Source organism: Procambarus clarkii, chromosome 62 (assembly GCF_040958095.1).
Source record: "Procambarus clarkii isolate CNS0578487 chromosome 62, FALCON_Pclarkii_2.0, whole genome shotgun sequence".
In the NCBI taxonomy this organism is placed as follows: domain Eukaryota; kingdom Metazoa; phylum Arthropoda; class Malacostraca; order Decapoda; family Cambaridae; genus Procambarus; species Procambarus clarkii.
Genome location: NC_091211.1, coordinates 17,659,554 through 17,803,732, shown reverse-complemented (window position 1 = coordinate 17,803,732; position 144,179 = coordinate 17,659,554). Strand labels below are relative to the sequence as shown.

General features: G+C 41.9%; 6 protein-coding genes and 1 long non-coding RNA gene across 8 annotated transcripts in view; 3 read left to right on the top strand and 4 right to left on the bottom strand.

The window, feature by feature from the left end:
* Positions 1 to 27,522, bottom strand: part of LOC123766468 (vitellogenin) — a 30,025-nt gene extending 2,503 nt beyond the window's left edge. The window contains exons 1-14 of one of the 2 annotated variants that reach the window (XM_069308239.1): positions 27,401 to 27,522; positions 18,738 to 18,968; positions 18,245 to 18,435; positions 14,187 to 15,284; positions 13,910 to 14,057; positions 11,357 to 13,105; positions 10,961 to 11,218; positions 7,510 to 7,673; positions 6,679 to 7,280; positions 5,156 to 5,537; positions 3,575 to 4,255; positions 2,688 to 3,215; positions 1,987 to 2,371; positions 340 to 605 (exon numbers count right to left, since the gene is read on the bottom strand). In XM_069308239.1, the coding sequence (XP_069164340.1) occupies positions 340 to 605; positions 1,987 to 2,371; positions 2,688 to 3,215; positions 3,575 to 4,255; positions 5,156 to 5,537; positions 6,679 to 7,280; positions 7,510 to 7,673; positions 10,961 to 11,218; positions 11,357 to 13,105; positions 13,910 to 14,057; positions 14,187 to 15,284; positions 18,245 to 18,435; positions 18,738 to 18,780 (6,495 nt within the window). In that variant the 5' untranslated portion in view covers positions 18,781 to 18,968; positions 27,401 to 27,522. Of the gene's footprint in view, positions 1 to 339; positions 606 to 1,986; positions 2,372 to 2,687; positions 3,216 to 3,574; positions 4,256 to 5,155; positions 5,538 to 6,678; positions 7,281 to 7,509; positions 7,674 to 10,960; positions 11,219 to 11,356; positions 13,106 to 13,909; positions 14,058 to 14,186; positions 15,285 to 18,244; positions 18,436 to 18,737; positions 18,969 to 22,524; positions 22,807 to 27,400 lie in introns of those variants that run through there. The other variant, XM_045755588.2, reaches the window with a different exon arrangement.
* On the top strand, positions 20,632 to 22,785 carry LOC123766470 (uncharacterized). Its single transcript, XR_006773825.2, has 2 exons — positions 20,632 to 20,775; positions 22,499 to 22,785. It is a non-coding gene; the product is annotated as an uncharacterized lncRNA (long non-coding RNA).
* On the bottom strand, positions 24,597 to 25,490 carry LOC123766361 (uncharacterized). Its single transcript, XM_045755420.2, has one exon. It carries the CDS (start codon positions 25,488 to 25,490, stop codon positions 24,597 to 24,599), a length of 894 nt encoding a protein of 297 aa, XP_045611376.2.
* Positions 27,523 to 28,785: 1,263 nt separating the features above from the next.
* Positions 28,786 to 43,594, bottom strand: LOC123766469 (vitellogenin-like). Its single transcript, XM_069308238.1, has 15 exons — positions 43,438 to 43,594; positions 41,816 to 42,058; positions 40,229 to 40,419; positions 37,918 to 39,015; positions 37,658 to 37,805; positions 35,761 to 37,482; positions 35,350 to 35,607; positions 34,878 to 35,041; positions 33,783 to 34,381; positions 33,241 to 33,613; positions 32,325 to 33,002; positions 31,696 to 32,223; positions 31,091 to 31,466; positions 30,691 to 30,968; positions 28,786 to 30,511 (listed from the first exon to the last, which is right to left on the bottom strand). Exons 1-15 carry the CDS (start codon positions 43,499 to 43,501, stop codon positions 29,504 to 29,506), a joined length of 7,728 nt encoding a protein of 2,575 aa, XP_069164339.1. The 5' UTR covers positions 43,502 to 43,594; the 3' UTR covers positions 28,786 to 29,503.
* Positions 43,595 to 53,992: 10,398 nt separating this feature from the next.
* Positions 53,993 to 69,224, top strand: LOC123766467 (vitellogenin). Its single transcript, XM_045755587.2, has 15 exons — positions 53,993 to 54,151; positions 54,902 to 55,144; positions 55,459 to 55,649; positions 58,001 to 59,098; positions 59,238 to 59,385; positions 59,506 to 61,251; positions 61,659 to 61,916; positions 62,086 to 62,249; positions 62,424 to 63,022; positions 63,418 to 63,799; positions 64,159 to 65,229; positions 65,329 to 65,856; positions 66,427 to 66,802; positions 67,568 to 67,833; positions 68,072 to 69,224. The coding sequence occupies exons 1-15, from the start codon at positions 54,097 to 54,099 to the stop codon at positions 69,098 to 69,100; spliced, it is 8,154 nt and encodes a 2,717-aa protein (XP_045611543.2). The 5' UTR covers positions 53,993 to 54,096; the 3' UTR covers positions 69,101 to 69,224.
* On the bottom strand, positions 68,741 to 71,949 carry LOC123766360 (uncharacterized). Its single transcript, XM_045755419.2, has 3 exons — positions 71,785 to 71,949; positions 71,148 to 71,363; positions 68,741 to 71,025 (listed from the first exon to the last, which is right to left on the bottom strand). The coding sequence occupies exons 1-3, from the start codon at positions 71,947 to 71,949 to the stop codon at positions 70,528 to 70,530; spliced, it is 879 nt and encodes a 292-aa protein (XP_045611375.2). The 3' UTR covers positions 68,741 to 70,527.
* A 14,765-nt stretch (positions 71,950 to 86,714) lies between these two features.
* On the top strand, positions 86,715 to 125,050 carry LOC123766466 (peroxisomal targeting signal 1 receptor-like). Its single transcript, XM_069308237.1, has 15 exons — positions 86,715 to 86,851; positions 91,323 to 91,493; positions 91,723 to 91,850; positions 94,409 to 94,534; positions 95,129 to 95,253; positions 96,514 to 96,643; positions 100,955 to 101,141; positions 105,896 to 106,062; positions 108,665 to 108,879; positions 109,105 to 109,204; positions 109,734 to 109,831; positions 110,908 to 111,076; positions 118,028 to 118,185; positions 121,217 to 121,381; positions 124,095 to 125,050. Exons 2-15 carry the CDS (start codon positions 91,358 to 91,360, stop codon positions 124,141 to 124,143), a joined length of 1,953 nt encoding a protein of 650 aa, XP_069164338.1. The 5' UTR covers positions 86,715 to 86,851; positions 91,323 to 91,357; the 3' UTR covers positions 124,144 to 125,050.
* Positions 125,051 to 144,179: the final 19,129 nt, after the last annotated feature.

The window sequence follows — 144,179 nt, the reverse complement described above, 5'->3', positions numbered from 1 at the left end:
CCCACTCATAAACACACCCACTCACAAACACACCCACTCACACACACCCCCACTCATAAACACACCCACTCACAAACACCCCCACTCACACACACCCCCACTCATAAATACACCCACTCACAAACACACCCACTCACAAACACACCCACTCACAAACACACCCACTCACACACACCCCCACTCATAAACACACCCACTCACAAACACACCTAGCCTCATAAAAAACACCCAGCCTCAAAAATACAACTAGCCTCACAAAATAAGCATATAATCAAACTTAGTTCCCTTCCCTTATCTCAGCCCTCCCATCAGAAAGCACCCGCGTAAGTCCTTACTCGCCTCATCAATCTTCCTGAAGAACAAGACGGCAACGCCCAGAGCGAGGGGATGCTTCTGTATGTCGTCCAGATCTGCCTCGAGGACGTCTTCCACCTGCGCCACGACCTGCTGGATGGCCTCGTACTCCTGCGGATGGTGCCTCATCATGGCATCGACCTCCTTCTTGAGGGCGGCGTAGATGGAGGAGTGTCTGAGCAGGAAGAGGTGGTGCCGCACCCAGGCGCCGCCGTCGACCAGCAAGATGGCGCGTATCACCCTCACCGCGGCTGTGGGCGCATTTCCCAGACCATGGGATTGGCAATGTGTTTTGTCAAACATTTGTTAATGATTATATCTAAGCACTTAGAAGCTGTTATTATAATAATTGAAATAAATTACATATGTATGATATGTACAGCGCTTTTACTATTTGGGGGAAGATTGGGGCCACTGAAAACTGAGACAATTCAGGTAACTGTTAATGAGACAAAGAAATGGCTAGTATTTTAAATAAGCACTTTGTCTCTGTATATACTAGAGAAAAAATTTATATTAAGCTTACAGCTAAACAACTCTACGTAGGTGATGAACAGGACAAGTTGACTGGTTTAGTAGTTTCCAGGAAGTTATTAAAGAAATAGAACAATTAATGCCTAACATGTCCCCAAGACCAAACTAGATGTTTCCCAGGGAATGTAAATAAACAGTTTAGCGAGACCCCTGCCTTGCATATTTAATAAATTATTAGAATCGAACAGTGTATCTGAGTCATGGAGGGTTGCTAATGTGGTATCAATTTTTAAGAAAGAAGATAGATGACTTGTGACGAATTGATGACCAAGCCACACACCAGAAGGCAAAGAAAACGACGACGTTTGTGTCGAATTGATGACCAAGCCACACACCAGAAGATAAAGAAAACGACGACGTTTGTGTCGAATTGATGACCAAGCCACACACCAGAAGATAAAGAAAACGACGACGTTTGTGTCGAATTGATGACCAAGCCACACACCAGAAGATAAAGAAAACGACGACGTTTGTGTCGAATTGATGACCAAGCCACACACCAGAAGATAAAGAAAACGACGACGTTTGTGTCGAATTGATGACCAAGCCACACACCAGAAGATAAAGAAAACGACGACGTTTGTGTCGAATTGATGATCAAGCCACACACCAGAAGATAAAGAAAACGACGACGTTTGTGTCGAATTATCGTACGTAACGTATACTGTAGGAACATTGCTTGATTCGGCCCTCACAAAAGACATTTGTTTACATCTGGAAAAACATAGATTATATGTTTTTCGATTAACAAGATTGTTTTACTACGTGCTGCTCGTGTTTAACAAATTTCCTCTAGTTCTTTTTCCAGTACATTTAAAGTAGTTGATAGCGGAAAGGATAGCGGCATTCTGTACCTTGACTTTCTAATGAGTCTCTTGTGAGACTCATAAGAAATTACAAAAAAGCAGATGGTATTAGAGGTTATCTTGAGTTAGATTAGGGCGTGGGTATTTCAAAGAAAGCAAACTTAGCATGGAGTTAAGTCCAAGTGGAAATCGTTGTCAATAGTCACGAAATATCTGGCACTTCTCGGAAAGTGATTTGAGAAGCGAGTTATTTGATTATTTTTATTATAATATCAATTCGATTTCTACTTACCTTCTTTAACTACGAAGTTAAATCCCTTAGTTTCTTTTCTCCAGTTGATATGTTCGCGGTAAGGCTGGAGGTTGTGTCTGGGGAGGTGGTTGAGCGCCCACCGCAGGACAACCCCGGTGCGGTAGGCCACCTCCCGTGCGTATGTCACACCGGGATGAGCCACAATCCTGCTGAAGAACTCGTACGCGGGAGTCAACTCGTCTTCTCTCAGGTTTTGGTAGATCTCTGACATATCCAGTAAGATCTTGCCCATCAGCGTGCTGAGCTCCGCAGGCGGGAAGGTTATGTTTTGAGCGCGAGCTTCGTGCACCAGCCTCTGGTACTCCATGTTGCTCCACTCCAGCCATGTCTTGACGACATACACACACTCCTCTAACACAGTGTCCTGTAGCGACGCTCACATCATTAATATCATCTGCTTCACTTACCGTATTGTTGTGAGTAGAGGGACATACAATTTGTATATTGATGATCAATTCGTATTTGGTAAGTAAGAGGTTTGTGTGCGAAGCTGCTTTAGGTTAGTAAGGTAGGTGCACACTGTTGTGTATAAAAAGTTTTTTAATAGAAAGGGGTTAGATAGCAGTTTGGAAATGTTACTAAATCAATCTGTTTTTGTCAGCAATACCTCTACATGTAGTTTTTTTGTAACATTATGTGATTATTTTGTGAGTGTTACAGAAGCGACTTTAAAGGTTTACCTGTATCATTTTATATTCGTCTCTCTTGTAGGCCAGCTCAACATCGATCAAGTTAAATGAGAGCGGTTTAATACGGGCCATAACAACAGGATGTGTCTCATGTAGAAGTTTACGGTGCACGGATAGCGTAGCCTCGAAGTTTTTAAGCGTCTGGAACTCCAACTTTATAGTATAAGACTTCAGGCTACCGTGGCCGTCGGTTGTCATCTCGAAGTAAAATGGTCTGCCAACTTTTAAGTACATATCGTAACTTCCGAGGAAGGAAGTGATAACCGCAGCTTTGACCTTGTGGCCTTTACACTCAGGAACCTCCTCCCGCTCCATCACGCCAGCAACATCCACCACGGCACCCTCGTCGTTCATCACCTGGAAAGCCACTGTCGCCTCTCCGCCTGGGATTGTGTCGTACTTGGCCGACACTTGCAAGGACACTTCGGAAGTGGCATTTCGCTGTAACATAACGTCGAATCCAGTCGTGTGTGGCGTACTGCCAATCTTCACTATAAGTTTCGACCCATTTTTGAATATCTAGAAACACAAAACAAATAATTTGAAATTAATCTTATTATTGAAATGGAAGAGCTTTGTAAATATTAGACAAAACAAATGATGGTGAATCTCCGCACAGTTTCCCAGACGCATATGTTAAGCCATAAACAAGTAGGTAGTTCCAACACATGAGTACATCCTGTTAAAGGCCCACCAGTAACATGATATATATATAATATATATATAATATAACTATATATATAACAAACTTTGTAAAATCTCTTTATGTATGTACCTTACCTAAATAAAAATTATTATTATTATTATTATTATTATTATATATGTTTACATGTTGCCTGCGTGTTCATCAACAGCTGCACACACACAGATATACTCACCCTGGAGGTGAACAGTGCCTCAATCAAGACGGTGTTATTGGCGATCATGGATGACTGAAGAGTACCTGTTATTTTGTCCGCTGTATCTGGGAAGATGTCCAGTTCGATGGAGCCTGTGAGGTTCCCTCCACCGCTCGAAAACTGAACCTCAACTAGCATGTCTTTGGTTAGAACTGGGTGACTGATGCGACCCTCGTACTTGGACTCCTGATCCCAGTTGCTGTGGGAGGATGTGGCGGCGATCTGGTATTTATCTTCACTGTGATCCCTGTTAGGATAGAACTTGAGACTTGACTGTGAAGGAGAATACTCAGCTTCCCCCTCCATAGTGCGGGATGGGGACTTGAATATCATGGAATATGTGATGGGTGTTGGCTTGTGGAAACGGTAGTGATATATATAAATTGCATTGTTATCTATATCACAAAATTTACCAAAGCACCACATTTCGACTTCCAGCAACTTGACCACGGCGTCGGTAAAATCCTTGATAGCAGTGACATTTAGAAACGAATTAAAGGATCTGATAGACCCTCCAGGGCCTAACAAAAGTTCAATGTTATACATGGTGGCTGGAAAATTTGCCTCTGCTATCCATCCTAAGCTGTAGAGGTTTTCAGTTTGGTTGGATTTGAATTCCAACTTCAATGGCTCCTTCATTGCAGGAAAAGAAACACTTCCCTGAAAGAAAGTTTGGCTCTATATAACACGACAATTGTTTCATTAAGCTACAAATATGCATTAATAACGACAATAATAAATTCAAAAGTAATAGAAATTATATACATAAGAATATCAGCAAATTTTGTTGACTAACACTCAAAATTTGTGGTACAAAAAGTTGAAGGTGAGTTTAAGTTTGATCACCACTTCCGCTCTCTCTTCTAAGATCTAATCCTGAAAATTCTTCCCATTAACTGTGGTCTCCAACCATTCATTTACACCTGTTTAGCTAAATATCCCAAAACATAACCCCTTATATAACCCTTAGATCGCTATTCACATTTATGAAAATTGGATTCTGATTATAAATCTTTATAATTAACAGGATTTTACATATCTATAGATATTATTAACAAATTTTAAACTAAATCTTGTTATTATACATTTAACATAATTAATTTAAATCATTTTTAAACATGTGGTATTATCCCATACTAAAGCATTTATGCAAAGTATTAAGTTTGAGTGTTTTTACTAGTTTTTAAGTCACTTATAAAGATTCCTTATCCAAATTTGAGAAACTAATATGAATATCAGAATTTAATTTGAAAGGCCACATAGATGGTTGCTGAATATGACAGACTGAGGTCTACGGGGATGATAATTCTTGAAAAAAGGCACAGCTGACCTTAGAAACTTAAAATATTAAATCATACAGTAAACCCCAATCATTCATTCAAGAGGACTAACTTTCTTTCAAGAAGATACAAATTCCATTTTTCCAAGTCTACCAACGCCAAGACGATCACACGGTTAAACCCAATTCTTTCAAATTCCACCTTTCATACACGAGCCTAAACACATTACAAAACTGTATAAGGTAGTACAGAATTGTTCACTTCGAGGACAAATTCTTACCTGGATGTATGCGACTCGCTCCGCGGGGGTGTACCTGTGCTTGGCTTCCAATCTCACACTCGCTGTTTGTCCTCTTGGCGATGTGAAGCCCGCATGAAAGGTGTACATAAAACTGAACGGGGCCTTAAACCTCTCCAAGTAGGTGTGACTCGCGAACGCGTACTCCTTGTCCTGCATACTCTTGTAGTGGAGGCCTGTGTCTATGGAGGCTGAGGACGCATGATGTTGGAAAGCGTTTGTAATTTCCAAGGATAAATTCTTGTTCTCCGGGGCTCGGATCACGAGGGTTAAGGTACAGTCTTCATAGCGTTGGCGGAGGAGGTTGGCCACCGAGGCCTCCAGGACCACGGGGTAGGTAATGCTCTGGTACTCCACGTCTCCTCTGTACAATGTCACCGGGAAATAAGCAGATTAATACGATTATAATGGTTCTGAGGTTACGCCACACACTTGGGGGGGGGGTAGAAATAGCCTAAGCTACTCTATCCCTTTGAGATGTATTTATTGCTTATCTCAATAAACATACTTGAACTTGAACTTGAGCCACACACTTTACTTTGATTTAACTCAATATTGTACATCTATTTACAAGTTTTGCAGAGTGTCACGCTGGCCAGAGTTCTCAAGGTCAATATTGAAGTAGAGGTAGTTGAAAAACAAAATTTGTATTTAAACAAGTCTTTGGTTGATTAAATAAGTAGGCCTAACATTAGTAATTGATACATCCTACAGGTATATTCACTTTTCAGGTTATTGACTTTGATATATGTTTCACTTTAAACTTCTGAGTCATTTAAATAACAACTTTTACCGTTCAAGTTTTCTGCTACTGAGAACATTCCATCACTAATGTAAAATCATTGAACATACAATATTTAACACAGCATTTGTCCACTCACATTATTATTATTATTATTATATATATATATATATATATATATATATATATATATATATATATATATATATATATATATATATATATATATATATATATATATATATATATATAGCCAGAACGCACTTCTCAGCCTACTATGCAAGGCCCGATTTGCCTAATAAGCCAAGTTTTTCTAAATTAATATATTTTCTCTAATTTTGTTATTATGAAATGATAAAGCTACCCATTTCATTATGTATGAGGTCAATTTTTTTGTATTGGAGTTAAAATTAACGTAGATATATGACCGAACCTAACCAACCCTACTTAACCTAATCTAACCTATCTTTATAGGTTAGGTTAGGTTAGGTAGCCGAAAAAGTTATGTTAGGTTAGGTTAGGTAGGTTAGGTAGTCGAAAAACAATTAATTCATGAAAACTTGGCTTATTAGGCAAATCGGGCCTTGCATAGTAGGCTGAGAAGTGCGTTCTGGCTACTAGGTACGACATATTATATATATATATATATATATATATATATATATATATATATATATATATATATATATATATATATATATATACACTGAGAATTAGTAATATTAAACAAATATGGCTACCTTCGTGATCGAGTCTCACTTACTGTAGGTACAGCCTGCTCGGGCGGCCGGCCGCTATGACAACCATAACGTCCACGTTGATTTTCTTGTCAGGTTCATGGTCCGCATCCCACGAGATGTCCACCTTGGCGTTCTTGTTCTCCAAGTCGACGTTGGTGTAGCCTCTCAATCTATGAGGGTACGAGTTGGCCAAGGACAGCTGACCATTGAGGGTGATGTATACGAAGCGGTCGTTGGTGATGATGTCGGTGGTGAAGTCAACAAAGCCAGGGAGCATGACCCGGGCCGCCGTGACCGTCTCCTGGCGGGTGACTGTCACCGCGCTGCAGTCCACGCTCACGATCACCCGTCGATGTCTTTTACAGGTAAATGATAGCCCTTGTGTGTTGTTGGCGATGTTGACGACGGCAGACACAAAATGGCGTCCACTGACCGCTGTGATGACTGTTATCGCTGCTTTAAACTTGAAAAAGGCTGAAGAGGTTTCAAACGTGACGGGACCAAATACTCGAAGGATGACCTGGTTGCCATACGTCAGACCGAACTTCAGCTGGAGTATATTTTCCTCTGTTATCGCGGTCGTAAACTCGAACTCAATGGGTTCCATGTACCTCGGAATGTCCACCTGAGACAAAAAAAATTCTTCGTAAATTAACCATTGTGTGATAGATAGATAGATAGATAGATAGATAGATAGATAGATAGATAGATAGATAGATAGATAGATAGATAGATAGATAGATTGACAAAATCCGTAATGATATATGAGAACAATATGCACTGGAGTCTTGACAAATGTTGGTATAACCGATCAAAGGAGTCCGTGCCTAATATTAATACCATCAGAGACCTACCAGGAGAATGATGCCATAGGGCTTGCCAGAGTAGGTGTGCAAGGCTTCCAGCGTGGCCAGCTTGGCTTTGTCTCCGGCGCGGGTCAGGTGCACGGAGACGCCCGTCGTGTCCCCACCGTTCTGCACCGTCGTGGCAGCCTTGTACTGTGTGTGACTCACCTTAACTGAAAGTTAGTCTCAAGCTCATCAAATATTCCCTACATGATCAGATTTAAGGGTACTATATTTTCATACAATTAAACACTTTTTAATTGAGAGAGAGAGAGAGAGCATTCTCTGCCTTCCCTATCCTTCACCACCTTCCCTACCCTTCACCATCTTCCCCACCCTTCACCACCTTTCCTACCCTTCACCACCTTCCCTACTCTTACTGTGAGAGAATGCTCTCAAGATTCTCCCACAGCTGACTTGAATGGCTCATTGCAGTGCACAGTGCACCGATATCGTGCACAAGCCCTATCTCTGTTAACCCTGGATAGTAAACTGGCGTGTTGGGTATCTCCAGGATGTCCACTTAACCAGGAATACGTTTATAAAATGGAGGCTGCCGTATGTCCAGGCAGGAAGTAGATATAGGGAAGTTAAGCATACTTGCCACAAAGGGTCAGTGAGTACATAGGAGGTGCCAGCGTGAGAGAGGGAGAGGAGACGCCAGCGAGGCGACTGACCTCTGGGGTCAGCCTCAACCGGTGCGATGGAGAATAACAACTGTGACGTAGTCGTAACGTGTTCATGACGTCATCTCTGCTACTGATCAGGAAACGATCAATATGATTGGTTCCCGCTCTTTTGCTGCCATGCCATTGGTCAATTGTAATCTCTTGTGTTGTGTCCCACGAGATGCCCTACAGCCGCTGGCAAGAGCATTCACGTGAGGGAGCCCTTGCATAGAGGACGTGTCCTGTTCTGTCTATCGGCCAATAGACAGAAGAACACCGTCTATTCCTCACCGTCAAGTTAAACTCAGCGTCTTTTCGATATACCAACACTCGCCCGGAATCGCAACTGTGAATATACTGTTTAGAAGCCTAGTGACAAATCGCCAGAGCAAAACAGACTGGTATCAGGTAACCCCTTGAGGTTATCTTGAGGTTATCTTGAGATGATTTCGGGGCTTTAGTGTCCCCGCGGCCCGGTCCTCGACCAGGCCTCCACCCCCAGGAAGCAGCCCGTGACAGCTGACTAACTCCCGGGTACCTATTTACTGCTAGGTAACAGGGGCATTCAGGATGAAGAAACTTTGCCCATTTGTTTCTGCCTCGTGCGGGAATCGAACCCGCGCCACAGAATTACGAGTCCTGCGCGCTATCCACCAGGCTACGAGGCCCCTGGTGACAAGTTGAGATCATTGTGAGTGACCTAGGGTGAACTAAGGCAGTGCCACCGCCTAAGTAACCTGTGTGTGACTTTACCACAGTGTACCTGCATGGAACCATATAACCTGCAGCCACCACTGTCCAGAGCGTGTAGCTAGTACCTAAGTACCTCGGTACCTCGAGCCGCCAGCCGCCCTGCCTCACGGTACTACGTGACGTCATCACCCTTACTCACTGCCAGTGCCAGAGTGTGTGCGTGTGTCTGTTGACATACAGCGTGCCCTCCTGCGAGTACCCCGTGTCAAGTACGGTTTGTGGGAAAGCCTGTCGCCAATGGTCTCACGTTAGAACGAGCGCCCAGCTGTCAGGCCACCTACGAGTTCTTGCATAAATGTGTCTGAGTGAGTGATAGAATAAGAGAGGTACCCCACCTGTAAGTACAAGATCTTGTCATTGTTTTATTGTGTCTGTGTTGATCTGAGGCATCAACCACAGTTCTCACCTTCTCATACCTGGCACAGGTATAGGTGAAGACACCCGACGGTGTATGCGTGTTTATCTGTGTGGTATCACGACATTACACTCGTCTGTGAATGTGAGTTTCACATACACCACACATTTAGTATTGTGTGATATTATTATTGTGCATGTTATTGCCTGTCCCATTGACAGTGTATTTGAGAGTTATTGCATATCATCAGTACCCGAGTATCCGGTTGGAACTCTTGTAATCCCTTTGCATACCGGCAGTTAGGTTTACCGTGTTAATGATTGGCTGTCAACTGTGTTAAGTTTGGTGTTTCGCCACGAGTGGATCCGAGTCGATTAGCCAGACGTCAAGAGTCTCGCTAATGCAACCATAGCCTTTCTGACACCAATCTAAAGTAAATCAAGCACCCTTTGTATTAGTGGTTAAGTTAGTAAATAAACTACTGTTAAGCTTTATGCGGTGTTTCCGTTGAACCACTTCTGAATACTGCCAACTATTTACTCAAGCCTTCAGCTCCAGGTGTCTCCAACACCGAGTTGCCTAATTCACTAATCTATAAATGTGATGAGGAGCCTAGGAGTCCCTTACAGTGTTTCAAGCATTGAGGAGATTCCAACGATCAACGTGGACCAGGACCAGGTGAGGCTAGTCTGAGAAGAGACCCTCAAGGACTCTAACTCGACCTTGCTCCCAGGCCCTGTACGGTTGCTCTCGTATTTTCTCTGCTGATTCCGACAGCTTCGTGAAGCGTCTGCCACATGTACATTGGCGACGTACGCATTGCAGTCGGGAAAGCAAAATAGAAAACCCCACACTTACCAACTTTCCTTATCCTTTACCACCTTCCCTATCCTTCGCCATCTTCCCTACCCTTCACCACCTTCCCTACCCTTCACCACGTTCCCTACCCTTCACCACCTTCCCTACCCTTCACTACCCTTCACTACCTTCCCTACCCTTCACTACCTTCCCTACCCTTCACCACCTTCCCTACCCTTCACTACCTTCCCTACCCTTCACCACCTTCCCTACCCTTCACCACCTTCCCTATCCTTCGCCATTTTCCCTACCCTTCACCACCTTCCCTACCCTTCACCACGTTCCCTACCCTTCACCACCTTCCCTACCCTTCACTACCCTTCACTACCTTCCCTACCCTTCACTACCTTCCCTACCCTTCACCACCTTCCCTACCCTTCACCACCTTCCCTACCCTTCACTACCTTCCCTACCCTTCACCACCTTCCCTACCCTTCACTACCCTTCACCACCTTCCCTACCCTTCACTACCTTCCCTACCCTTCACCACCTTCCCTACCCTTCACTACTTTCCCTATCCTTTACCACCTTCCCTACCCTTCGCCATCTTGCCTACCCTTCACCACCTTTAATGGACAGTTGAAGATAAAAGTTTAACCGTTCTTCCAGTTTTATGAAGGCTCTGCCCGGATTGGCTCCAGTACATGTTGATATTCAACCAAAATATAACTAATGTCCTAAACTTGCAAATGAAAAGTATTGCCAGATAACTTAAGAGGTCGTTCCTTTCTCTGTTTCTAATTCTAATTCATTATTTCTAATTCACTATTTTTTTACGAGGGGAAACTCCTGATTTCTGATGTGACAATGATAATTAATTACTCACCTAAAGCTGTAGTTCTAATGATGAAGTTATCGTAAAGATTTCCTTGTGTAGTGTGGGTGGCCTCAACCGCGATCACTTCCTTCCTCCTTCGGGTTATTCTGAAGGCTGAGGAGTGCTGGGTGTTCTCGCCTGACTCTCTCGTCTGCAGGATGAAGGCGTTCACTTGCCAGTCTCTAAGACCGCTGTCAAACTCTAGCTTGCGGAGCCTCGTGGGTAGAGACACGTTGAGGTACTGGGCGTCCTTCACGTCTACGACCACTGTAAACAAACGGTTTAGTGTACTCTCAGGCAATATTCACGTAAAGTATTATTGCAGTATACAATTGTTGTATAATCATGTAAAAGCAGCCAACTAAATTTTCAGCCGGGTATGCATGAACAAAAAGAAAATAGAACCTTCAAAATTCAAGTCGAAATAATTTCTTAAATAATTTCTTGTTCCGCAGAGAAAATCCATAGAAACTTCGGGAGGATTGATTGTCTTGGCGAGCTTCATTTCCACGACTTTGGAGGCGAGGGGAAAGTTTTTTAGCGGGCTGCTGAAGACATTTAGTTCATACTCTTTGTCACTCAGCGATGACTTTGTCCTGAAATCTACTTTAAGTCCCCGTGTTAGTTCCGTTTGAGCGTTCCTGAATTTTGTGTAAACCAGGATGGCCTTATAATCTTCACTATTGATAATTGTGATCCAGACTCCACTACTGAAAGTCAGAGAGTCAAAACTGGCGGAGATCGAGACAGAATAGCCTTGTTTGGAGAACGAGATAAGTAATTCAGCTTCTCTAGGTTTAGAAGATCCGAGGGTATCTATTTTCAATAAAATATATTGGCTAGTCTCCTTTCTTTTATTAAGATATGTAATATTATAACCTATTATGGATGGCTCTTCCTTCTCGACGTATAGCTTGGCAATGGCCGGGGCCCCAAGTGGCAGAGAGTTGCTACGGAAGACATCCGGGATGTCCAGTTCATAACAGAACTTGAGACCTAGCGCGGGTTCAAGACTGTTGATACATGAATGGGTCCTGATCCTGGTGTCCTTCATGGATTGTGGGATGACCTTGGTCTCTGGTCTGCCTCTCTCACTCATCATGAGGTATGTCTCACTCTTCACATTAATAACTTCCATCTTCTCAGGAAGGTCCCACTGAATTACCAGCTCATACTTATTCTTGGCCTTGACGCTGAGAGAGAAACCGTTGCTAGTCGAGATGGTGGAGTTCGTCTTGATGCCTGTCTGACTGAGGTAATCGTCAAAGCCAATAAAATTGTCTATTTGTACAGACAGGCTTGGGAGGATTTTGAGAACGTTCTGCCCGTTTCTGAAGTTAAAAAATAAATCTAATATGTTCAGAGATCCTTCCAACTGAAGTCCAGTAACGGCTGTACCTTCTAGTTTGAATTTGAATGGTGTCCCTTGAATGGTGGGGAAGGAGTAATCCAGGTATAACTGAGCAGTTCTTGTAGAAGTAACATGTACATTTTTAATTTGGTGAAGAATCTGTGTAATATACGAGCCGATCGTTCTGCCTATTCCACTTGCAGCTATGTCGTCCAAGTTGCCAGACAAAGAAGAGAAATATATTTCTTGTCCCATAAAGCGAGCAAATATATCAGCACGAACAACGTCAGGTCCACCACAACAATAAATTTCATCCCAAAAATCGGTTAATGAAGCCATATCAATTTGCTCATCTTCTCTTAGCATTCTCCGGATATTATCAATGATCTCCTTACCCTCTTTTTCCAGGAAATTAAGAATATAATTAAACATTTTAGCCGGACTAGTTCTTCTTAGGTAACCTCTAGGTCCGAAGGCCTTCTCAAGCATCGGATCTAAACCCTCAAGGCGTACGCCAACTTCGCCAATGTCCATAAGAGCCTCGCCTGACGCGGCGGTGAGGTTGAAGTCAACAGAGCGAGGGACAAAGGATCCCGGAGAGTAGATGATGTTGGACTCCACGCCGGCACCAGCACCCAGGGACGAGGAGAAGTATGACACGTCTATGTTGCGAGAATATTTCCTCACGTCAGTCTCGAAGTCTCTGGGAAGGAGAATGTTGGTCAGGAGGTATCGGAGGTGTCCCTTGTGCGGAGAGTTGGTCTCCTGGAGGTTCACCAGGTGACTCAGTATGAACCCACGAACTGAAATGTAAGGTAAGCAGGCACTCACTCTTGGTTCATGACTTGCAGTAATATCATTATCGATTTAAAATTTCTCACATATTGTCTTCTCCTACCACCCCCTATATTTTTTGTATTTTGCGTTTTATTTTATTTAAAATTTTATTACACAAAAAGGGGTCATAACATTGGTTACATGCCTGGTACAAGACTACTTGTCACAGGTTGTCTTGTTCCTCCAGCTCCTCAGATGGCGGGCAGGAGCCATGGATGCAGTGTGCATATCCTCTCTCTATATATATATGTGTGCGTGTATGTGGATGCATATGTATAGATATCTTGAATTAGGGTTGAAAAAGCTCAAGCCCATCGTTCTACCGACTGTACTATGAGCACTCGTAATGAGGAAGAATCTCTGAGGTACCTAACTGAGACTTTAAACCTTCCCTGGAGTGCTACTGAGTTACTAAGTATTTAGGCTTCCCTCATCCTTCACCCGGAGACCTAAATACCTCGTTACTCAGTAGCACTCCTGGGAAAGTTTAGTCATTTGAATACCAGTCAGGTAAGTATGATATCCTTCCTTACTGTGAATGTTCAGAGTACTGCCAGTAGCGCGATTGGCTCTCGCTTTTGTTCCAGGCTCCGACGATCCCAGTGAATTAAATGAGCCTCAATAATGCAAGTTATTGAGTCTCAGTTTATACAGGGAAGGATGGAGGAATTAAACACTCAGAAATCCTAATAAATAAATAAAAACTATGAGCACTATTTAACATATATTTTGTTTAAGCTTTTGTTTACTTGAGGGATGTGAGACATTACCCTGTGTATCCTCGCTTCCCGCCAGGCTAGCAAGAATGGTCTCCAAGTCGCCTTCCTGGACGCACCGGATCGCTGCGAGGTAGGCAGCAATTCGAACTTCTGTGTTTGAAGTAGAATCAATCGCAATTTTGATGAGCTGCTCGGTAGTCTGATGAAGAAGAGGAACGCGAAATGTATATTGTTCATGATCAGCAATGATTTAAAATTAATAATTTCTAATGTACTGTTTTGTGAATCTACAGTCAATGTGGGTGATGTGATCAATACCAATACTTACGGAGGGCGCACACTGTGACTGTCTGAAGGCCTGAGCGGCGGCCACGCGAACACTCGTCAGCACTCCTTCAGTCTTCATACACCTGATAACTGACGTGGCTTCCTCAGGAGTCATCAAGCCCATGTTACCCAAGACCTTAAGTGAGGCGAGAGCTTCATTTTGTGTGTCTTCGTCACTCAGAGGCGAACATTGGCTTTGAATTTTATTGTTTAGTGCTTGAACAATTGTCCTTACAGATGTTACGTTATCACACAGGGAACTGTCATGACAATAGGCCTTCACCATAGAGGCTGCAGCCAGAGTCACAAATGGCAGACTTAGTCGGGATTCAAAGACTGGTACGAGAGCTTCAATGTCACTAGAGGTGGGGCGGGTATGTAGGTAGAGGCCCGCAGTGTAGAGGGCAGCACGACCTCCGGTGGCCTGCCCACTCACCAGTTGGCTTACCATAACCTTTACGGCACCGACCTCGTGCACGAAGGAAACAACGTCTAAAAAAAGGTTTTCGAGTTTTCTCCAATCTTCACAGTAACTTCCATTGCGGATTTTAACCAAAGTCTGTTCTACAGCATCCTCTGGTACCCGGCGCAAGAGATGTAAAGCCAAGGCTACCAGAGCAGCAACGTCACGCTCAACGGCATCTTTAGTCTTCTCACAGATCTGACTCATGGTCTGGTCCAACTGGGCCACCATGGACGGGTCCTTCTTGAGGGTATCGTGGTCATACCGGAGACTCTTGCGTTCCATGTTAGCTTGAGGGATGGCAGAGGCGGCACCTGATTGGTCGTTGGATTCTGAGATGTATCTCAGAGTGGACTCCTGTCTGGCTTCAATATACTTATAGGCACCATAGCTGGGTCTGACCACGTTCTTATCCTCACAGGTGATGCTGGAGTAGATTCCGTTCCTGATCTCTTGTTTACACACAGAGCGGGACTCTTCCAGCGGCAGAGGACCTTTGAGCCAGGGAACCTGGGTCTCAGCAGGGGTCGGGTAACGCTGCTTACACAGGCGGTGGTTCTTCTCCTTCTTCACAATGACTCTGTCTCCATGGTTCTGCACCTCGTACCTCGTTGGGCACGTTCCTACCACGTCTGTCTGTTGAGAAACGTGAAAAATGGATGTTTACTAGAATTTTTTGCGCAGTGCGACGTTATTAAGTTATCTGAAAAAAGTGTCCATTATGGCATTGATTTTAATATGAAAGTTAATGTAAATTTATTTTTGTTATCGCAAGCTACAAATATTACTTTAAAAATTATATAATTAGTTTTAAATAGATAACAATACGTGCTTTGCGGTGCTGTTATGTTTAACAAATTTCTTTCTGAAACTGATATTACAAAATTTTCAAAGAACTATTCCTTAGGAAGTAATATATGGGGGGGGGGAGGGTGTGGTGTTCCCATTATCTCCGCCCCCCTCTCTCCCCCTCACACCTGCCGGGGATATCTACGGGCTCACCATAGCCCGTGCTACTTGGAACTTGTTCCGAGTAGCTGAATCTATAACAACAACAACAACGTTCCTTACCCCACACAAGCCCTGGTCCTATGCCAGGTAAGTCCACTACGGGCTCACCATAGCCCGTGCTACTTGGAACGTTTTGTCCCCAGTAGCTAAATCTTAAACAACAACAACGTTCCTTACACTACGGGCTATTCATGCCCGTGTCACCTCTTGGATGATTTAATCTTCATCAATCAATCATCCTTAAAGTAGCTGCGCACTGGAAGAAGGGATCTCCTTACTCCTGCAGCCTTCGGACGTACTCAGAGTGTCAGTCTTCCCATCAGCAGACACTACCTGTTCTGTAACAACTGCAGATCTAACCTCGAACTGAGAATTAGCGGCAGTCCAACAGGAATACGAGCTCTCTATACCTCCGCTTATCAGGGCTCGTGCTGGTGGACATACTACGGCCATCTTACCCCTTATGTTTCCACGGACAAAACGCATCCTCATACCACAAGTATAAGAAATATTGCCGGAACAACCGTGGACATCTTCAAGAGAAAACTAGATCATTTTCTTCAAGAAGTGACGGACCAACCGGGCTGTGGTGGGTATGTGGACCTGCGGGCCGTTCCAAGCAACAGCCTGGTGGACCAAACTCTCACAAGTCAAGCCTGGCCTCGGGCCGGGCTTGGGGAGTAGAACAACTCCCAGAACCCCATCAAGCAGGTATAGCGTTTCCTGGTAGGACCTTCGACACCCTTCCCGGCATCTTCCACCCGGATTCCAGGGTGGGGACACACCTGGTAGGAGATCGCTACGTGGGGCCATGAATGAGGCGCGACATCTTTATTGGGGTCAAATCCCTCCAGTACCAGCTTGCTAAGACTGCTGGCCTCTTCTCCAACCCTGGGCCGCTTCCCGGTCCCACTGCATCTTTTACCATGTACACCATGGCCTACTGTAATGGACCGCATTTTTCCATGATGATGAGAGACATATAGCCTCACTATGATCGACAATTTCAACGGGTTGCTGGAGGCGGCACCTCTACTTTTATAGAGGACATCATAGCCGAAATGATGACCTAGATGGAGTGTTTTGCAGAGCTGTAGCTGCAGAAGTAGACACGCTAGGACGAGAGACTTTCTCCACCAGACAGAAATACACGCTCTGGCGGGAGATAACGACGCAGAAGCCTTTAGTATTATCTATTTAGGTAGATCTGGCTCATGCCTTAAGCCCATGCCTGCAAGTTCTTCTCTTAGCTGAGCGGTATAATACACAAAACAGCTGATTCACTCGACACATTTCTTAATGCCAGGCATGGGTTTAGAGAGCTATAGGAACAGTCTTTGCAAAGCTTCAATCATGCAACATTCTCAGACCAACTGTGCTAAAAATTTAGCACTCCACAAATTATCCACCACTCATCAACAGCCTAATCCGATATGTTGATTGAATAATATGTAACTACTGCTAATATACAAAACCTAACATTGAATATATATCATCTTGCTAATATCAATATTGATAGAGACTTCAACTCTGGAACTGCCTCGAGTGAAATATATCCAGATAATAATGAAATAAAAAAATACACTCATGAAAGGTTCCTTATCGTCGGAAGCGTCTTTTCAACGGCTCTCATGATGCAGGAAGAGTTGGTGATAGGGGTTAATGATCCACACACACAAACAATATCACATCGAGTTGCGTTTTGCTACTCTAACGTAGCTTATTTAGTTCTATTTTGACCTCTGGTTTCCACTGAAGAACCCAGGGTCGTAACTATCACCAAAACAATCAACTGTTCCAACGACAACAGAAGATTAGAAATAGCCGAAGCACTGCGTTTCAAATACACTCGATCAACTGTTAAGAGCCAGCCTGCACTTAGGACCATTCTACCACACCTACTGACTCAGGCAATTGGAGCTAGATTATCTTTTGAGCCTGTTGCTTTATTTTGATAATTACATACTGTCCCAGCTGGCATCGACTGGGTAAGACCTGACATACATGGAATACACAGTTACTTTTGCTAACTTGTATCTACTTTTTACTCTGCCTCTGAAGATGTTGAGTTTAAAGGAAACACGTCATTTGGCAACACGTATCGGGACTAATAAATTATTGAATGAACTTTGTGGAAATGAAAGTGAAAACCATAATAAATATAGAGAAGAATCATGCTAGGATCGTGGATCTAACCCTTCCTCTCATATTCAATAGCAGACACACGCACGCACGCACGCACGCACACACCTTTGCAAACAGAGTTGTAGACGGTTGGAACAATTAAGTGAGAATGGTGGAGGCCAAAACCGTCAGTAGTTTAAATGCGTTATTGGACAAAGAATACTGGGAAGACGGGACACCACGAACGTACCTCTCATCCTGTAACTACACTTAGGTAACTACACACACACATATTTTGTGAATAGATTGTTAATATGTAACTGCAGTATTATTGCTGGCCATCATTACGTGATATATATCCTGATAATATGTGGAATACTGAATAATGTGAATAAAGTGCAGGTGAATGATTCACACGAACAACGAGCCTCATATGAGAAAAAGTAAGAAATATTTTACACCTCAGTAATACTTAGTCCCGAATTAGTTGTTGAATTAGAAGGGAGAGAGTTCTGGAAGGCTGAGGCGATGCCCTTCTTGATGTTGATGGACCAGGCGTCGTCGTCAGGAAAAGTACACACTTGTTGAACCCGGCCGTCGGCCACCGCCACCACCAGCGGGTACCTCTCCAGGGCGTTGCCTAGATTTGGTCCTGGGAGAGCACTAGCAGTTACTACACCTAGTGACAACGTTAGGCTAGACTAAGAATTGGAAGAACCAGTAGGGGCTACATCTATGCCAGCATGAGATGATTTACTACACCTAGTGACAACGTTAGGCTGTCAAAGGATGGGTTTTGGAAGGCTGCAAAAGTTAATTCTGCATTTATCAACATGCTGAATCTTGTAGGGAGGCACCACATAACTGTGAGTTGACCCCGATGGTCAACCATACAAACTACATCTAAAAGAAACATAAAAAACATAATAAATAGGCTACCATCATCACACTCACCAATGACGCCATCCGTCTTAGACAGCTTCAAGGAGATGACCATGTCACAGGGAGTGATCCATGACAGTTCAACTTGTGCTGACCAGTCCCTCTCTGTGTGTCCACCTTCCACACCCTTTAGCTGGACCTTGGACTTGCCGGAGTACCCGTAGGTGTAGGTCTTTCCTTCCTGGTAGAAGAGCTTGGGGGCGCCGGCGATGGGACACTCCCTCGAGCATATGGCTGCGTCTCCTCCCCATGGATATTATGAACTTAATGTTAGTATCATAATATAATGACAGTGACGAAAATTAAGAATATAATGACCGTTAAGAGTATATCGACAGTTAAGAATATAACGACAGCTAAAAATATAGTTTCATTTAAGAATATAATGACAATCGAAAATTGATGCCGTTTAACCCCCTCCATAGTATAGCTGTCTTCTATTTTCATGATATTGTTCACATTATTCTTCATTATACATATTCTCTACAAATATTATTTACAAAATCTAATGAAAATTCATCCCAAATGCACCATTTAAGTTAAAAGTTATAGTTAGACGGAATTACAACTAAATTAGCAATATGTGATATTCAAATTAGCTCATATGTTACAACTAGTGTTATCTTTGATAAAGTTAGAAATTATATTAAATTATATTATATAATCACTTAAGTTAGTAACTGGTTTGAGGGGTGTTGATAGACCCTTAAAACGATTTTATTTTTGTTAGACTTATCTATATGAATGTGGATAAGAATTTATATATGTATATGAATTTTTAATATTATTATTATGTATTTTATGTGTCATATTTACTTAGAAAAATATTTATTCAATGTATGTACATTAACCTGAATAAATATCTAATCTTATCTTATCTTATTGATAATTTAGAAGCTTGGTAATGGTTGTATAGTTATTTTCTTTTGATGATTGTTTGTGTTTGTTTGTTTGTTTGTCTTCTAATGCTCAATTAACAGGCTCTAATCAGGAATTGTTGCCTTTAGTTAGAATGGGTAAATTGGAATCATAATAAAGTGCCTTGTAATCAGAATAGAATGTCCTTGCAATACATATAGTGTCCTGCAATCAGAGTTGAGTGTCTTGTAATGAGCGTAGAGTTCAGTGCAATCAGAGTAGAGTGCCTTGCAATCAGAGTACAGTGTCCTGCTATCAGAGTAGAATGCCTTGCAATCAGTGTATAATGACCTGTAATCAGAGTATATTGTCTTGCAATCAGAGTATAATGACCTGTAATCAGAGTAGATTGCCTTACAATCAGAGTATAGTGTCCTGTAATCAGAGTAGATTGCCTTACAGTTAGAGTATAGTGTCTTACTTATCTAACACATAACCATATACAGCACAGTTACCTACAGCACTGTGATCAAATCCTAGCAACTTTATGAAACAAGTGAAGCAAAAAAAAAAAAATAGTAGACCATAATTGTACACTGTTTACTCTGCAGAAGCTTGGGCTCACTGTAATCTTCTGTTAATTAATCTAAACTAACCAAAACTGGGAATACAATTTTGATGCATATATTGGTTTTGAAACTAACTCACAAATCCTTAGCCAAACGAGCAATGGCTTCAGTTTGAGAGTCTATCATGTCCCTCGGAAACTTTTTCCCACTAATGCACACAAAATAAATATGGCATACATATTAAATTATAAACACCGACTTGACAAGTCAAAAGCATAAGAGACAGCTCATACGACTCAAAAGTCGTATGTGCCGTACCCACTGTGATAAAAAAAATGAGTTTCTAATCTGTATTTAAAGCTTCGATCATTGCTTTTCAGATTATTAACGATAACAGGACCTCTGACTGACGTATTTTTTTGTATTGAAAAATGGTTACTTAGCTGTTTTTAATCTACTATCTATGGCGCACTAGACGACTGCTGATTGCTGCTACACTCACAAGACTCCCGCGGACTCTGTTGCTCCAGGTGTGCTGAGCAGGAAAGCACTTCATTTCTGCCAAGTGTGCTTCTCGGTACACTATATATGGCGTTGTAAGAGTGAGAGATGTGGGGGAGATGGTAATAATTATGGTGTTATAGTGCGAGTGTGATGGTAACAGTGTTGGTACGGTAGTATCAGTGATGGTGTGACAGTGATGGTGTGGTGGTGATAGTAATGGTGTGATAGTATCAGTGATGGTGTGGTAGTGAGTGATGGTGTGGTGGTAATAGTGATGGAGTGATAGTATCGGTGATGGTGTGGTAGTGACAGTGATGGTGTGGTGGTAATAGTGTTCAAGTTGTAATAACAGTGATGGGGGTGGTAGTAACAGTGTTGGGTGGTGGCAAGTGATGGTGTGGTGGTAACAATAATGGTGTAGTAGTAACAATGATGGTGTGGCAGTATCAGTGGTGGTGTGGTAGTAACAGTGATGGTGTGGCAGTAACAGTGATGGTGTGGCATTAACAGTGATGGTGTGGCAGTAACAGTGATGGTGTGGCAGTAACAGTGATGGTGTGGTATTAACAATGATGGTGTAGCAGTAACAGTGGTGGTGTGGTAGTAACAGTGATGGTGTGGCAGTAACAGTGGTGGTGTGGTAGTAACAGTGATGGTGTGGCAGTAACAGTGATGGTGTGGCAGTAACAGTGGTGGTGTGGTAGTAACAGTGATGGTGTGGCAGTAACAGTGATGGTGTGGCAGTAACAGTGATGGTGTGGCAGTAACAGTGATGGTGTGGCAGTAACAGTGGTGGTGTGGCAGTAACAGTGATGGTGTAGCAGTAACAGTGGTGGTGTGGTAGTAACAGTGATGGTGTGGTAGTAACAGTGATGGTGTGGCAGTAACAGTGATGGTGTGACAGTAACAATGATGGTGTGGCAGTAACAGTGATGGTGTGGTAGTAACAGTGATGGTGTGACAGAAACAGTGGTGGTGTGACAGTAACAGTGATGGTGTGACAGTAACAATGATGGTGTGGCAGTAACAGTGATGGTGTGGCAGAAACAGTGGTGGTGAGGCAGTAACAGTGATGGTGTGGCAGAAACAGTGATGGTGTGGTAGTAACAGTGATGGTGTGGCAGTAACAGTGATGGTGTGGCATTAACAGTGATGGTGTGGCAGTAACAGTGATGGTGTGACAGTAACAGTGATGGTGTGGCAGTAACAGTGATGGTGTGGTAGTAACAGTGATGGTGTGGCAGTAACAGTGATGGTGTGGCATTAACAGTGATGGTGTGGCAGTAACAGTGATGGTGTGACAGTAACAGTGATGGTGTGGCAGTAACAATGATGGTGTGGTAGTAACAGTTGCTGTGGTAGTAAGTGGTGTGGCATTAACAATAATGGTGTGGCAGTAACAGTGATGGTGTGGCAGTAACAGTGATGGTGTGGCAGTAACAGTGATGGTGTGGCAGTAACAGTGGTGGTGTGGCAGTAACAGTGATTGTGTGGCAGTAACAGTGATGGTGTGGTAGTAACAGTGATGGTATGGCAGTAACAGTGATCCAGTGGCAGTAACAGTGATGGTGTGGTAGTAACAGTGATGGTGTGGCAGTAACAGTGATGGTGTGGCAGTAACAGTGATGGTGTGGCAGTAACAGTGATCCTGTGGCAGTAACAGTGATGGTGTGGTAGTAACAGTGATGGTGTGGTAGTAACAGTGATGGTGTGGCAGTAACAGTGATGGTGTGGCAGTAACAGTGATGGTGTGGCAGTAACAGTGATCCTGTGGCAGTAACAGTGATGGTGTGGTAGTAACAGTGATGGTGTGGCAGTAACAGTGGTATACATATTTGACAGGGGAAGGTGTAGGGATGAAGGCTGACCTGCGCGAGCACCCACCACCACCACCAGGATGGTGAACACGAGGAGAGCTGCCCAAGCGGTCATGGCGCCTCGTCTCCAACCCTGTTTCTGATCTGCCCGTTCTTCACGCTTATATACTTGTAACCACTTTCGCTCTTCACCTCCAGCTGCACACTTAAGCTACTAATCACAGCTTCTTATTATGTACTAACAACCTCAAATGTCTGGTGCGATATCAGTTCGATAAGAGGCTGATTAACTCATAAAACTTTTAATTCCAATCATTTGTACTTATACGAAAATCCTCTAAATATTGTGTATCTCAAAATTTAGATTCCTGAATTTTGATTGTCACTGAGGTGGAATCCTCATTACTCATGTGGCATTTTTAGGGTTTATATCAGCGTTGGTAGTTGAGTACTGCTATGTTTACATTCCTTGCGTGTCGATGTCCTTTCATTTCTATGATTATTAGCGAGATGTTTTAGTTTCACATAAACCAGTATTGAACCTCTACAATCCACGTTCTGTCGAGGGAACAAGTATATAGCATCCACACCTGTCCTGGAGTGGGGTATGTAACACACGTCCACCCTCTTCATACCGCGACCACAAAGGGACTCAACAGACACAGTCTCACCACGGGCCTTCCCTGAGGGGAGTAGAATAGAGCTGAAAGCTCTGAGGATGACTTCCCTGCCCTGAGGGACTACCTCACTTGTCCTCGGGCCCACTGGCAAAGGAGCAGTAAGTAATTATCAAAAGAAGGCGCCAAGCCGGAGAGACTATGTGGCATCATAGGCAAAGGAGCAAGCCGCCTGTAGCTTTCTTGTTAACGAGGTACCGGAACTTCCCAGCCCAGTGCTCACGGTTGAACTTATAAGAACAAAATTGGGGCTTATGCTCAAGCTACCAAATACCTGTGGCAGAGAATGCTATGTTCCTCGACTGAAATTTTACCATTTATATTGGCACTCAAACCTTGGGCTCAAGCCTTTCTGTGGGGACTCATTTGCTTGTGTATTGTTCAAAACTCTGTTGGCTTGACTTTTATGTTTGAAAGCCTCACTTGTTTTTCAGACTGGAAGCAACTGGAAGTTTAAAAGTTTCCAGTGTTCAGGGCAGCTCTTCCCTAAGCATTCATCTAGTGATGCTCTGCCCTGGTGGGTTTGGGTGTTAGACTTAGAGCTTCAGGAAGTCACCGGGGCTCAATCAGAAATTGTTGCGTTTTCTGACTGAATATCTATGGGAGCGTCCGCAACGCTCCTTTAGATATAATTATTGTTCTGGTATCTCTCTACAATACTGCTCGTAGTCTGGCATATCGACCGACACACGGACCAGAACCTTCTGCTGCTTCTGACAAAGCCAACTTGCTCCACTTATTCTACTCTTTTTTTCCTTTTTTATTTATAAAACAAATACATGACAAGGAAAACATTACAACATTAAGGCACCGAAGCACCAAAAGAAAAACCTTACACCAGCACACACCACCCAACAACACAACACCAATTGACATGCAAGCAACACAGAACAAGTACAGTACAGATGTCACACCAAAAGCCGAACATATTTGAACACAATAAAAACACAGTGGACAATTTTCATAGAGCAAACGTAAATGAGAACCCATGAAACAAGCAAAATTCATTAGAAAACAATAAGAAACTGCACAACCCAGACGGGGTGCGCCAAGTTACATACATTAAAAACCACACAATGGCGCAAAAGAAACCTTCAGAAGCAAAGGTACAAAATAATAAAAAGTTTCAATACACACACACAACCCACGGAACACCCGGCACACAGTACAGAAAAACGCGTTCGTTCGACCACAGACACAGGAAAAAAACTAACGGAACACGCAGGACCCGGCAAAAAAAACACACACACCAGAAGCGCACACACACAGAACACCATTAGAAACACAACACAGAAGATAACAGTCTAACACACACGGAAAACACATTACAGTATGAAGAATACAAACAATTTACACAAAGGCCTAAACTAGGCAAACAAAACAACTACATAGCAGACAATACAATAAGTTATAAATGTTCCGGGAGCATATAATGCAAACACAAAACTACGCATATTTATCGGGAAACTCCCTCTTCGGAAACCGCAAGCAGTACGCCTCCCAAACGAGCTTGACATCATCAGACACCGGTCTACCAGGCGACGCACAAGGCTGAGGCATCAGCTCCGGCACCCCATAAACAAAACACTGCACCCTCGGTACCCAAATAGTATAGGAGCACCACGGCGCCGGATACACCCAGCTATCCACAGTAAGTTCCAAAGCCTGCAACGCATCGAGCGGGACCCCATTGGCCGGTACCACAGGAAAGGGTGCAGCACGAGGGTTTCGAGCACCAGGGGACGGACAAGGGTAGCCACAGAGGTTCGTACTGATAGCCACACGGTTCTTCACTCCAGGGGAAACCACAGGGAACACACACCTACCAGGGCCCCTACCACCGGGCACAGGATCAGAGGCCTCCCGGCGCACAGTTTTCGTGAGGACCACCACGAGGTCACGATCACTAGGGGCAACCTCCCAAGAAGGGGAGGCACCAGCAGCAGGTGCCATAGGCGCCACAGGAGGCCACACAGGCCCCTCTATCACATCATCATCCACAACTTCACACTCTGCAGCCCATCCACGAGGGGGCGACACACTCCTAGCCCTCCGGGAACGCTTGGACAGAGACCTCTGATCATCCGAACTGTCGCCCCCAGCAGGAGGCATCCCAGTAGAGCCCACAGCCGGCCGTAAGTCACCGGGCAACACACGATCCGGAAAAACATCAGCCTCACCCACAGGGGGCACAGGCCCACACCCTTCAGGCGACACAGGAGCTGGAGACGGGGCCGGCGGAGCCGGCGGAGGCGAGGAAGCCGATGTTGGGGGCGGATCCGCTCCCCCCACCACCCCGACACCCACACCACCAACCGCACTTACTGGAGCGGCACCCATCACCGCGGCCGTCCTCTCACAAGGGGTATCGTCCACAACCGAGACATCCTCACGCTCGGGCAAGGGAGGAAAATCCGCTTCATGAAACACATTTACCCGATCATACATCTGAGTGTCGGACAGCAGCCAAATGTCCAACGTGGCCACATTTAAAACACGTCCGAGTCTGCCCAAGGTAGGAGAAGCAGACCGTAAAGCCAGCAAGCGCGAGAGAAGAAGGCACATTCCCATGAAGAACCATCTTAGCCGTTCTGTAACCATTACCGAGTCCCTTGACGTTCCCGGTTGTGTATCTACAGGCACGAATAGAGTCCACACGCCCATACCTGGCAAGAGCCCGACGGAGAAGATCCTCAGACATTTCAAACGGCGCATACTTAATAGACACGTATGTGTACTCCACACTCAAATTCATCACAGTCACAGAGCCACGACCGTTGCTCAGCCCCACAACCTTGTCCTCATACTGGTCGAGAAACCTCCGGAACAAGCCACTCTCGGCGAACTTCACAACCACTCTGTCGTCACGAACAACCTGTAAACCGACGAGAACTTCCACTTTCACACCCATAACTGCAAACAGTGTTGTTGACGACGCCAATATCCACCCGACAGGTAAATGTCAGCCCAGCCGAGTCATTCCTCCTTAGTGGCGGCACGTAAGTCCCCATACTGAGACTGAAAAACAGTCACCCGGCAGTGGCAAACAACCACTCGTCAGGGCAACCAACAATCGCCCAATGTAAACACCAGCAGAGAGACCAGGGGAACGTCCGACCTAGCTGGTGGTTGCCACCACACTCTCATCAAGAAGACAGCCAAACTCGCTCCACTTATCCTACTAGCCTCTTCCAGACACATGCATGGATAATAATTGCTCCCTACAGCTAGTATAAAATATGTGTACTTGATTCAGCTCGAGTTGCAAAGACAGGTGATTAGAATGAGATCATAAACACATGATTATGTAAAATATAACATTTAGTAACGAAAAATTAATTTTATACCCTAAGCTCTGTAACTAGCCTTAAACATTCCCGCCTGAATGTCGGGGGAAGGGGATGATAAAATTGGTTCCGACACTAGTAGCCTCGCTCACCTCCGAGCCTCATAAAAACTTTAATGAGCTTGCAAACTTTAACCGAAAACAAGTCAAGGCAATGGTTACTCTGCTAGGCAAGTGAAACTTTTAATTACATAAATGTGAAATTCAGCAACCAAATTACTCTCCACAAAACTGCTAGGCTATTGCCAACTCGTGTAACTCTTCGAATTAACTTCACTCGTCATAGCCTAATTACGAAACTATCACGTCCAGAAGATATACAAATATATATTACTCAAAAACTCTCACAGGCGTCACTGACTCACCGGTTCTGGCTGTACTGATCGTGGACACTGTGTCTGTGGGGCACTTACTTTATCCAGAATAAAACAAATCAACCCGTTTAAAACAAAAACAAATAAACGCACGCTAGCACAATAGGAGACTTGCAAGTCTGTTCTGGTACAAATTTGGGAAAATTATTTTAAAATAACCAAGTTTCTATTAAAATCATCTAGATTTACATCTAACATCTGAATAACATTTTCTAACATGCAGATGTTACTAAAATCATCTAGATGTAAAACATCCACATTGGCAAGACTGCAGCACCGCTCCTGTGCCAGATAAGTACACTACAGGCTCACCGTAGCCCGTGCTACTTGCCCCGCTCCTGTGCCAGGTAAGTTACGGGCTCACCATAGCCCGTGCTACTTGGAACTTGTTCCGAGTAGCTGAATCTATAACAACAACAACAAGACTGACCTCAGAACCAGCGTGCTTGGAAGACCACCACACTGGGTCGTCCTGCCCACCATTTACAAATAACGAATATTCTGACTTGCACCTTGCATAATCCACTTACCAATCTCTTCCTAAGAGATTCACTAAGCTGCGCCGTGTGTAAGGTCAGTCCTCGATCAGTTAATCCATGTTGCAAGCAGCCAGCACTTCTCATCTGGCGCTAAACTCGCTCTCCAGTGATGGCGTTCTCTCCGCCCGCCATGTCGAATATGGCCGACTAGGCTTCCCCATAACATTTACATTTTCCAACATTTCAAAAATTAGGCACCCAATTTCCTCGCAAATTAATTAAACATAACTTTGACTGTCTTATATATGAATAAGTTAATATGATTCTTGATAGACGGAAAAGTTGACAAGTAGACAGCAACCTTAACAACCAGTATACAACACTCACTTATACAGTATAAATGAGTGTCCTGAAGTGGATACAGTATACAACATATATATATATATATATATATATATATATATATATATATATATATATATATATATATATATATATATATATATATATATATATATATATAAAATAAAATAAAAATAAAAATGAATTTTGGAGAATTGATCTTTGAATTACCATCAACAGTGAAAAGAAACGTAAGAAAGATCGAGAAAATTCGTGTTAGAATTATTAATCTTACTTTTTCGGTCATATTTAATAATATATGTCTACAGGAAAGACTGCTACCAAAATATATATATATATATATATATATATATATATATATATATATATATATATATATATATATATATATATATTAGGCTTCTATCGAGATTCTCCAGAATTTCGAAATACTGACCATCCCCAGGTTGCAACAGTTGCCTAATTCTCGGATACCTATTTGCTATTCACCTAATTACATTAGGACATTAGGCGAAAGGAAACGTACCCCACTGTTTCTGCCCCGCCCAGGATTTGAGCTCGGGATGTGAGTAGCCATTGAATCCAACTGTACTACGCTACTTTTGCTAGGTTCATCATCCATGTTTCTTATCCTCAATCAATTGATATTTCCATGTCAATTTGATAATTTTTAAAGCCTTCAAATCATAGCAGATTAGCTATCAATCAGTGAGATATATTTGTCACGCCTTGGAGGGTATTCATTCCATCATTGTTCCTGTGTTCTTGTCGGGGTCTTGTGTCTTTCTCTGAGAGGTCAAGACCCCTACCACTTACTCTCCTCCCACTGAAATGATGCCTGCTTTTGTACGTGCGTGACAGGTGTGTTATTATTAGGGGTGTAATGTGTCATTACGTGACTAAAAATGACATAAAAATTACATAAATGACAAAAAGTTTAGTGTTGTCAGCGTGTTTGTGAAATGTGTCAGTATGTGAGAGATTAACATCAGTATGCAGGAGTGTGTTGGCGGGCTGTGAGGATATGAATACGTGTAAATTTAACTGAAGGATGAAACAAGGAAATGTAGATACAAGTTTGAGTAATATTTATTCTTTTTTTGTATTTTTTTTTTTTTTACATTTTCATATGCATATTTCGAAGATTACAGAAAATAATAATTGCGATTTACAAAGCTCGGAGTAAACATGTCGTACATGTTAAGAGTGTAACATGTGTAAACATGTTACACTCTTTCACCCCTCCGAGCATGCTGTTGTAACGTCCATCAAAGCACTCAGAACTACTTTAACTTCAGTGGTATATTATACACACCATCAGTAGTATACTGGTCATTTGAAGCAGCCAGATAAGTGTGGGGGTAACCCCTTCAGTATTCCAAGGTTTACCCAAAGGGTAAACGTCGGGGCAAGTAAACTCAATTTTTCAACGTTTTCAACATTAGGCGTTTGTGGATCTTCCTTTTGTCAGGGTGTGAGGGTCCCATGATCTGGGCTTTGCCTCAAACCCGTCATGAATGTTGTGACGTCCCTGGTTGAGCCGTCACAACTTCAAGATCTTCCCGAAGGCAACCAAATAATTGTGCATTAAGTCATCAACAACAATTGGTTCATACCAGAGACTATTAGCGTACCTAATAAAATAATCCCGGGTGAAAGGGGGTCAAAATTTGGAATCTGACCTGACTATCTTAATTCAAAATAAAATCTTTGATTTTGATTAAAACAGTCTCTAATAGAGTAAAATCGCTATCGTGAGTATGTAACTGGCTGGTATCAGAGTCGTGGCTGTCAGCATGAAGGCGGTACCATGAGGTGCACACCTCTGCTGGAGCAGATGGTCCGGTAGGCCTGAGCAGCGTCGCAGGGCTGGCGGGAGGCGAGGCACATCTGGATGAAGGGCTCGTGATGAACTAGCGGGTAGCATCTGGACTGGAAATTCATTAGTGCCTTGCATTGAATGATCTTTGGTATCGGGACAGTGTCGTAATTGAAAGGAGAGATGTCGGGGGTTGGACACTGGTGGTCCTCCTGCCATGATGCCACTAGCTCCTTCAGGCTGGAGGCGTTCCTTCCCGAAGACGTAAAGAAGTCGTTGCTAACTTCATTGTCGTAACTGCCCATGAGCCCCGCAATGTGACCGAAGGTCCAGCCAGACACGTTCACGGATACTACATGTTTTTCACGGAATACCCGGACTGTCAGGAACGGTGACGTCACATTGACTTCATGGGGCGACTTCTGAACGGTGACGTCACCTACAGTTTGTCGTTGTCTGTTCATCTCTCTCCCGTTGACGTCAACACGGAAGTCCGGCTTAACTATGACGGTAGCGGAATGAGTAGAAAATTTGATCTGTGGTAGGGCCGTGGGTTGTGGATGGGCCATGGTAAGTTTGTAGGATTTGTAGGCAGCCAAGACTACCTCACATGGTGAAGGTGGGGCTCGGAGCACAGTTCCGTCAAAGGTGAGGATCTCTGTGTCGCTCACAACCATGGCGGTGCGGTTGTAAGGAGGCAGGATTTCCGTCATATGACGGGGCAGGAACGTGTGGTATGCCCACACCATCTTGCTAAAGGGGTTGGGAAGGAGATGGTCATGAACCATCAACATTTTTTCAAGATAATATAGTGGAGTTAGGTGCGTTCTCTTCAACAGTTGACTCAAAGAATATACTGGTTTACGTAGCTCTATTTTGAATCTCGCTTCATTATTCTTTGTTTCCAAGGCAGCGCCAAAGAGGATGCATTGAACTTTATCAGTGAAGTACTCCGCCACTTTCTTGGCAAAGGCGTTTTCCTGGAAAGATAAAAATGCACGTTATAATTTCGTCAAGGAACTGCGTCTAGTGACTGCAAGACAACATTATCTAGTGGCTTTAAATGGAAATAGTGATTTCACTCGCATTAGTATTATTATTGTGCAAATTCAAAGTAACTAAACAATAGATGGGTGCGGTAGGCAAAATGAATACTAACGGTGGCGAGGTCTTTAATAATCCACTTGATAACGTTCTCAACAGCGGGAATCTTCGAGATCTTAATGAGTGTGTTCTCAAAATCTTCCTGGAGTGTAAGCTTGACCTTAGCAATAATTTCCTTCGTGGCTTCGTACTCCTCTGGATATCGTTGAATGATGGCGTCAATATCACTCTTGATCATTCTAAATATCCTGGTGTTTTCCAGTTGTTCCAGCAAGTGACGCACTGACTCAGGCATCGACCCGGTCTCCGCCCAGCGCGCACCAGTCACCAGGACTGTTGATACAATACTTGGCTGAACTATGTATCATTTTGCTATCCTGCTGAGTATCACCTCATGTTTCATAAAACAAACAATAAGAATAATTATTAATTAGTATATAAATCCTTACACTTACATTTAATAATGTAGTCAGAAATTCCTTTGAATTCTTCTTGCCAGGCGAGAACCTCATGCTCAAGACGACCTCGGAGATCATTCTGCATCTTGGTCAAACCTGACGCTATATTAGAAGAAAGTTGTATTATATAGGAAGGTATAGGTCGACGGAGGAACTCTCGGAAAGCCTCATATTGAGGAAGGATGTCTTTATATATCAGGTCGTGATATATTTGCCGAACGTCGCGTTTAATTTCATTGACGAGTGTTACGATCTCCGGGTCAGGGAAGTGAATGCCTTGTTTCTGAGCCTCTTGTTTCAGGTAATGGCAGATTCTGCTAGTCCAAGAGTTAAAAGACTGCATCACCCGTCGATATTGTTCCTTAAGAGCATTCTGCAATTACAGACAATATTGTTAATTTTGAAAACTAGCAAGACGTTATAGCAAGAAATATATCATGATTACCTGATTATCACTTATCGAAGCCAATTTTCATGTTATAGAAATAACCAGTTAATAATTTATCGATATAAATACGAGTTATGGAGAAATATTTTACAAGTTTCTGAAAACTAGAAATGTGAAAAGATGATGATGATGAATATATGCCTTTGAACTTTACCTTCACCATCACAATTTCAGGGCGTTCATAGGCAACATGAAGAATGACATCATTAGGATTGGCAAGTTTTACACGCGCCATTCCTATGGGAGTTTTCCAGGGTACATCAATGTCGCTCACAGATATGCTGACCTCAATATTGTTAGGACTTTGTACTCCAAACTTTGTTATAAACTCCTTATCACTCCCTTGCTTTCTTGTAATGAGTCCGATGAAGATAGGTTTACAGAGTTTGGAGTGAACGTCGTAAGTGCCAAGAGGAGAAATGTGAGCCACAGCCTTGACCTTGTGGCCGTTACACTCTGGATCTTCCTCACGCTGCACCGTTCCAGCGATGTCCACCACCGGCACTCTTTCGTTAATCACACGGAAGGCCATTGTTGCATCTCTAGAAGAGACCCGGTCGTATATGGCCGACACCTGGAAGATTACCGGGGAGGAGGGAGACTTCTGGAACTGGAGATCAATGCCAGCCGTGTGGGGAGCATAGGCTGCCATTACGGTGACCTTGGGATGAATCCTCAGCACCTGCAAGAATCATATTTCAGTTATCCCAGAAACATACTTTGTGTACTGTTAATTTTAGTGTATTTATATATCTCTCAAATCAATAGATGACTGGAACTTACCCTGGTAGATAACGATGCCTCTATCTTGATGGTGTTGTTGGCAATCCCGGTTGACTGGAGAGTGCCTGTAATCTTGTCTGCTGTGTCTGGGAAAATGTCGATCTCGATGGTGCCTCTGAAACTCTCTCCACTGCCTGAGTGCTGAACCTCAATTCGCAGGTCCTTGGAGAGACTTGGATGACTAATGCGACCTTCGAACTTGGACTGTTGATCCCAGTAGCTGTGGGAGGACTTGGCCGCGATCTCGTATTTTGCCTCACTCTTAGCCTTGTTAGGATAGAACCTGAGACTTGACTCTGAAGGAGAATATTGAGCCTCACCCTTCATAGTGCGGGATGGAGACTCAACTGTTATAGAGTAGGAGGGTGAACCCTTCTGGTACTTAAAGCTGTACTTGTCCTTACTGTCTTCTCCACTTGGACTGTCATGGTACTCTCCACTTTCTGATGCTACAACTTTAAGTACGGCGTTCAAGAAGTCACGATAAGCTTTCAAATCTACGGATGACACAAGGGTTTCAACTCCTTCCTGAGGACTGACTTTCGCCTCCCAAATGAACATGGTCTCAGGAGTGTCAACCTCCGTCAAGACCTTGATGTTGTAGTGGTCGTTCTTCTGACATTCTGATGACAACTCCAACATTAGAGGTTTAGTCAAGGCAGGAGTCGATGTAGTTGCCTGGAATATTATATATTTATCATCTTAATTACGTTCATTATTGCTCAATATGTCACAAATAAAGTTATATGTATATTGGTGGAAGAGATAATACGATTAAAGTGTGATGATTAAGATAATTGTATTTATATTACATTATATGAATTATCTGTTCTGTATTAGAGCTTAAGATAATATGAACTACATCTAATTTCTCTCACTCTTTAATAAATATGAATTAATAAAACAAATCCCTTACCTTATAATACAATTCACGTTTGTGTGAGGCAATTTGACATTTTGCCTCCGTTTGAAGAGTGGTCTCCTGGCCTGCGGGGTTAGTGAAGCTTAGATGTGACTCAAGCTTGTAGCTGTAAGGACTGCCAAGCTTTTCAATATCCAGAACACTTGTTAACTTGTACTCCCTGTCCTGCTGGTGCTTGTAGCGAAGGTCTGTCTCGACTTCAACGGACTTGACGTCAACGTTTGTGTTCAGCTTCCACTCTAAGGTCTTCTGTGGCGACCGTAACTCCAGAGTGAAGCCATTTTCTCCATAGCGGTAATGGATCATATTTCCTGCCTCAACATCAAGCTTGACTTGGTACATCTCGTTCATGCACTTGACGCTTCCCCTGAAGATTAAATGTTACATGTTATCATGTTTGGTCATGGCATCACTCGCAGAGTATTTCACAGAGATTTATCATATTAATTATCAAACATTATAACAAATAATTGTAGTTGATACTGATATTTTTAAGAGAAGCATGATAGTTGGTGAAGGTAGAGAGCGGGACTTACTGGATGGAGGCGCTTCCTGGGTGTGACGGGCTGATAATGACGACGGTGTCCAGGCTGATCTTTTTACTCGGGTCACGATCGGCGTCCCAGGCCAGGTCAGCCTTCCACTTCTTAGCCTCGAGGTCAATATCAGTAAATGCCTTTATTCTGCGATGGGACGAACTCTTGGGCAAGATCTGGGTGTTGAGGCTGACGTGGATGTGCTTCTGATTAATGATGGCGTCAAGTTTGCTGTCTACCAGTGCCGGGAGGAAGAACTTAAGTCCAACTGTAGTTCCTTGCGAGGAACTGGACTTAATAATCCATTCTGTACTAAAGAGTTGCTCTTGTTTGCCAAGTTCAAATGCTAAAAGTTGTTTGTTTTTAGCAAAAATAAACCTAGAAACAATTTTAAATGGTTCATTTGTTACGGTAATAAGTTGAATGTCAGACTGAAACTCTGATGAGTCCGAGGAGAACTTGGCTGTGACTGGTCCTCGAGCCATAAGGACGACGTTATCTCCGTGCTTGAGAGCAGCTTCAAGGTCATAGTGTCCCCGCCCCGGTCCCGCCAACTTGCTCTCAAACTTGATGCGTGTTATGTACTCCCGAATGTCCACCTGTCAATAATAATGCTCGTAGTTTATCAGTGATCAAGTGTACTCGTCGGTTACTTGATAAAGTAACCTAAAAGTAATAAGAATGATAAGCAAAAATCGTATCACGAATTGAATGACTAAAAAAACACATTGAAAGATAATATATATATCTTGAGGTTATCTTGAGATGATTTCGGGGCTTTTTAGTGTCCCCGCGGCCCGGTCCTCGACCAGGCCTCCACCCCCAGGAAGCAGCCCGTGACAGCTGACTAACACCCAGGTACCTATTTGACTGCTAGGTAACAGGGGGATAGGGTGAAAGAAACTCTGCCCATTGTTTCTCGCCGGCGCCTGGGATCGAACCCGGGACCACAGGATCACAAGTCCAGCGTGCTGTCCGCTCGGCCGACCGGCTCCCTATAAGTCAAAGCTAATCAGTTTCCAATGTTTTTTTTTCATGAAAGCTAGCTTCCATATTACGCACTACCAAATTACCAAGCACAAAGTGTAAGCTTACCAAGACTAAGGTGTTCCATGACTGGCCAGAAAAATCGCTCAGGGCTTCCAGGTCAACCACCTTCACATTGTCGCCAGAGCGAAGTACTTGTAGTGATGCTCCCTTTTTCTGGTCTTCAAAGTGGATGATGGAAGCAGCTTTGTATTCACTGCTCCCCAATTTAACTGAAGACATTAAGTTCTCGTTAGAAAATATATTCACTTATTATTAATATACCTAACCTCATTTCAGTCATTCTATACGGTGGTAAGAATATATATACACACAGAATGATTAATACTATTGATCGCACTAATGCAGCAAATAACCACATTGAAAGATGAAGGAATGCTAAAACGCTTTCAACTCAGCAAGGAGACTTCTTCATTACTGAAGGCCCCTTGTTGGGTTGAAAGCATTTTAGCATTCCATCACCTTTCAATGTAGTTATCTGTGGCATATCTATGCAATAAGTAAGTGATAAATAGTTTACGTTTAGCATCAGTTTTGGCGACAAAGTCTTGGTTAAATGTTCCTTGTGTAGTGTGGGTGGCCTCGACGTAGTAGAGGTCTTCACTCCTTCGCGATATCTTGAAGGCTGAAGACAGTTTAGCTGTGTGGCCAGACTCACTGTCCTGGCGGACAAAGGAGCTCACTTTCCACCCTCCCAGGCCACCGTCCACCTCAAACTTGCGCAGCTTGGAGGGCACAGCAATGGCGGAGTGGGGAGAGCGCCTGAGGTCTACTCCCGCTGCATAACAACGTTACAAATTATTATTTTCGTTACAATGATCTGTTTTTCTAACTGAAATATCTTCAGTTTCAAAATAAATTGTTTATCGTTTTAATATTGAACTCAACTTTATGTTCCACACAAATCTGTCAACAACTATATTTCTCTTACCTTCTAAGTGCCAGTTAATGTAATTCCTAAGTGTATTCATCGTCCTGGATAAGATATCCAGCGACGTCTCAGGACCATTGGCTTTCTTCGTAAACTTCCACTCGAAGACTTGTGACTGGGGCGAGAAGTCCCTACTTCTGCTGGCGTACACCTTCACTTCATATTCCTTCTCCTCCCCCCACGACGACGGTGAACGCATCTTGAAGTCTGCCTTCACTCCCTGCGACATTTCTTTGTCCCCTGACTTATATTTTGCAAATGCCTCGACTCCTTTGTGATCGTCCTTGTTGCTAACGTGGGCCCAGACTTGGCTGCTAAGAGCAGGTGATTCTAACTTGGCAGAGACCTTATTAATCTCACCTTCTGTGGTGTAAGACATAGTTATTTGAGCCTCTCTAGGCGTACTAGACCCAGCTACTTCGAATTTCGCCTTAATCAGTTTACTGTGTCTCTCATTCTCAATTGCTGCTCTCATAATGTATCCTTTCATTGAGGGCTCGGCTTTCTCAACAGATAATTTGGCAGTAAGTGGCTCGCCTAATTGGATAGCGTTACTACGGAAAATATCAGGTACATTAATATCGTAGCAGAGTTTAAGATTAAGAACAGGCTCAAGAGTGTTGATACATGACTGAAGTGAGATTCTTGCATTCCTTGAGGATTCAGGGGAAACTGTAGGTCTGCTTGTTGGGTTTGCGCTGAGCTGTTTCAAGTACACTTTGCTTTCTATATCAATTATGTCCATTCTGTCAGGGATGTCCAAATGAAACTCCAGTTCGTTGTCTTTCTGAGGGTCGACTGTAATGGAGATACCATTACTGCTAGAAATCGTGTTTTTCATTTCAAGACCTGTATCACAGTTGCCATAACCAACGAAACCATCAACTTGCACAGACAAACTGGGAATTATCTTAAAGATTTTCTTGGCACTGATCTTTCCATCCATTTTCAGTCCGACAACAGTTGTCCCTTCCATCTTAAGTTTAAGTGGTGTACCTTGGATGGTTGGGAAGGAGTAGTCAATGTACATCTGAGCAGTTCGGGCTGAATCTATTTTCAAATTCTTAAGTTGATAAAGAATGTCGTTCACGTAAAGTAATCCAGTATCAAAAATTGTGTCAGGATTGATGTCTTTCAAATTCCCGGCTAGTGAAACGAAACTTATCTCCTGACCCATGAAGCGAGCAAAAACATCAGCCTTGGCAACTCTTGAATCATCACTGTAAAGTTTGTGGAAAAAGTTGGAGAGTGTTGACATGTCAATTGATCTCCTTTGTCTGAGTTCGCGCTGGAAATGGTCAAAGATTTTGTTTTTCTTTTCATCAACAAATCTGGCTATGTCATTTAATATTTGTGCGAAACTAGCTTTCTGCAGGTAGCTTTCATGCCCAAACATTTCCTCAATGAATGGTTCGAAGCCCTCAAGCCGTGCACCAACCTCGCCTAAGTTCATTGAGATTCCCGCTAAGGCTGCGGTGAGGTTGAAGTCAACAGAGCGAGGGACAAAGGATCCCGGAGAGTAGATGATGTTGGACTCCACACCGGCACCAGCCCCCAGGGCCGAGGAGAAGTATGACACGTCTATGTTGCGAGAATATTTCCTCATGTCTTTCCTAATGTCTCTGGGAATGAGAATGTTTCTCATGAGGTATCGGAGGTGTTGTTTGTGCGGAGTGTCGGTGTGCTGGAGGTTCACCAGGTGACTCAGTATGAACCCACGAACTGAAATTAAGTAATGGCATACATTTTATAACATTGAATACAATCCTTGGGAAATGTTAGGGAATGTCCAGCGCTAGGTAAGTGTAATACTATTAAATGAAGAATATCATTACATAAGACAACGGATAGTATTCTTTATAATTTTATAATTTAAAATAACACGGTGACATATTACCTTGTGTATTGTATTCCAAGGAAATTTTTTTAACAATAGTTTCCAAGTCCTTATGGTTGGCACATCGGACCGCCGTAAGGTAAGATGCAATGCGAACTTCTGTGTCTTTAGCTGGATGGAGAGCAATATTCAACAGGTGTTCCGTTTGCTGAAATTAAAATAATTATGAATGCTGAAAGAAACAGATTAGATTTGTATTTAGATAATAATAGTGTTTAAACAACGTGTGGGTAATTTAATAATTTTGACATGCTACTTACCTGGTGATGACATTTTGTTTGTCTGAAGGCTTGTGCGGCGGCCACGCGGATGTTGGTCTTAACTCCTTCTGTTTCCATGCATCTGAAGACAGACCTGGCCACCTCTTGGGTCATCACGCCCATGTTACCCAGAGCCTTAAGTGTTGTCAGGGCAGCTTCTTCTGTCTGTTCATCGTCAGAAGGAGAACACTGACTTTGTAGTTTGTGACCTAGAGCTTCAGCTAGGCTCTTAACTGGTGCTAATTCATCGCAGTTGTGATTATGGCGGCAGTAAGTATTAACCATAGAGGCACCAGCCAGAGTGGGTAGTGGTAGAGGATGAGTAGATTCGAACAATGGCTTCAAAGCTGCTATTGCATAAATATTTGGACGAGGAAGAAGATATAAAGCTGCTGTGTAGAGGGCTTTTCGCTCTACTGAGGCGTGTCCACTTGCTAGCTCCTTCGCCATAACCTTTACGGCGCCAGACTCATGAACGAAGGCAACAGCGTCCAGGAAAAGTTCCTCCAGTTTCTTGTAATTTTGGCAAAACTGTCCGCTGCGGACTTTTGTTAAAGTTTGTTCCACGGCTTCGTCAGGGACTTGGCGCAGGAGTTGTGCAGCCTTGGCTACCAGAGCAGCAACATCACGCTCAACGGCATCCTTAGCCTTCTCACAGATCTCACTCATGGTCTGATCCAACTGGGCCACCATGGACGGGTCCTTCTTTAAGGTATCGTAGTCATACAGGAGACTTTTGTGGCGCAGGATAACTTGAGGGAGGGAAGAGGCGACGTTTGATTGGTCGTTGGATACTGAGACGTATCTCAATGTGGACTCCATTTTGGCTTCAATATACTTATAGGCGCCATAGCTGGGTCTGACCACGTTCTTATCCTCACAGGTGATGCTGGAGTAGATTCCGTTCCTGATCTCTTGTTTACACACAGAGCGGGACTCTTCCAGCGGCAGAGGACCTTTGAGCCAGGGAACCTGGGTCTCAGCAGGGGTCGGGTAACGCTGCTTACACAGGCGGTGGTTTTTCTCCTTCTTCACAATGACTCTGTCTCCATGGTTCTGCACCTCGTACTTCGTTGGGCACGTTCCTACCACGTCTGTCTGTTGAGAAACGTTTAAGGATTGAAACAACCTAACGCTCGTAACTACATATAACAAGTTACTGAATATTTATTTCTTTATATATTTAAACAAAACAAAACAAAGATAAGAATAATTATTGGTTACACAAACGCGTAAATACAAAATAAGTATTTTGCTTTAAGAAGTTCTATTCAGATATTTGCAATTGGAAGATTTGCATTAAATCTTAAGCAAATTAATTAGCTTAATATTTAATTGTTGTTTATAAGCACTAAGAATAAATTTTATGACGTCTTAAACCAATGCATTTACCCCTGTGAAAAAATTTTTGTGTGATGGAATTAATTATTAAAAGTTTAAAATTAATATAAAGCCTATGGTATAACGGCTAAACCTTAATTAAAACATCGCTGATAAGTTGCTGTAACTAGACATCTTACAAAAATAACATTTTGGTTATTTTACAGCAGCCAGAACAGTAATATCAACGAATATTGGGAGCCATTATTATTATTATAACAAAGTAGACATTGTGCTGCCCTCTGTCGTCATAGCCTACTATTATTATATTCTTACATTTCCAGAGTCACGGTGGAATGTTTGAAGAGACAGAGGGAAGATTTAGAGAGACAGGTGGAAGGTTTAGAGAGACTGGTGGAAGGTTTAGAGAGACTGGTGGAAGGTTTAAACAGACAGGTGGAAGATTTAAACAGACAGGTGGAAGATTTAGAGAGACAGGTGGAAGATTTAGAGACAGGTAGAAAGTTTAGAGAGACTGGTGGAAGGTTTAAACAGACAGGTGGAAGATTTAGAGAGACAGGTGGAAGATTTAGAGAGACAGGTGGAAGGTTTGGAGAAACAGGTGGAAGATTTAGAGAGACTGGTGGAAGGTTTGGAGAAACAGGTGGAAGATTTAGAGAGACTGGTGGAAGGTTTGGAGAAACAGGTGGAAGATTTAGAGAGACTGGTGGAAGGTTTAAACAGACAGGTGGAAGATTTTGAGAGACAGGAGGAAGGCTTAGAGAGAGACAGGTGAAAGGTTTAGAGAGACAGGTGGAAGGCTTAGTGAGAAAGATGTAAGGCTTAGAAACAGGTGGAAGGCTCAGGTAAGAGATAATGTGAGACAAATGCAGATAAATACAACGAGGAATGAAGATTGGAAAATACAATTTACCGGCATTTGAAACCATTATTTTACTAGCTTCTTCGTGTAAAACAAATATCCTTTTACCTCTGTAATGTTATGGAAAGAGTTGAGGGATGAATTAGAAGGGAGAGAGTTCTGGAAGGCTGAGGCGATGCCCTTCTTGATGTTGATGGACCAGGCGTCGTCGTCAGGAAAAGTACACACTTGTTGAACCCGGCCGTCGGCCACCGCCACCACCAGCGGGTACTTCTCCAGGGCGTTGCCTAGATTTGGTCCTGGGAGAGCACTAGCAGTTACTACACCGGAAGAATCAGTAGGGGCTACATCTATGCCAGCATGAGATCATTTACACCAGTAGGGGCTACATCTATGCCAGCATGAGATCATTTACTACACCTAGTGACAACGTTAGGCTAGACTAAGAATTGGAAGAACCAGTAGGGGCTACATTTATGCCATTATGAGATCATTTACACCAGTAGGGGCTACATCTATGCCAGTATGAGATCATTTACACCAGTAGGGGCTACATCTATGCCAGTATAAGATCATTTACACCAGTAGGGGCTACATCTATGCCAGTACGAGATCATTTACACCAGTAGGGGCTACATCTATGTCAGCATGAGATCATTTACTACACCTAGTGACAACGTTAGGCTAGACTAAGAATTGGAAGAACCAGTAGGGGCTACATTTATGCCATTATGAGATCATTTACACCAGTAGGGGCTACATCTATGCCAGTATGAGATGATTTACACCAGTAGGGGCTACATCTATGCCAGTATGAGATCATTTACACCAGTAGGGGCTACATCTATGCCAGTATGAGATCATTTACACCAGTAGGGGCTACATCTATGCCAGTATGAGATCATTTACACCAGTAGGGGCTACATCTATGCCAGTATGAGATCATTTACACCAGTAGGGGCTACATCTATGCCAGTATGAGATCATTTACACCAGTAAGATCATTTACACCAGTAGGGGCTACATCTATGCCAACATGAGTTCGTTTACTACACCTAGTGACAACGTTAGGGTAGACTAAGAATTGGAAGGACCAGTAGAGGCTACATTTATGCCGGTATGAGATGATTTACACCAGTAGGGGCTACATCTATGCCAGTATGAGATCATTTACACCAGTAGGGGCTACATCTATGCCAGTATGAGATCATTTACACCAGTAGGGGCTACATCTATGCTAGTATGAGATCATTTACACCAGTAGGGGCTACATCTATGCCAGTATGAGATCATTTACACCAGTAGGGGCTACATCTATGCCAATATGATGTTATATATGATTTATATTGTATTTTATTAAATAAAGATAAAAAAATATGATATTCTTGGGACGAGAAAACGCCAGGAGTAATTAATTATACATTGGGGGGGGCAACATTAGATCAGGCTATGTCTGATCTAAGAGACAATATTAGATTAGGCTGTGTTTGATGTTCCCAGGTTTACATTACCTTAAATTAAACAGCTGTACATTAAACTAAGTTGTACATTAAATGCAGCTTTGTCTAATCTAGTGACAACTTTTGACAAGTGTGAACCTGAGAGTGCAGCAGTGGTTAGTACAACAACCGATAACGTTAGGTAATAGCAGGACAAGTTCTGAGCACCGTGTTTGTGTACAAACTATCCACTTACGGCTGGAACTTTCTATCCTGACGTCCTTCATAGAGACGAGCATATTACAGGGAGATATCCACCACAGCTCAACTCGTGCTGTCCAATCTGTTTCTGCCAGTCCACCTTCCACATCCTTCAGCTGGACCTTGGACTTGCCGGAGTATTCGTATATGTAGGTCTTCCCTTCCTGGTAGGAGAGTTTCGGGGACCCGGCGACGGGACATTCCACCGAGCACGCATTTGGATCACCAACCCATGGTGCTAGATGTAAACAAAAGGAAGGAAAATAACATGTCTGTTTCTAGATTATTATGCTTGAAGTTAATTATAACATAAATGAATGCTGATATTCAGAACATCCATAACTTAAAGCTGTTTATATTTTTGTCTATTTTTCAAGAAGTTAGCGTGTAATAGCAGTGGTGTGGTTTGAACAGTGATATTGTGGTTGTAGTTTTGTTGTTGTGGTTGAAATAGTGTTGGTGTGATTGTAACTGTATTGTTGTGGTAGTAACAGTGATGGTGTGGCAGTAACAGTGATGGTGTGGCAGTAACAGTGATGGTGTGGCAGTAACAGTGATGGTGTGGCAGTAACAGTGATGGTGTGGTAGTAACAGTGAAGTGATGGTGTGGCAGTAACAGTGATGGTGTGGTAGTAACTGATGCTGTGGTAGTAACAGTAATGCTGTGGTAGTAACAGTGATGGTGTGATAGTAACAATGATGGTGTGGTAGTAACAGTGATGGTGTGGTAGTAACAGTGATGCTGTGGTAGTAACAGTGATGTTGTGGTAGTAAAAGTGATGTTGTGGTAGTAACAGTGATGCTGTGATAGAAACTGTTTTTTTTTTTTTTTTGCTGGGATATTCCTTCGCGGGCTCTAAGCCTCTGGCTGGCCTACTAAGCTGTTTCTCTTTTACTTAGGCGGAGTACGAGTATTTATGACTCGTATGGTCGCTTCAGTAAGATTTTGTCCCATGTGTTTAACAACAACTTCTGCTCTGTTGAATCTAAGTTGAAATCTTATTGGGTTTGTGACTGTGCACTGTGTTAGATAATGTTCCAGTGGTCCGTCGGGCATTTTTCCACAGTGCTGACATTTCCTCTCATCTTCTGGAACCTTAAAGCCTATTTCCCGCGCACATGGGTATCCAAGCCTAATGCGATGTAAGTGTACTTTTGTTATTCTACTGCTCCCTTTCATCAAAATAAGTGGTTCATAGTTGGTGTTGCAACTGCTGTGTTGTGGTCAGTCTACATCCTCTGCATTGCTCTATTTCTAATTATTTTCTTAGTAGTAATAGTGTTGTTGTGGTAGTAACAGTGGTGTGGCATTAACAGTGATGGTGAGGTAGTAACAGTGATGATGTGGTAGTAACAGTGGTATTGTGGCAGTAACAGTGATGGTGTGGTAGTAACAGTTGTTGTGGTAATAACAGTGGTGTGGCATTAACAGTGATGGTGTGGCATTAACAGTGATGGTGTGGTAGTAACAGTGATGGTGTGGCATTAACAGTGATGGTGTGGTAGTAACAGTGATGGTGTGGCAGTAACAGTGATGGTGTGGTAGTAACAGTGATGGTGTGACAGTAACAGTGGTATACATATTTGACAGGGGAAGGTGTAGGGATGAAGGCTGACCTGCGCGAGCACCCACCACCACCACCAGGATGGTGAGCACGAGGAGAGCTGCCCAAGCGGTCATGGCGCCTCGTCTCCAACCCTGTTTCTGATCTGCCCGTTCTTCACGCTTATATACTTGTAACCTTTGATAGCGACGGTTATTTATCTCTACATGTTATAGATAGTAAGACACTTATTGATGAATTTTCACAGTACCTCAGCTCTTCTGATAGGTTTGATCAGGTTTTAATGTCGCATGATGAAGAGATAGCCATCATTAGAGTCAGCGTTTATATATTCTCTCTCCCTCGGACACTCAGTAAAGTTATCTATGAACACACGTGTCTTAAGTAGCGGAGTCAAATGTTATGATTGTTCTAGACTTTGAGATTTTATATTAAGCATGAACATTTATCCTCTGTAGTTGTTCTGAAGTAAAAATAGTTTTCTGCTTCTATAGATCTAATTTTTTCCCTGTGGGGTGTGTTTATTGGGCAGTGTCAATCATCCTGTGAGTGGACCCACCGCCATAGCAGCATGTACACCCCCCACCCACCACCCCAGAAAAGGAAGAAATCCCGCTGGGTTGTTCATCCAGTCACTTGTACCCAGACAAAATTTGGCAAGGCTTGAAAGTTGTTGTGTTCGCCAGTTCATGCAAGTATGACGACGAAAATAAACATTTGAGTTAAACTTAACGCATGGAAGCAAAGGTGTTGTGTTGACGGTGTCAGGTAATTGTCATTCTGTGCAGAGTGTCTGGTTTATTATTTATAAAACTGATTTTGTAAATGGGACTTTGTTTGGGAGTTAGCCACAATTAGGTTAAGTTAGGTTAGGTTGGATTAGGTTAGGTTCGGTTCGGTTGGATTAGGTTAGGTTAGGTTAGGTTGGGCTAGGTTAGAATGCCATGCATGCTGGACCGTAAAGCTCAAAGAGTCACTTATGACGTTTGGTGTGTGACTTGTGTCCGGTTTTTCTTGCAGTTCGTTGGCACTATTTTCACAGCATGTTGGCTATGAGGGTGTGAAAGGTGTTGTCTGGGAAGAGAGTGTGGTCTGTGCTTTGTCAATATGACGAGTGTCGGGTCGTTGATTGTTTAATTTGACAGTTGGAAGTTTCTTGCTTTTATTGTACATACAAGCATATATACAAGCAATATGTACTTTGATATTAAATATCTTGGAAATTGCATTGCTTATGATGCTTCTCTTATTAGCAAGAACACTCTAATCCAAATTATCCTTCAAAAGAAATTAAGGTTTTCGGAACAGTTTGTGGTACCTTGAAATTGAAATAAATTTATTGAGGTATAAATACACACAAAAGGATAAGTTAGCTCAAGCTATTCTCATTCCGTTCAGTACAACGTGTTCATATATATATATATATATATATATATATATATATATATATATATATATATATATATATATATATATATATATATATATATATATACATTACAAATAATCAACATATTACTGAATATTATGAATGATAAACATACACATTTCTTCTTTTACATGTGGGAGTATGGCCCAGTAGACCCTTGCTCGGGAGTTGTGTTTGGTACCCGCACCGCCGGCGGCCTCCAGTCCCTTGGCCTTACTGTGGTGTTTGCCATGTTGGAAACTGCCTCTGTTATTCTCTTTGGAGAACAAAAGAGACTCGTCTTCCATATGCCTGCCATGTGTCCTTGGCTTTCATGGTAACCTGGAGTTTTCCCAATTTTTGGTTGGAGTAAGGCTGCGCGCACCTCCACCCGGCGCACAAACCAGGGTTGCCAGATCTAAATGGCTGAAAGTAGCGAGCTGACGGTCTAAAAGTAGCGAATTTGTAATAAGAGTAGCCCAATTTTTTTTAGTGATTGATATGGGTTTCAAAGTAATATATTTTGATTCATAGAGTACACTACACGATGTTAATTGTTCTATTAATATTATTTCTGCACATACACACACACACACACACATATTATATATATATACATATATATATATATATATATATATATATATATATATATATATATATATATATATATATATATATATATATATATATATATATATATATTGATTTTTTGCCGCCAGAGGTGGATAGTTCATTAAGCATCCCCTATTCAACCAGTGAGTGCTGGTTTATTGTGCACCCCGAACCCCGACCAGTTGTGTAACTGCAAGCCTAACATGAACGAACCGACAATAAACATACTTGAACTTGAAATGGACTTTAATGTTTTTTCGGCAGCTTTATTTCCTTAGTTTCCGAGCTGTTTTCTCTACCGTGTATGTTGTAATAAACTATTCCTATATTTACAGTTGTTTCTCCCTGTGAAGATTATTAAACAATGGTGATTATAAGGGCGCGGAAGTTCAGCCTGGCCAGGACCGCCAGCAGCCCTTGGGCCCGCCCCTACAGCTCCCAGTCTTTAATTTGGCACCTTTGTGGCACCTTTGTAGGACCTTAAGCCTAACATGTATATATACACACACTGGCTGCCTGTCCCCCCCTACACAATGATTTATTATTACCTATTATTTTATCGTTTAATTTAAATATTAAATAAAATAATTTGTTTAATTATTATAGTAAGTACTTAATAATTTAATAATAAGTAGTAAGTACATAAAAATAATTAAAAAGTACAGTTTAGTCAGAGGAGATTCCTAAATTGGAATTCACTACCAAATTTCAATATATCCAAGTATTTTTAGTGTGAAATACTGTTATTAAATGCATAAATTATAATAACAGTGATATTGTGGTTAAGCGTAATATAATAATATTATGCTTAACCACTTGGGCTGAACGGTAGAGCGACGGTCTCCTTTCCTACAGGTCCGCGTTCAATCCCCGACCGCCGAAGAGGTTGGGCACCATTCCTTTCCCCGTTCCATCCCAAATCCGTATCCTGATCCCTTCCGAGTGCTATATAGTCGTAATGGCTTGGCGCTTTCGCTTGATAGTTCCCCCACCCCTCCTGAATAATATTACGAGAGCAGTATTTACGGGCTATTCATGCCCGTGCCACCTCTTGGGTGGCTTAATCTTCATCAATCGAGAGCAGTACGTCCTAACCAGACATTATATGATGATATCCTGAACAGTTGATAAATAAAAGTAATGTACAAAAATGTAACAACTCTTGTATATATCTCAAAAAAATAATTGCGGAACTCCAGTTATCTAATACTTATTATAAATGGTATAAAACCTTATCATAAGCCAAGGGATTTGTGGATCAGTGTTTAAAAGGGAATTCGGAAGTAATAATAACACAGCTGATGCCATCTGTCGGCAGAAGAGAACACTATCAACTGGCTGGTCAATAGTGGCCATAAGATACAGCTTACGCCATCTGTTGACATCAAATTACACTTATAACAAATTACCCTGCAAAATACAACTAGCGCCATCTCTTTTTTTTCCAACGCACTATAAATAGCCAAACAGCAACCCATAAGGTGGGTTGTTGTGCTCGGGTAGGAGGTTCCAAGCTCCGCCCACATTCTTTGTTGACATTCACCACAGCCAATCACAGGAAGGGATCAGCTAAAGGCTCCATCCACTTAATAAATCATCTTTATTCAGCACACCATCCTTGCTTATGACATTCTGCTTCAACTTTAATCTACCTAAAAAGTGAAATGTTAAGTATTTAAAAGTATTAATATAGTGATAATTATTAAATACTGCAGGATGTAACGAGTGTTACAGAAACATGGGCTGGCTACCTAACTTGTGACGTCATCAGTGGGAGTTGCCTCACACAAATAATATCGGCGATACAATGCCTCCGCCCTCTTATTGGTCTACATTATTCAGTTAGATGGAAATTTCTGTCTTGTATAAAACATAAATTGTTGTTCTTTTGTACAACAACAACAACAAGGTTATTGAGCAAAAGAACGTATTTCTTATTTTGCATTTTATTCATATAAGCGTTGGCATTCCCCGCAACAGCCAATCACAGGAAGGTATTTGTTGGAAACTCTGCCTTCAGCAAAGTTGATTCCTAATAAACTCTAACAATAAATTCGTTTAATAAACGAGTATTTAGGGTCAAGCTACAGATGAACATTATAGGATAACGGTGTGTTAGCTTGCAGCTTCGTTAGACAGAATCCCTGGTCTTAATTTGAAAAATAAAGAACTAGAAAGCGTATTTTATTGCTAACCTTTCGAGAAATAAATCCCAGTCTCATATTTGCGAACATTTATGCATTGATTTTTTGGCTTAAAAGTTCTAATCATAATCCCTTTTGCAATCTCAACACCATCTGGCTCGTATCTTATAACTATCTTCGTTACTTAGCCTCAAAACCTTACATTTGTCTCACATATCCTCAACAGTAGATCAAAAAAAGTAATTGCAGAATTCTAGTTACCTTATACCAGCATGGTATAAAACCATATTATAAGCTACCAGACGTATAGATCAGTGTTTAAAGTAATAATAATACATTATTATTAATGTAATAATATTATTAAAATAATAATAACACAGCTGATGCCATCTGTCGGCAGAAGAGAACACTATCAACTGGCAGGTCAACAGTGGCCATAAGGTACAGCTTACGCCATCTGTTGATATCAAATTACACTTATAACAAATTACCATACAAAATACAACTAACGCCATCTGTTGCTTTACCAATGCACTATAAATAGCCAAACAGCAACCCATAAGGTGGGTTGTTGTGCTCGGGTAGGGGGTTCCAAGCTCCGCCCACAGATGGTATGGGGTGCATAATAAATGGCATATCATTGGTAGATATACTTTGTTGACATTCACACAACAGCCAATCACAGGAAGGGATCAGCTATAGGTGCCATCCACTTAGTAAATCATCTTAGTTCAGCCCACCAGTCCTACTTATGGAATTCTGCTTTAACTTTAATTTACCCAAAAAGTGAAGTGTTAATTATTTAAAGTGTTAATAAAGTGATAATTAAATATTGCAGGATATAACAGATGCTATATAAAAATGGGCTGGCTACCTAACTTGTGACGTCATTATTGGGGGGTTGCCTTGACACAAATAATGATACACTGCTCTGCCCTCTTATTCGAGTAAATTATTCAGTTAGATGGAGATTTCTGTCAGGTGCAAAACAGAAATTGTTGTTCTTTTTCACAACAACCGTGTTGTTGTGCACAAGGACCTATTTCTTAGTTTAAATTTTATTCATAAAAGAGTGTTGGTATTCCCCGCAACATCACAGGAAGGTATTTCTGGCAGCTCGGCCTCCTTATGGACTCAGCACATCGCTCTAGCTCATGGCTCTCTGTTTCATCTCTTGTATATACAAACTATGACTTTTTCGATTACTGTTATAATTAATAATATGAGATATAAAAGTTTTTACACAAAATGGCTAAATTCTGCTATTAAATGGACTTTGGCTGGTATACTTACAAACATACACCAATTTATTATCATTCATCCATTATTAGTATCAAATGTAATGTATACTGTCTAGTTTTTTTCCTCTCGCCATTACTTGGTGCAATATTTGAAAGTTGTCTATTTATTTATCGATCTATCTATTATCTTGTATTTATATTTACAAGTTTCTGTGCTTGGAAGAAAACTCTGCATTGAATTGGGACTAATTTATTAAATAATATTATTTAGTATTAATTAATATTTACATTTATTATTAATTACAATTATTTATAGCTTAGTTACTTTCATGTAACTCGCAATCGTACATTCTTAACATTAATAGCCCAAATTAGCACATCTTGCTTTTAAATTAGGCCAAAAAGTAGCAAGTAGCGAAATTAAAAATTTGGGAGCGCTCTCAAAAGTAGCCCAATTCGCTATTTGTAGCCCAATCTGGCAACACTGGTACAAACTGGTGCAGCCGGCAGTGACTATGTAACCCTATTTCATCTCATCCTTTTTGGCATACATACTGTGCTCCCATCCGGTATGTATGTATGTATAGCACTTGATAATTATATTATCATTATACACATTATAATGATATGACCAAAACAGTTATATTGCTAAAGATAGCACCATAACAAAACAGCTATGGTGCTATCTTTATGGGGATAGCACCACTCCATAAAGGAGGAAATAATGCAGAGACAAAAAATTACAGACCGATAGCACTAACATCACACGTCATAAATATCTTTGAAAGAGTGCTAAGAAGTAAGATCTTCCCCATTTTGCACCCGCAAGATAACGTAATATTTTATGGGTTGACGAATGTTAATCTTGTTTGAAAAGCTGTTTACTTGAGACAGTTAAGCAAGTCCCAGTTGTCTCTGGGTACAAGTGACAGGATGAACAACCCAGCGGGTTTTCTTCCTATTGGGGAGTGTTGTACATGCTGCTATGGCGGTGTGTCCACTCACAGGATGAGTGGCGCTGCCTAATATTGTCACTATGGCGGTGTGTCCACTCACAGGATGAGTGGCGCTGCCCAATACTGTCACTATGGTGGTGTGTCCACTCACAGGATGAGTGACGCTGCCCAATACTGTCACTATGGCGGTGTGTCCACTCACAGGATGAGTGACGCTGCCCAATACTGTCACTATGGCGGTGTGTCCACTCACAGGATGAGTGGCGCTGCCCAATACTGTCACTATGGCGGTGTGTCCACTCACAGGATGAGTGGCGCTGCCCAATACTGTCACTATGGCGGTGTGTCCACTCACAGAATGAGTGACGCTGCCCAATACTGTCACTATGGCGGTGTGTCCACTCACAGGATGAGTGGCGCTGCCCAATACTGTCACTATGGCGGTGTGTCCACTCACAGGATGAGTGGCGCTGCCCAATACTGTCACTATGGCGGTGTGTCCACTCACAGAATGAGTGACGCTGCCCAATACTGTCACTATGGCGGTGTGTCCACTCACATGATGAGTGGCGCTGCCCAAAAAAAAACTCGTCCCTCGGGGCAAAAAAAAAAATCACAAAATCCCAGCATCTTCATAACCCTGGACAAGCAACACGCTGATGAAATGTACACAGATTTCGCAAAAGCCTTCGATAAATGTGACCATGGAGTTATTGCAAACGAAATGCGTTCAAAAGGAATTACCGGAAAAATAGGTAGATGTATCTACAATTTTCTGACAAACAAATCCCAATGTGTAATAGTCAACAAAATAAAATCCAGCCCATCAACCGTGAAGAGCTCAGTCCCCCAGGGTACTGTGCTTGCTCCAGTACTTTTTCTCATCCTCATATCGGACATAGACAAGGACACAATCTATAGCACTGTGTCATCTTTTGCAGATGACACTAGGATTTTCATGAGCGTAGACAACATAAGAGGACACGGCAAACCTCCAATCAGATGTAGGTCTTTCAGTAGGCTACAGAAAATAATATGGTGTTTAATGAAGATAAATTCCAGCTCATGCGCTACGGAAAAAATGCAAATATAAAAACGAAAACGTACAAAACACAGTCAAATCATAACATAGAACGAAAAGGCAATGTAAAGGATTTGGTGTACCTTCAAAGAACACAATAAAGTAGCCGTCACAACTGCAAGAAAAATGACAGGTTGGATAACAACCAAAGAGTATGTCTTGATACTCTTCAAGACATGTGGTAGTAATGGTGTGAGATAGTAGTGTGGAGCTAATGGTTTAGTGGTAGTAATAGTGTGGTGGTAATGGTGTAGTGGTAGTCGTGAGGTAGTAATAGTGTGGTGGTAATGGTGTAGTGGTAGTCGCGTGGTGGTAATCTTGTGGTAGTAGCGGTATGGTGGTACTGGTACGGTACTGGTATAACCCGAGACGTAAACAAGTGTGAGACGAGTCAGCAGGACAAGGAGCGGTGATAGTGGAAGTCTAGACATGAGCTCAGACGCTGAGGCAGCCCTTAACCACCTGGCCGAACGATAACACACTCCAAGATACGTCACAACCTTCACCTGGTGCTCACTAAGTGTAAACACTCATGCTTGTTGGACTTGCGTGCTAACTCAAGTCTCCTTGTCCTTCAGTGAGCCTACACCAAATATCCTTCAGTGCTACCTCATGCTGACTGGACTTGAGAGCTAACAAGACACCAGATATAATATGTCTAGAGGCATGACAAAAGCATAAGGGAAGGAACACTTATGACAAAGAGCAGTAAAAACAAAACCAATAGGTTTTGTTTGTGTTGGTTAATCATAGCAAGTCCGGGAAAATACATATGATTACAAGTTTCACCAGACCACACATTAGAAGGTGAAGGGACGACGACGTTTCGGTCGGTCCTGGACCATTCTCGACTTGAGAATGGTCCAGGACGGACCGAAACGTCGTCGTCCCTTCACCTTCTACTGTGGTCTGGTCAAACTACTTCCGCCACGTTATTGTGACTCATCGCCTGCATATTAAATTAATACAAGCAAATGTTGTTCATTCACGAAAGCTATACAACAACACTTCACCTCATTCCAGTACCTCTGAAGGTGTTGAAGTAAACCAGTAAACCATCCGTCCTTGGGCAGGTTAGTATGCACTGCCTCCGAAGGTGTTGAAGAGAGCTTCGGTAAACTGTATCCCCCTCAATGACAAGCGTCAGATCATAATTAAACTGAAAAGGGAACTATGAAGTAAAGCTTTCATCATCTTTCCCAAGTGAAGAAAAACACAAGCAATATAGAGAGGCTTTGTGCTGGAGTTATTTATTACCTACACACGTGTTACATATTGACACAAGAGGAGTATATAGAGGCAACACAGGAGGAGTATAGAGGCAACACAAGAGGAGTATAGAGGCAACACAGGAGGAGTATAGAGGCAACACAGGAGGAGTATAGAGGCAACACAGGAGGAGTATAGAGGCAACACAGGAGGAGTATAGAGGCAACACAGGAGACGTATAGAGGCAACACAGGAGGAGTATAGAGGCAACACAGGAGGCGTATAGAGGCAACACAGGAGTATAGAGGCAACACAGGAGGAGTATAGAGGCAACACAGAAGTATAGAGGCAACACAGGAGGAGTATAGAGGCAACACAGGAGGAGTATAGAGGCAACACAGGAGTATAGAGGCAACACAGGAGTATAGAGGCAACACAGGAGGAGTATAGAGGCAACACAGGAGGAGTATAGAGGCAACACAGGAGGAGTATAGAGGCAACACAGGAGGAGTATAGAGGCAACACAGGAGGAGTATAGAGGCAACACAGGAGGAGTATAGAGGCAACACAAGAGGAGTATAGAGGCAACACAGGAGGAGTATGGAGGCAACACAGGAGGAGTATAGAGGCAACACAGGAGGAGTATAGAGGCAACACAAGAGGAGTATAGAGGCAACACAGGAGGAGTATAGAGGCAACACAGGAGGAGTATAGAGGCAACACAGGAGGAGTATAGAGGCAACACAGGAGTATGGAGGCAACACAGGAGGAGTATAGAGGCAACACAGGAGGAGTATAGAGGCAACACAAGAGGAGTATAGAGGCAACACAGGAGTATAGAGGCAACACAGGAGGAGTATAGAGGCAACACAAGAGGAGTATAGAGGCAACACAAGAGGAGTATAGAGGCAACACAGGAGGAGTATAGAGGCAACACAAGAGGAGTATAGAGGCAACACAGGAGGAGTATAGAGGCAACACAAGAGGAGTATAGAGGCAACACAAGAGGAGTATAGGGGCAACACAGGAGGAGTATAGAGGCAACACAAGAGGAGTAAAGAGGCAACACAGGAGGAGTATAGAGGCAACACAGGAGGAGTATAGAGGCAACACAGGAGGAGTATAGAGGCAACACAAGAAGAGTATAGAGGCAACACAGGAGGAGTATAGAGGCAACACAGGAGGAGTATAGAGGCAACACAGGAGGAGTATAGAGGCAACACAGGAGGAATATAGAGGCAACACAAGAGGAGTATAGAGGCAACACAAGAGGAGTATAGAGGCAACACAAGAGGAGTACGGAGGCAACACAAGAGGAGTATGTAGGCAACACAGGAGGAGTATAGAGACAACACAGGAGGAGTATAGAGGCAACACAGGAGGAGTATAGAGGCAATACAGGAGAAAAATAGTTTCCCATAAGGTCACCAGTGAAATGATATATATATATATATATATATATATATATATATATATATATATATATATATATATATATATATATATATATATATATATATATATATATATATCTTATATATATATATATATATATATATATATATATATATCTTATATATATATATATATATATATATATATATATATATATATATATATATATATATACATATATATATATATATACATATATATATATATATATATATATATATATATATATATATATCTTACTATCTCTAAGATAATCATGCATGATGTGATAATGCATGTAATCATGCAACCTTTCCTCTCAACTAATGCCTCTCATTTTGTAGGCTTTAATTTCCTACGTAGAAAATAAGGTGTACAGTGAACAGTTGTGGCTCACTCTCGTTTACAATGCGTAGGCTGGTTTGGTTTGGTGGCTTGGGGTCATGAGTTTTAGTACCCCATATTGTGTACGTTGTGGCAAATAAAGAGCGCGGACAGATACATCGACGTGCTGACTGTGTCCTTTTTCAAGAGGTGTGGGACCCTTTGACCCGGCGTGGCGGGTATATAAGGGGAGGGCAGGTCGAGGAAGGCAGCAGGTGTGGTGGCAGCGTGTAGCAGCTATGACGGCCTCCACGGCTCTGCTAGTCTTCGCCCTCGTGGTGGGCGCTCGTGCAGGTCAGACCTCCTGTAACGTGTTGTTGTTGTTTTAGATTCAGCTACTTAGAACAAAAGTTCCAAAGTAGCACGGGCTATGGTAAGCCCGTAGTGGACTTACCTGGCACAGGAGCGGGGCTGTAACACTAACCTATACAATACATAGCCAATAGTGTGTACCTTGCTTCTTGTTGTATGTACATTTGGAGTTTACTTCAGCTGTGAACTGTGTTCAGGACTCAAGTATATGAGCGGGTTGGTCAGTAAGCTCTCAAGAGTATCTTTTACTCATAATGGACCTGTGTAATAATGACATGTCTTGCATAGGCTACTTCCCGCAATTTCCAGTTTATTGTTATAATTTAGTTGTATGAAAACTTGACACAATTATCAAATTATAATCAAAATTAAAAAAAACTACTTACAGCCAGCCTAGTACTTTCCTAAACTTTCATTTATTCTAATATTATTTTATTAATTTAAAAAAAACTAGACTGATGCTCGAGGTAAAATTTAGAGAAAATAAAATTAATTATGTTAAGCTGAAATGTGATCTAGATGTTCATTAATTTTAACAATAAAAATCAGTTTTAGTGATAAGAAAACCATTGAATTAACAGTTATTTTGCCGTTGTGTGAATATGATAGCCTGATGGAGCCTTGTGTAGTAGCCAAAGGGGATGTCCATAGTTCACTCGTCCAGACAAGCATTCACTATATGTAAAGAGAACATAATGTGACACAGTGGCTTACTCTGCTCTTGACCAACAGCTCCTCATGGAAGAGACGCAGACATATGCTCGAGGGAGTGTCCCGTCGCCGGCGCTCCCAAGCTCTTCTACCAACCAGGAAAGACCTACACCTACGAGTACTCCGGCAAGTCCAAGGTCCAGCTGAAAGGTGTGGAAGGTGGACAAACAGAAAGGGATTGGTCAGCAAAAGTTGAACTGTCATGGATCACCCCATGTGACATGGTCATCTCCTTGAAGGAGGCGAAGGGGCATAGTGGTCATGGTGAGTGTAGCCTTTATAGGCATTCATGATAATTATGTTGCAATATTGAAGCCTATACTGCACCACACTATTGTTGTCAGTTGCATTATGGTCTACAATCCTCAGATAAACATGAATAGCCTACTGTCACAATACTGTATTTCAGGGCCTCGGAAAATGTGCAGCTTATGCATTCAGATATTTTTTTTATACTATATGTAGTAAATTCTGGTGCCGTCCCAGGCCAGTCCTGGTCTAATGTTACCTCTAGTTGTCATACCTACTGGTGTCCTAACATACAGGTCCTAATCTAATGTTGTCATTACCTCTGCCAGGGCCAGCAGCCGCCAGGTTCCTGGAGAGGTACCCGCTGGTGGTGGCGGTGGCCGACGGCCGGGTTCAACACGTGTGTAGTCATCATGATGACGACGCCTGGTCCATCAACATGAAGAAGGGCGTCGCCTCAATCTTCCAGAACTCTCTCCCATCCAATTCTACCATCAACTCTGGTCAAAATATTACAGAGGTAGGAAGATAATTTAAATTTATTAACAAATTATCAAAATATGTTATCTAAGGCTTTCTAATTTATTATGTTATCATATATCATTGACAAAAATGAGTTACCAATTGGGCTTTTCATTGACCTGAGAAAGCCCTTTGATACTATAAACTATAACTATAAACTATAATACTATAAACTGCATAATGGTGTCTGTCACCGAGATAGGAACTATATTCGTTCCTATCTCGGTGACAGACACCATTATGCAGTCATCAATAACATAACCTCCCCAGATTTACCATTAACAGTAGGAGTGCCACAGGTCACTCTTAGGACCTCTTCTATTTCTTGTATACATCAATGATTTGCCAAATGTTTCTAACATTCTTGAACCTATACTATTTGCTGACGATACTACTTTCATCTATTCTGTCCCCAACCCACATACACTAAATAATATTGTAAATAAGGAATTAAAAAAATAGTTCCCCCATGGATATCAGCCAACAAACTCCCACTAAACATAGAAAAGATCTACTACATTTTATTTGGTAGTAAATCATCAAATCAAATTCAACTTCAGATAGACAATGTTAACACTAGCAATAAAAATTAGGGAAAGTTCCTTGGTCTATACATAGACAAGAGACTCAACTTCAGCACCCACATACAACACATAGCCAAAAAAATCTCAAAAGCGGTCGGGATACTCTCTAAAATCAGATATTATGTTTCTCAGTCTGCTCTTCTCACATAATAATATCATTATACAACGCCGCTAATCTATTCCTATCTTACATACGGTATCTGTGATGGGGTTCAAACACTGCAAATTACCTCAAGCCTATCATCACTCAGCAAAAATCTGCTATCAGAACTATAACAAACTCTGTCTTCAGACAACACACAGCCCCCTCTATTAAAGTCTTTTAACATGTTAAACATACACTCACTCCACACATTCCCATGTGCCATTTAAATGTACAAAACCTTGTTCCTAAATGCTAATCTTTACCTTAAACTTGTCCTTGACAGATGTAATAGAACCCATGAGCACCACACCAGAAATAAATATCCCATTGTTATCCCCAGAGTCAAACTAAATCTGTGCAAACACTCCATGCAAATGAAAAGACCCAGTCTATGGAACTTACTCTCTAACGAATTAAAAAATTGTCCAGCCTATGCCTTATTCAAAGATAAAACCAAAAAGTACCTAATTTCATCCTCATAGTTTCCTACCTTGTGCTTCAAACTCACACTATATTTTGAACTACCCACTTCCCCAGTATTAGTACTGAACACATCTTCACCAGTGTAATCACCTCTGTCAATTTATATTGTAGTTATATGTTGATATATAACATTGCTACAATGTACCTTATCATCTTACCTGATATGTTAGATTAAGGACCTACCCAAAATACTATGCGTGTTAGTGGCTACTAACAGAATATTGGATTTCAAGATAAAGCAAACATATACTGTGCCTAGAGCCCCTATTACGCACAGCACATATACTGTGCCTAGAGCCCCTATTACGCACAGCACATATACTGTGCCTAGAGCCCCTATTACGCACAGCACATATACTGTGCCTAAAGCCCCTATTACGCACAGCGTTTCGGGGGAAAAAAATTTATAATATATATAATTTCCTCCCTTCAAATATAATTATCATCATCATCATCATCAACTCTTTGTTTCCAACATTCAAGGGGTTGAGAGATAAGAACTGAAGAAATGTAACCAGTACAATCACACACACACAATACATCCACCTCACTCAACCAGGTGTTAAGTGTGCCCCTAGATCTAGTATTATATTCAGTAACGTCTTTACCTACATACATATTCAAGCTGCAACATTGTTTGTGTCGTCACACTACGAGTTGTCTGGTGTACACCATTCACTGTGAGTTGTCTGGTGTACACCATTCACTGTGAGTTGTCTGGTGTACACCATTCACTGTGAGTTGTCTGGTGTACACCATTCACTGTCAGTTGTCTGGTGTACACCATTCACTGTCAGTTGTCTGGTGTACACCATTCACTGTGAGTTGTCTGGTGTACACCATTCACTGTGAGTTGTCTGGTGTACACCATTCACTGTCAGTTGTCTGGTGTACACCATTCACTGTCAGTTGTCTGGTGTACACCATTCACTGTCAGTTGTCTGGTGTACACCATTCACTGTGAGTTCTGCTGCACGCAATATTTACTTTGGTTTGTTTTTTGTACAGAGTAAATTAACTTGTAAATGTCCTCCGATTTATAACAAATAAAATAACTGTTTCCACAATATAATATATGGGGTTTATGTAAATATTGCTGTGAAGTTGCCCTTTTAATTACATGAAAATATTTGACAGACGGACGTGGTAGGAAAGTGCCCAACGAAATACGAGGTGCAGAACCAGGGAGACAAAGTCATTGTGAAGAAGGAGAAGAACCACCGCCTGTGTAAGCAGCGTTACCCGACCCCTGCTGAGACCCAGGTTCCCTGGCTCAAAGGTCCTCTGCCGCTGGAAGAGTCCCGCTCTGTCTGTAAACAAGAGATCAGGAACGGAATCTACTCCAGCATCACCTGTGAGGATAAGAACGTGGTCAGACCCAGCTATGGTGCCTATAAGTATATTGAAGCCAAACAGGAGTCCACTTTCAGATACATCTCAGAATCCAACGACGAATCAGGTGCCGCCTCTGCCATCTCTCAAGAAAACATGGACCGCAGGAGTCTCCGGTTTGACTACGATACCTTCAAGAAGGACCCGTCCATGGTGGCCCATTTGGATCAGACCATGAAGCAGATCTGTGAGAAGACTGAAGATGCTGTTGAGCGTGATGTTGGTGCTCTGGTAGCCAAGGCTTTGCATCTCATGCGCCGGGTACCAGAGGATGCTATTGCGCAAACTTTGGATAAAATTCGCAGCGGACAATTCTGTCAACACTACAAGAAGCTGGAGGACATTTTCCTAGATTCTGTTGCCTTCGTCCACGAGGCTGGTGCTGTTAAGGTTATGGTGAAAGAACTAGTTGGTGGGGATCTCAAAAATGGTCGTGCTGCTCTCTACACTGCAGGTCTCTACCTTCTTCCTCGTCCATGTATCCATGCCATGATGGCTCTCAAACCATTGTTCGAGTCTGACCATCCTCTACCAATGCCCACTCTGGCTGCTGCTTCAATGGTAAAAACTTACTGCCGCCACAATGACAAATGTTTTGAATTAGCACCAGTTAGGAGCCTAACTGAAGCTCTAGGTCACAAACTACAAAGTCAGTGTTCTCCTTCTGACGATGAAGAGACAGAAAAAGCTGCCCTGACAACACTTAAGGCTCTGGGTAACATGGGCATAATGACCCAAGAGGTGGCCAGGTCTGTCTTCAGATGCATGGAAACAGAAGGAGTTAAGAACAACATCCGCGTGGCCGCCGCACAAGCCTTCAGACAAACAAAATGTCATCGCCAGGTAAGTAGCACCAAAACTTTGGTTACGATAAAATATGTGACTTTCTGATCGCTTGACTTTGCATTCTGTTTTCATCATTATTATGTATTTTCAACCCAATTTTCCACATTGTGATGTGTTATTAACTCGGTTATTACAGTCGACCGAGCAGCTCGTTAACTTTGCTGTTGATCCTGCTAAAGAGACTGAAGTTCGCATTGCCTCCTACCTTGTGGCAGTTCGATGTGCTAAACAAAATGACTTTGAGAAAATTGTTGCCAAGATTTCCAAGGAGCAGAACACCCAAGGTAAGTGCGTCTACTCATTAAAATGTTTATCCATTTTGGTAAATAAAAGTAATGTGTTACAGATGATTCAAAATATATTGACACTAATATGACAATAGCAATTTATTTCTTATATTTCAGTTCGTGGATTCATCTTTAGTCATATCCTAAACCTTCAACAGTCTGATGCGCCTGAGAAGGCAAACCTCCGATACCTTTTGGAAAATATTGTTGTTCCTAGGAACTTTGATAAAGATATCAGAAAATATTCTCGCAACATTGACGTGTCATACTTCTCCTCGTCCCTGGGGGCTGGTGCCGGCGTGGAGTCCAACATCATCTACTCTCCGGGATCCTTTGTCCCTCGCTCTATTGACTTCAACCTCACCGCCGCCTTAGCGGGAATATCAATGAACTTAGGCGAGGTTGGTGCACGGTTTGAGGGCTTCGAACCTGCCATTGAGGAAGTATTTGGACCTGAAGGATATCTCCAGAAAACTAATTATGGCCAGTTGTTAAATGACGTTTCGCAATTTGTTGGAGAAAAGGGAAAAAATATCCTTGAACATTGGCACAAAGGAAGTAGAGAAAGACGATCAATTAATCCGTCTATCCTGTCCTCATTGTTCAAAAAACTTTACAGTGATGAATCAAGAGTTACCAAGGCTGATATTTTTGCTCGCTTCATGGGTCAGGAGATAAGTTTCGCTTCACTAGCTGGAGACTTAAAGGACGCCAGTGTTGACAAAATTGGGAACTATATCGCCCCATACTTCCACGATTTTTTGATTCAAATAGAGAACCTGGACATTAATTCCGCTCGAACCGCTCAAATGAACTTTGATTACTCTTTCCCCACCATCCAGGGGACACCCCTCAATCTTAAGATGGTCGGAACGGCTGTTATTGGACTGAAAATGGAAGGAAATCTCAACCTTATTGAAATTGGACATGATATGAGAGATGGTGAGAAGACTCTCAAAATCATTCCAAGTCTATCGATACAATTAGACGGTTTTGTTGGCTATGATGCTTACCTCGGCAAGCATGGACTCAAGAAAAACACCACCATCTCGACTAGCAACGGTCTCTCTCTCAGCGTTAAGACCAACAGCAAGAATGAGCTGGAAATTCAGTGGGACCTTCCTGAGAAGATGGAAGTTATTAATGTGAAGAGTGAGACATACCTCATGATGAGTGAGAGAGGCAGACCAGAGACCAAGGTCATCCCACAATCCATGAGGGACACCAGGATCAGGACCCATTCGTGTATCAACAGTCTTGAACCCGCGCTAGGTCTCAAGTTCTGTTATGAACTGGACATCCCGGATGTCTTCCGTAGCAACTCTCTGCCACTTGGGGCCCCGGCCATTGCCAAGATATACGCCGAGAAGGAAGAGCCATCCATGAAGGGCTATCGTATGACAATAGGCGCTCAGGACAAGAGAGGAGCCAAAATGTTGATAGTAAAGGTAGCAATATCTGGTTCTACAAGACTAAAAGAAGCTGAAGCAACTCTGTCCCACACCAAAGAAGGCGATTCCTCTGTGCTTTCTGCCCGACTAAAATCTAATGCAGCTACCAGTGGAGTCTGGCTCAACATCATCAACGGCCATGAACACAAAGGCGTCCAAGCTCATTTTAAGCACAAGTCCGATCAGAATGACATTTCTCGTGGTATTAAGATAGATATGACGAGCAGGTCAACGTCGTCTGAGAAAGAATACCGGTTTGAAGTGTTCAGCAGTCGAAACAGGAATTTCCCGCCAGAGTCTCAAATCTTTGAAAGCAGGTTTGAAGCCAAATTGGATCGTCCTGTAATAGTTGTGGACATGTTATCCAAAACCAAGAACAACTTAAGGAATTATTTGGACTGGGATTTGGAAAGTGAGTTTATTTTGTTTTAATATTTGTGCAAGTTTGTCATGAAACTTGGCAATTTGATTCTATAATTTGAGAATTACAGAATCTATAATTCTATAGACTCAATAATTTGAGTCTTCAAATTAGTTCACTCAAATTATTTGCTTAATTTGAATTAATAGTATTATTATTATAATTTTAATACCATCATATAAATCCTAATAATTTATTATTTTCTCATTATTCAAAATAAAATGTAAATGCTGCTATTATTTGATTAGCTTAAATTTAATTGATAATAATGGTATAACTACTAGTATTATTCACATTATTATAATCACGATATTTATTACCATTGTAATGCAATATGAACATTAATGTTGCTTTCTCACTACCATTCGTTTAAACAAATCATCAATATATATATACAGTCGGAGCGGACCTGAGGCGCTCCCCACACTTCTCCGTGCCCATGTTGTCGACGCTGCGCAAGTTCGATTTCCGGGCCGGCATGGGAGGGTGGAAAGTCAGCTCCATTATAAAGCAGACACGCGAGTCGAGCGAGAATTCTGCTTTTTCGTCAGCTTTCAAGATTGCCCGAAGGAGCGATGAACTGTTCTCATTTGAGGCTACCCACACTACACAAGGGAGACTTTACCACGACTTTGTCGCCAAAACTTCCGCAAAGAGTAATAATGATATTTTAACATTTTCCTCTTATAGTTATAAACATTTGTATACATAGATATAAACATAAGTGTTCATATTGATGTTATGGAAGTCAGTTGATGCAACTCGTGTGTTATTTGTTTTTACCCTAGATGTTCTGTATCTCTAGTCTTGTGCTTCTCCTTTCAGTTAAACTTGACAGGTTAGAATACAAGGCGTCTTGTGATGCTCACTGCGGGCAGGAAACAAAGGGCGTAACGCTGGAGATCATCAACTCTGCGGGCAGCGAGAAGATCGCTGACATCAAGGCTCAATATGATCACACTGGAGACTCGCTAAGCGCCAAATTCGAGGTACATATTAGTACATATATCATATAATTGCTATTAATTAATATTTGAATCTGTTCTATTTCAATTTATTCATATTGGTTTCGTTAAGGTTTAAGACATATCTACATATGTTTGATATTACACAAAATACAACAATTTATTAATAAATCATATTAATAATATTGCATGTATTAGGTGGATGTGCCAAGGTACATAAAGGCCATTAAGTTTGAGTCCAAGTTGGCGGGACATGGACAGGAACGTTACATGCTTGAAACCGCCCTCAAGCACGGAGACCACGTCATCCTTCAGGCTCAAGGACCAGTCACCGCTAAGCTCTCACCCATGACAGAATTCCAAGCTGATATTAGGTTCAATACCCTCAACAGCGGACACCACAGGTTCGCGTCCACTGTTAAGTTTTCCACCAACCAACAGATACTCTCCTTTGAACTGAAAGACGAACATGAATCCATGTTTGCTGTAGAATGGGATGTTAAAGCTGAAGCCCCTAAGAAGACTTCGATGATCTTTAAACTCAAACTGATGTCACTATTAGAATATGAAGTCGATGCCAATATGAGCGAGAGATCTGTCCGTGTTAATTTTAACTCGTTGCTATTCGCCAAAAGCTCTTCCCCTCGTCGAGTGAAGGGATACACTGAGATTGATGTGCAACAGAAGAAAATACAAGCTGACCTCTCCCTGGACGCAGATCGCGACGCAAATAAGAAAATTGCATTTGAATGTTCACTGTCGAGCAGCTCATCGAGCCCCCTACGCGCTACTATCGAGTAAGTAACTCGCCAAACATTATCATCATATAATTATTTCCTTGATTCATATACCATTCTTCCTGACACTATGACGGCAAAGTCTTTGATGCGAAAAACATAATAAATCAAATATAATGAAACACAAATATATCGTAAATATTCAAATATACAAATAAACTATGAATTACGCAGGTCAATAGTGACAAAATGATTTAATAGAATTATCATGATATATTTACATTTTAGATGTATATTAAATACAAATAAAAACTTAAATGCAAACATTTCACATTAAAATTCCAACAGGAATTTAGTTCGTATTTGTTTTGTTTTTGTAACGAAAATTGTGAATTACACGTTTTAATATTTCTGATGTGGAATTTTCTTCAAAGTATACTGTTTGTTGCCTACAGAGGACACTTTGTGTGGAAGTCCATCACTTTTCCTTTCAAATTAGACGTTACTGCAACTAACATCCTGGTTCACTCCCGAGGGGAAAATGGATTTAATTTGGAGATAATGACACCCGTTCAACGGACAATCAAGCTGGAGGCGGTGAATAAGATGGAACTACAAAGAAATGGCTTCAAGAGCGACACTCGTGTCCACTATATCGACTTATTAGGTAAAGACTACAAGGTGACCAATCACATGGGGTTGGAAAATTTGGGCGACCCGTGTTGCTTCAAGGTGGATTATCGGCTAGGCTACACCTCGCCGCGAGGCTTGGAGTCCTCACTAGCCCTAGATGCTAAGCACCAGAAAAATCAGCACGGACGCATCATATATTCTAAGGTAATATAATTGTTTTTTCGAAATATATATGTACTTCATTTATGAAATGTATGAGGTAGAGGGAGATAGGGGAAGTTGAGGGAGATGGAAGAGGTAAAGGGAAGGGTAAACCTCTATTTCCCTCTACCTCCGCCATCTCTAGAGAGAAATACCTCTAAAAAAAATAATAAAATCTAACGGATTATCATATTAATTAATAATAAACTACGTACCATTATGAATATAGAAATGTCTATCAGCAAAATATTCTCATCCAAAGTCACCACATAGATGAAACTAGTTGTCTTATTAGAAATTATTAGAAAATAGTTGATTAGTAATAAATAAACAACTTATTAATAATGCTTAAATATCTTCAGGTTTCAGCATCGACTCCTAGCAGCAGGAAGCCTTTACAGGTAGAGTTCCAGTCCTCCAGTGAGGAGAACTCTTATAACATCCACTGGAAGGCGGACCTGGACTCCCCAGCCACCATGTTCAAGTGGGACATGGAGACGCACCAGGAGGGTGGTGTCAAATCCTTTGATTCTTCGATAGATATGACAGCTGTCCGTGACGTAATAAAGACCGTGCGTAGGATGGTTGAAGGAATAAAGCCCATCAATGAACATCCGGTTAGAGGAGGTAAGCAGAGTAACGAAGAAAAAGACTATGACAGTAATACGGACGAAAATGTGGATAGACCTGACAAAGGACACCAAGGTGAAGACTATGAAAATTACCCGGACGAATATTCGGATAGAGCTAATTTCCAGAGTAGCGAAGGGAGAGATTATGTCAACAACATGGACGAACGTCCTTCTAGACAGCATTACCAGAGAATGCGAAGACAGCTAAATAAGAAGTTTAGAAACGAACCTGAGTATAGATCATCCGACTTTGATTACGAAAGAAATGAACCTCAGGATGGAACGCTTAAGTTGAGAAAGGTAGGAAACGATTACGACAACGAGAGAAACGATTACGACAACGAGAGAAACGATCAAGACAAGCCTAGCAAAGATAATGACAACACAAGGGAACATCCCGGTCGAGAGTCTTACCGTTACCGCTATGAAAACCCCTCACCCGACACCTACTCCCTGCTCTACAGATCTCCATTCCGCTCCATGGAGGGTGAGGCAGAGTTCTCTTCTTCACAGTCAAGTCTCAAGTTCTATCCTAACAGGGACCAGAGTGAAGACAAATACCAGATCGCTACATCCTCCGAAAACAACTCTGACGAATCGTCCAAATTCGAAGGCAGCTTTAGTCGCCCAGGTCATAGGGACATGCGATTTGAACTTCAACGCTCCGGCAGCGGAGAGAGCTTCAGAGGCTCCATTGAACTAGACATGTTCCCAGACACAGCAGACAAGATTACAGGCACCCTGCAGTCAACCCTCACCGCCGAACATACTGTCCAGATTGAAGCATCTTTACGTACTAGGGTAGGTTATGGTCTTCTGTTGTATGAAATGAGAACTGTATTGAATAATATTCACATGAATGCTTCTTTAACAGCTTTGATCAATATATGATTCTTGCAGGTGCTGAAGGTTCATCCCAAGGTCACCGTAATGGCAGCCTATGCTAACCACACGACTGGCTTCGACGTCCAGTTCCAGGAGTCTCCCTCCTCCCCGGTAACCTTCCAGGTGTCGGCCATATACGACCGGGTCTCCCCTAGAGATGCAACAATGGCCTTCCGTGTGATTAACGCTGGAGTCCCCGTGGTGGACATCGCTGGAACGATGCAGCGTGAGGAAGATGCAGAGTGTAACGGCCACAAGGTCAAGGCTGTGGCTCACATTTCTCCTCTTGGCACTTATGACATTCACTCCAAGCTCTGTAAACCTGCCTTCATCCAAATAAAGACCAAGAAGCATCATACTGAGATGGTTTTCACCACAAAGCTGGGTTACCAAGCACCCAATGATATCGTGGCCAGTATAGCTGCGGGCGGCGACGTTCACCAGGAGAACGATGTCATTTGGATGAAACGCGTAAGGCTTGCGTCTCCTGTACGGGTCAAATTTGAGACCGCTTATAAGCAACAGGAATATACCGCGTGGAAGGTGGGTATGAAGCCAACTTTGTTAACAACTTTTGATCAACATATATTTTTTGTAGTATTTTACAAATATTACAAATACAAAATTGTTGATAGTGACTAATAGTGACTGTCAGGAGGAGCCTGACAGCTGAGTGGACAGCGCATGTGATTCGTAGTCCTAAGGTTCTGGGTTCGATCCCCGGTGGAGGCGGAAACAAATAGACAGCTTCTTTCACTCTGATACACCTATTCACCTAGCAGTAAATAGGATTTATGTGTTTTTGTTGCGAAACGTGTTATGTGTGAAACTTTTATGTGTTTTTGTCCCAAAAATTACACAAGCAATTTTCTCTTCATAAGTATATGACTACAAATTCTTGATTATATTGTTTCAAATATTTTTCTAAAAGTATTTGAATATTTATTTACTAAATATTCAATTATTAAATATTTGTATATTGTTTTTTAACATTTATATATTAAATCTGCATTTTATTAAACGCTAACTTGCTGTTTAAATGAGAGAAACAGCTACATTTTCTCAGTTAATTTAGGAATTATTATAAGACTGTCATCACATTTGTTTGTACAGGAGACTCTGAAGGGCGATTATCAAAAAATCCGATCGGCTGTTGTCTCAGAAGGTCACCGCTGGTACCGGTACATGAAGCAGCAGGCCCGTCAGCAGGGCGTGCCCTTCCCTGACCCCCAGATCCTTGCACTGATCGAGGAAGCCAAGAGTGACCTAAACCAGATAAAATATAAAGTATATGCGAATATAATAGATCGTTGGCATAGCTATATTTACGACGTACTGAGTGATCCTACAGTCTCTGATGTATTGAGGTTCTTCTCCGAAATGTGGCACGGTGCGGCAGACTTCCAGAAGACCTTGGCGGGTCGTCTGGCTCAGGAGGTCACTGCTTGGCAGGCAGACTTCCGCGGCTTTACTGAATTTGTAAGAAATGGTAAGTTGTGTGTGTTTAACTTTATTGTATTGTTTACCCATTCTTTAAGTGTGTCTGATCAAGTATATATATATATTAAACAATATATATTTTGAGATGTAACGAAGCTTTAGTACAAATGGGCATGTAATTATTGTGTTTTTACTAGTTATACATTCTGTACGAATATTTTAATTCGACCGCCGGCGATCATTTATGCGGCATACAATAGCTAGAATTTAAGCCTTTACAGTTTAAACATTTCTTCGTGAGATATCACTTCTGGAGTGCTAACAACTTAACACTTTGGGACCACGAGATTACCTCCTGGAAGGTGGTACCTTCTGGTAGTACCTCTTGATAGCACCTCCTGGACTACTGGTTACCTGGTTCATACCTGGTTGATGGGGTTCTGGGAGTTCTTCTACTCCCCAAGCCCGGCCCGAGGCCAGGCTTGACTTGTGAGAGTTTGGTCCACCAGGCTGTTGCTTGGAGCGGCCCTCAGGCCCACATACCCACCACAGCCCGGTTGGTCCGGCACTCCTTGAAGGAAACAATCTAGTTTCCTCTTAAAGTACCTGTATAGTGAATTTAATTAAAATGATTTAATTTACTCCAGCATTACTGTGGTTAAATAGCGGAGGCCATTCAACCACAGTATTAAAAACAGTCAATATTGAAACCCAGTTGACAGGTTAAAAGGGTTTCCTTGTGGGAAAACAGATGAACTGCCACAAAATAAACACATTTAATACACTATTGAGACCACGAACGCCGTCTCCACAGCTGTGGCAGAGATTGCACGAATGGCAGAGACGGGTGAACTCCCTGACGCAGTACGTCGCCTGCTGGAGACCACCAAGATCTACAAGGTCCTCAAGAGTCAACTGGAAGCCACAAGGCAGCGGTTCCCAGAGGAGTACGAGGCCGTGATGCAGGTGATGGCCAAGGTCCGAGCAACTCTCAAGCAGGACTTTGAAAAAGTGAAGGCGAAGCTCATGCACATCCCCGCTGTGGAGAAGGCCGTCTCTTGGATCAACCATTACAGCTCCGTTAGTCACATTCTATAATTTTTTGTCTGTGATCAATAATTGTATATACTTTCGTTAATTATCATTTTAACTACGTTTCGTTAATTATTGTTTACATTTGTATTGGAATGAAGAGATTTGTATTTTAACTGGTGTCAGCTCCAATATATTTACAAATAATTGTGATAATTTTAAACTTGCGTTTTTGATAAATGAAATTTTGTTATGATTAACAATGTAATTATATATTGTTTTCCAGGAGCAGTTTATGAGATGGGAAGCTGATAAGTTCATAAGTCGCCTACTTCAGGAAGTAAACTTTATCTCGACCAAATCTGATGCTGGCTACAGTAGTGCTGAATTCCATCTTCCCAAACCTCTGTATTCCTTAACCCAGTTTATCCAACAAGCATTTCCAAGTCCTACTAAAATGCTTAAAAATTTGATATGGAGCTTTGATACATACATTCCAGCTCCTGTACAAGATGTAATCTGGGCGTACTATGCTTCCATGCCTCCTTACAGAACAGGTTCACTTTCTCAGTACGCGGCATATCTTCTGCCCCCATTCAACCGCACCGCCATGGTTGTGAGCGACACAGAGATCCTCACCTTTGACGGCGCTGTGCTCCGAGCCCCACGCTCACCGTGTGAGGTTGTCTTGGCTGCCTACAAATCCAACAAGCTTACCATGGCCCATCCTCAACCCTCGGCCCCGCCACAGATCAACTTTTCTACTCGCTCTGCTAAAGTTACCATTAAGCCAGACTTCCGGGTTACTATCAATGGTCAAGAGATGAGCAGGTCACGACAAAGTGTAGGTGATGTCAGCATTCAGAAGACGTCCCAAAAAGTGAAAGTAAAATCGCCCTTCATGGCAGTCGAGATATTCCGCCATGAACGTGTCGTATCCGTGAACGTGTCTGGCTGGACCTTCGGTCACATTGCGGGGCTCATGGGCAGTTACGACAACGAAGTTGGCAACGACTGGTTTACGTCTTCGGGAAGGAACGCCTCCAGCTTGAAGGAGCTAGTGGCATCATGGCAGGAGGACCAGCAGTGCCCGACCCCCGACATCTCCCCCTACGACCATAGCAGGACGCCAGCAGAACGGATCGTTGAGTGCTATTCTCTGCTTGAACTTCGGTCCAGATGCTACCCGCTGGTTCACCCCGGGCCCTTCGTGAAGATGTGTCACGCGGCCCACCAGCCCTGCGACGCTGCGAAAGCCTACCGCACCATCTGTGCTTGGAAAGGTGTAAAGGATATGTTCCCCATTGCCTGTTAACCCCTAAACATTTATGTACTAATGAAGTTGTCAGTGAGATATTCCTTAGTAGTAAACTTCCAGAGTGTGTTTGTCTTGCATATTTAAAATAACAAAAAAATTAAAATAATTACTAATAAGTGAATTGATTTTTCATTGCCTGTTTTCTACGAATTTATTAAAATCATAAAAATATCATGGTACAAATATCATAGATAAGTAAGCTGGTGCTTCTTGGTTATTGATATCACTTGTTTTTGCACTTACAAGGATCTGTGTTGTTTATTGATGTACAAGTGTTGCTAATATCCAGAAGAAGACATTAGCAGTCTCTTCTGCCTCTCCTCACCCCGGTACAACTCTATACAACCAACACTTCACCAGTCTCTCCTCACCCCGGTACAACTCTATACAACCAACACTTCACCAGTCTCTCCTCACCCCGGTACAACTCTATACAACCTACACTTCACCAGTCTCTCCTCACCCCGGTACAACTCTATACAACCTACACTTCACCAGTCTCTCCTCACCCCGGTACAACTCTATACAACCTACACTTCACCAGTCTCTCCTCACCCCGGTACAACTCTATACAACCTACACTTCACCAGTCTCTCCTCACCCCGGTACAACTCTATACAACCTACACTTCACCAGTCTCTCCTCACCCCGGTACAACTCTATACAACCAACACTTCACCAGTCTCTCCTCACCCCGGTACAACTCTATACAACCAACACTTCACCAGTCTCTCCTCACCCCGGTACAACTCTATACAACCTACACTTCACCAGTCTCTCCTCACCCCGGTACAACTCTATACAACCTACACTTCACCAGTCTCTCCTCACCCCGGTACAACTCTATACAACCTACACTTCACCAGTCTCTCCTCACCCCGGTACAACTCTATACAACCTACACTTCACCAGTCTCTCCTCACCCCGGTACAACTCTATACAACCTACACTTTACCAGTCTCTCCTCACCCCGGTACAACTCTACACAACCAACACTTCACCAGTCTCCTCACCCCGGTACAACTCTACACAACCTACACTTTACCAGTCTCTTCCACTTTGTAAAATTTAATTAAATTTTTGTTTAATTTTGTCTTCCTTTCGAAAATATTACTTGGGGGGTCTCACATTCACACGATTCTAAGTCTTGATGCATGCAGGAAATTATTTTTTTGTGTGAGGGTTTTTTGCCAATCACAAAGGCAGTTTTCACATCGTCACCGATCCATTCACTGTTCAGACCCACCTATGTCATCCTAACACACTAGGGTGATATATATACACGGCGTCCCGGGGGCATGCAAACAGAGAAATTAATATAAAGAACAACGGTTTATCTATCAGCTAACTGTTAAAGTATTGGATAACACAGCGTTTTCCCGAACTCTTAAAATTATACTTAGGGTCTCTATTTGGGTTTATATTCAGTCATCCCAGGCAGTCCAGAAGCCCGCATAGGACTGACTCACCCTGCAGGGAGGGTGGCAGGCGGCAGGGTCATCGTGGATAAGATTGGGGCCCCACGAGCCCTCTGCCTCCCACGTCCCTATCTGAGGGCCGGCGTAGGGGATCTCCCGGGGGCCCTGGGAATGTCCTCCCGCCTCACACATGTAGGGGAACCCGTAAGATTTGTCTGCTGGACACGCGAACTCATCGTTAAAGACTCCTGGCGCCATGCTGGAAGAGCCGAAATCTTGTAATGAATTCTGCGTTTCGTGAGGAGTTGAAGTGGCATGGGTGTGGTTGAGGGTGAGCGAGGCTTGTGGAGGGAGTTGGTGAGGGCAGGGGACGTGGGCGGGCACGGCAGTGGGTCCCAGCTTAGTCCTCAGCTGCTGTGGTGGGGCCGGAAGTTGCTCCGAAAGGAAAGTGACAGCCTCCGTCGCCCCGACACCCGCGTACAGACGGGCACGCATAGGCCACTTCTGAAATAAGTAATGGATTCAATTTGTTATAATTAAATCCGCCTCTCACCTTCCCTACGCCGATAATACTCAGAGATCAGGAACGCTTCCCTCAATATTTCCCTCTTACACACATCACGTACCTTGATGGGGTGTAGGAACCCCTGCTTGACCCTGTGGGTGCCTGTCTCCACTGTATTGGTGGACGGTAAGGGCGGAGGGTAAGGGTTGTGCTCCTGGACGGCCGCCTTGGTGACGGTGGTGTTATTATTGGTGTCGTGGCACGACTGGCTGTCGTCCGCCTCCAAGAGCTGCGACAGGTGGGAGATGTAGGTCGTGGCCAGCACTAACACGTCCAGCTGCAGGAGGTGGAGAGGTTGGTAGTGAAGAGGCTCGCCAGGGAAACGCTTGCAAACTCGCTTGCAGTAAAAAAAAAATGCACGCACGCACACACGCACACACACACACACACACACACACACACACACACACACACACACACACACACACACACACACACACACACACACACACACACACACACACACACACACACACACACACACACACACACACACACACACACACACACACACACACACACACACACACACACACACACACACACACACACACACACACACACACATAAAAAAATAAAAAAAAAATAGTAGTTAGTAAACAGTTGATTGACAGTTGAGAGGCGGGCCGAAAGAGCAAAGCTCAACCCCCGCAAAAACACAACTAGTAAACACACACACGTGAGAACGCATGGCCCACCTTGGAGAGCTTGGTATTTGGAGGAACGGAGGGAAGTGCAGCCTGCAGCTCCAGGTAGGCCCTGCGCAGACTCTCCACTCTGGTCCTCTCCCTGAGCGCGTTCTTTGACGTGGCTGACGTAGGTGCAGCGCAGGGAAGGTCAAATATAACAGACACATTTAACATCAAATATTAACTACTTTGCTTCCTAACCCCCTTCTACCTCTCTTTGTTAATAAGTATACACTGAATCTAGTTATACAAGAGCTTCTAACTCTAGTTTAAAGGCTAAGAATTGTTCCTTCAATACTACATGATAAAACTTACACTGCAAGTCACATCGTACACAAAACGAGTCGCCAACGGATTTTGAAATCTACTTAACCAAACGTAACTCAACCCAACCTAACCTAACCCAACTAGCCCAATACAGCCTAACCTAAGCTAAGAGTTTAGGATAATACTCAACTAAACCCAACTAGGCTAATACAGCCTAGTTGTACCACGATGTAGGCTAATACAGCCTAGTTGTACCACGATGTAGGCTAATACAGCCTAGTTGTACCACGATGTAGGCTAATACAGCCTAGTTGTACCACGATGTAGGCTAATACAGCCTAGTTGTACCACGATGTAGGCTAATACAGCCTAGTTGTACCACGATGTAGGCTAATACAGCCTAGTTGTACCACGATGTAGGCTAATACAGCCTAGTTGTACCACGATGTAGGCTAATACAGCCTAGTTGTACCACGACGTAGACTAATACAGCCTAGTTGTACCACGATGTAGGCTAATACAGCCTAGTTGGGATACTCAACTAAACCAATACTAGGCTAGTACGTTTATATTGACCATAAAATACATCTCAAAGGGATAGAGTAGCTTAGGCTATTTCTTCCCTTCCTTCCGCCAGAGTTAGAACACAGCTGCGCCTTATTATATGAGCTTTCATATAATTTATATGTATTTAGTTTGGAATTGATGATAAGACTCTTCATTACTAATTATTCATTCTCTTGAGCTTGGTGTTGCGCCAAGATGCAACGCCACAACAGTTGCACAGGCAACTGTGATCATTCAGGATTCCATTCCCGACTTTGAGTCGATAAAGTAGCCAGTGTACTACCGAAATCCTTTAATATTACATATTATTTGGTGAACAAATCCACAAGGGCCGTGGCGAGGGTTCGAACCTTGTGCCCTTGTGGATTTGTTCATTTGATGCATCACGCTATTGTGATTTCTGTGTGTTATATTATTTGGCTCTGTATGTATTAATGAAATATTAAACATTAATGCACATACAGCTAGCGAATGTGTATTAACGTTCCATTTTCCCTCCACACGGAGGTGTGTGGAACTGGGGCCAGATTCACGAAGAAGTTATGCAAGCACTTACAAACCTGTACATCTTTTCTCAATCTTTGGCAGCTTTGGTTACAATTATTAAACAGTTAATGAGCTCCGAAGCACCAGGAGGCTGTTTATAACAATAACAACAGTTGATTGGCAAGTTTTCATGCTTGTAAACAAAGCCGGCAAAGATTGAGGAAAGATGTACACGTTCGTAAGTACTTTGTGTAACTGCTTCGTGAATCTGGCCCCAGGAGCTTGTACCTACCACCACCTGCTGCTTCATCCACCTCCGCGGTCGCTGCTACTGCCGACGAAGACTGAAGGAGCTCCCTACTTCCGTGGGTGATCTTCCCGCTGCTCCCGCACCCTCCTGCCGGGAGTACACAAGGCCTACAGTCCGGGCTCCGCGGGAAAGCATTTATTATGTTAAAATGATTGTTAAAAATCATTCAAAATGTTAAAATGTCAATCATACATCTTGAGGGTGTCCTAGTAGCTGTCACATATTTTAACTGTAAACATTATCATCAGGGTGGAGCTCGCTGTATGGAAGTGTTCTCTTGTGCAGTTCTCCTCTCAGTCTCCAGCGGCAGAACACGCGGCTCTTGTGAATGTTACAGAACACGCGGCTCTTGTGAGTGTTGCAGAACACGCGGCTCTTGTGAGTGGTACAGAACACGCGGCTCTTGTGAGTGTTACAGAACACGCGGCTCTTGTGAGTGTTACAGAACACGCGGCTCTTGTGAGTGTTGCAGAACACGCGGCTCTTGTTAGTGGTACAGAACACGCGGCTCTTGTGAGTGGTACAGAACACGCGGCTCTTGTGAGTGTTGCAGAACACGCGGCTCTTGTGAGTGGTACAGAACACGCGGCTCTTGTGAGTGTTACAGAACACGCGGCTCTTGTGAGTGTTACAGAACACGCGGCTCTTGTGAGTGGTACAGAACACGCGGCTCTTGTGAGTGTTGCAGAACACGCGGCTCTTGTGAGTGGTACAGAACACGCGGCTCTTGTGAGTGTTGCAGAACACGCGGCTCTTGTGAGTGGTACAGAACACGCGGCTCTTGTGAGTGTTACAGAACACGCGGCTCTTGTGAGTGTTACAGAACACGCGGCTCTTGTGAGTGGTACAGAACACGCGGCTCTTGTGAGTGGTACAGAACACGCGGCTCTTGTTAGTGGTACAGAACACGCGGCTCTTGTGAGTGTTGCAGAACACGCGGCTCTTGTGAGTGTTACAGAACACGCGGCTCTTGTGAGTGGCATAGAACACGCGGCTCTTGTGAGTGGTACAGAACACGCGGCTCTTGTGAGTGTTACAGAACACGCGGCTCTTGTGAGTGGTACAGAACACGCGGCTCTTGTGAGTGTTGCAGAACACGCGGCTCTTGTGAGTGTTACAGAACACGCAGCTCTTGTGAGTGGTACAGAACACGCGGCTCTTGTGAGTGTTGCAGAACACGCGGCTCTTGTGAGTGGTACAGAACACGCGGCTCTTGTGAGTGTTGCAGAACACGCGGCTCTTGTGAGTGGTACAGAACACGCGGCTCTTGTGAGTGTTACAGAACACGCGGCTCTTGTGAGTGTTACAGAACACGCGGCTCTTGTGAGTGGTACAGAACACGCGGCTCTTGTGAGTGTTACAGAACACGCGGCTCTTGTGAGTGGTACAGAACACGCGGCTCTTGTGAGTGGTACAGAACACGCGGCTCTTGTGAGTGTTGCAGAACACGCGGCTCTTGTGAGTGTTACAGAACACGCGGCTCTTGTGAGTGGTACAGAACACGCGGCTCTTGTGAGTGTTGCAGAACACGCGGCTCTTGTGAGTGTTACAGAACACGCGGCTCTTGTGAGTGTTACAGAACACGCGGCTCTTGTGAGTGGTACAGAACACACGGCTCTTGTGAGTGGTGCGAGGAGGGACCATTCGAAAATGTACATTTTCACTCTTCATGCACAACTTTATTATGGGAAATTAAGGTACATGAAAATGCGATGTTTCATGCGCGATGTTTCTAAATTGTATGGGGGCCTGACGGCTGAGTGGACAGCGCTCGGCGTTCGTAGTCCTAAGGGTCCGGGTTCGATCCCCGACGGAGGTGGAAACAAATGGGCAGAGTTTCTTTCACTCTGATGCCTTTGTTCACCTAGCAGTAAATAGGTACCTGGGAGGACAGCTGCTACGGACTGCTTCCTGGGGATGTGTGTGTGTGAAATTAGGATTAAGGACTTGCCCGAAACGCTATACGTGCTGGTGACTGTACAAGAATGTAAGAACTCATATATATATATATATATGCAAACAAGCCTGAATGGTCCCCAGGACTATATGCGAATGAAAACTCGAGTCACTTCGAGTGGTTCGAGTCACTTCTGGGGTGTGAGTTTTCATATATATATATATATATATATATATATATATATATATATATATATATATATATATATATATATATATGTGTGTGTGTGTGTGTGTATATCACGAAAATAAACACGTGATTAAGAATGTGACAATGTCAGACCACGGAGGAAAATGAAACAGGAATTTCCTTAAGTACTTTCGTATATTAAATACATCTTCAGAAGGAAACTACATCTTAAATACATCTTCCTTCTGAAGATGTATTTAATATACGAAAGTACTTAAGGAAATTCCTGTTTCATTTTCCTCCGTGGTCTGACATTGTCATATATATATATATATATATATATATATATATATATATATATATATATATATATATATATATATATATATGTCGTACCTAGTAGCCAGAACGCACTTCTAAGCCTACTATGCAAGGCCCGAATTGCCTAATGAGCCAAGTTTTCCTGAATGAATATATTTTCTGTAATTTTTTCTTATGAAATGATAAAGCTACCCATTTCATTATGTATGAGGTCAATTTTTTGTTATTGGAATTAAAATTAACATAGATATATGACCGAACCTAACCAACCCTACCTAACCTATCCTAACCTATCTTTATAGGTAAAGTTAGGTTAGGTAGCCGAAAAAGTTAGGTTAGGTTAGGTTAGGTAGGTTAGGTAGACGAAAAACAATTAATTCATGAAAACTTGGCTTACTAGGCAAATCGGGCCTTGCATAGTAGGCTGAGAAGTGCGTTCTGGCTATTAGGTACGACATATATATATATATATATATATATATATATATATATATATATAAAGACGTAAGCAGACAAAAATATAGACACACACACACACCAACCCATCCTCCGAATTGACAGTACGATTTAATACTAAGTGTAATAAGTACACTTTCGTACTGTCATAACCAGTGCATAATTGTACTTACGGGGCTGTTACATTTACCCAACTCCCTCCCCCGATTTAATTCTCCTCGTTTTCTGTTAAGTCACTCAGAATTTTAGGATGCAGTTTTCAATTTCAATTAACAATACACAAGTTTTAAATATCAGGAATTTCTTTTTCAGGTTTATTAAACAATATAGATTTTATACAAAATTTTAAAATATCCTTAGTTACTTTACAATTTATTGATATATTTTAGTTTTGTTTTATTAGTTTTATAAAACTGTAATATTAATATAGCTATAGGTTAAGTACTAATTGTAATTAAGAAGCAATAAAATTATTATCTTCAAAAACTAAGACGGTTAGGTGAGGTTGTGGTTTTCTATTCAGTTTTTCAGGTAAACTCAAATATTCACAATATATTTGACAGTACGATTTAATACTAAGTGAAAATAAGTACAATTCCTAACTGCTATGAATAGTACATAATTGCACTTATTTGTCTCCTTACATTTACCACCCCATTTTTGGAGGACGGGCTGCACACACACACAGTTGAGAGGCGGGACCAATGAGCCAGAGCTCAACCCCCGCAAGCACAACTAGGTGAGTAAACACACACACACACACACAATTGGGAGATGAAATTCTTCAAGAGTCAGAGAGAAAGCCTTGGGGGTTGATATCACGCCAGACCTGTCCCCTGAAGCCCATATCAAGAGGATAACATCAGCGGCATACGCCAGGTTGGCCAACATAAGAACGGCATTTAGAAACTTGTGTAAGGAATCATTCAGAACTTTGTATACCACATATGTCAGACCAATCCTAGAGTATGCAGCTCCAGCATGGAGTCCATATCTAGTCAAACATATATCCATATGTCAAGCATATATAGTCAAGCAAATGATACCTTGTATCTGGCCCCCTGCTCCCTACACCTACCTTCATTACACTACATTTGCTCGGGTTAAACTCTAACACCCATTTGTTGAACCATTCCTTCAGTCTGTCCAGGTCTTCTTGAAGCCTCAAGCTGTCCTCCTCTGTCTTAATCCTTCTCATAATTTTGGCGTCGTCAGCAAACATTGAGAGGAAAGAGTCTATACCCTCCGGGAGATCATTTACGTATATCAAAAACAGGATAGGTCAGAGTACAGAGCCCTGTGGGACTCCACTGCTCACTTCACGCCAATTTGAGGTCTCACCCCTCACTGTAACTCTCTGCTTCCTATTGCTTAGGTACTCCCTTATCCACTGAAGCACCCTACCAGTTACTCTTGTCTGTTTCTCCAACTTATGGAGAAACTGTATATTCACCTAATTGTGCTTGCGGGGGTTGAGCTCTGCTCTTTCGGCCCGCCTCTCAACTGTTACTAACTACTATTTTTTTTCTTTTTTTTTCTTCCACATACACACCAGGAATCAGCCCGTAGCAGCTGTCTAACTCCGAGGTACCTATTTATTGCTAGGTAACAGACGCATCAGGGTAAAGGAAACTGCCCATCTGTTTCCGCCGGCTTCTGGGATCGAACCCCGGTCCCTAGGTCCACGAGTCTAAAGCGCTTTCCACAGCGTGTGTACTCACCTAGTTGTGTTTGCGGGGGTTGAGCTCTGGCTCTTTGGTGTGTGTGTGTGTGTGTGTGTGTGTGTGTGTGTGTGTGTGTGTGTGTGTGTGTGTGTGTGTGTGTGTGTGTGTGTGTGTGTGTGTGTGTGTGTGTGTGTGTGTGTGTGTGTGTACTCACCTAGTTGTGCTTGCGGGGGTTGAGCTCTGGCTCTTTGGTCCCGCCTCTCAACTGTCAATCAACAGGTGTACAGGTTCCTGAGCCTACTGGGCTCTATCATATCCACACTTGAAACTGTGTATGGAGTCAGCCTCCACCACATCACTTCCTAATGCATTCCATTTGTCAACCACTCTGACACTAAAAAAGTTCTTTCTAATATCTCTGTGGCTCATTTGGGCACTCAGTTTCCACCTGTGTCCCCTAGTGCGTGTGCCCCTTGTGTTAAACAGCCTGTCTTTATCAACCCTGTCAATTCCCTTGAGGATCTTGAATGTGGTGATCATGTCCCCCCTAACTCTTCTGTCTTCCAACGAAGTGAGGTTTAATTCCAGTAGTCTCTCCTGGTAGCTCATACCTCTCAGCTCGGGTACTAGTCTGGTGGCAAACCTTTGAACCTTTTCCATTTTAGTCTTATGCTTGACTAGATATGGACTCCATGCTGGTGCCGCATACTCCAGGATTGGTCTGACATATGTGGTATATAATGTGCTGAAAGATTCCTTACACAAGTTTCTAAAGGCCGTTCTTATGTTAGCCAACCTGGCATATGCTGCTGCTGTTATCCTCTTGATGTGAGCATCAGGGGACAGGTCTGGCGTGATATCAACCCCCAGGTCTTTCTCTCTCTCGGACTCTTGAAGTATTTCATCTCCCAAGTGATACCTTGTATCTGGTCTCCTGCTTCCTACCCCTATCTTCATTACATTACATTTGCTTGGATTAAACTCTAACAGCCATTTGTTCGACCATTCCTGCAGCTTGTCCAGGTCTTCTTGAAGCTTCAAGCTGTCCTCCTCTGTCTTAATCCTTCTCATAATTTTGGCGTCGTCAGCAAACATTGAGAGGAATGAGTCTATACCCTCTGGGAGATCATTTACGTATATCAGAAACAGGATAGGTCCGAGTACAGAGCCCTGTGGGACTCCACTGGTGACTTCACGCCAGTCTGAGGTCTCACCCCTCACTGTAACTCTCTGCTTCCTATTGTTTAGGTACTCCCTTATCCACTGGAGCGCCCTACCAGTTACTCCTGCCTGTTTCTCTAGCTTATGCATCAACCTTTTATGGGGTACTGTGTCAAAGGCTTTCCGACAGTCCAAAAAAATGCAGTCCGCCCACCCTTCTCTTTCTTGTTTAATCTTTGTCACCTGATCGTAGAATTCTATCAATCCTGTAAGGCAAGATTTACCCTCCCTGAACCCATGTTGATGGGTTGTCACGAAGTCTCTTCTCTCCAGATGTGTTACTAGGTTTTTTCTCACAATCTTCTCCATCACCTTGCATGGTATACAAGTTAAGGACACTGGCCTGTAGTTCAGTGCCTCTTGTCTGTCACCCTTTTTGTATATTGGTACTACATTAGCAGTCTTCCATATTTCTGGTAGATCCCCCGTTTCCAGTGACCTACTATACACTATGGAGAGTGGTAGGCAAAGTGCTCCTGCACACTCTTTCAATACCCATGGCGAGATTCCATCCGGCCCAACAGCTTTTCTCACATCCAGCTCCAATAGGTGCTTCTTGACCTCATCTCTTGTAATTTCGAACCTATCCAAGGTCACCTGGTTTGCTGCCACCTCTTCTAGCGCCGCGACATCTCCCTGTTCTATTGTAAAGACCTCCTGGAATCTTTTGTTGAGTTCTTCACACACCTCTTTGTCATTCTCTGTGTACCTGTCCTCGCCCACCCTAAGTTTCATCACCTGTTCCTTCACTGTTGTCTTCCTCCTTATGTGACTGTGTAGTAGCTTGGGTTCGGTCTTGGCTTTATTAGCTATATTGTGTGTGTGTGTGTGTGTGTGTGTGTGTGTGTGTGTGTGTGTGTGTGTGTGTGTGTGTGTGTGTGTGTGTGTGTGTGTGTGTGTGTGTGTGTGTGTGTGTGTGTGTGTGTGTGTGTGTGTGTGTGTGTGTGTGTGTTGTACTCACCTAGTTGTGCATGCGTACAGACAGAGGCGCCTCACCTGTGAGCAGCGTCCTGGTGTTCCTCTTGGTGACGCCCTCCATCACACACAGCAACACTTGTCGCCTACCAGAACACAACTTTCACCGCGATAACTTAACGAGTGCTTCCCTATATAGACATTGACCTGTTTACACAACACACTCGAGTTTAAGCGGTTAAAATACACCACACATCATCAACAAGTTAATATGTAAGAAACAAAATTTTCTGCGTCCGTCTTGATTGTGTGAAGATTGGTATAAGTGTTCTTAAGACGGCCAATGATTGTTATGAGAGGTGTGGCATGAGGCGGCGACCCGGCTCAGCCTTCACACAGGCAGTGCGTGCCCTGCAGCGCCCCCTACACCACCGCTAACCCAACTCTATACTGGATAGTTTGACACCAGTTCCGTACAATTAGTCACCTGTCCGACCCGCTCATGCCAGCCGAAGGGGAGGGGGAAGGGGAGTAGGCACGGAGAAGGGGGCAGGGAGTGAGGTGGTGGGGGTGTGAAGGACAGTAAACAGTATGGTAGTCCAAAAAATAAACAAAAACATAGCTGGCAAGTCTTAACATGTCTCTCTACCCTACACATTAACACAACCATTTTAATATTCCCTTATTACAGAGCCCTCCCCCCAACCCTGGAGCACCCTCCTTCCCCCACCTCCCCCTGTAGTGGCACTCGACCAGGGCGAGTGTGGAGGTGAGTCGCTGGTAATAGTAGTCGTCAGCTCAGGTGACGAGCCCCAGCCGTCCGTCAGTCAGCAACCAGCCGCCAGCGCTTGGGTTACACTTGCCCGGTTTAGGCAACGTTTTGGTGGCATTGTGATCCTGTTATTGTTGTGGTGTGTCCTGTATCCTGGTGTGGCGACCGGCCATGTTGCGTCTGCATCCTCATATTCTGTTTTATGACTCTTTGAATAAATACCCTGTGTAATATTTTGTTATGGGATTGCTTTTATCAATCAAATCAAATCAAATGTTTATTTAGGTAAGGTACATACATACAAGAGATTTTACAAAGAGTGATGGATTTATAGATAGGGCTAGTACATACAATGCCTAAAGTCAATATTACGCAAAGCGTTTCGGGCATGAAAAAGACTAAAGCTTAAATGACTATGAAAAATGACTATGAAAAATGACTAAAGCTTAATACTAATTGAGCATAAAGAATAAAATGAGTTGAGAACAAATAAAAAAAAGAGATAAAAAAGGGGGGAACGTGGCTGAAAAAGCAGCACAAATACAATTCTGTCGACAAACAGCGCCATTTAAAAAAAAAAAAAAAAGACATTGGTTGTCAATAGAGGGGTAAGGTAGGTTACAGGGAATTTATTAGGTATAGCTTCGTTTTTATCTTAAACTGGTTGAGAGAGGTAGTCTTTAACATGGTTGGGAAGGTCATTCCACAATCTGGGTCCCTTGATTTGTAGAGCATTTCTAGTTTGATTAAGTCGTACTCTAGGAATATCAAAACTATTTATTTCTGGTGTAGTGCTCATGGGTTCTGTTACAACCTTCTATGAAGCTTTTGAGGTCAGGATTGGCATTACAGTTCAGCGTTTTATATATGTATAATACACATGAGAGAATGTGCAGTGACTTAATGTCTAACATATTCAGAGATTTGAGTAGGGGTACCGAGTGATGTCTGGGGCCAGAGTTGGATATTGTCCTAATAGCAGCTTTGTGTTGAGTAATTAGAGGACGTCTAATTATTATTATTATTTATTATTATTATTAGTGAGAAAATCAGTACGAGCCATGAGTAAGACTCGAACTTGCACACTGGATGCTCGCAAGCTGAATCCTCTATGGGTCCTGAGGTTTCCACTGAGGTTTGCTTCAACTTCCACTCACCCATGGGTGAGTGAGCTCTCCTGATCCATGGGTGAGTGAGCTCTCCTGATCCATGGGTGAGTGAGCTCTCTAGACCCATGGGTGAGTGAGCTCTCCAGACCCATGGGTGAGTGAGCTCTCTAGACCCATGGGTGAGTGAGCTCTCCAGACTCATGGGTGAGTGAGCTCTCCAGACCCATGGGTGAGTGAGCTCTCCAGACCCATGGGTGAGTGAGCTCTCCAGACCCATGGGTGAGTGAGCTCTCCAGACCCATGGGTGAGTGAGCTCTCCAGACCCATAGGTGAGTGAGCTCTCCAGACCCATGGGTGAGTGAGCTCTCCAGACCCATAGGTGAGTGAGCTCTCCAGACCCATGGGTGAGTGAGCTCTCCAGACCCATGGGTGAGTGAGCTCTCCAGACCCATGGGTGAGTGAGCTCTCCAGACCCATGGGTGAGTGAGCTCTCTCCTCCATTTAGCTCAACGTGGCCAAGTCAGGATTTCAGTCATTGCCCGCATGCACTCTGGTATAAGAGTTATATTCCCCAAACTTGGACTGGCTTCTACTGAAGCCGGTCCAAATTTGACGTCTAACCCCCAAGACTTCCTGTAGATTCACTGGAATCTAAGGCTGCATGACTTGTAAACAAGTCGTGGTAGTACAGGGGTAAGGTTAACGACTAGGAGGTCCTTCATCACTGGTTCAAGTCACCTCAGTGCCCCAGTTGACTTTCTTGTTATTATTATTATCTTATAATCACCAGTTTTATAATAACCAGTCTCCGTGGTGTAGTGGTAAGACACTCGCCTGGCGTTCCGCGAGCGCTATGTCATGGGTTCGTATCCTGGTCGGGAGGATTTACTGGGCGCAATTCCTTAACTGTAGCCTCTGTTTAACGCAACAGTAAAATGTGTACTTGGATGAAAAAACGATTCTTCGCGGCGGGGATCGTATTCCAGGGACCTGCCCGAAACGCTACGCGTACTAGTGGCTGTACAAGAATGTAACAACTCTTGTATATATCTCAAAAAAAATATATATATATTATTATTATAAGAGCAGAATTGACAGAAGGACACTTGAAAAGGACATAGTGAGGACAGGAGTGATGTAAGGTGATGAAGGGGGGCGGATCAGTGTCGGGTGGCTACTCCTACACTAACCCTAAAGCCACCATACACAACCTTCCTATGTTGTTGTTGTTTTAGCCTCAGCCACTCGGTACACAACGCTGCAAGCAGCACGGGCTGAGCCCGTCGTGCTCACCTCACCCTTCTCTGACGTTGTTGGTGATGTTTTAGATTCAGCTATTTGGAACAGAATTTCCATGTAGCAGGGGCTATAGTGAGGCTGTAAAAAGATTGATTGATTGATGAAGATTAAGCCACCCAAAAGGTGGCACGGGCATGAATAGCCCGTAAGTGGTGGCCCTTTTGAGCCATCACCAGTATCAATAGATGATACTGGAGATCTGTGGAGGTGCAACTGCACCCTGCGTGACGGGAGATGTCTCCCGTGTGTGCTCTTGTGTGTCAATGGCCTGTAAAAACTCCACACTCCCTTTATATATCACTATCTCCACCTCTCAACACACCTACACCCCACCATACACATTTACCCACTCCTGACCCCCCATAATATGTTCTCCTATCGCCCCCCTCCCTTCCTAACACAAGGGAGTTGGGTTCAGGGATGGCAGATCATGTCTCACAGGATTAATTGAATTCTATGATTAGGCAACAAGAATCAGACAAGAAAGAGAGGGGTGGGCAGACTGCATATTATTGGATTGCCAGAAATCCTTTGACACAGTACAACAGGGATCAGTCCTTGGACCTATACTGTTTCTGAAATATGTAAATTATCTCCCAGAAGAAATAGACTCGTTCCTCTCAATGTTTGCTGATGATTCAAAAATTACGAGAAGGATTAAGACAGAAAAAAACAGTATGAGGCTACAAGATGACCTAGACAAGCTGAAGGAAAGGTCCAACAAATGGCTACTAAATTTCAACCGAAGTAAATGTAAGGTAATGAAACTAGGTGGGGGAAATAGACGACCAGACACAGGATACCGAATGGGAGATGAAGTCCTTCACGAAACGGACAGAGAGAAAGATCTAGGAGTTGATATCACACCAAACCTGTCTCCTGAAGCCCACATTAAAAGAATATCATCGACGGCGTATGCGAGACTGGCTAACTTGAGAACTGCCTTCATAAACCTGTGTAGGGAATTCTTCATAACCTTGTATACCACATATGTAAGACCAATCCTGGAGTATGCGGCCCCAGCATGGAGCCCGTACCTTGTCAAGCACAAGACGAAACTGAATAAAGTTCAGAGGTATACAACTAGGCTAGTCCCAGAACTAAAAGGCATGATTTACAAGGAACGGCTGCTTGAAATGCACCTCACGTCGCTGGAAGATAGAAGAGCTTAGAGAGACATGATCACCACATACAAAATTCTCAAGGGAATTGACAGGGTAGACAAGGATGGGTTATTTAACACGGGTGGTACACACACAAGGGGATACTGAGTATCCAAATGAGTCGCAAAGACATTAGAAAGAACTTTTTCAGTGTCAGAATAGTTAATAAACGGAATGCACTAGGAAGTGATGTGGTGGCGGCTGACTCCATACACAGTTTGGAGTTTGCACTCCTATTCTTGACCAGATGAGGGCACTGAAACTGTAAGTCGTGCCAATCACGACTCTAAGACCACCCACAAAACACCGCCTACTATGATCTAACAGACCATGAGCAAATCACTGGATAACAGACGCGAAATCACTGGATTGTTTCAAGCGTAGGTTAAACATATGTATAGGAGTTTGAATGGATATAAATAGAAGCTGCCTCGTATCGATCATTTTCAGTTTCCATTAATGAGCTAGGCTACAACAACACGCATCCAGTGACACGATTGATATGCTTGAAGTCCCGATGTTAACTGCTGGTTGCTCCAAGAAGAATTGTTAGCCCAAAAGCTTGGATCTGCTAAATGGCAATACAATCCTTGTAGTATAGCAGTCTACGTCCTCGACTCAGAATCAAGGATCCTGGGATCGATCCCTGTGGGGGACAGAAATGATTGAGTACGTTTCCTTTCATGTGATGCCTCTGCTCACCAAGCAGTAAATAGGTAACCGCGAGTTAGGTAACAGTTGTGAGTTCCACCAAGGTGTGATCTCGATACAAGCCAACAATTACTTAACTAGCGGGTAACTATTTTTCTGCTAGGTGGATAGAGGCATCGGGTAAAAGAAAACGTGCTCAACTGTTTCTGTCCTGTCCGAGGATTAGACAACTGTGTGAATGCAACTAAATTTGTAACGTCCTTCAACTGAGCCACGAGGGTTTACAGTATTGTTTAGGTGTTGCCCATAATGTCTATCAACCTCTGGAGGGTTATTAGAGCAACCACTAGTGCTTACAGACCAGCAAAATTAACCTATGTATGTACTTTACCTATGTAACTTATGTATGTACTTTACCTATGTAACTTATGTATGTACTTTACCTATGTAACTTATGTATGTACTTTACCTAAATAAACATTTGAATTTGAATTTTGAATTTGAATTTGAACCAACCAGTTAGAGTACTTTTGATCTGGATATAGCCCAGAGCCAAAGTAAACTCAAAGCGTATACACACACCGAGAAGCAGAGTACACCTCTCCAGTCTCCATTGTGATACAGAGGACCAATAAACTACTATCTAATGCAGCCTATCACAATTATAGTGTCAAAAGCCATATGATCGTTCAAAGCATAATTATATCCCTCATATTTACATCAAAACACAAATACTATTTAAATATTTGCTGCTTGCATATTAGCCTCTCTCTCTCCCTAGTCCAGACAGTTTCTATACTGTTTGCAAACTCCTTCATATAGTTTCATACACGTATGTTGCGAAAGTCAGTACACACAGCTTCTCTATATTAACGTATGGAGTAAGTATATATAGGATTGATTTATCACATAAAGTGCTGTATTATAAGGTATATGTATTGAAGAGCCTTGCCTCAGACTGTACGAGAATATAAACCTGAACGAAATTGGTCAATAATGTGGCAGTTTTTTAGTTTTTATAAAAAGTAGGGTACATCGCAATTATTATATGAGAGCGTTGTTCATCGGCCTTGCACGCTATCAAACATTCCAGCTATTGTGCAGGCACCTATATTGTACGATATTTTCTCAACATAACTTTCCTTGACAAATAAACCCTACATATATAACAAGGTACACAAAAGCTTTTAATGATGACACGTCAAAGTCGAACCAATGTTTGGATACATACAGGTTGACTAAGGATACCTTAGTCTACAGTAACGTCAGCAGCAACTTGTGTCATGTCGCTATATTTTGGCAAGCCATAAGCGATCAGAGAGTGAGTTGTAGTTGAGGGAGAGTGAAGAAGAGTGAGTGGCACAGGTATAAGCCATGAGGCGCGCCTGGCCCGAGCTGCTGCCACCCGAGGGCCAACTCTGGCCCGCCCCGTCACAGTGCTGGAACCTCTCCCACCACCATAACTCTTACCAAACACGCGGCCTTGTAAAAATCACACTTTGCTTGCGGTGGACCTCGTTTTAGCTCGAGATTTGCAGAATAAGACAAATGAGTTTTAATCTTAGACCAAATTACTAATTTAGAACTATTTATACGCGTTTAATATCGAAGAGTACGCCAGTAACAAAGTGTAAATAAAGTGTAGAGCGCCCGAACGAGTCTCGGGTATTTGATGGAATGCACAAAATTACTACCTCTGCTAAAGAATATTGCCGGGATTGATGAATTATTAATTGCTGTAGGTGAAGCTCACGCGATCATCCACTTCCGGGCGTCTCCGTGCCAAGAGGTAAGGGGAGAGAGTGATAAATCAAGGCTTGTGGGCCGGAGAATGACAGCGAGAAGAAGACTGGGAGATGAGAGCGGCCTCCCGACCCAGCCTCCACACCTCGGCCCCCAACCCTAACATTATCACGGGGATTTGTTATATACTGACGGTGGCAGGGGCGCTCCGCCGCGCCCCTGCCACGGCCCTCGGTCCTGTCGTTGTCATGCCCACAGGTGACGCACTTGTCACCTCTTCAGTACAGTTTTCTGGCGAAGAAGTAAGAGGGGGAGAGGAGGCCAAGTTAATCATCTTGGGGTAAGAGAGTTCTCTAGACCCATAGGGTGAGAGAGCTCTGAAGGTCCTTAAGGTGAGAGAGCTCTCCAGGACCATTGGGTGGGGCAGGTTTTAGGACCCTTGGGGTGAGAGAGCTCTCTAGGCCCATGGGATGAGAGCACTATCCAGGCTCTTGGGGTGAGAGAGCTCTCCAGGTCCTTGGGGGAGAGAGCTCTCCAGGCCCTTGGGGATGAGAGAGCTCTCCAGGTCTTTGGGAGAGAGAGCTTTCTACGCCCTTGGGGGTGAGAGAGCTCTCCAGGCCCATGGGTAGAGAACTCTATCCAGGCTCTTGGGGTGAGAGAGCTCTCCAGGTCCTTGGGAGAGAGAGCTCTCAATGCCCTTGGGGGTGAGAGAGCTCTCCAGGCCCTTGGGATGAGAGCTCTCCAGGCCCTTGGGATGAGAGCTCTCCAGGCCCTTGGGATGAGAGCTCTCCAGGTCCTTGGGGGGAGAGAGCTCTCCAGGCAATTAGGGGTGAGAGAGCTCTCTAGATCCTTGGGGGAGAGAGCTCTTCAGGCCCTTGGGATGAGAGAGCTCTCAAAGTCCTTAGATTACAGGACTCTCCAGGCTCTTGGGGCCAAAGGGCTTTCAATACCCTTGGGGTGAGGGAGCTCTTCAGATCCTTTGGATGAATATGGATTCATACCCTTGGGATAAATGGGCTCTTCATACCCTTGGTGAATGAGCTCTCCATACCATTGGTGAGTGAGCTCTCCATACCCTTGGTGAGTGAGCTCTCCAGACCCATGGGTGAGTGAGCTCTCCAGACCCATGGGTGAGTGAGCTCTCCAGACCCATGGGAGAGTGAGCTCTCCAGACCCATGGGAGAGTGAGCTCTCCAGACCCATGGGAGAGTGAGCTCTCCAGACCCATGGGTGAGTGAGCTCTCCAGACCCATGGGTGAGTGAGCTCTCCAGACTCATTGGTGAGCGAGCGCTCCAGACCCATGGGTGAGTGAGCTCTCCAGACCCATGGGTGAGTGAGCTCTCCAGACCCATGGATGAGTGAGCTCTCCAGACCCATGGGTGAGTGAGCTCTCCAGACCCATGGGTGAGTGAGCTCTCCAGACCCATGGATGAGTGAGCTCACCAGACCCATGGGTGAGTGAGCTCTCCAGACCCATGGGTGAGTGAGCTCTCCAGACCCATGGGTGAATGAGCTTTCCAGACCCATGGGTGAGTGAGCTCTCCAGACCCATGGGTGAGTGAGCTCTCCAGACCTATGGGTGAGTGAGCTCTCCAGACCCCCATGGGTGAGTGAGCTCTCCAGACCCCCCATGGATGAGTGAGCTCTCCAGACCCATGGGTGAATGAGCTCTCCAGACCCATGGGTGAGTGAGCTCTCCAGACTCATTGGTGAGCGAGCGCTCCAGACCCATGGGTGAGTGAGCTCTCCAGACCCATGGGTGAGTGAGCTCTCCAGACCCATGGGTGAGAGAGCTCTCCAGACCCATGGGTGAGTGAGCTCTCCAGACCCAGGGAGCCGAGCGGCCGAGCGGACAGCACACTGGACTTGTGATCCTGTGGTCCTGGGTTCGATCCCAGGCGCCGGCGAGAATTAATGGGCAGAGTTTCTTTCACCCTATGCCCCTGCTACCTAGCAGTAAAATAGGTACCTGGAGGTGGAGGCCTGGTCGAGGACTGAGCCGCGGGGACACTAAAGCCCCGAAATCATCTCAAGATAACCTCAAGATAACCCATGGGTGAGAGAGCTCTCCAGACTCATGGGTGAGTGAGCTCTTTAGACCCATGGGTGACTGAGCTCTCCAGACCCATGGGTGAGTGAGCTCTCTTCCGTTTAGTTTAATGAGAGCAAGTTTTTGAGACTCTTGATATAACTATTGTGGAGGATACCTCTAGGAGGCCACCATCTGATAATACAAAAATAATAATTCATTGTGTTAGAGAACAGGCAGCCAGAGTGTTTTCATACACGTTTTTTTTTCTTTTTAAAAATACAAGAGTTCTTACATTCTTATATCAAAGTTCCCCCCCCCAGGTTGAATTACTAATCCTGCCCAGGATACGACCCCATAAGAAGCTGACTAATCCCTGAGTACCTACTTGCTGCTAAGTGAACAGTGGCATTAGGTGATAGAAAATGCAGCCAACTATTTCTGTCCCGCCTGGGATTTGAACCCGGAATTCTCGACTGTGAGTCGAGAATGAACCCTGATTTACCTGAGGATCACTAACTCTAGTGGCCTCAACGAGGACAGGAAGCTGGCAGCTTGGTAAAGGTCTCTCCATTTGCCTTGATCGATGTACCATGTACATTTTAAAATTTAAGGAGCCCAATGACAGTGCAACAAAATTTCCTCACACGAAATTTTTTTTTTTTTTTTTAATATCTTCATTGTAATTGCTCCAACTTTTCCTAATGGATCAACATCATACCATGAACAGAAAAAATATAAACAAATTCACAATTTCAAATTTGGTGTCAAAATATTAATACGTAACCAATTGTTATGGTCTCAGAATGGCATATAACATTCATATTGCTTGTAGCAAAATATTGTTTGAGAGTATAGTTTACTGTAAAACACTTTTTCAATGTTGCCATCCAAATATGTGCAAAATTTAGACCCAAAAATTTATAACTCCAAACGTTATGGCTTTATGACTAAACAACAACAAGAACACCTTAGAACTAAAAACTTTGCACATAATATGTAAACATTATGAGAATTGGTCAGAAACTGAATTTTTGACAGTGTCTCAAAGTTGAAAATTCTGTTCATAGAGAAAAATGAAGTTAAGGTTCTCGACAATGTACTGTATATAGTACTTCGAATTTATGACATACAGTATCTTGTAAGTTTTAATTAGGATTGCTTGGCATTCGTATACGAATGTGTAAAAGTTGTAGGTCAATATGGTTTGAAATGGAAGTCAAGAAAAATAACCCAACAAAAAACTCAAAATATTGGGGATCATTAGGGATAACTATAAAACAGACACTGGTCCCCTTAACTGTTTAACGGTAGGTTAGACATATATATATGAGTGATATTGGGTGGATATTAATAGGAGAGCTACCTAGGCCAATAAATAAAAGGCCAATAGGCCTTTAAAAATATATATATAAAAATATATCTAAAAAAAAGGCCAATAGGCCTTTTTCAGTTACTTTCATTCTTATGTTCGTATGTACTTATAACAAACATATATATTGCAGTAACTTTATTGCCCACATACTGTATAAGTGATAAGACCCTCATCTGGTCCTCATTTCATCAGTACAACCTAAATAGATAAAGAGAGTAGAGTTTGAAATCTGTAAATAAATAAGCCAAAAAAAAATAAAAAAGTCACAACTTCTGCCACCTGTGGCTTATTAACATGTTGACCAATTTCGGTTCAACTTCAAATGCGTAATGCCAGATATGCATTCTCCAAGATGTAGAAGTCACAACAAAATCCACATAGAAACAAAGGAGAGAAAAAAAACAAAAAATAAAATAAAACCCTTCAAAAAGTAGTTGTCATCTTTTCGTACATAGAGACATAAGAAATATTGCCATTGGGCAATGTATTTATATGATATATAATAACATACAGCATAATAACATATTAACTCATTATTATGTGTGAAATCTGGCCCTCCAGGTGGCACCAGCTGCATATCTACTTAGTAGACCCTCCTTACTACTACTTTTCTTCTTTGTGTGTCGGACAGGTACTTGCATCTCTTTATCCCTGATTGCCAGTAAATAGGTGGTGTTATCATTATTATCAGTACCGGTTGCCGCCCATCTTGCACCCATTTATTTTTTTTAATTTATTAAAAAAATCCATTTCTTAACATATTAGAATTAAATTTTCACGACACTGATGCCAAATAACGAGAGATTTGTTTAAAAAAATTTCACTAATTTTCATATTTAGAAAAATCTCCTCCGTCACCAGGTCCCTTAACACAGTTTTGGCATTTATGCCCTAAACACAAAACCTTTAGTGCCAAACCCAACTATATTACCGGGACGCTTGTGCAGCAAACGAATGCTACTCCTGAACAAGGATGAGTAGCTGTTGTTTTTGATATGTTGTATTCAGATTTGACATTATGCTTAGTGACTGCTATATTTTTTATAGCTATTTTGATGGAGTGACATCATAATGGCCAGTTGTTTCATTAAATTTATAATATGAATTTGCAGGAAACTGAAGTCATCAAGCAAACACAAACATAGTTATGGCCTTGCGTAACCTGGTTGATGCCCAGTGCGGTGAAGGAAATGCCCTTGTTCGCCTCACTCACCATGTCACACGTGACAAATCACTGGTGGATGAAGGCCTCCGATGGCCTCAGGGTCGTCCTCCAATACAGGGTAAAGTATGGTTGTCTTTTAATTTTGTATCTTTAAAAACGTGAGACATGAACGATCAATAAATATTTGAAAGAAAGTGTGGGAAGAGGGGTTACAGAGCTTGAAAAAGTGCAGGGTTTGTGACAGAGCCTCTTGGAGAATTTTTATTTCTGTGGCCACCCTTGATGTAAAGGTGGGAGTAGGGTGCTGAGGCTATAAGATAATTTTCTTTATCTTATTCTTTAAACAGGAGGAGTATTTAAAGTACAGTACGGGCCAGCAGTGGTAGGAGACCAGCTCGTTGAGGAGTTTATGAGTGAAACACAGCAGGCAGCTACTGCAGCACCACAGGCCTTCAGAATGGATTCCCTCTTGCAGGTTAGCCTTATAAATGTTGTTTCTGATCATTCTTGACTACCATTACAAATGTTCCTTCAAGTTATTTTCATCACTGGTCCAACTATCAGTTAAGCTAAATATATATGTGTGTATCCAAATTATGATGTGTATTTCATTGAAGTCTTTTTCTTACCATAAATGTAATTAAAACTACAAGTCAAAAAGTTTGTTACCAAATTGACCCTTGCTGGCAACTGATTGCAAAATGTAAACACATAACAAAAGAATTAAACTAATAGCTTTCTATACAATAGTCGCAGGAAAAACAACCATGTCTTTTTTCTGGCTGCATAGAGTTTACAAGGCCAGGAAGATCATATTTGGAGCCTCTTGAAACCAGTCACCACACAAACACCACTACCACTTTTGGCCTTGCTTTTTTCCATGTGTGTAATGTTACATTCAAAATTTTACTGTCCGAACACTGATAAACATCCCCTAAGTTAAATTACATTATCGTATAAGTATTTTTGTGCTGTTGATGAGGGAATTTTGATCAGTCACTACAGTATAATTCATATCGAGGTTACTAATGTCGGTGGGAGGCAACAGCCGGTCGGCTGAGCGGACAGCACGCTGGACTTGTGATCCTGTGGTCCTGGGTTCGATCCCAGGCGCCGGCGAGAAACAATGGGCAGAGTTTCTTTCACCCTATGCCCCTGTTACCTAGCAGTAAAATAGGTACCTGGGTGTTAGTCAGCTGTCACGGGCTGCTTCCTGGGGGTAGAGGCCTGGTCGAGGACCGGGCCGCGGGGACACTAAAGCCCTGAAATCATCTCAAGATAACCTCAAGATAACCAAGGCAGGTGAGGAGGTAGGGTTTGGGGCATACAAGGTCCTCGAAGGATTTTTACCTGGTTAAGTCGCTATCACACAAGCCATCTACTGTATTAAGCATAGGATTTGTGAAAACCCCAACTGATGACACTAAGATGGTAGAGTAATGGAAATGTTATTGAAGCAACCTGTCTTCAGGGAGGAGATCTCCTGAAGGGAATGGATTGGGAACACCTACATAATTTGTGATATTATCTACTCTATCCATGGTTAGGTTAGGTAAAAGATTACATTTGGTTAAGGTTTGGTTAGGCTAGGTTAGGTTTAGTTTCATTACTTTTAGATACATTAATGCTAAATATTATTGATGATGATGTGAAATATGGAATTTGAAAACTATTTCAGTGTGCCAACAAGTTCCATTCACAGAAAACCAAATTCTTAAAAAAAAAAAGTTTTCAGCAAACATTTTTTATATTTTAAACCATCAATTTGTGTTTCATTATTTTATTTTATTTTGTTTTTTATTTATTTATATATGCAACAACGTTCACAAAAACACTGATCCAAGTATTCCGAAAACCACATGTGAAAAATAGAGAATGCTAAACACGTTTTCGGCTCAATTCGGCTTCATCAGAGCATTTTAGAAACTTTGGCATTCTAAAATGCACTGATGAAGGCGAATTGAGCCGAAAACGCATTTAGCGTTCTCTATTTTTCACATGTGGTTTTTCTGCTTATTTATATATACTGTACAAGAGTTCTTACATTCTTGTACAGCCACTAGCACGAATAGCATTTCGGGCAATTAATGTTATAACGAGAATAATCTCTATGACAAAGGTTCATTTGCCAGTTTACATGTAGACTATTATTGGAACTGTAATATGCTTCTCAGACCATCACAAATATCTATGTAACAATCCAGGTGGTTTGCGGGTGGGTGTGGTGTCTCATGGTAATGGGTTTGGTCCAAGGAGGTGATAACTCTTTTAAAAAGTGGAGCATCTTCCGAGACTCCATCAATGACTTATGGAGCAGAGTAGGTAGGGCCAGGAAAAGGTGCGCTCAAACACGCTCAAACTCTCAAAGTTTTTTTTGCTTAATCTAAGTGGTAAATGCCCCAACTTTTCATAATAGAGCATCATCGTAACATGAACACACAAACAATTAAAAATAATTAATTTAAAAAATTATAAAATTTTAGGTTTTCAAATCAGCTTAAAAATATTAAATTTCACAAATTGCTCATTTGGTGTTATCATGGTCCCAGAATAGTATATGACCTTCCATTTTTATTTTATAGAAATTAGTTTGGCAGTACTGTATAGTTTACTAGAAAAAATTTGTCAATGTGGCAGTTTTATAAGCTCTAAAATTGAGACACAAATATCTATAACTCCGAAAGTTTGGCGTATATGAAAGAACCAAAAAATAAACATTGTAGAATGGACAACTGTGCACATAATAAGTAAAAATGGTGAGAATCAGTGAGAAACTGGATTTCTGAAGACATCTCAAATTTGAAACTCCAGTTTTAGTGATAATTGAAGTTGAAGTTATTGACAACGACTGTGGTTGTTGTAAATTATGAATGTTCTTGTATGTTTTAATAAACATTGCTTGGCATTTGTACTCGAATATGTGATGTTGGATGTGTAGATAGAGCTAGTACATACTATGTCTAAAGCCACTAATACGCACAGCGTTTCGGGCAAGATAAATCATTTTTTAATTGAAGATAACATTAATTTCAGGAGATGCGTGAAATAGAGAGCATGCGAGCCAGAACTGGACCCATGAGAGGTCCAGGCATTGCTGACCTAGCCTCAGAGGCCAGTAACTGGGCGGAGGAATACCTAGCATCGGAGAGACATGTTCAGGTTAGTTGTGGAACCAAATTGTCTGTTTATAATCTTTTTACATTTGCCATTTTCCACATTAACACTTCCCTCCCTGATGCCACAAAATGCATCATAAAACAAAAAAAATGCAGTTTTAATGCGTCTTTTAACGCAGATGACGCAAAAGTCGTCTTGCAAAAATTTTTGCAATGGGGCCTCGTAGGGGCCTCGTTAAGGGGCCTCGTAGCCTGGTGGATAGCGCGCAGGACTCGTAATTCTGTGGCGCGGGTTCGATTCCCGCACGAGGCAGAAACAAATGGGCAAAGTTTCTTTCACCCTATGCCCCTGTTACCTAGCAGTAAATAGGTACCTGGGTGTTAGTCAGCTGTCACGGGCTGCTTCCTGGGGGTGGAGGCCTGGTCGAGGACCGGGCCGCGGGGACACTAAAGCCCCGAAATCATCTCAAGATAACTCAAGATAAGATGTCTTATTATTAAGTATGAACATTGTAAGTGAATGAGTTTGACATTGGGGTGTGTGCTCCCCGGGAATGCACGGCCTACTTTCCAGTGTGATTTGGGTGCCCTGTCGGGCCAGCGAAAGTATTAATCCTACATTTCTGTCTGCACTCAGGAGATTGGTCCAGGAGGGGACTGGACAAAGGAATTTCTCGAACAACAACATGGCCTCACGTCTCCAGATATCATACCCGACAGTGATACACGATGGGCTCACGAGTATCTTAATGAGAATCTATTGTAAGTTCTTGCTCTAGCACCTTGAGTTTCTGTGTAAGTTTTAAAACACACAATAATTCTATTAACCTTTGTTGATTTTTATTTATAGTCAATTGAAGATATTTCTTCTTTTGGCTATTAATTTTAATGTTCTTTTGAAAATAAAATAAAACTAATTCAGACAGCAGAACTGTTGTTGGTTCATGGAAGCATTGTCATACAGGCCCCTTTAACTGAACTTGTTCATCCTGCTGGTCCCTGAGGTATATGATCTGTATAGTATTGTGTTATGGAAAGGAGCGTTCATAGTTGGGCAGGATGACACGTAAGACTGATACCACAAGGAGATTTTCAAAATTGTCCTTGAAGGACCATGCAAAGTGTGAGGGAGCCACTGTAATAAAACTAACAGTCCAGCCAAGAATGACAGAGACATGGTTTGTGTGTTCATATAATCAAAACATTCGTGGTGCCTCCCCCCCATCCCCGATGCCACTTGCAATCTCTCGCTTACAACCAATTTGTTTACCTCTGATATCCAGACACCTATATGCTGGGGTTTATTCCTCGAGGATTTTATATTTATATGCAAGGTGGCATGGTGTGTGTGTGTGTGTGTGTGTGTGTGTGTGTGTGTGTGTGTGTGTGTGTGTGTGTGTGTGTGTGTGTGTGTGTGTGTGGCATGTTTTCTTGGAATTTTCAGTTGATTTCTGGACATGTTCATGGTTTTTGGTGTCTGGATCAGGTCAATTTTGGTGCCAATTTACAGGCATATTGTCTATTACCTGCAATGTGTCGTGCTAGATGTGTCTACCTCTATGTCATCCCACATTTTAAACATGCTACATATGCCTTGAAATGAGAACAAACTAAATCATAATACTGCATGTCCAGTAAATTTGTCAGTTAAATAAATAACTATGATTTTTTGCAATACAGAATACAAAATGAGGGGAAAATAAACATTATAATATTTATCTTAAAAATTTTGTATTAGATACCTTTCATATTTCAATATATTATGGAAGTGTTATATATTTTAAGAGTTCAAGTTTTCTTCAGCATTGATGTCTGATAACTGGGCATCATCCAGATATGGGCAAATTTGCCTTATGCATTTCACTGACATTATATACTAATTTATGGTGCATTTTTAGTACTAGATGTCAAAGTTTTATATTTAGCATACTAAAGCTGCTTCTAGAAACAAATATTTTCATAGTTATTGTGCTTTTATACCCTGTCAAACAAGTTTTGTTTTGATGGATTTTATCATTACAGAGATGAAGCAGCCAGTGCAGAGGCCAGTAAATGGGTGGAGGAGTATAACCCACAAGAGGATTCAGAACTAGCCAGAACAGCTAATGAACTCTTGGGAACTGTCGACGATCCAAAGTTTTCTAACACAGAGGTCAGTAGAACTTGTTGAAGAGTTATATAACACCTTTAATTAGGTATCCCCCAGTTATATTACCTTATTGTTTTAGTAGGATTTCTTTTCCATTTCTGAGTTCTTATAGTGAAGTTATCCCCATCAAGTAAGATTACACTGTATGCTGCCTTGTTAGATGTCAATCCCTCAGAAATGAGAGAACGTCCACATTCTTGCCTGACATCACTAGCGACCAGGTAAAAGCAGGTGAAACCACCAAGGCCAAGGAATGCCCCTGACCTTCCTTGGCCTTGAAAAGAATGGAGGCATTTTATTCCACTCATTGTTCTATTTTGTATTTTTCTGGGGGGAGCCCCATCGGTTTCCCGGAGCTATCCAGGCTGATATTGCTAATGTCAGACTTTGGCACCAGTCATGGGTATGGAGTTCTTAGGCCTATCGGGGACCATGAGCCACAACCTGGCCCCCTCAGAGAGGCATGAGGAGTAATTGGCCTATAGAAACCCCCATGTGGTTGGAAGCATTCTATGTCTGCCATTGACCAAGGTCAGGCACCCAGAAAGGTAAGCATCCCAAAACAAACCCCTATTCTGTTAAAGAAATTGCTACTGAGAGCCAAACTAGTGGACAGAACTCCCCAAACAAAAACGAGATAACGAGCATGACGTCGCCACGCCGTCGTTTGCGCAGCTCCCCCACTCCCCGGGAGGGGGAAGGGGGAGCCCCAGACCCCACACGCCGGCTACCCAAGCCCCAAGTTCTGAGGCTGATGCCTTAGGCAGAGGTCCTGTGCTCTGGCTCCAGTCTTGGTCTCAGCTCTGTGCCTTGTGGCGTGGTGGCTGTCTTATAGGGAATGTGTGAGCCTGGAGTAATTCTTCAATACTCGGGCTGCATGCACCTAGGGTTCCCTTCCCTAGGTGCCTGGTAAGTACTGCCCTTGTGGCTTGGGGCAACCTTCCACAAGTTCCTTGGGTTCTGCCTCTGCTTGGCTGTTTACTGCTCGGTTTTCGGCCACCCTTTGTGTGCTCGGGTGTTCCGACTCCCTTGTTCGCCTTAGGGTAGGAGGCAGTTTGCACTGGTAAGGGGCGCAAGGTACTATGCAGCTTGTTTTCACCAATCATAGCGGCCGGCTCTGTTCCGCCTGGGTACGCTGTCCTCTTGGGGATTTTCTTTTTCTTTTTGTTTGCCTGCCTTGGTTATTGCCCCCTGTGTACTGAGTACTTTTCTTTTTTCCGGTATTACCCCCCTGCTTGGTCCCTGTGAGTGTACACGTCTCAGCGGTTCAGTTCTTAGAAAGTTGTTTGGTAGACTTGGGCGCCGTTAGCAATACCCTGCCTGGGCTTCCCTGAGCGTGAGTTCCATCTCAGGACCATGGGAATCACCACAGGGGTGTGTGGATTCGATGGATGTGAGCCCTGAGTCCCCCCCCCCCCTCACTTTGTGCGAGTTTGAGGGTTGCTCTGTCCCCCTTGTCTCAGGGTGACTCACTGTTTTTTACCTCAGTCTGCTGCCTGTTGGGTCGATGACACCGTCGACCCGGAATCCTTCGAGTTTTGTTGCTTGTTTGTGACTCAATTACCCAGTCCTATGCTGACTGTGGGTGCAGGCAACACATGCATTGCATGTTGGGTTCAGGTGGTTGCAACTTACAAGTTATTTGCTTCCTGGAAGCCCCGAGGCTGCCCCGTTTTGGTTGTTGTGACCCAGGGTTGGGGGTGTTGGTCACTTCGGTTTTGTTTCCGTCCGCGCTCCCTTGTCTTTCCCTTGTTTTGGTTTAGTCTGGTCCCCCCCCCTTCCTGCTTCCGGATGCACACCGTCTGTGAGTTTTGGGATCGGGGCGGGGTTTCGTTGGTCTTGAGACTCGGGCGATCTCGGGGATTGCCCCTTCTGGGGTAGCGTCGGAAGCATTCGAGCCTGTTCCTTCAGTCGTGATGTATGGGTCTGCCAGTGGGCTCCCTTCCTTATTGTTTCTCGGGGTGCCCCGGCTTTTTCTTATGAGGGTGGAACTTTGGGGTGACGGCTCAGCCCCGGGTCTTGCTTTGGGGGTTCCTGGGGCTGGGGAGGGGCTGACTTGGAGGCCTTGGGCCCCTGTTGGATCCCGCCGGGGTTTTTCTACCCTCTGAGCGGGGCTTGCGGTTATGGAGGGTGGGGTTTTCCTTTCCCCCCTCTGTGTACGAGTTTGTTGGGCATCGGCCCCTCCCTGGGTTCAGTTCCTGGTCCCTTCGGGTCCATCGGTTCCGTCCTGCCGGTGGGTACTCTCCGTTTTCTCACCCTTCTTCTTTGGGACATCGATTCTCAGTCATATTGAGGTCATGTTCCCCTTGTTTCGGGGTCTTGCGTGACCATTGGTCTCGGGTGCAACTGTGCCTTTATGAGCCTTCGTGATTTTGTGCTTGCTTCTGTTGGATCTTGAAGGTTTGGGAAGTTTTTCGATACTTCCCGTATTATTGGAATGTCTGTCGTCTTCCAGTGAGGCTTACCTCCAGTCCTTTCTAAGACTCGTTGGTCCTCTTCCGTGCTTCTTTTTAGTTTTCGGTACTCATTTTTTTATACTTATATCTTCTCTCCGTGCTCTGTCTCGGTGTTGATAATATACCTTACATACTCCTAGTTGGTGCCCTCCCCGCTAGGCGAGTTGTGCGGTTCGGACCTAATGCGTCCTGTGCGTGCGCCGTGGGAGTTTGTTTTGTTTATGGACAGTGTACACAGGTGTTGGTGTTCCACATCCTTTTTCTCTCGGGTGATTCGCCACTCTCGCTCCTCTTACCTCTCCAGTCCGTGCCTTGTAGATACTGGGGGTGTTCTGGATTACAAATATGGGGAGAACGCCTGTTTTTTCTCTGCATACAGGTGTCTGGCACTGCATCCGTTTCTATCCTACTCTTCTCCTGCACATGCTGCTCTGGCCTTATTCCACTAGCAATGTTCCCGGAATATTCTCGGCTACGATGTGTCGTAACACAATAGTGTCTACGCTCTGCAGGTGAGCTTATGTGGTCTAACGTCTCTTTCAGCCAGGTGCTGGTTCGTGGTTTTTGGGCGAGTGTTGGGGATTGGTTGTGGTGTTTTGTTTGGTCCCTTGCATGCTTCTTCCCATGACCTTCCTTGTCCGTCTGTGTTGTTCGTTACACGGTGGGGCACGGCTCCGTTTTTCGAGATCTTTCTTTAGTCTTTCCATGCCTGGGTCTTTTCTTGCCTCTTAACACGCATTCCTTGACCGTCGTGCAGTGCCTGGCTGAGCCCTTCCATATCCATTGGCTTCTCTGTGTAGTAGGTCATGTCCATTTCGTTCCTGATTGCTGCCTGTCTTCTTCGTTCCTCATATTGCTTCTACATACTTGTCCCTAGCTGCTGGTGCTTGGACTGTCTTTCTGGTCTTTTTCTTGTGTTTTCCATTTTTTCCTTATTCTCTACTACACATTATTGTGTGTTTTAGTGTGTGTTCTTGGTTTACTAATGTTCGTGCTAGTTTGGACTTTGTCCATGTTCAGTTCCCTGCTTTTGCAGGGAATTGAACATGGACAAAGTGAACATGGCATCATAAATTACTGTACATCATAATTGTACAGTAATTTATGATGCATTTTGTTGATGTCACCACAACGTGGTGACGTCATGCTCGTTAGCTCGTTTTTGTTTGGGGAGTTCTGTTCACTAGTTCGGCTCTCAGTAGCAATTTTTTAATCAGAATAAGGGTTTGTTTTGGGATGCTTACCTTTCTGGATGCCTGACCCCAGTAGATGGCAGACAAAGATGGCAGATTCCATTCTTCCAACCACATGGGGGTTTCTATAGGCTATAGCTCCTCGTGCCTCTCTGAGGGGGCCAGGTTGTGGCTCGTGGTCCCCGGTAGGCCTAAGAACGCCATACACATGATTGATGCCAAAGTCTGACATTAGCAATATCAGCCTGGATAGCTCCGAAGAGCCTCCGGGTCTCACCCAGAAAATGGCGTTTCATTACATTCAACGCTGGTTTTTTTGTTAATTTTATATTCTTACTTTCTCCCATCATAATCTTTTGTCTTATATTATTTTTGCTGAAGCTACTCATGCATGTAAGAAGTATATATATACAGTATATATATTATTTTGATTAATGCTGTAGTTGTACCAGTGCTCATCATACTTGTAATTTTAGGTGAAGTTGAGACTATGTTTGATTTGGTTTAAAAATCAAGAATGCTAATACAAGAAAAAAAAACTGGTTTAATAATATTGCCAGAGAAAACACTCAGTATGAGTACAAAAAAAAACATAAAATTAAGAAAAATTTATTTTGAGACCACTAGAGAAAAATATTTAATAATTTTTTTGTGCATTTTTGCAGTTTATGTCGTTTATTAAAAAATTAGGAGAAGGAGCCAAAAGTGATGTTAATAAAGATTGGAGTGAGGAATTCCTGACATCAAATGCAAAAGATGCAGGTAACCTATCTGAGTCTTGGAGTGCGGAATTTATCAAGGAACGTCAACAGCCACATGAACGATGGGGAGAAGAATTTGCTAAACAACTAGGTAAGACCACTCTTAGAGAATACTACCTGGTCAAAATAGTAACTAAATGTAATTTCCACTTGTATGGTTGCATACAAAAACAAGTTGCCATTATCATCCCCCAAGTTATGGTTCTGGTTCAGGTGACCATCCCTAATTATGGCAATAACCATGGTGACAGGCCCTCCCCCCCTCATGTATGGTACTAATCACTTTGGTTATCCCCAAGGTTGCCAAAGATCAAAGTGATCTCAGTAATCACCAAATATGACAATGTTCGAAGTAAAAGTTCCCTAGTATAGCGCTAATCAGGTTACCGTCTCTTAAGTGTGGTACAAGTTGATACTTATTTTCTAGTATGTGACATCAAAATCACTACAGCTTTTGTTGATACATTATTCTCTTGATAGTCCAGCATATCAATACACCTGCAGCCAGGTAATTTGGCAGTTTTCACTTCACTCCATAACCTGGTAGTCTATGTAATATTTAAGCACTGAGCTGCAGGGCAAGAGCCAGGCATCAAAAAGAGCAAAACACTTCCCATCCTTATTCACCTGCTTTGAGAATTGTGAAATAGATGGATAGTAGGGCCAGTGGTGTGTCTGGCAAATGTTATCACACTGGGGTGTACCAGTGTTGTAGATGTACAACAGTGTTGTTGTGGGTGGTTGTGCAGTCTACAACTGGATTGTAATGAAGAAGTCCAAATGTCCCTAATTTATCCCTACTTTGAAATGCATCTGAATGAATCTTGCCTAACTATAAGGAGGCTAGTGTATTATCAGCTAATTGTACAATAATTGATGATGCATTTTGTTTCCATTCTGTTTTGCTGAATATTAATGTATTAATGTAGGTGACATTGCAGTGTCACCTGGCAGTTTGCCTCATTTTCTCCACCTCATCATTCAGGCTCTGCACACATCTCTGTGCTCTTCATCTTCTAAACAGTGTAAGGGCTGTTTATGCTAACTCAAACTTGAAATTCTTTCTGAGAAATGTAATGACACTCAAAGTATCATGAAAGAAATAGGCACAGTATTGCTTAATGGTACTCAAAGTAAATATGCCATGCAAATAAAAGAGTCCTAAAATATGGAACAGGCTTCCATATTTTGTAGTATGTAGCATTTAATGTATTTATAAAAAAATATGTAGAAAATTCTGATTGCTTCATATAATATTCCCATTCCCAGTGTCCTGGGATAAGTTAAACCCAGTTACCTTCTCATCTAAGTACAGGTAATACCACCACTCACACACTGTATGTTCTGTGTACTATACTTTGCATAACAAAATAGACCTATACTATGTGCTTCTAATCCACTAATGTTATTAAATGTGTACAATAACAACTGTGCCTTACAGCTATGTATAATCCAACCTGTTCTCGGGTAAAATGATACAGATTTAATTACTCACTTTGTGCAAGACCAGACCAGTGGACAAACAGCTGGTTGGGTTAAAGATTTGCTTTAGGTTAACATACACATGATAGAGTATCATCTGGAGCACGGGGGGCCCTCTAGACACCCCGTGCTTGTACACGTCACAGGGGGTCCAATTTATATCTAGCTCATCCCCCATGTTAGATTTTGGGTTAACCGGCTACCAGTACCTTGCCAGGCCTTGCCTTGCCGCAAGTTCTTCCCCTAGTAGGCCACTATTTGTTTGCCCTGCTCCTGGCTCCCAAACGTCTGAAGGTTTCAGAGTTGGGGCGGGGTTTAGTTGGTAATGAGGCTCGGCAGCTAACAGGGTTGCCCCATTCGAGTTGGAGACGGAGACATTTGAGCCCGCTCCTCCTGCCGAAACTTCTGGGTCCTATCAGCAGACCCCCTTCTTTGCTGCCTTTCCCCGGGACTCTGCCTTTTCTTCAGGGGTAGAGGGCGTGGGGGATCAGCTCTGCCCCGGGGCCTGGTTTGGAGGCTCCCAGGGATGAGTTGACCTGGGGGGCTTGAGCCCCCTCTGATCCCACTTGGGTTTTGGTGCCCTCTTTGTGGGGTTTGTTGTTGCAGGGAAGGGGTTTTCTTACCTCCCTTCCCTGTATGAGTATGATTTTGGGGTCGGGTTTATCTTTTCGGAGGTTCTGCCTCTCGAAACCTCTAGTGCTCAGGAGGTTCGGGAGGCTCTTGCGGCTTACCTCCTGTGTGACCCAGATTTTGCCTCTGTGATGGATCTGTCCTCATTTGAGTACGATTCTTCATCCCCATATTGGGTGCGTTATGAGGATCCGGAGTCATCCTGGCTTGCAGACTGCCCTTTCTTTTCATAGGAGCGTGGCATGGGTTTTATCAGACCCACACGCTCGAATGGCGGGAGGCTGCTACCGTTCTGCAGGTTTACCTGAGTGGCGAGTTTGAGTGCCTTAATTCATGCTTGTTTGCCCCTGTGCTTCCTCGGGATGTTGGCCTTGTTCAGCTGCATGTGCAGGTTCCCACCCTTTTGGCGTCCTTGGCGGCTGAGGACTTGCACGCTCGAGGGCATTTGGCCTCAATCTTGCGCTTTTTTACCTTCTCGAGTTGTCCTCGGACAGTCTTGGGATAGGATGTGGAGGCGATGAGTGCCGGACCTTCGTCTGTGGTGCTGGTCTCAGTGGCTAGGGCGTCGGCAGCGCTGTTGAAGCTGTTTGTGTCAATTTTCAGGGAGGCAGTGTCTGTTTTTTGCCTCTCGCCTCGCGTGTCATCAGGCCATGCTCGCTCTCTCCTTAAAATCCGTTTGGGTCCTGAGCTTAGGTTTTCGTCCCCTTTCTGTGGGGTTGCTAATAGGAAGTCACCTGCATGGGGAGCTGCTACAGCTCTAAGTTGGGAAGTGTCATGTGGTGTTGTTGCAACTTCTAGGCATGTTGCAGCTGCTTGGTTTACAATGGAGCAGGCCCGGGGTGCATCATGTGTTGGGTCCGGTTGTGGTTCTTCACCGTTACTTGCGTGCCTTGGCTTCTGTGGCCGGGAATGCACTTTGGGTTGATCCGGTTTCCCTTGTTCCCTCTTCCAGGAGCTCGGATCTCCCAGGTCATCCGCAGGGTCATTAAGTCTAGTCAGCTTGCGGTCTACCTTCGTGCCCACGGCATTTGTAAGTTTGCCGCCTACACTGCTGTCTTCGGCAATATGTCCTAGGCTGATATTCAGGCGCAGGGATTTTGGAGGTCAATCAGGGTCCTGGCTGCACATTTTCTCACCAGCGTTCCTTGTCCTAGTCGTCCATGTGGGGCTTTGGGTCGCAGGTTACAGCCAGTTGTCTCGACTTCATGTTGAGGAGCGAGTTGCATCCGCCTCCCAAGTAAGTCCCTAATTCCTTCTCTTTTGTGATGTAGTTCCAGGGAGCCTTAGGGGCTCCCCACAGAAAACCAGCATTGAATGTAATGAAATGCCATTTTCTAGGTGAGCCTCACAACTGAAGGTGTGAGTAGCTGGCGCGGGGAGGGAAGGGCTGCGCGGACAAGCGGTGAATTACGTTTGCATGTTTCCTTATGTTTTTTGGGGGGTTCTGTCTCTGTTTGGTTTACAGTTGCAGTTTCTTACCAGGTGGGATCTGTTTTGTTATGCCTACCTTTCTGGGTGCCTAACCTCAGTCGATGGCAGACATGGAATACTCCCAAACACATGGGGGTTTCTATAGGCCACTGCTCCATGTGCCTCTCTGAGGGGTCCAGGTTCTGGCTCGTGATCCCTGGTAGGCAGAACTTCATTGACTGATGCCCCAGGCAAATATAGTGTACTGTATATCAGTCTAATAGCTCCAGGGAGCCTCCCGGGCTCACCCAGAAAATGGCGTTTCATTCACCGCTGTTATTTTGAGGTTCACCACTCGTTTGTCCTGACTATTCAGTACCGGTCAGTGCCCGACTCTGCACTGGTGCAACAGGGATCTTTTCACCTATCCCGGCTGGGTCATTCAATTTCAGTGAAGACATTCGAGAATTCTTGATTCATCCTGGAATGACTTTTTATTAAGGCTCATTCAAATATAGTGCACTCTAACTCCTTACATGTGCTTCTCTGTGTCAATGAGATCACTAATGGGCATTCTGCTAATCACTAGTTGGCCTGTCTGACTACTACCACAACTTCTGTCAGGTGTCACCACCTTGAAATCAGCAGGGAGGTTAGGCAACAAGGGAGGTAATGGGATGTACCAAGTGCATTTCTCAGAAAGATTTCCCATCTGTACTCAGTCTTACTTATATCCCTGAGGGCCACCACCCTTAGTGGCCTGAATGGGAACAGGAAGCTGTCTAGCAGGCCATTCCATGGGTTTATAATACTTTGGGTGAAAAAGCCCTTCTATTTTTTATCCTACATTGTGGCTTTTTTCATATTCTTGTTCAGATTATTATAGCCCATCATTCTTTGCTCTTGCAGTGCTTAACTTTCATTTCAGTTCATTATAATTTATACCGTATTTTCAGTAATTTAAATTACCTTAGCTGAGTGGACAGTGCTTCGGATTCGTAGTCCTAAGATTCCGGGTTTGATCCCCGGCAAAGGCGGAAACAAATGAGCAGAATTTCTTTCACCCTGATGCTCCTGTTACCTAGCAGTAAATAGATACCTGGGAGTTAGACAGCTGCTACAAGCTGCTTCCTGGGGGGGGTGTAACAAAATGGAGGCCTGGTCGAGGATCGGGCCACGGGGATGCTAAGCCCCAAAATCATCTCAAGATAACCTCAAGATAGCAAAATAATTTAGTTTAAAAGTAGATTATTTTGGATCACAGCAGGTCTGTGATTTAACTTGATATTTTCCATACTCATTTAAACTTACATCTTTTCACAGGATCATTGGACAAGATGACAATTGATAGTGAAACTATGAGCTCCAAAGAAAAGGAAGATTTTTGGCAAAGTTTACAGGATGAATGGGAAAAAATGGCCCGAGAGGATGAGTTAATAGAGCATCCATGGCTTTCTGAATTTAACTCAACTGCTTTTGAACCTTTTAAAGTAAGTAATAGAAGTATAATATCTCACTGCATATTGTTTTTAGGAATGTAATATTTTGCCATGATCACAGAATGTACATGTATAGTACATGAATGTACTTGAATGATGTAGACGTGAATATGCAAGCGTTGTTGTGAGTTCAAGAGGCTGTAGAGACCTTGAGAGGTATTAATGCATAGGTCTAAGCAGTTTATTTTTTAAAAGAGTCCTTACAAGAAAGTTTATAAGAATAAAGCTTTAGAGAAATAAGTTACTTTACATGTTCATATATACAGTATTTTAATGATTTATTTAATTAATTTCATATATAAGTACAGTGTTTAATTTAAAGTAAAAAAAAAATGATAATATACCATTAACCACTAGACTGCGCAACCGAGAAAACTCGGTCGGTGGAAAACTGCGCCGACTGAGGAAACTCTTTTGGATTTTTTCGTACCCATTCAAAATGTGTGCTCTGTTGGTTGTGTACAAAATGGACTCTTAGGACCTCCAGTGAAAGGCAGCCATCTTGGAAAAAATTCCCAGAATGCGCTAGGAGTACTAACCCAGTACTAACCTGGCTGGGTTAGTACTGAGTGAGCAACAATGGGTGGCGCACACGCCTCTGGCTCCCAAACACCTGTCCGACACGGTGGTGAAAGATTGCGCTCTGTCGGTGAAATTCAAACCTTATTGTTTGAAGAACATAAGGGTCATGATATTTGTGAAGCTAGGCGCAATAAGGACCACACAAAAGTCGTATGCAAGTGATACAGCACCTATGAGGACAATACAGCGAGCGTATCCAGTTGTAGCTCTAAGCGCCACCCTTGCCCACCATGCCATCTCCAATTTATATAGATGATACATAGATGAATCGTTTTCTGCGTTCAGTGATGATGCATCTGATACAAGTAGCATAGATGAACAGTGTTAGCGGCTTCCATGGTGGTGTTTTCCATAGATATTTTCAACAATAGCTGAATCTCTTCCAGACTGGCTGAATCTCTTCCAGATTGATGGACACTTTTTGAGGGTAGCTGAGTCTTCCTGTGTGGGACTTTACAAAGCGATCTTTTCAAGACTACCTTACAAATTGATCTTTTCCTATAATCTTTTCAATACTACCTTTTGCTTTACAAGCTTGGCTACATACCACCTACAAGTACTAAAGCCAAGGGTGTACGTGAGTGCGTTATTTGTAAGCACACAGAACGAAAAAACAGTAAGCGAAAATCTATCTGTACCTGGTGCAACGAGAGCGAAGTTGCGCTGTGTACCATGGACTACTTCGTTGATTATTACTCACTTCCAAAGTACTGAGTGTGTAATACAGTGTGTTACTGTGTAAATAGTGTGAAACTGTACATATTGTAATTTTAGTGAATTTTTAACAAATAATATTGCGACCATAAACATTTATTGGGAACACATTACTGACACATGAATCACAGTTCCATGGAACATTATGAACGTTCTACTCTATACAAATTGTAAAGGACATAATTATGCATCATATACGATAAAAAAAATCGTATTGGAAATACATAGAGCAAATAATTGAAAATATATTTGTGGCAACACACGTTGCATGAATGGCCCGCGCGACCATGTCTGGGAGCTTCACACACGGGGGACCAGCCCCTGATGACGTCAGAGCGCACCTTGTCCATGTCCCCACAGCCTAAGTAAGTGGAATTTGGTATTTATTTTTACATAGACATGTTCAGGGAAGGGAATTTATCATTTTACAAATAAAAAATAATTTTTAGGGAACACTTGATTTCATGCGCACGGGGGGAATTTCACATTAAACTCGGTGCATCACAGTGGTTAAAGTGTGGTTGTCATCATATGTTGATTTTAGTTATCTCCCAGTTATTATACAAATGTTATAAATATGGATATAATGCATCTATATTGATGTAACAGAGTTAACCTAGAATTGTACAAGAATTCTGCTGTCATTTTAATTGCTTAACACGTGGTGACGTTATCATATACCATTATCATTAAATCCACAATTTTGTCTTTCTTCGCCAGTCTTCGAATCCACTTCTGAGTGAAGTTTCCAAATACAGTAGAATAGCAGCAGTGGAGTGGATTGCAAGACGCTTCCTTTGAGCTGTGCCATGAACAGATTTGTGTGCAATATAGATGTACACATTTCATTTTAGATCTATATACAGTACTAATTGATTTTGTCAGTTAAGCGTAAATAAATTGAGTTATTCCCCACATTGTGTAGAGTGAAACAGTAAACATATAAAACATCTAAATTGAACATGACAGCTCTCACCCCCTTGCATGATGAGTCAGCAAATTACATCATCAGTTGACAGATCCTGTGACTTGCCTCACCAGCTCCCTCCCGATGTGCTCAAAACTAGAAAAGACTTGGCTATCTGTGTGTGTTTCCATTTTTCTTACATTTTGCATGCAAATGTATGAGATCATTTTTTTCCCACTAGCCGAAAGTTAACCTTTGATGATAGCCACATTCCAAGGGTTAAAATTTAGTTTGGCAATCATTTAGTAGAGTGGGTAGAAAAATTCTTTCCAAGATTATATTTTATATTAATAAATCTTTAGGTAAATATTCGTTGTCACTCCTTGACAGAATTACCAGTTTGAGGAAGATAATCCATTGAAAGACCACCCTGACCCATTGAGTGAAGGGAAGCGGTGCTTAGAGGCAGGAGACCTTCCATCTGCAGTGTTGTTGTTTGAGGCGGCAGCACAACAGAACCCTGAAAACTCTGAGGCCTGGCTGCTGCTTGGGGTAACTCATGCTGAAAATGAACAAGATCCTGCAGCAATTTCAGCTCTTAGAAGGTTAGAATATATTGATTGTATATAAGTATCTTTCACTTGGCATCATCATCCATGTGCAGTACTGGGGCAGGTTGCGTAGTCTGCATTCCCAGACCAGGGTCCTGCGTTCAAGTCTTCATCTGCTCCAATTAAGTTTCATCCTGCCTTTTCATTATTTATATTTTATCCTATGCATTAAGTTATCCACAAATGACCCTGATGTTGACAGAATTTGTTTACTTGCAGATGTGTCGAACTCGACGCCAGTAACAGTGTTGCTTGGATGGCTCTTGCAACATCTTATACTAATGAATCATTCCAGACGCTTGCATGCAATTCATTAAAGGTGAGCTTTACAATATAACTGTGCCTTGTGTTTATATAGAAAGGGACAGGTGTTACTTAAACTAGGTGATATTCTTAAAAATTGCACAAATTGTTAATTTATTTTGTATATATTTCATAAGAAAATGCCTAAAATTATTTATAGATTACATTATTACACAGAACCAATGTATTGAAATATTAAATCATGTGTGTGTGGTGGACAGGAGATGTTTAGTTGAGGTTAGTAAGAGCCTTGTCCTCACACTCTAGGGAGCCATTACACAACTTTCTCTTATGTCCGCCCCAACATTATTAACATCATCGTCCCCTCAGAGGGATTTCTCTTCATTAAAATCAATCTTCATTTAACAGAATGAAATGATTAAAAAAAATCTTCATTTTGATAGATGCTGAAAATTAAATAAAAAGTTTCATCAGACATGAATTTAATCAAATTTTGTTAACTTATGGACAGATAATACAGTACCCTATACCACTTAATTGATTTGGATATCTTCATTATATTTAAAACAGTGATTTATTTTCAGGAATGGATCCAGACTAATCCAGAATACTGTCATTTATTACCAAAAGATGAAGAACTCCGTACAAAACCAAGGATGCTGGCAACCACGTTAGCTCCCAGGTTGTATATTAAGGATAACTGATGTGTTTATGGAACCGTTAGACTGGACATAATCTATTTACAAATGTCCTTATAGCTGTAGAAACACTATAGCCGCTACAAGCAAACACTCTTGCATGCCACTCACCTGGGCTCTAGGAGATTCGAACTGTGGACCCCACGCATGTGAGGCCGAAGCTCCATCGACCGAGCTATTGAGTGGTCTTAAGGAAGACTAAGGAAGACTACTGTTTTCCTGTTCTACTGTTCTAGCACAGTACTAGAACTGTTCTAGAAATGTTACTGTTACATGACACTTCCTGTATTCATTACACCAGCCCGTACTACTCATTTAACGACCTTGTTCATATTTTGAGCTAGGCCAGCGTGAGGATTTCGTTATCAGTTGCCCCTATAGGAGCAAATCTTGCCTAGTTCACGTTTTGTGTTTGGCGCAATGTGGAATGGAAGGGAACTGTCAGGAGAAAGCGCCAGGCCGTTATGCTTATATCACTTGGAAGGGATCAGGATAAGGATTTGGGATGGGACGAGGGAAAGGGGGGGGGGGAACGGAATGGTGCCCAACCACTTGGATGGTCAGGGGTTTTGGTTTTCGTGTTTGGTGTAATGCAGAAGGATTTCTCATTTACAGTACTTCTAAATATTAATTGGTACAAACGTACTGTACTGTTGCATGCTGTTTCCTCAATAATAAGCTATTTTGAGCATACCGTGAAGGTTCAGGGCTTCCAAGACATCAATTTTGCCTCTCTTCATTACTATTGTTGTATCCAGAAGTTAACAGTGTATTTTGTTCCAATATGAAGTCTTAGCAAGATGCCTTAGTGTTGTAACCTTTACTCTACAGTATGCACTCTCTTCCAAAAGTGTTTCTTGGAACTCTTTTATATGTAATTTTTGTCTTAAATTTTACAAAATTTATTCTTTTCAGTCTTGCAATTGTAGTACAGTAACAAAAATTGATTCATGCTTTCACATACTGTATTCTAAATCTTTGTACACTATTGCATATGAAAAATAAACAATGAAGTTGTAAAGTAAAGCAATATTTAACAAATGTGTTTTGCTACTTACAGAGAATTAATACAAGAAGTTCAAGATTTATATATTGCAGCAGCTAACCAACGGCCTGGTGAAGACACAGATGCTGATGTTCAGTGTGGACTTGGCGTGCTCTTCAACCTCACGGGAGAATATGAAAAAGCCATCGATTGTTTCCAGTCGTCGTTAACTGTTCGACCAAAGGTAGAAAAGTGTACATACTCTCTTAACTTCATTTATTGAAGTGACATTGATTATTTACAAAGATGGTTGCAAATCTTCTCTCTCCTGCATAACCATTCTTTTCAACTCAATTAATCTGATTATGCTTCTTCACACCTAGAAAATAAGAACATTTCAAGAAAGGTAACAGCAGCAGGCCTTGTGGCCCATATGATTTGGCTTGCAGGCAGTCTTAAAAGGTGTTGTGCTCTAACCTTAATGTGTAAAGTTGACGCACTGTTTGATTTATGGTGCACTGAAACAACTCCATCTATTATGGCTTATATTGAGCATATATTGTAAAAGCAATTTTGTCAATAATGAAAGTTGATATAACAAAGTCTGACACATCTATCACTCAATTTATACCATTTATTTTAAACTATCTTCTGCATACCATATTTATTCCAATTAAGTTTAATGTACACACTCACACACGTCTATATTCATTCCCTCCCAAAGTTACATCTTCCAGTTTTGCCTTATTTTATGGAGAACAGTGATCTCTACAACCAGGTCATCATGGATGTAGAGCAGAAAGATCGTTCCTGACACAATTACTTAACCACTATGACAAAATCATGGAAGCATTAGAAGGAAAACAGAATGCAGATGTAGTATACATGAACATTGCATTAGCATTTTATAAATGTGACCGTATGTTGGTAGCCTTAAAATGAAATCACTAGCGTTAACAGGAAAAGTAGGGTGATGTATATTCAATTTCTTGTCAAACAAAATGCAGAGAGTAACAGTCAATCAAACAAAATCAAGTCCGAGCACAGTGAAAAGCTCTGTACCTCAGGGCACACTCCTTGCACCACTGATTTTTTTCTTATTCTCATATCAGATGTTAACAAAAATACAAATCACAGCTTTGTGCCATTCTTTGCAGATGACTCAAAAATCTGCATGAAAATCATTACTATAGAAGACATTGCTGATATTAATAACGTTTTTGAGTAGACAGCAAAAAATAACATGATGTTTAACATTAATAAATGCCGGTACTGTACTTCGTTATGGTAAAAATTAAGGCAAACGAAATACAGGGTACAAGATATGATATCTGCTACCATGAGACCTATTCATGGTAGGAAAGTAACATGTAAAGGACCTGGGAATAATATTGTCTGACAACCTAACATTTAGGGAGCATCACCAAGCAAATATACTGTCAGAAAAATTATATAATTGATTACGAGAGCCTTCAAATCCAGGGATCCCATCACAGTACTGTACTATTCAAATCACTTTGACTCTCCTGCTTTGATTACTGCTCGATACTTACCTTACCCTTTCAGAGCAGGAGATATTGCTAAAATAGAAGGAAAAGAGAGAACATATACAGCATACATAGACACAATAAAGCACTTAAATTATTGAGCACCATCTAAAGGTTCTGAAAATGTACTCTGGAAAGGTGACGCGAGAGGTATCACATAATATATATACAGGGAACAATGCTGGAAGACAACAACATTTTGGAGCAAACAATGTAATAGGAAATACAGAATAGAGGTAATAAAGAGTAGAGGTGCTATAGGCACAATCAGAGAACACGGTTTGAACATCAGGGATAGATGACTGTACAATATCCTCTCAACGAATATAAGAAATATTGCCAGAACAAAAGTGGAGTTCAAGAAAAAAAATAGGTTTCCTGCAAGAAGTGTTAGACCAACTGGATTGTAGTGGATATCTGGGCCTATGGGCTGCTCAAAATAATAGTCTGTTGGGCGAAGCTCTCGCACATCAAGCGTGGCTCTAGGCCAGGCGTGGGGAGTAGAAGAACTCCCAGAACCCTATCTAGGTAACTCAAACAATGGAGGTGGTGGCTAGTAGTAAACCAAGTACAGCATTATCACAGGAGAGAAGATTGTCTTCCTGCCCAGTAACATCCTTCCCACAATTTTCCGAACAGTAGAAAATCTGTCAACACTAGAAGGTTTATCCAAAGCTTAAAAAATCTAATATGCACTATAAAAGAATATAAACTTTAAAATAAAATGACATACGTGTCAATGACAGAAACAAAACAGAAATATCTTGAAATTTCATGATACCACAAATAGTGTAGTAAGACCTTGTGACAAAATTCCTCCTGATACATGTGCTGCTTTACCAGTAGCAACCTTGATGATACTTTTCGAAATACTTTACTCAACAAATTTGATGCTGTAAGTGCTATTATTCAAGATCAGTAGAAGAATATAACTTTGGAAAAACTGATTAGTGAAATTAAATGAAGAAATGCTTTTGAAGTTTGAATACTAAGAGTGTTGTGTTGCAGGTAAGACGTGCTGTAGAAAGATTGAAGATGGCTAAATATCCACAATTGGTTGCTGTTGTATGGCTAACCTCGCCCTCAATTTGAGATTTGTTTCCCAATAAAAGGGCAAAAAAGGTATTTCTTGCTTTGAGATGAATGAAAAAATTATTTCTTCCTTGTTTGCCTTTATATTTAATTCAAAATGACTGAATTGCTTTAAGTAAAAAAATTTACATGGTTGACAACATGTTTACCTCACCAAAATTATTTGCTGAAAAAATGTAACAAAAAATTATATACTATGGAGCCTCGATTAACGAGTTTAATCCGTTCCGGCACCGAGCTCGTCTTTAGAAACGAATTTCCCCATTTAAAATAATAGAAATAAAATTATTCCGTTCCACCCCCCCAAAAACATCAATGTGACATTTTATAATATAAATATAATACTGTACATTTAAATATAAATGCTTTGTTTTACTACTGTATTTTCAATTGTACATGTACTTTGCCTTATGAAGAGTCGTTGCTGGCTTGAGGGAGACGTTGGGGAGGTAGGAAGGAGGAGAGGGGTTACGTAGTGGAAGGAGAATCCACCTTCGAGTCAGGCGGGCTCTCTCTTCTTGGGAATTTCACCCCACTGGGACCGGGTTGTGGTTCACTATCACTTGCTGGTCTTTTCTCTACCTTTCCAAAGAACGGTCTATTGACAATTGCTTTTGTCTTCATTTTAGGATGTCCCTAAAACGAGACAGCAAATTGTCATTAAACATGTTCACACACCGGGTTGTCACTGCTTTATCAGGGTGATGCTTTTCCAAGAATGTGGTCACCTTTTCAAACATTCCCAACACTTCCTTGATCTCACTGGAAGAGGCAGCATCCTCCCTTACCTCCTCCTCCTCTGATGAGAGCTCTTGTACCTCCTCTTGACTCAGCTCCTTCTGAAGTTCCAGGAGTTCCTCAGTGGTCAGTTCATCACTATGCTCCACCACTAACTCCTGCACATCACCACCATCCAACTCCAGACCCAAAGTATACCCTAGAGCAACAATATCATCCACTAGATGCACATCTGGGTCTTCCATAGGTGCAGATACAGATGCAAGTGCATGACCGAAACCTTCGAAGTCTCGCTCAGAGACACCCTCAGGCCACAGGTTTCACCATGCAGAGTTTAGAGTCCTACATGTCACTCCTTCCCAGGCCTTATCGATCAAACGTAAGGCACCCAGGATATTGAAGTGGTTCTTTCAGAATTCTTTGAGGGTCAGCTCTGTATTGTCTATCACATCAACACACCTCTCCAACAAAGGCCTTCATGTAGAGCTTCTTAAAGTTGGCAATGACTTTCTGGTCCATGGGCTGGAGGAGCGGAGTAGTGTTCGGAGGAAGAAACTTGGTGATGAACTGATTTTCGGGAAACAAATCATCTTGCATTTGAGGGGGATGTGCAGGAGCATTATCGAGCACAAGCAAGGCCTTGAGTGGTAACTGCTTCTCTTCAAGATATTTCCTCACTGCGGGGCCAAAAACATCATTGACCCATTCACTGAAGAATATCTGCGTGACCCAAGATTTCTTATTGAACCTCCACATCACATTCAGCCGCGTCTTGTGCACTTTACACGCCTTGAACACTCATTGATTTTCTGAGTGGTAGACGAGCAGCGGCTTGACCTTGCAATCGCCACTTGCATTGGCACAGAGCACGAGGGTAAGCCGCTCCTTCATCGGTTTGTGGCCAAGCAAAGATTGTTCCTCTTGTGTGATGTAGGTCCTCTTCATCATTTTCTTCCAAAACAGGCCAGTCTCGTCACAAATAAAAACTTGTTGGAGCAAGAACTCCTCTTTAGCAACAAATTCCTGGAATTGTAGCACAAATTTCTCGGTAGCAGCTTTATCAGAGTTGGCAGCCTCCCCATGTTGCACAACACTGTGTATATCGTTTCTCTTCCTAAACTTCTCAAACCATCCACAGCTTGCCTTAAATATCTCCTCATCTTCAGACGACGCACCTGGTGTCTTCCTGGCAAGGTCCACATACATCTTCTTTGCCTTAGCACAAACAATAGCTTCAGAGACACTATCGCCATGTAATTGTCTTTCATTCATCCAGACCAGCAGTAGCTTTTCAACCTCTTCTAGGATTTGTGGATGTTTCTTGGTAACCTTGGTAACTCCTTTAGCCACTTCAAGTGTCTTAAATTGTTCCTTCCTCTTCAAAATGGTACAAATTGTTGAGGAGGACCTGCTATACTCCCGGGCAAGATCAGTCACACAGACACCATGCTTGTGCTTTGCTATGATTTCCTTCTTCACTTCCACTGTAATTGTCTTTCTTTCCCTTGCCAACACTGTCTTTAGCAAGCAGCTTCTTTGGTGACATCGTGCATTACAAATTATAGTCACAAAACCACAAAATTCCAAAGAAAAGCACAAATAAATGCAGAGGGATGCTAGTCTTGCGCGATACAACAACAACACTGTCATCGGAGGCTTCCGAGAATTTGTGAGAACCAGCGAGAACGCTAGGAAGCACCATGTGGTTTCGCTCATTAATAGAGCAGAAGCTCGTCAATAGAGACAAATTTTCGGCAAGTGGCTTGCTTGTTACTCGAAATGCTCATAGATACAGCTGCTCGTCACTCAAGGTTCAACTGTACTGTATTTATAATTAGTCAAATTATAAAAATATGCAATTAAAACAAAATATACTGTATTTCATATTATCATTACCGATTGTGTACTAGCAAACAGTAATTATTTCAAATGAATTACTGTATATATTTTGCCAAATATTTATATTCATAACAGCATACATAGACACATACATTCCTACAGAAGCTGTAGGAATGATTACATAAATTAGTCATATCGCCCCATCTCGTACAGTGCTGCACCTGAGTGTGCACTTCTAATTTGAAATTTAAAGCATCATTTCTTGCCTTTGACTTATATGAAGGTTCCACTGGTGTATTGGCTAATAATTATAGAGTTGGTGAACAGGATTATATAAATGAAAAAGGCAATATAAATACTGTACACTAAAGAAATAAATAAAAGATTAGAACATTCCTTCTTCACTCACATGAACACAGGGAGGCAGGCAAAATCAATATCAATATTTATAAAAATTAATCAACCAGTGTTAGTCAAAATCAGCTATTCAGTCAGTCATGGTCACATAGGCATATATATAGACAGTCCTGAACCTGTGTCACACACAAGCAGCCAGTATGGAACCATAAAAACTCCACAGGAAAGAAGAGGACAATGGAGCACTTAATTTCATTCACTGTTTCTGGATTGGCTCCCCTCAGTACTTTCTTGAAGTTTATCTCACAGCAGAGACTCAGAGAAGAGGAAGGCTTCAATGAATGAACCGACTAAGATGGAAACTGGTTATCTGTAGAAGTAGGCAGAAGACCATTGCACAGGAAAGAACAGGTCCCTTTTGGATAGTTGCAGATTTAAAAATGCCAAAAACCCAGAAGGGAAGTAGAAAATGACAAACTAGTTGAAAAATAAACATGGCTCTAGCCAGTATGGTCAACAATGGCCAAACCCAGCAGGACAAACTGAAAATGCACCAGTCACAAACCCAATGGCAGAAGAGAAGACCATGCCAAATTAAAACCCCACAGAAACCAACCTGGGAAAAGAAGAGCAAAGGTCACTGTAGAGAGCCTGCATACCTAACAGGAAACAACAAACCTGAAAGAATAATCAAAACCCGGGGAAACTCCCAGGAAGAAAGCCTGGTAAAAACAAGAAGTCCACAGGTTTGCATAAGAGCAACTATGACCCTATCTTGAGGTTATCTTGAGATGATTTCGGGGCTTTTTAGTGTCCCCGCAGCCCGGTCCTCGACCAGGCCTCCACCCCCAGGAAGCAGCCCGTGACAGCTGACTAACACCCAGGTACCTATTTTACTGGTAGGTAACAGGGGCATAGGGTGAGAGAAACTCTGCCCATTGTTTCTTGCCAGCGCCCGGGATCAAACTCGGGACCACAGGATCACAAGTCCAGTGTGCTGTCCGCTCGGCCGACCGGCTCCCTAGTACAAAACTTGTTCAACAAAAGGAAACTGGTAATTAGACACTGATCTAGATCAGATGTCGAGCTGACCAAAGAATACCAGGGATGAAAGCGCCCAAAAACAGGGAGATACCCTGTACACAAAAACTCAATGTAGAAAATCTTCAATGGATTCTAGTGGTCAAAGCCACTATCCTGGTTCCTTGTGGGCCTGAGCAAGTCTCAAGGATCTGGTACTATCTGAAGGTTTAGTGGTACCAGAGCATAAGCTGTGGAGCTATATAGGGGCTTACCAGAATATGGCATTTCATTACAATCAACACTTGCTTTATTCCCAGGCCTCTAATACTCATTATCAGAGCCTAAAGAAAGCTAGTGAGTCTGCAACCAGGAAATAAGAAGAGATTGGATTATAGAATGTGTATGTGTGAATGTAACTGGTTTTACAAATACAATAGAAATTAAATTTTTCTCAAAGCCAAACACAGAATTAGAGCTAATCTTTTAAATCATAGAGATATGGTGTTTTTAAACAAATCAAGTTGATCTTTGACTATTTTGTAAGATTTTCTTGAATATAGTGACTGCTGTCTGTCTCTTACTCACCTCCACTGTTACAGGATGCTAAGTTATGGAACAAGTTGGGGGCTACGTTAGCTAACAGTGAACGCTCCGAGGAAGCCATTGATGCATACCGTAATGCTCTGGAAATTTCTCCCGGCTTCATTAGATGTCGTTATAATCTTGGTATTTCCTGCATCAACCTCGGAGCCCACAGGTACAGTGGTACATTACTCATTTTGCTTATCACACAGTCATCTTGATCACTTTCAGTGTACTGCTACCCACTTATTGGTCACTTTCACCACTTTTCCTAGAGTGAGATGCTTGTGATGTGGCTGCTTTGCTGGTTCTGAGCTACTGAATGTCAGGTAATCTGATAAATCATGTATGGTACATCACTGGACCATTCTTGTAAGAAAGAAACAATATCCAGCATCAACACAGAAATACAATTTAACTCTTTCTCTGTTGCACTTCCATTTTAGCACAGTGCTTTTCTCTACTGTATATTATGCTAAAAAAATAAGAATAATATATATGTATATAACCCCTCTAGTGCAGGGGTTTCTGCTCCTTCGGTCCTGGTGGTAGGTTTGTTCGGTTGCAGCCGTCGCCTTCTTTTCTGCCGAAGAACAAGATGACTGCTTTCCGGAGAGGACCTTGGGTCATTGATGCTTGGCTAGTCAGGCCAGGTGTGCATCATGTGTTGTGTCCAGGTGCGCCTTTTCGCCGTTACCTGCGCGCCTCGGTTTCTGTGGCTGGGGATGCGCTTTGGGTTGATCTGGTTTCCTTCGTTCCCTGTTCCAGGGCTTGGGTCTCCCAGGTTGTCCGCAGGATTGTTAAGTGTAGCCAGTTTGTGGTCTATCCTCGTGCCCATGATGTTAGGAAGTTTGCTGCTTTTACTGCCATCTTTGGCAATATGTCCTGGGCTGACATTCAGACGCGGGGATTCCCTCAGAAATTCCCTCGTAGGGGCTTCCATCAGAAAACCATCATTGAATGTAATGAAACGCCATTTTCTGGGTAAGCCCTGAAGGCTCCCTGGCAACCCTCCCTCCCTCCGGTCGGCGGTTCCATTTTCTTTTTTTAATGCTCAGCCTCCAAACTGGATGGCTTCGGTAGCCAGCACGGGGGTTCCGGGGCTCCCCGTGCCTCTTCCCGAGGGGAAGGGGGTACGGACAGGTGACACGGCGGCGAGGTGTGACATTTGCTTGTTAGCCTGTTTTCTTAAGTTGTAGGAGTTCTGCCTCCCTGTTTGGTTTTCGGTTGCTTTTTCTTACCAAGTGGGGTTTGTTCTGTTATGCCTACCTTTCTGGGTGCCAACCCCGGTCAATGGCAGACATGGAATGCCCCCAACCACATGAGGGTTTCTATAGGCCATTGCTCCCTTTGCCTCTCTGAGAGGGGGCCAGGTTCTGGATCGTGGTCCCCGGTAGGCTGAATTCTATTGACTGATGCCCCGGTCTAATATATCGCATATCAGAATCTCTTGTGTGGGATTCTTGGGACATTCCTTGGCTCTTTGGCGATGGTCATTTCGGGTGTCGCGTCTGCTGAGTTTTCAGAGGTCCCCGCCTTGGTTCGGGCACGGCTTGCTCGGTGTCCGTACCCAGGGGCTTTTCCGTTGCTCCACCTCTTTCAGATAATCGGTCCAGTCTGTTATGTGGCTGGTTCAGTCTTCTCCTCGAGTCTTTCCGAATGGTACTTTTGACTAGAGTGAATCACCATCTGTTTGGTGATCAGGTGACTTCGTTCATGGTGTCCCACCTGCATGCTTCGTCTCAACGGCAGTGTGTGGTTTACTGGCGGTCCTTCCTTTTTTCTTTTGTCTCTTCGTAGGTATACTGCACTTTTTGTTGAGGTGGTCTTGTCCTTTCTCTCGTGGCTGTTCAGGACTGTCATCTTATGCCGCATACTGTCGCCTCGTATAATGCGGTTCTGACGGAGCCCCTACGGCTTGCTTTTGGTTTTGATGTTCCTTCTGCACCTATTCGCGAGCTGTTTCGGGTGCTGTTTCACCTCCGGCCTGGTCATGCGCCACCTGGCCCATCCTGGTCTTTGGACAAGGTGCTCTCTTATCTCTCTTTCCCCTCAGTTTGATGTGGCCCCTTCGGTTCAGAATTGTTTCTCAGAGGTTTCTGCTCCTTTGGGTTATGTTCCTTTCAGTTTGTTCGTTTGCTACTGTCTTTTCTTTTCTGGCGAGGTTGGGTTGGCTGTTTTCCAGAGGGTTCTCTGGGGTTGTTGATGCTTGGTTGGTTTGGCCGGGGGTGCATCTTCTTGTGTCCAGTTGTGACTCTCCGCCATTACCTGAGTGCCGCGGCCTCTGTGGCCATGGATGTGCTGTGGGTTTCCCGGATTCCCTTCATCCTTGTTCCATGGTTCGGGTCTCCCAGGTTTTCCATGGGATCGTTCGGTGTTTCCAGTTGTCTTGTTTTCGGGTTTCGGGCACGTGGTTCCGCCTCCCGGGTTTGTCCCTCTTTTGTCCTTGTCTTTGGGTAGATAGCTCCAGGGAGCCGAAGGGGCTTCCCCCAGAAAACCAGCGTTAAATGTAATGAAATGCCATTTTCTGGGTGAGACCCGGAGGCTTCCTGGCATCCCTTCCTCCCTCTGGTCCGTGGCTTTTTCGTGTGTTTTGACATCCAGCCTCAGAGTTGAAGGTGTGGGTTGCCGGCGCGAGGGGTCAGGGACTCTGACCCCTCACCCCTCGCCCCTGACCCCCTGCGCAGACGGCGGGGTGGCAAGTGGTGACGTCATGCTTGTTTGCTTGTTTTTCTTTAGGGAGTTCTGTCCACTCGTTTAACTTTCAGTAGTAGTTTCAACCAGAATAGGGGGTTTGTTTTGGGATGCTTACCTTTCTGGGTGCCTGACCCGGTCGATGGCAGACATAGAATGCTCCAAATTGCATGTGCATTTCTATAGGCCATTGCACCTTGTGCATGTCTGAGAGGGGGCCAGGTTCGGGCTCGTGGTCCCCAGTAGGCCTATGAACTCAGTTCACACTGACTGATGCCAAAGTCTAATATATTACATATCAGCCTGGATAGCTCTGGGGAGCCTCCGGGTCTCACCCAGAAAATGGTGTTTCATTACATTCAACGCTGGTTTTATCAATGTAATTTTCTTCATATACAGATGAAGATATTTAATCTATGAATAAATATTTAATCTATGTACAGTATATTAAACAGCTATAATGAAAGTTATTATTGCATGCAAAAAGTACATTATAATTTGTTCTTATGTAGGGAAGCAATGGAGCACTTCTTAGAGGCTCTAAATATGCAAGCAGCAGGGAGAGGACCAAGCGGGAAGGAATCATCACGAGCAGTGTCTGATAACATTTGGACAACACTGAGAATCTGCCTTTCTTCCCTCAATGCCAGACATCTCATGGATGCTGTTGACAAAAGGTATGCTGTGTAATAAGCACTTCATAATTATTTACCTCAAACATATTACTGGTATTACACTAACATAATGTTATGTATATTGGAGGATATCTGTCTGTCTGTCTGTCTCTCTCTAACACACTCCCTCCCTCACCCCTCTCTCATGTCTCTGTGTTGCATTTTTTTTATGGTCTTGGGGAAGGAAGTGTTTCCACTGATATACAGTACAGTACCTGTGAATGCACAGCTTCTCCTGCAGCTTTGATTGAAGCTTTTGGTTTCTTAACCATCAAGTGCACCATATGTATATGCCTTATCAGTTGATATCATTTTATTACAATGTTCTCCCAGCCAGAATTTTTCCTTATTGTATTTATATGTAAGTGAAATGGCTTCTTTCTAAACTTTCATATTGTGCCCCAAAGATATTTGAACCATTGTACCATAATGAGGTCATTGGGCAATGAGGCAGACATTGCATGTCACTGTGGCCATTGAGACACAGTGTGTCTCAGTGTCCCTTTAAGGCCATTTTAAGGTGCTTGGGAGTCACCAGAGAAACATCATTCACCCACACCAGTCTTTCAGAGCTCCATTGATGTCATGAATCACAGCAGCCAGTGTTATTATTAGCTGATCTACTAGCCAATGTAGATGTATCCTGCTTCATCCACTCTAGCACCAGGTGGCAGCACCACCAAGACTCAGTCCCAGTCCGCCCACATCATCCCCACATCCACACTGTGCTAGTAGCAGAAGGCCGGCAGTTAAGTTGTTGGCATTTGCCCAATTCTGGTGAATTGTTTCCGGTCCATATTGACTTTAGTCCTTCTGGGTCTTCAGATATTCAGCAGATTTCTGGCTTGGGGTATAGAGCACCGCAGCCGCTAAGTAATGGGATATAGCTGCTTATGTGTCCTGTGATTGTTGTAGGAGTTGCACCTGTTTTTTCTTATTTTGCTGAGTTCCAATCATAAGTTTTGTCATTTAGGGGAAGTCTCTTGACCTTGGTTCATCTGCTGTTGACCTACTTTCATTCTCTTTTTCCTCATTGTCTATTTTGGTGTTGAGTTTGGTTATACTTTGGTCTGATTTTAGTTCTGAATGACTAGTTTCCAATCTTTTTGCCTTTTATCATCAGCATCCAGGGCATTAATCTGTTTACATCTTCCTGGTGGTTTTTTTTAAATACTATTCATTTAGTCAAATACCAGTACTGTATTGGGAAGTAACAGTGATAAATTCAGCTGTATTATGGTACTGAACTTTGGATTGGATTGAAGTAGTCAGTTAATCTTTGTTTTAGTCCCAGTTTTATTGCCTATTGTGGCCGGGCTGAGAGTCTTGTGACCTGTCACTAGTTGTTTGTCATGGTGCATCAGTACAGGATAGGTAAACTGCCAGGGAAGGCGTCATGTACAGTATTTATGCCTCTAGTGATCATCCTAGTGGTTTTAAGGGCAGTGGCACTCTCGTATGTTTGGATGTGCTTAATCCTTAGTGTGTGGGATTTGGCCCTGTTCTTATCTGTTGTTTTGGCATTCTGCATACTGGTATGTTGTGACTGCCAAGCGTTGAGCTCCACATAAATATCAGCATTCGTGAACTCAGTTCTCAGCTTCTGTAAAGACACTGCAGGTTTCCCACTTTTAGGGGTGTATTTCGCCCTTCTGATTCAGAGGATTTGAGTCAAGTCCTCAGAATTAGATAGGATTTGTTTGAACCCCATTTCTGAGTGGTCATAAGCAAGTAAGGTCCATGTCCTGTAAAAGATTGCCACATTTCAGGGATTTCTCTCTGCTATATCACACAAGCAGATTCTATCTTACAACTTTTGGAGATCTAATCACAGTTTTGTAGTTTGCCACTTGCCAAAGTTACCACATTTAGGATGCTGTTCTGTGGCTTGGGTAGCCTGTCAACAGAAAGGATGAACTATCCTTGAAACTGGAGCATCCATTAAAGGAGCTACATTTGCAGTTTCTGTCTTAGCTCTTTATGGGTTGCTTTGATAGTGGGGGATGTAACATTGTGTAACTCGCAGTTTCCTATTCTGGAGCCATACCACCAAAGGCGGCTGGTAATTCAGGGGTAATCTCCAAATATTGTTTGTATTTGAACGTCTGTGGGAAGGTATGCAGTAAAATGCATGTTCAGATACTATGCTTTAGAGTTTGTGAGAAGTTTTCTGAACAAGCTCTTCTACCAATCCCATTCACTTTCTTTCTGCCCCACTTCTATCTTCCTATGCTTCTGGGTGTATGCCTGTAAGTTTGGAGTGTATTTGGGGTTGGTGTGGGCGGACATAACCTAGGTCTTGGTTTGTTCTGCCTCCTTGTAATGGTTGTGTTGAAGGTGTTTGTTTTAATTAGCTGAAAGTTCAGTTATGGCCTATTATTGGCTGTTGCCATTTATGATACCAGTGGAATTCTGAAAGACCTGTGCTTTGAAACAAACTTTTCATGGTAAATTGATTTTAGCTGAACTGACACTGTGTCTAGGGACTCCAAAGAATCTTAAAAATGGTTGCATCTTAAAGCATCTTAAAAAAGGAAGCCAGAGTCGCTGTGGCATCACTGCCATGTAAAAAGGCTTCTGTAATGGCACAGCAGATCAAATATCTGCCCTCAAGAGCAAAGTAACTTTTTAAGAAAGGGGCTTTTTCACAAGCACAAAACTATTTTTTAATAAAAATATGAATCACTAATCTTATTTTTGTTATTTTGTTTTTAAGAGATCTAAAAAGACTAAACGCAGAATATGAAGTAAGCAGCTCCAGTTGACTTTCTGGGAATGCATTGTCACGTCAGACACCAACTTCTTCCCACCGCCCTTTGCTGTGTGATCGGCATCACCAAGAGCTGTTATTATCTCGCTCTGCAAACAGATGCCATTGTGATGATTTTCCATGCGAGTGTTCACTGTACGTTATACATTAAAACATCTGCCAAAAAGTTAGGCTCGACAAGATTTTTTTTGTACGATTACAGGAACATCTGATCATATCTTTAAGATGATGATCATTATGGAGTGATTTTTTTTATCATTGTACTTTCTGTTCCAGAAATCAAGCAGCTTTAGTTGCTAAGTTTGGTTGTGATCCCAAGTGATTTGACAAAGAATGATGATAGTGTGATATTGGTCAGATTATAGTCTCGCTTGTGATTTTGAGGTCTCCTAAAGAATTATTAATATATAGGGAACTAGTTCTTTGCATTTTATTTCAGAAACTGATATATCTCATCAGCCTGTCAGCGGGGTCTTCAGTAAAGTTATATTTAAAGAAACTAATTATCAAGTCAGTTTTACCACTATGCCAGTTATTTGTATGCTGTGTTTTATTTTTAAGTGTTATAGTTGACATTTTGATTTATTAATAATGAATACTATTGTATTTGAAAATGGTGAAGTGATAATGTAATGTCTTTGTTGATTAAGTTTGGTTTTAAGGTTTGTTGGTTGAAATTAGGTATTTGGTAAAATGATTTGTCTTTCAAAATGATTTTAAGTTTCAAGCATTTTGTGGGTTCGATAAATGCTGTAACTGCATGATCAGTGCTGCTTCTTTGACAAATAGGGGTGCCACACACATACACACACACACACCAAATTGCCCAATTGCCCAAATGAGCCACAGAGATATTAGAAAGAACTTTTTTAGTGTCAGAGTGGTTGACAAATGGAATGCATTAGGAAGTGATGTGGTGGAGGCTGACTCCATACACAGTTTCAAGTGTAGATATGATAGAGCCCAATAGGCTCAGGAACCTGTACACCTGTTGATTGACGGTTGAGAGGCGGGACCAAAGAGCCAGAGCTCAACCCCCGCATCCACAACTAGGTGAGTACATACACACACACGTGCACGCACGCATGTGAATAAATGCCATGTTATGGAATGTGGAAACAGAGGAAATTGACCACACACAGCTTATAAATTACGTGGAAAGGAATTAAAGAACGAGACCCAGGGGTGGTTTTGGATAGTAAGCTGTTACCAGAGGAACACATAAAGAACATTGTGAGTGGAGCTTATGCGTCTCTTTCCAACTTCAGACTTGCTTTTAATTGCATGGATGGTAAAATACTAAAGATACTGTTCATGAGTTTTATGAGACCAAAATTGTGGAATATGCACCAGATGTATTGTGCTCATATCTCAAGAAGCACATAAATAAACTGGAAAAGGTACTAAGGCATGCTACAAAATGGTTTCCAGAACTGAAAAACAAGAGTTACGAGGAGAGACTAGAGGTGTTAAACATGCCAAAATTAGAAACAGAAGAAAAGGAGGTGATATGACTACCACTTACAAAATACTAACAGGAGTCTACCAAATTGACAAAGAGGAATTCCTGAAACCTGCAACTTCATGAACAAGAGGACAGATTCAAGCTAAGGTAACAAAGGTGCTGAAGAAATGTGAGAAAGTTTTCTTTTGCAAACAGAGTGGCAGATGGATGGAACAAGATAAGTGAGAAGGTGGTGGAGGCCAGAACCGTCAGTGGTTTCAAAGCGTTATACAACAGAGTACTGTACTGAGAAGATGGGACACCACAAACATAGCTCTCATCCTGTAACTACACTTAGGTAATTATATCCCCCAGGAAGCAGCTGTCTTAACTTCTAGGTACCTATTTACTGCTAGGTGAATAGGAACATCTGGTGAAAGAAACTGCTCATTTCTTTCTGCCTCTGCTGGGAATCAAACCCGGGCCCTTAGAACAATGACCCTTGAGGAAACCGAGGTGTGTGTGTGTGTGTGTGTGTGAATAAATATATACAGTAGAACCTTGAGTGACGATCGCATTTTGGGTAACAATCGCCCAGATCGCCGACAATTCGTCTCGTATGACGACCGCTAGTTTGAATGATGACAAGACCACATGGTGGAGTCGCACTGCTTCACGCACATTCCCAGACGCTTTCGACGATGCAAATAAATTATGTTGTTTTTGTTTAAAGATGCTAATGATGCTGGGATATAAAGGGGTGACTGTTGAGATGTTGCATAGCAAGGACTTTTTTGTAGAAAAAAAAAAAGAGATGAAATTTTTTGAAACACAAAAAATGTCAAAAAGGTTTGTTTGGTGTTCGGCAGGTAGGCTGCTCCATGTTTCTTAAATAAAAAAAGAAAAATAAAAAACAGTTGAAACAATTTAAAAAACAGACAAATGCCATAAAGGTTCGTTCAGTGTTTGTCGGGTAAATGGCTCCATTATTGAGACGTAAATGAAAAATACAAAACAGATGGAACACATTTGAAACAAAGAAAGATTGTCATAATGGAGCAGCCTACCCGACAAACACTGAACGAACTTTTATGGCATTTGTCCGTTTTTCAAATTGTTTCAACTGTCTTTTTATTTTTATTTTTTATATATATTTAAGAAACATGGAGCAGCCTAGCTGCCGAACACTGAACGAACCTTTTTGGCATTTGTTCTGTTTTGCAAAATATTTTTTTTTTTTTTTTTTTTAAGAAACATGGAGCAGCCTACCTGCCGAACACCGAACGAACCTTTTGCTGTAAGACAAATGAAAATAAATATTGAACAAATTTGAAGAAAGAAAAATGTCATAAAGGTATGTTCAGTGTATATAAGGTAGTGCTCCATTATTTAAAACATTGAATAATATTGATGTTTTTCGGTGGTAGAACGGATTAATTTGATTTCCATTATTGTCATTGGGGACATTCGTTTTTTTATGACATCCGTTTCACATGACGATCACGGCGCCGGAATGGATTAAATTCGTTATTCGAGGTTCCACTGTATAAAGAAAGAAATTTGCCTCTTATGACAAACATAATCAGTTGCAGTAAATTTTGTATTTTCAAATATAATTCTAAGAAGTATCATTTATAGCTGTTGGTACAGTACCACATTATTAGCACTGTAGCAGTCTGATGATGCATTTTAGCTTCATTCATAATTATGCATAATTGCTCTGGTAACATTAATAAGGATCGTTCAATCTCTAAATTTCAGAAACATTTTACCGTAGCCATTCTATTTGTTCCTTTATGATAAAATTTAACATCCGTGAGCATAGTGTCGGTAGCGCTTATCAGGGAGCAACTAGAGATCACCTTGGCCGACCACCCCCATCACTCGAGACAACAATCGCTCTGCCTGCATGTGCTTTGGTATCGCTGTGCACATTACCTGACTGAAAAAGAAAATACAATAACTTTTATTTGATTTTTATAGTTATATGATCATTAGGAAAAATATTCAATTTTATATTTTTTTTAGTTTACGATAAATATTAAGTGCGGAATGTTTATAAACCTTGACATATTAAGTGACATTGTACTTTATCAATAATGCAAATATCATTCTGTAATTATAGTCTGGAGAATTAATTTTTGAAAATTTTGACAGCATTCCTAATTATTACCCAAAAAATGACTTGATAAACTTAAAGAGGGTATAGACATTTTACGAGTCACTGAGCAGTAAGCCGAGAAGGCTTACTCGGCTCACTTTACCTCCAGACATGCAACGGGGAGCCACACTGCAAAAGTTTTCAAAGATTTAATACTGTTAATGAAACAGAACCCAGGTTTTATAAAGGAATTTATATAGTCAGAGGAGTATGCTTGTTGATATGGTCTTTTTTTTTTTTTTACCATGTTATTTTAGCAATCCATCTTTCTGTTCCTGCATTGAAATATGATGCAAATAAATTCATCGCAAAAAATGCAGTCATGCCTTTTATTAGTATAGGCTATTGGATGCATCCATTGTAACATCAGATTTTCGATGTAATCAACTGTAATATAAAATTCATAGTTTGGCATAATTAGGTGCTATGGTTACATTTTGTACATACAGTATTTAGAATTTTCATTTTGAATTAAGTATGTTGAAGCAACCTTATCTTTGTTTATTCTTTTTTTTTTTTTTGCACAAGTGAAGGCTGGTATACTGATAGACAGACTGTCACAAGTGTTCAACTAATTCCTGAAGCACTGGAATGACTTGTCTCATGGCAATGATAGACAGACAGTCACAAGTGTTCAACTAATTCCTGAAGCACTGGAATGACTTGTCTCATGACTACCATGTGGTGTTCCCTCCAGGCTATTCCTATGTTGAGTTAGGGTGGTGGTGGTACCCACGGTTCTAATCCTAACATAGACAAAGTCTGGTCGATCAGGTATCCTATGGAGGTGTTTCATCAAAAACTACTCCCAGAACCGACTCCAGAAGAGTTCATGGCACACTTGCCAATGTGAATTGCCTGGCACTGGGCCACATGTCGTGACCTCAGAGGTCGGTTGGGAATTCTTTATACCCAGTACATTTAGAGAGAGGAGGATATTCTTTTGTATATAAAATATTATAGTGATTTATAATATTAGCAAATATATTTGATTTACAGTATACAATAACTCGTCTAATAATGAGTGTAAATAGCATGAAAGTACTGTATACATACAAATGCAGTCTTAGATACACTGGTGGTGGTGGCAATATTGACTTTTGAGCCCGAATTTGTGAGTGTGTCAGACCAACACTATAACAAAAGTAATTGTTTTACTTTTTGTTTTTTGGATGGCAGCACTCCTGGGAGTTATGTATTTAACTATTCTAGCAGGCAGAGGGTTGAGAAAACTTAATTTACCTTCTCTAAAAAGACAAAAAGTCAGGGAACATAATTGAAGCATACAAAGGGATGAAAGTTTAAACAAGGCACAAGTAAATAAGACTTTTGCAAATATAAATTCAAATTAAATCATAAAACAATGGCTATATATTAAATAAATTCAGATTAAGAAAATAACTGGGTAAAAAGTGGTGTGTAAATATAGTTTTGGATATATGGAATAGGTTGCTTGGTAGCATACTTGATGAAGGTCACTGATTGGAGCAAAGGTTGGGCTTTTATGTGAGCAGATGCGTATGGATATCTATTGCAGCTACCTCGCATGGGGCCAATAGAACTTCTACAGTTTCTTCCTCTCTCTTGATTACATTGCACCCCTACTTTTGAATAAAGCTATATCTCACATTCTTGCAAGGCTCCTGGTCTCATTAGTAATTACAGTATTTCAAAGTGCAGACTTGTAACGAATATCTTTAATATTTTCCAGATATAGATTAGGATGTATCTCACACGTACATTCCAGGGTATACAATTTGAGGAATTTGAAGCGTTCCCAATAATTTAGGTGTTTTATTGAATTGATTTCAGTAGTAAATGTTGTTTGCACATTCTCCAGGTCAGCAACTTTGCCAGCCCTAAGTAGAGCAGTTTATATACACAGTAGCAGTACTCCATGCTCGAGAGTACTAGTGTTTTAGTGAGTTATCATTGACTTGACATTTCTTGGGGTGGGATTTCACTGCCAAGCCCAGCTTTTATTTTTACTCTTAGAGGATAAATTTAAAATTTATTCTTGTATTCTTGGAGGCCTGGTTGACGACCGGGCCGCGGGGACGCTAAGCCCCAGAAGCACCTCAAGATTGGACATTTTTTATATCACATAGGATACCCTACAATCCTATAAGACTAATCTATTTTTGTCTTCAAAATGTCATGCAAGTGACACAGTTATTTTAATTAAGCAACCAGTTAATAAATATGCAGGTACAGTAAAACATTGACATAATGTTGTAACCCAACAATACAATTGTCTTAAATACTGTAAAACAAAGTGTGCTATTTTCTTGTGTTCAAAGGGATGAGAAAATAGTGCCCAAAACATGATTGTTATGCAATTTTTGTTAAACCATGCAATAGGGCAATCATTTGCAAACATTTACATGTACAAAAAGTAAATATACAAAATTATACAACAGTTCACTGAATGAATGAAATAAATGAAACGTTTATGCGGAGCTGTCCACTGTCCTGCTCAATCACAGATCCCAGTGTGAGAGAGTTAATACTGTAACTAATTATATACTGTACAGGTATTAATAGTAGTTAGATGCAAAGAAAATATGGTAGAGGAATTATAATGTGAATCAGCAAAATGAGTTGACTATATTGAGAAATCCCAGCAGGAAGACCTGACACGAGTCACTGAAGAAGGGGAAACATCAATGTGCCATAATATACCTGGTCTATTCACCTTTAACCCTTTAACTGCGCGGCCTATAAATATGACATCCCCCCAGTGCGCAAGAAATGAAACCTCGGGAAAAAATTCTTTTTTCTTCTGAAAGTGTCAAAAACCCCTCCCTGTATATGGGTATAGCAACGGAAGTTCGAAATTGTACCTACTTTGGCTGCTATGGGGTCCGAAAGGTGGGGCATGACGTCATCATTCCCTGTGCGCCAGAGCAGCATGTTCCCGCGGCCGGGGCGGGGCGCGCGAGTTGCCGCGAATATATTTTTGTTCATTTTTTGCGCACAGTTCCAAATACATTTTATTTGTTTTTACGTGCTAATCCTATGTATAATGAACACGTACACTATATTATGGCAGTAAAACATCCGTACTGTCCGAAGACACTGTGTTACGTGCATGACACTTGTGTACACATATGTTGCACATATTTACCATATATCATGCTAATTTATGTATATATACAATCTATTTACAGACTATACAATGTCACACACTATATACACTCACCATCAACACACTCAGAACACCGCGAGTGTGAGCAGCCACACCCAGCCAGCCAGCCCTCCCTCACTCCTCCAACATCTTACTCGCCAACATTGCTCCTCCAAATCATACAGTTATTCACACCAATGTTTCATGTTCATTTATGTATATTTACAACATATGTACAGACTATACACTGTCACACACTATATACATTCACCATAACACACTCAGAACACCGCGAGTGTGAGCAGCCACACCCAGCCAGCCCTCCCTCACTTCAACATCTTACTCGCCAACATTGCTCCTCCCACCATACTGTTATTGTATCTATTACATGATTTACACATGTTATATATATCTATCTACATGTTTTGTTTACCATAACTATGCAAGTAGGCCAGTATTGTGTCCAAACAGTACAGTGGCCACCATACACTGCATGACAAATCACACAGCAGACAGCAGACGACGCTACGATTACGACGTCACCTCCCTCACCAAAATAGCTCCTCATAACATACTCCTGGTGCTGTTATTACACTATTCACACACACACTGTATATACCCGTGTACATGTGTGTTCCCCATAGTGAACCACGAAGCTAGTACGGTGAGCAAAACAAAGAGTTACTGCCACAGTGAGGCTACCTCAATTCTCTCCCTTCCGCCCTCCCTCACCAAAATTCCTCCTTCCTACGCACAACGCTCATTATAACCACAATCCTGGTCACTAATACCTGTAAATGAATAATTGACCACAAGTTTATTTTGAAAAGGAACCTAAAAAGTAGTTTGAAGATTCCTAGATGGACGAAATAATGCTGTGGTGCTGTGGCTAGCTATGTGTACATCGTGAACAGCATTGATTCACTGATATTTGAACAATGTACCCAGTCATTATCACACTCGAGCTCTTCTATAATACTATTATGGCAAAATAAAACAGATTATATATATATTTTGACAATATTAGGCGATGCTGTGGTCACACGCTGAACAGCAGTGCTGTGCGTTCATGCTGCAAGCGCCAGCCTTGGTTGCTCACTCACTACTGAGGCTCTGACACCCGGCAATGTGGACCAAGATTTTTTTTTAAGATGGCGTCTGTTTACAAGAGCCCTGAGGAAGCTGATGTGAATCCCATGTAGCCGCAGGAGTTTTGAATAGAACGTGAAAAATAAAAACACCCAGAGGCGCGTTGCGCACCCGAAGCCTGGGCCTGCAGGCGCGTTGCGCAGTTAAAGGGTTAATGTTGACATCTGAGATTATTTTTTGTTTTTAAGTGATTAGTTCAGAGGATGTCTTTATGGGAAACAATAATCAAAATAGTTTGTAGTTTATAGCATTTTAATAAAGTTTTGTTATATTTCTTTTGTTATTTTTAAGATTGTTTAAGTTACTACAGTACAGATGTAGCAGGTGGTTTTTTTTGCATACAATTATAATTACTAAACACAAGCCATAAATAGCAAACGTTGATGGCAGGAGGGATGTGTTAGTACACAAGTTTAATACCTGCCAAAGGAACACAGTGCCATTATTCTATACAGGTTATTATTATAGAATGTGTTAGCTGTATCTCATAGTTTTCAGCACTTTTGATGTCTGCCGAAGTTTTTTTGTAATATATGATGTGTTCACAAGAGTGTTTTATTGTGCATTTTTCTTTGCCATGTATGCTAAATTAGCATAAAACATGTGAATGATAAGGCATGACTGGATTAAAGGTGTGAGTGCTTTTATAATATAGCAGGTTAGACAGTTTTGAAGTTCACAAGAGCAGTGTAACTGCATAACACCTCAGAATGGAACTGAAGGAGAGAGTCATCCCACCAACTTTATTACATGACCACCATATAATTTTACAGCATTTTGCACTATCCTTCAGTCTCATTTAGAGGTATTTAAGGGTTCTTTAGGCATTTATGAAGAGTGTGTGTGTGTGTGTGTTTGGTATGAGCAAGCTTTTACTCATAAAGAATTCAATTCTTTTAAATTCTTTTAAAAGCATTATCAATGTTCTTCAGTTGAGCTATTTAATTAATAATACCAAAATCATTGTAACTTTATTACATATTTCACTCTTTATTTTCCCAGGTAGTCACACAGTACTGTATAATTAGTAGATATACATTTTATATATTTTTTGCAATTTTCATCATGTTTCTAAGATTGACTTCAATCAGTTAAATTACATATAGCTTTGTGTAATGGTTGTGCATTATTTTGGTTGTGGTGTTTGACACTGGTTCTCTTGTTTGAGAACAATGAACTGTTTTCTTGTTTTTATGCACTCATTCCTCATAGGCAAAAATGTTTTTTTAAAACTTTGTTCATAATGATTAGCGTTCAGATTTTTTGAAGAGTACATAGTAGCAACTGATGTGCACATTAGTACTTATAGCATGTACAGATATTCTTCACACTTCAGACAAGCCATTCTAATTTATGATGAAACCCATTTGAGATCAGTTTTAGTCGTGCATTAACTAAAAGATGAATTTTACATTTTCAGAAAGTCGTTAGGTGTGATAATCTATACGTGTCCCATAGATTATCACACCTAAGCTGAGATGACTTGAGTGTTTTAAAAGTCTGTGACATTACAAATTCCAGCAGTTATTTGTAGTTTATTATTTAATTATGTATTATCCTACTCTAATGTTAGTCTTTGTTTGCTGAAGCTTTGCCATAATGGGGGAAACAAAGCAGAGCTCTAGTTAAAAATCAAGTTACAAAATGACCATTTGTTATTTTTACTGCAGCTGCATAAGTACTGTACTGTATAACAAAAATTAAAGAAGTTCACCTCAACCACTCAAAGATTCTGTATTTTCATCATATTCTCAATAACATCCATTTTATTTAACTTACTTTTCTATTACAAATCCAATACTGGCTACTTCTGATCTTAAGTAGATAGGAGCAAAATTTTTGCCTCTAATGAACTCACAGATGCTGCTGCTAAGGAAGTCATTTGTGCCAGTCCCCTTTCCCAAAGACAGAGTTCTTATTCGGGTTTCTACCCAGATATTTACAATGGCAACTGCACTGTTGTAGATATAGATGCTCAAGTATTGCAAATTACAAACTACTGTATATTCAATTCCCGTTGCCTTCCTTCCTCTCTCAGTAACAGGTGAGAAATGACTGGTAAGAGTGTATATTGACCTCATGCCCTTAACTTATGGAGACTTACTGGAACCTGTGCCTTATTGTCAGAACTGTATTGTCCCACTTACAGTTGCGTGTCTCCCAAAAGAATGTCCGGATTTTAGGGATGATTGGAAATCTTGCTTTCCCAATGTCCCTTTGAGCCACTTGTCCCTCGATAAAATTCTAGATTAATTTGGTACCTTTACCACCACTCGAACCATATTCTGAGCAATATCTTCAGGAAATTTTTACACTCCTGTGTTTCAGTGTCATAGTCTTCCAGACTTGGGGCCTTCTTTTGATAATTATTTGCAGTATAACATCTAAATAATTTATCAATAAAATCATTAAATCATAAATTTTAAACTTCGTGTAGTATGTGAGGGAAAAAGTGTTCAAGGGAGGATTGTGTCACATTCAGTATCCTACCAGTAAAAAGGTCCCTATATTATTATCACGGTTATGATAGTTTTGTCATCCCTATAATCTTTGTCACAAAGTTTTGAAGCTTACATTGGTGTTTGTATACAGGGCCTTCTTGTTTAAAAAAAAAAAAAAAAAAAATATATATATATATATATATATATATATATATATATATATATATATATATATATATATATATATATATATATATATATGTATATATATTATATATATATATATATATATATATATATATATATATTATATATATATATATATATATATATATATATATATATATATATGTATATATATATATATATATATATATATATATGTATATATATTATATATATATATATATATATATATATATATATATATATATGTATATATATTATATATATATATATTTATTTTCATTTTGCACTAAACTGAATTGAATTTCATATACCAATACTGACTGACTTTAAGTGATTTATATTATTGTACTTAGATTTGCATTGTCTTTTTTAGCTATACTGTATTTGCAAAGCTGGTGAGGAATGAGTGTATCCTGATGTATTTGGAAAACAAATTATTTACCAAATACTACATTATTTTCAAATTGTTACTTGCTTCACAAATGCTGATAAGATCAGTATTTTTTAATCTGAAATTTATAGACTATCAACTTCCTGATAAAATTCTGTATTTAGAGTTTATTAGAAATTAGAAGCATTAATTCTCTTAGATCATTGCTCATTTATATATATTGTTTAATATGTAGTTAACTATCTGGCATCCTTGTTACCTTCTATTTTTCTACGCAATAAGGTACTGTAGTGTGCTTTGAGTCAAAAATGAATCTTACAAAACTATCTAATCGGCATCATCTTTCCATAATTGAATAATGTGTGTATGAAGCTGCACATGTGCATTTTAATTGTGTATCTGGCAACTCAAATGATTTTGGTAGTCAGATAAACAATATACCGTAATACAGTACACTAGTGGTATATTTAAGATTACACAATACAGTACATACATAGCATCAGCTGCTGCATTTGCAGCATTGAGAACATTACTTACCAAAATATGTTGTTAGAAGGTAATGTCTAGAAGCCATGATATAATAATAATAATAAGAAACATGATATATGAGCAGCATCGTGCAGATTCTATCTCGGTTGCAACTTGATTTAGGGTTTTTTGTGTGTTTTCACTGTAATTAATTAGCTTTAATTATGAGCTTCTTTATTGTACAAGTCATTTTTATGATAAAATATGCATTTTTTTACAAGTACAGTACAGTACTGTACATTAATAGCTTTGAATATTCTTCTGTTTAGTTATATGGGATAAATTATTTGTCAGTTTTGGGTACTGCAAATTTTTCTTTTATCTTTTAGGCCACATTTTATCATATGAATTATATGAGCATTAATCAAATTAAAATAGACTGTACGACTAGAATATACAAATACTAGAAATTTCTAAGTAACCATTTGGCGTAATGTCAAATCCACACGCTGTTATGATAAACTATTTTTTCTGTGTTTTGTTATGCAGCTCTTTCACTTGTTAAATATGTAAGGTGTTTTGCATTAATTACACTATAATTTAGATTCATTTTGTCTTGGCCAAGATGTTTAAGCTTTTGTATTTTATTTATTGCCTAATTTTGAAGAAATTTATTTAAATCCTTCAGTTATTCATTAAATTCAGGTAAATTAATATTTTGTATCTGCTACAAATCTCTACCACAGCTTGAATTGTCAGACATTTGTAAGCTGATTGGGAGTGTAATAATGTCACTCTTGTAAAGCTGATTTTTTCTGCATTAAAATGCCATTTATATGAGAGTGGAAGAGCCAAATATTATTAATTACTGTGATTTTAGTGCCAATTTTGGAGGGTGTAAGGAGAGAGAGTTTGTTTTGACCACATTCTGTATCTTCATGAGGTGATATGTATCACCACAATTTGAGTCATTTGCTGTATTTCTCTTTTTTTAGAACTTCCCACAAGTTTGTTATGTTTAATATCTGGCAGTGTATTGAGTTTGTTTTTAAGGTCATCGTGATATACGTACTGTAGTTTAAGAGAGGATTTGGATGTATGAGTTCTGGTTATGTTGTGATATATGGACAAGTAATAGTCCATTCTGTGATATTGGCATTGGAGAAGTAGCTTTTGTGGTGTTTTATTTTTCTACTGAAGATGTGTCATTCTGTATTGTAATTTACGTTGCTATTCTTTCTTAAGCTTGGTATAAAACATTAAACCATCCAGGATCTACTTACTGTTATTCTCCAAAATTAGTTTGATTAAATTTGTGAAAAAAATTCACTATTATTGCTAAAAGCTGAAAATGTGATAAGTACTGTAATATAAACGTGTGTACATATTGAGCTGACTGTTGTACTGTATAGTTAAGCAGCTCCTGGGATATTAAGGTTTTGGTTAAATCATTTCATTTTGTAATGTACAAACATTGCATTCAAACTGACCAGATGACACTATGAAGAATGGATTTGTACAGGTGTTGTGTGTGTTCTGTTTCTTTTGTGATGAAGAGGCAACAAGTCTGATATGCTTTATTAATGGATACTAAACTACAGTTGTTCTTTTTCTTGTGGTGCCTCCTAGTGACTTCTGGAGAATTGTTTGCTTGGTTTCTAATATTTCTAGGGAAACATTTCTGTCTTCCATTGTATGAATGGATCTTTTTTCAATTGTTGGTAACAAGATCATTGAAATTAAAATTTAAGTATGGTGGTTTTGGCCTGTACCATTATAGTATGGCAAATTTAGTTTTTTGTTTGTCTAACCTTTGTATTATAAATGTCATGCTTTGTATCAAAGGAAAATTTTCACATGCATTAGAAGTGTGCCATTGTAGTTCACAATATTTACTGTAGTTGATGAGATGTCGTCTGTTAGAATGAATTTAATTATGATTCCCATTTTGAAATTTAGTTCATGAAACTGGGAAGGGTGCATGATGCTATCTCCTCATACCAGTCATATAACTTTTTTTTTATTAGAGGCAGAGATTCCCAGATACAGTATAATTGTTTTAATTATAATAAAAAAACACAGTCAAGAGGCTGAAGCAAAGCCAGTTATGAGTAGATGGCTTGTATGATCAGTTGAGACTTTACATCTTAGGTTATCTTGAGATGATTTCGGGGCTTTTTAATGTCCCCGCGGCCCGGTCCTCGACCAGGCCTCCACCCCCAGGAAGCAGCCCGTGACAGCTGGCTAACACCCAGGTACCTATTTACTGCTAGGTAACAGGGGCAAAGGGTGAAAGAAACTCTGCCCATTGTTTCTCGCCGGCGCCTGGGATCGAACCCAGGACCACAGGATCACAAGTCCCGCGTGCTGACCGCTCAGCCAACCGGCTCCCATCTGGTCGAGTCATTGGCTACCCCCTCTGCAAAGTTGCTTATCTTCTATTGTTACTTCCATAGTTCAGGACCATGAGAGTTGTGTACTCCCATTTCAAGTGTAAGGTAATTATGAGCAGAGAGTGCTAAGCCTGTATGACTATGCAGCACTTTGAAGGAATATGAGGATAAGGATTTGGGATACGACAGAGGACGGGAATGGTGTCCAATCACTTGAATGGTCGGGGGATTGAATGCTGACCTGCAATACATGTATTGCAGGTCAGCATACAAAGAGCCACAAACTACAGTACTATACTATAGCATCCTTTGTAGATGATGGCAGGATTCTTATGGGGATGGACACTAAACAGGGCATGTGGCAAATCTCAAAACTGATGTCCAGTTAATCAAGTGTTTCACTATGCCACTGAAAATATGTTCAATAAAGATGTCCATCTTTTATACCTTGGTTAAAAACTCAACAATTTAAAATGCAGTTCAACCTACACAGTAAAATGAAAAACGATGTAAACAAAAGTTAGGAAGATTAAGCCTGGAACAGGGATGGTACTGTTCAAGAACATTATAATCTGCATCAGGATAATATTAGAGGGAGTGGTTCCAAATCTTCGCATTGAAATATTCATGAGACCCGGAATAATGGCAATAGGTACAGTGTGAGAAGGGCGGGAACTATCACAAGAAAATGCCAAGCCATTAGGGATTAAATAAATAAATAAAATAAATAAATGTTTATTTAGGTAAGGTACAAGTTCAAGTTCAAGTTCAAGTATGTTTATTGAGATAAGCAATAAATACATCTCAAAGGGATAGAGTAGCTTAGGCTATTTCTACCCCCCTCTACTTCAAGTCCCTCAAGGGGCGCACAAATTCAGTGAGTACAAATAGACATATAACAGTACAAGAATCCCATTTAACATTGCATACAGCAAGTACAGCATATAATTGTTACATTCTTGGGGCAAAATTCTTGTAGCTCCTAAGTATACTGTCTATTATACCATTATCACACATCCAAACAATTTGATGTGGTACACTATTCATTTCCTTATTTCTATATTTTTCAATAAGGTGACACTCTAATACATAATGTTCTAAGGTGTGGGCGTACGGCATACTACATAATTTACACTCCTTATCTTTTTCACTGACATCAACACCGTATTGCCAGATATATTTATATCCTAATCGTAATCTCATGTAAATTGAATCCTTCCAAGTAGACTTTCCTTTACCATAAGTGAAGGACGAATTTGTATTTATTATTGAATAATTCTTAAGTGTGTTACTACTGTCCACCATTGCCATTCTCTTAATCATTTCTTCACCCTCCTGAATCACCTTGAGTCTAGTTTTTATTTGTTTCAAGGTTAACTGACATACAACATCAACAAGAGTTTTTTCAGTGGCTCTCTTCGCTATGTCATCAACTACCTCATTCAACAGTATTCCCACATGTGAAGGGATCCACATGAATCTTACTTTATACCCAGTTTTTTCAAGTCTCTTAACATTCTCTCTACACTCTATCACAATATTCTGATATACTGGGCGTCTGCTATTTAAAGACTCTAACGCTCCTCTGCTGTCAATAAAGAAGCAAGCATTTTTACCACATTTGACTACTTCCTGTAATCCTGCTAATACTCCTTGGAGTTCAGCCTGCGTTGAAGAGACATTGTCAGTTAAGCGGCGTCCAATAACAGTATCTACAGTGCCGATGTCAGTGTACTCCCTGATCAAGACTCCACATCCTGCCTTCCCATCCCTAGCTACTGACCCATCACAATATACATGTAGAGTGTTTTCCGTAGGCAGTTTTCTAATTATACAATCATATTGGTAAGGTACATACTAGAGATTTTACAAAGAATGATGGATTTATAGATAGGGCTAGTATATACAATGTCTAAAGCCACTATTACGCAAAGCGTTTCTGGCATTAAGACTTTCCAGTCTTAATTATATGGGGTGCTATTAACTCGCGGACACTTAATGGGGTGCCGTCCTGCTCCTTATTGTCCCTCTTACAGTTGTGCATATCCTTGTTGAATGTCCTGACTTCCAGGACGAGCGTGTGTCTTGCTTTCCGACCGTCCCCCGCATTCACTTTTTCCTCGATAGAATTCTTGGTGAATCTGATACTTTTGATATCGTTCGCCTTAGGCGTTTCTGTTCTCTTATTGGCATCCTTGGTGATATTTAGCGCCCTCTGATTATTCCGCACATTTGATGGTGCTACATAGCCTTCCCGGTTTGGTGCCTTCTTTGATAATTACTTACTGTGTTCAAGAGGGAACTTGTTCAATATCTCCAAAGGGTAACCGATCAGCGAGGCGAGGCTGTGAATAGGTTAACATAGCATAGCCGTTGTAAAGGTACAGTATTGTATATAGTATATAATACAGCATATTCATATTAGTAATATTTTAATATACTACTGTATAGCAAAAGAGTAAGTATCCCCCAGGGTGAAATATTGACTGCTTCCCTTCCCCCAGGATACAACCCCACAACAAGCTGACTAACTCCTGGGTACCTACTCACTGCTAGGTGGACAGGTGCATTAGATGATAGAAAAACCCCCAACCATTTCTGTTCCGCCCGGGATTTATTTTAGAATTACAGAACATACTTCATATATCAACTATATAACACTTAAGAGAATACAATAGTTATGATAATAACAACTTACTAATGCTCAGTTTTTAGTGGAATATCATAACTAATTTTTTTTAAGTTTAGTTAAATTATTATGCACCTTATACCCAAGCATGACTTATATAGTCATTCATATTTAACATTTTTTTTCTTTTCCACATCATTTGAAGTAGTCGATAGTGGAAAAAAATACATTATATTTAACTCTGGCAAAGTCTTTGATATTGTTCCTCGAGAAAAACTAGGAAGATATCGAGACACATTAACACGGGGAATATTAATAGGCTACTAAAAATAATGAACTGTAAATAGGACATGAAATATTTGATAAGTTTTGATACAGAAAAGAACAGGGTAAAAACATTTTAAAACAGGGTTGTTGCAGGTAATATATTAGACATGGTGGTTGCTATAGATTGTCTTAAAAGTGAGTTAAATATGTGGGTGTGGTTGAGTATGCACACAGCTGTCTCGTGGGATTGATTAGTTTACTGGAATACTTGATATTATTCAAGTATTAATAATATCAATAGTATCCAATATACCTAGCTTGTTAGTTGGTGATATAAAGATATGGTTTAAACATGATGAATTTATAGGAGCTGAACCCCCAATATTCTTTAATCTAAGTCTCGAATTGGCCTTCTGCAGTTTTGTGTAGTCTTACGTGCAGAGTGGGAGCGGCAGACGCCAGATGGCAGGGCAGGTGTGGCCCCACCAGCCGGAGGTCTGATGTGAACACGTGTGAGCGCCCTGGGGCCACGGCTTCCTGAAGGGGGTATTATATACAGATGAGGAACGGGCCCCGCCGGAGGATAGGTGGTTAGGGGATAGGGCGTGGTGGGTCGGGCCTGGGGATGGTCAACTCAACGGCAAGAAAAATATTTTTTAGCATCACGTAGTATTAATAAAATGTACCTAATGTATTAATAAAAAAAACATATTGATGGTTTAAAGTGAAGATTCGGTGAATAAGATGCAAAATATAATGCCGGAATGACAGAAGAAACGTGGCTTACGAAGTCTACTGCAACTGTTATTTATTGCAAAGAAAAACGGTGTTCAATAGTTATTAGGATAAAAAAAATGAGGACTGATCTCTGTCGCTAAGATAAGATAAGGGGATAAAGAAATGAATGGCGCGTCTACCAAGTACAAGTGGCGAGAGGAGGGAAGGAGTTTAGACAAGGGCGGGGCCGGAAGATACGAAAGAATAAAGGGGCCAGGAGAGACGAGAGGATAAAGGAGGAGGAATGTGGAACAACAATGATCCCGCTGCCTGGAGGTGGGAGGGATGAGGGGGGTGGGGGTGGGGGGGTTAACTACCAAGGGCGCAGAACAGTTGGTCAGCGAGGCACTGAGATTACTGATCCGGGTACCTTCTGTTGCGGCCCTGCCACACTACCACTCCTGCCACCATCACTCCAACTGTACCAACACCACGCCTCTCACTCTCTCATATTATTTATATATGAGAGAGTATATATATATATATACTCTCATATATATATATATATATATATATATATATATATATATATATATATATATATATATATATATATATACATATATATAATATATATATATATACATACATAATATTAGTGGTGTGGCATGAGATGATTAAACAAGATCGAGTTCTGATTATCCCTATATAAGGAACAATTAAGGTGATGGTAGCGTGTAATTACCACCCAAGTGTAGTTACAAGAAGACGGGCTGCGCATGTCCCGTCTTCCCAGTACTCTGTTGTTAATCTCCTGGGCGTAGTGGACAGTATAATGGCGACAGTGACTTGAAGAACATACATACAGCAAACTAAGAAATTAGGCTACGATGAGCAAGGTGGCACCCCGAGATCCAGCACCGGTCCTGTGCCAGGTAAGCTACGGGCTCACCATAGTCCGTGCTACTTGGAACTTGTTCTGAGTAGCTGAATCTATAACAACAACAACAGAGCAAGGTGGGTATCGAGGTGCAAAAGGTTGAACTGATCGGACATTTGCACTGAGATTGCTATTGGAGAAGGCACGAACAAAATAGGGATGGGGGTAGAAATAGCCTAAGCTACTGTATCCCTTTGAGATATATTTTCTTGACTTTATAAACATACTTGAACGAACAAAATATTAAGGTGTATATAGCATTGTAAACAGTTAACAACTAACAACAACATACCTACCTTAGCCTACTGTAGGTTAAGTACTCCAGGTTAGCCTACTGTAGGTTAAGTACTCCAGGTTAGCCTACTGTAGGTTAAATACTCCAGGTTAACCTACTGTAGGTTAAGTACTCCAGGTTAGCCTACTGTAGGTTAAATACTCCAGGTTAACCTACTGTAGGTTAAGTACTCCAGGTTAGCCTACTATAGGTTAAGTACTCCAGGTTAGCCTACTGTAGGTTAAGTACTCCAGGTTAGCTTACTGTAGCTCAAGTACTCCAGGTTAGCCTACTATAGGTTAAGTACTCCAGGTTAGCCTACTGTAGGTTAAGTACTCCAGGTTAACCTACTGTAGGTTAAGTACTCCAGGTTAGCCTACTGTAGGTTAAGTACTCCAGGTTAACCTACTGTAGGTTAAGTACTCCAGGTTAGCCTACTATAGGTTAAGTACTCCAGGTTAGCCTACTGTAGGTTAAATACTCCAGGTTAACCTACTGTAGGTTAAGTACTCCAGGTTAGCCTACTATAGGTTAAGTACTCCAGGTTAGCCTACTGTAGGTTAAGTACTCCAGGTTAGCCTACTGTAGGTTAGGTACTCCAGGTTAGCCTACTGTAGGTTAAGTACTCCAGGTTAGCCTACTGTAGCTCAAGTACTCCTGGTTAGCCTACTGTAGGTCGAGCATGCACGTGACTGCAGCCCTTCAACAGTTTTCTTGGTGTAAATGTTATCACTATAACTAGCCCATTAAGGCTGTAACTTGCTGAGCCAAAATAATTTTTTGGTTCAGTTTTCCGAGCCCATTCTGTAGCCCATCATCAAAACATTAGCCAAATGCTCGTTAATTCTGCCACCAAACCTGAATGAAAGGATGAACAACCCAGCGGGTTTTCTTCCTATTGGGAAGTGTTGTACATGCTGCTATGGCGGTATGTCCACTCACAGGATGAGTGGTGCTGCCCAATACTGTCACTATGGCGGTGTGACCACCCACAGGATGAGTGACGCTGCCCAATACTGTCACTATGGCGGTGTGTCCACTCACAGGATGAGTGACGCTGCCCAATACTGCCACTATAGCGGTATGTCCACTCACAGGATGAGTGGTGCTGCCCAATACTGTCACTATGGTGGTGTGTCCACTCACAGGATGAGTGGCGCTGCCCAATACTGTCACTATGGCGGTGTGTCCACTCACAGGATGAGTGGCGCTGCCCAATACTGTCACTATGGCGGTGTGTCCACTCACAAGATGAGTGACGCTGCCCAATACTGTCACTATGGTGGTGTGTCCACCCACAGGATGAGTGGCGCTGCCCAATACTGTCACTATGGCGGTATGTCCACTCACAGGATGAGTGGTGCTGCCCAATACTGTCACTATGGTGGTGTGTCCACTCACAGGATGAGTGGCGCTGCCCAATACTGTCACTATGGCGGTG

What these genes read in the sequence shown, in the direction of transcription:
- LOC123766361 (XM_045755420.2), bottom strand. Translation starts at nt 25,490, where the DNA reads ATGGGTGCCGCTCCAGTAAGTGCGGTTGGTGGTGTGGGTGTCGGGGTG.
- LOC123766469 (XM_069308238.1), bottom strand. Translation starts at nt 43,501, where the DNA reads ATGACCGCTTGGGCAGCTCTCCTCGTGCTCACCATCCTGGTGGTGGTG. An exon ending in CAGGATAGAAAGTTCCAGCC is followed by an intron (nt 40,420 to 41,815) that starts GTAAGTGGATAG and finishes GTGCTCTCCCAG; the next exon opens with GACCAAATCTAGGCAACGCC. An exon ending in CTTTCCATAACATTACAGAG is followed by an intron (nt 39,016 to 40,228) that starts GTAAAAGGATAT and finishes GTTTCTCAACAG; the next exon opens with ACAGACGTGGTAGGAACGTG.
- LOC123766467 (XM_045755587.2), top strand. Translation starts at nt 54,097, where the DNA reads ATGACGGCCTCCACGGCTCTGCTAGTCTTCGCCCTCGTGGTGGGCGCT. An exon ending in GACGCATCATATATTCTAAG is followed by an intron (nt 63,800 to 64,158) that starts GTAATATAATTG and finishes AAATATCTTCAG; the next exon opens with GTTTCAGCATCGACTCCTAG. An exon ending in AGGAATATACCGCGTGGAAG is followed by an intron (nt 65,857 to 66,426) that starts GTGGGTATGAAG and finishes TTGTTTGTACAG; the next exon opens with GAGACTCTGAAGGGCGATTA.
- LOC123766360 (XM_045755419.2), bottom strand. Translation starts at nt 71,949, where the DNA reads ATGTTAAATGTGTCTGTTATATTTGACCTTCCCTGCGCTGCACCTACG. An exon ending in CAAATACCAAGCTCTCCAAG is followed by an intron (nt 71,364 to 71,784) that starts GTGGGCCATGCG and finishes CACCTCCTGCAG; the next exon opens with CTGGACGTGTTAGTGCTGGC. An exon ending in GGTTCCTACACCCCATCAAG is followed by an intron (nt 71,026 to 71,147) that starts GTACGTGATGTG and finishes TACTTATTTCAG; the next exon opens with AAGTGGCCTATGCGTGCCCG.
- LOC123766466 (XM_069308237.1), top strand. Translation starts at nt 91,358, where the DNA reads ATGGCCTTGCGTAACCTGGTTGATGCCCAGTGCGGTGAAGGAAATGCC. An exon ending in CTGCTTTTGAACCTTTTAAA is followed by an intron (nt 106,063 to 108,664) that starts GTAAGTAATAGA and finishes ACTCCTTGACAG; the next exon opens with AATTACCAGTTTGAGGAAGA. An exon ending in TTGCATGCAATTCATTAAAG is followed by an intron (nt 109,205 to 109,733) that starts GTGAGCTTTACA and finishes ATTTATTTTCAG; the next exon opens with GAATGGATCCAGACTAATCC.